The 144,179-nt window shown below is 33.2% G+C and overlaps 1 protein-coding gene across 2 annotated transcripts; it reads left to right on the top strand.

Moving 5' to 3' along the window:
- The first annotated feature begins 28,431 nt into the window (after positions 1–28,431).
- Positions 28,432–130,672, top strand: SI (sucrase-isomaltase). Of its 2 annotated transcripts, XM_024560372.4 has the most exons (48): positions 28,432–28,494; positions 32,260–32,377; positions 33,556–33,692; positions 37,945–38,062; positions 38,964–39,073; positions 40,019–40,170; positions 41,418–41,589; positions 43,212–43,311; positions 44,826–44,938; positions 47,596–47,721; positions 48,322–48,453; positions 48,996–49,115; positions 50,992–51,105; positions 54,293–54,377; positions 57,533–57,650; positions 60,210–60,381; positions 62,495–62,611; positions 65,343–65,497; positions 66,357–66,441; positions 67,275–67,331; positions 68,189–68,313; positions 69,940–70,028; positions 72,908–72,957; positions 74,669–74,839; positions 75,687–75,842; positions 81,310–81,513; positions 84,768–84,922; positions 86,257–86,425; positions 88,870–88,966; positions 89,059–89,171; positions 89,263–89,388; positions 90,348–90,476; positions 91,218–91,328; positions 93,812–93,874; positions 101,969–102,085; positions 102,466–102,553; positions 103,454–103,592; positions 110,163–110,296; positions 111,184–111,218; positions 111,305–111,421; positions 113,839–113,987; positions 115,840–115,924; positions 116,307–116,363; positions 116,953–117,077; positions 119,637–119,725; positions 125,084–125,133; positions 125,373–125,540; positions 128,568–130,672. In XM_024560372.4, the coding sequence occupies exons 2-48, from the start codon at positions 32,260–32,262 to the stop codon at positions 128,634–128,636; spliced, it is 5,481 nt and encodes a 1,826-aa protein (XP_024416140.2). In that variant the 5' UTR covers positions 28,432–28,494; the 3' UTR covers positions 128,637–130,672. The 2 variants fall into 2 exon arrangements, with proteins under 2 accessions (XP_024416140.2, XP_045053547.2); XM_045197612.2 differs by lacking the exons at positions 111,184–111,218; positions 111,305–111,421; positions 113,839–113,987; ... (5 more) ...; positions 125,373–125,540; positions 128,568–130,672 and having other exon boundaries at positions 103,454–103,605; positions 110,163–110,278.
- The last annotated feature ends 13,507 nt before the right edge of the window (positions 130,673–144,179 follow it).

Here is a 144,179-nt window from a genome sequence, read left to right as displayed (position 1 = left end):
CACCCTGCAATTTGTGAGCAAGCATGCACAACCACAGTGTCAGCCCGGGTCAAGGATGGGCAAGAACATTTCTCTAGTAGCCTTCAGCATTCTAGGTTTAGACACTGAAGGCAGACAATGGGATTTTCCAGCAGTTCTGTTTTTCCAGTAGTTTAACAATATTGAGAAACTTGGAAGTTATATTAGCCTGAGAGAAAGACTTTGTGAGGATTAGGAACAAGGTGAGATGAGAGGGGAGAGGAAACTGGGCAGTATGACAGAAATTGTCCTGAGAGATTTATAACGTTCCTTGATTTTTAGAAAAGATAATATCCTCTGATTGATGTGGGGGGTGGGGCCAGGAGATGGTGAGGTCAGCATTGAACAGTACCCTGGTGTCCGGGTGCTGAGGGCAGGGATTTGAGATCATGTAAAATCACTGACACATAAAATGATAAATTAGGTGATGTCTTAGCATAAAACTTGGTAGTATCTGAGCATACTTTTACAGCTGTTTTACTCCAGGTAAACTGTCAATGTTTTGCTAATTTTAAACACTTCTATTTCAAGATGCAATGCATATAATAGTGTTGTATTATTAGATAAATAATGGCATATCTTTATTCACATAATAGACTAATTTCCACTAGAACATGGATCATATCTGTCTCATTATTTCTAATACCTAGTGTAATTCCTGGGAGCATACTTTTTATATTTTTATTAAATGAATCACACATTAGTTTTATGTAATTTGTGTTGCATATTATATTACCATTATGTGCACTAAAATAAAAGAAAACGTTTCACCTGAGTGAGAATTTGTAATCTTATGATCTACTTATAACATCCTGTGGAAAAGAACATTTGAAGGATAGTTTGAAGGATAAATGTTCATGGTCGACTGCCTTGAAGTTAGGAAAAAAAATTCTACTGTGATGTATTTAATTTGGATTACATAGTAGGTAGAAGTCTTTATTTTACAGTGAATTGAAAATACAATAGGTTGTGTGGAAACTGAATTTTAGTGGATATGGAACTTTTTTGAAGGACATCAGGAACATTATTTTAAATTGGAGCTAATAGAAAATGTATCAAGTTAAAAATTGGATAAGAAGATATATAACAAGGTAGCATGTGTTTTAGTTATTGAAAATGGAAATTTCATTAGGCTATGTTAAACACTAGTAAATTTGTAATGTAAAGTTTAAGAAATGATAAAACCTTTGGCATAACAGTCAAAGGAAAATTTTATATTTGATTATAGCTGAAACATCAACATTTTGTTAAAATTGAAGAGTTTATTTTCAATGACATATAAAAGTTTTACAGTTAAAGTTTAATGGTAAATTTCGGAACATGATTCACTCGTTACCTATTTATTGTGAATTTACATTATACTAAGATATGGAGTCAAAACAAGGTCTCTATCATCACACATATACACACATATATTTATGTGGCTACTACATATATACACATACCTATATTCGAGGGGGGACCCCTGAAAAAGTCAAAATATCTTGCCTAAGGAGCGCAGGCTACTTATAATACAGGCTTCCCGCTAGGTAAGTGTTCTAGGAACCAGTCTGTACCAGTGTACCAGCTGGTATCATTGTGAGGGGCTGCACTGGCATCAGTGTTCTTTTTGGGAGACTCCACGTGTTTGCCTGTTTCATGATGGTGATTTAGAGCACACTTGCCCACACCACACTGAATGTTCAGCAGTTTTTGAGCAAAAGTGGTATGATCCCCTCACCTCCAGCAACTTTTTTTTGTTTGTTTCTCCAGGTGAAAAATGTCCTCAGAGGGAAACGTTTCAGCACTCTGGGGAAGAGGTGAAACAAAAAACAGCAGAAGCACTAAAAAACATCAAAATTGACGAGTTCAAAACTGTTTTGAACAGTGGAAAAAATGTCTTAGGTGTATTGTATCAAATGGAGAGTGCTTTGAAGGTTACTGAAATTTCAACATATAAAAATAAATACACAATTTTTATAAATAAATTCAGGATTTTTTTTGACCTTCCTCATAGTTAGTGTAGTTACTAACATATCTGTATACCTATGACATATACACTTATACATACTACTTATAATGTACATATGTATATATTTTCTGAGACTTAGGGAAACTTCTAAATATGGAAATTAAAACTGAAAAAAGAATTTTATAATTTTAGTAATATATGAATAAACATGGATCTTAAAGTCATTATCTGAGATTTTAAAAATAAATAAATCAGCATGATAAAAATCTTATGTAATTTTATCAAATAATGTCTAACAGTTTCAATATGTAAATTTCTCTGGAATTGTATCTTAGATATGTTGGAAGCATTCATTTTGAAACATGTGCCCAATTTTTAATTAGTGCTTTGCCATAATATTAATGCATCTCTTCAAGGTTTATTTTGTGCTATCTCTAAGCATTCACCTTGCTAAAACGATTATTCATTTTAATAGCATTCTGTTTTTGAAATGTGGTAAAAGGAAAGGAGCCACGTTAATACATTATTTAGCTTTATTCGGTTAGACCCTCTCTGTGCTTCATGGAAACATCTCTTCATGAGATGCACTGACTCACTCAGGCTGTCCAGGTGCTCTTTAGTAACTGGCTTCACAGGGCATCGGTTTCTCTGCAAACCAGTGCTGACTGCTCCTCCTCATCAGCCATTCTTTTTTTCTTAATTATCTTTTTTATTGTTAATGTCATTAAAGATATTCTTAAAAGTTCTTTTTAAGGACTAGAGAAAAATTGAATAAATGAAATGGATGAAATGTTTATCTTCTCCTTGGTAAATATATACATATGCCAAATGTCTTTTGTATTCTGAGCTTTTTTTTTTTGTTTTAATTAATGCATGTGTCTTGTGAAAGCACATGTTTTCTACCACACAGGGAAAAGGTAACTCATAACTGCATGTGCTATTTCATCATTTTTATGGCTGATTATTATTAAAATATGTGTACTGGAAAAAGATACATTTAAATGTGCTCAGGAAAATGTTTTTATCACATGGCTTGTTATCAAGTAGAAATCAGTTTTATGTTAAATTTTATGCACCAGAATATACTTATATCTTAAATATTAGATATTTATGTATATATAAAATTGAATATGAAAGATATTCATATTCAAAGATATACAATTTGGTAAACTTTTCAAATGATCATAAATTGATCATGTTACATACAGATTAGGAAATAACAAGAATGATGAAAATGTGTAAGGCAGAATGAAAATCCAGGAGTCAAAAAGAGAGGAGAAACAGAAGTATGATAAGCAGTAAACAAAATATGTGTACACAGATAAAGAATAAAACTATTTCAACAAAAACAGTGTATTGTTTCTTCTTAGTTATCTGGTCCCTTCTCTCAGTTTCCTTGACATTTGTGAAAATGTTAGAGTTTTAAAATTTAAATCGCTATGTTTGTAATATCTTCTCTCTTTTACTACCAACTCATTTTTGTCAGCCAAAAAATACTCATGAAAAGCTACTTCTCTGCGTATATTTCAGCGATTGACAGAAGCAACTGACTATGTTTTAACAATTGTGGCATTCGAGTAACACATTATTGCTTCTTTCAGTTTGTGGTTTTAGTAAGTCTTTCAAAGGAACAGCCAAAAATCAATGTCAGGTGGCTCTAAAGAAGGTTTTCTAACGATTGTCTTCTTATTTGTTTACTTTGGGAAAAATGGTTTTGTAACATAACACTGTCACACAGATGCATCTAGGCCTCTGGAATATGCCGTCCCTATGACTCCTCAGTGATAATAAGAGAATTGGCTTGATCAGCTCTAGAGTTCTTAAAATATAGATTCTTGAAATTGTTTTAACACAATGAATTACCTAAAAATCTAGTGCAAATACAGATTTTAGGGCACTGCATTTTGGATCTGGATCCGTTATTTCTTGGGCTAGGTCTAAGAGTCTGTTTTTGAAGCATATTCTAAGTGATTCCTATATAGCTTCTGCAAGGGCCTTGATTTTAGTAAAATGTAAACAAGCCAGGAGGCTGCTTCTGGTCAAATGTCCATTCTGGGCGTTAGAAATTTTAGGCATCACACAGTTTAGTAAGCTTTTGTAACCATAATTGAAATGATGCAATAATTTAGAATTTGTGAAGATAAAAATAGCTAAAATTACTGAGACCACATTATTCAATGAGAACTATCAACATTCATTAAGTGTTGATAACCAAAAACAAGTATGTATTATAAGACATTCCTTTGCACTAAGAAATCAATAACTACTTAGCATTATACAATTATTTTTTTTAATTGGTAAATTTGCTTTTTCCAATCAGTAGTGAAATTATACAGTACTGCTTGTTTGGTTACCACATTGTTCTTGTTTTGATTCAAATATATTAAATCAATATCAAAATAGTTGAAGCTTTTTCTTTGTTTTTGATCAAAGTGCATCATAAGTAGGGAGGTAGGAATACTAGTATTATTGCTATGTTATACTTAGGAAGACGACATTGGAAGTGCCAACCATATTCTTCTTTTTTTTCTCCATTACTAGATGCAAAGAACCAAAGTAAGCAATCTTTAATCTTTTCTTGTATTTATTTATTTTTTAAATTCTCTATTAAGCTGTCATCAGTGTGCCATACTTGGAATTCTAAAAGCAGAAGTCTATAAAAATTGGACAATTCAAAGAGAATAGAAATTTTAACTGGAAGAACTTCACCTAGAAAACTGGGCAGAAAAATGATTATTAAGAGGAGCTAGGAAACAAAAGCCCTGTTTCTCAGATGTATCCATTCACAGAATCACTTAGTATAGTTGCTAAGAATACAGGTTTGGCAGGTGATAGGTAGGTGGGCCCTGGCATCTATATGTCCAACACCTGCACAGGTCTTTTTATGACCACGCAGGTTTGGTAGACACTGAAACAGCATTGGCTTGGAGATGGCATGTTTGCCCAAGTCTTCCCCGCTGAATCCAGGAGGAGTTGATGACCCTGGGCACCAAATGCCAATGAGACTTAGGTCACGGTGCTTTTATAGTTTCTATAAACTTTTAAAATTCAACTTTCTTTACAGTACAATTCACATATAATAAAATGTACACATTTTAAGTGTGCCTTTGAATGAGTTTTTGTCTCTATACAGTTCTAATGATGAAATGCTTGGTGCTTTGAGATGTTTTGAGAAAATAGTAATTACTCATTTAAAAATTCAAAATAATTATCCATTTGATCTTTTAAAAACTTAAGAGTAGAAACCCTGAGAAAAGGGCTTGCGGCATCTGTGGATAACTTACTGTAGCTTCACTATTTTGACAGTATGAATGCCTTCAAATCTGGTTGCTTAGTCGTGGTGAAAAATTACTTTCCATGAGGTTTTACATGTCCTTATTTCAGTGTTGAGTTGAAGTTCCACGTTTAAAGACATTACACTTAAAGGTGTAACATTCAATAATTATACTGACTTTATTCCATTTTGAAAAATATATGACAATCTTAATAATTTTAGCAAAGGAACTAAAGAGTACCATAGAGATTATATTTATAAATCACAATCAGATCACCTTTTTATGTTACTTTTGCAGAAATTTATGAGACTTTTGCCAATAGTACAGAATGTTGTGTACGTTGCCATGTTATTTTTGAAAATTGAGTAACTCCTGTACTTCACAATCACTTAGGATATTAAGGCATGCTTACTCCAGGTGTTGTGAACTGCATAGGCAGTGGAGGAGAGACAGCGCTATGAAGCGGCATCTGATTCAGATCTTTTCCCGGCAAGCCTATACAAAACCAAAACCACTACTGAACAACCCTGTAACTTACGGCTTTATTTCATTTATATTTGCTGAACAAATAACAATAAACACAAAAAGGTTATTCATTAAATGGATAACCTTGATATATGTTTTATCATCAGTTACCGCATAGGTTCAGTGGCCAAGAACATGTTCTAACTCAGTGATTGAGAATGCTCAGTAGATTTTGAAATTTTTTTCTAATATAAATTTTTAAATTCTGGGTAAAGTTTGTAAGTTATACATGTATTTGAATGATTCATGTTGTTCTTAAATAAGTGTCTATTGACCATCCTGGAGTGCTGTTTATTTCACTTCATAGTACTGTCTATTTCAATTTATAGACTTTTACTTAAATCGCCTTTTATATAAATGGAAAGAATTCCTTTTATAGTTCATTACAAATATACTTGTTTCAACTTTTTAAAGTCTAATCTTTAATAATATTACCGATTTGTGTTTTTTAAATGTATCAATGAGGATTTCATCCTTTTCTGTTTGTTTGTGTAATAATTGTGAATATAAAGTACTGCCATCTATTCCCTTTGGTTTCTTGTCTTCATTCAAATGACTTTTCGTAACCTAGTTTAGATTTCAGACCAATGTTTGTGAATGTGAAAATGTATCTTTTGGATAGTAAGAATGAGGCATAAGTTCATCCTGATAAAATAAAATTAGTTATTGAGTATGATAGCTGTAAGGGAAAAAGCTGGTATCCTTGAATTGGATTTGGCATTGGATGGATGTCTTGTACATTGATACTCTGAATATGGGTTCTTTGAGAAAACCATTTGTATGAGTTAGGGTACAGTTTCCTTGTCAAAGAGACTGAATTGTCAAGGTTTTCCATTCACAGTAATTTCTAAAGTTTATGTTTTTTATATAACACTTATTCTGCTATTTATATTTGAAAAAAATAATTCTAAAGTTATTACAAATATTCCCCAACCAATTTGAAGTTAAATAATGCATAGAACGGGAATAGTCTCCTGATCGAAACTAACATTTATATTCAATTTACTGATTTCCAGTTCATGTTGTGTCATTTTTCGTTAATTATCCTGAAACTTAAATCTAAACACCCTCTCCCACAAGAATCCAAGATAAAATTAAAACCTACATGTTTGTATTTTTAAATTATTTTAGTAAATAATATTTTTGAAGGGGTAGGAAAAATTTAGAATAAAGATAAGTGACATGATGTTTTGACTTCCTCAAATTTAAGGCAATTGAAGTTTAATAAAAAACTCTAGAGTCAATATACTGTAAATCCTAAAGCTTTTAAGCATATATATATAGAGATACATAGATATATATACCTTATAATGATAACCAACCATTCATATTAATCAAGAACAATTTAAGAACACATGTGTGTACATATGACTTTATAGGAAATTCCACTTGAAAATGTACTCCATTTTATTGTGAATATGTTTTTAAAATTAATCAGACAACAGAACTTATCTTTTCTGTCTATAATAATCTTATGTCTCTGACTAAATCAATCAACCTTCTGAGCTTCAAGGTCTTCACTGGCACTGCTAGGAGACAGATATTATTATTTTATAATTTATAAAAAGTAAGTGTAGATGGGTTAAGTTACTTATCAAGGACAAAATTCCAAGAACTACCAGCAAAACCTTACAGTTAAGCTGTGTCCCATGGCCTGATTTACTATAACACACTTTCATAAAAATAAGATTTTATTTTTGCTTTGTACTTAAGGCAAACTGAGACAGAGAAGTTAGGATATTAACCCAAGATTATAGGGTTGATAAATGTCAAAGCTGAGACTTGCATACAGAGCTTCCAGTTCTTATTCTAGTACCAAGCAGTCTACCAAAGTGGACACCTCATGGAGTTCAGTAGTACTAAGAAGGAAAAGAATTTAGAAATAATGCCTGGTGTGTGTGTGTGCTACACATATGCTCACAATATATACATCACAAATAAATATATGTGAGAGATATATGTATATCTAAATATACATATACATACATATACATATATATATACAGTTTTCAGCAGATCTAGCCCCCCCAAAAAATTTGGTAATACATGTACTTGCTGATCATTATGCACACTATTTTCTTTGTTTCTTTGTTTCTGTCTTTCTGTCTTTCTTTCTTTTTATTGTTGTTTAAGTACAGTTTGCATTTATGCATATTATTTTGTACCTTGTTTTATTTCCCTTGGAGCATCTGCCAATTGAGTCACTGCATATCTGTTTTTTTAAATAGTTGTACATTTTTCTGTTTTAAAGATTTTATTTATTTATTTTTTAGAGAGAGGAAAGGAAGGAGAAAGAGAGGGAGAGAAACATCAACGTTTGGTTGCCTCTCTCCCGCCCCATACTGGGGACCTTGCCCACAACTCAGGCACGTGACCTAGACTGGGAATTGAACCAGTGACCCTTTGGTTCACAGGCCGGCATTCAGTCCACTGACCCACACCAGCCAAGGCAATTTTTTGTTTTATATTTATATAATAAGTTACTTAACTTGTTATTAAATAAAAAACTTGTAGTTTCCAATTTTTGCTACAGTAAACAAAACTACAGTGAATATACATCATTTGAGTGTGTGCTATTGTACATATATAAAAGAAGGACCTATGGGTATAATTTCTGGGTCAAAATAACATACATTTTTAATTTTAATAGATATTCTTAAAATTAATCTTTATCAAGTTGACATCAATTTTCTATGCAGCTGCTCATATAAGAAAGACTGTTTTCTATACACTCTCTCACAGCATTATCCAATTATTTTATTCCTCAAGGGTGAAATATTATCTGGCAGCTTTAATTTTTTACCTCTTATAATGAGTTATTTTGAGCATGTTTATTTTCTAACAACCTTTTTTTTTCTGGATAATGTCAGTTCATATCTCTTGGCACTTTTTGATTGGGCCATCACTCTATTTTTTATTGACTTGAAGGCATTTTGTTTAATTCCAGAAATTAAACTGTGGCCTTTGATAAGAATTACCAAAATTTTCTCAATTTGTCTTTTAATATTCTCTTTTTTAAGAGTGTTTTGGGTGAAGAAGATCACGTATATTTTACATATATACTTTTATAAATATTGTCTCTGTAGCTCTTGAGTTTTAAAATGTATTGGATGCATTCCCTATTCAATTTTTATTGTATTTCTAAAGTAGAAGAGAGTAAATATGATAACTTCTTGTTTTCTTCTAGTACTTTATGTGGTTTAATGCTAAAATTTTAAATTTATCTGGGACTTATTTTGGAATAGTGGTAAAGTGAAAATCCAATATTTTTTCCCAGATGATTACCCTCTTTCTCTAACCCTATTTATTAAATAATCTTTTAGTTTCATGAAGATTTGAAACATAAACTTTAAGATTCAGATTTTTTTCTTTTTTACAGTATTTTATAAGCTATTTAATAGTTGTCAGCCCCTTGTTTAGCACACAGCAAGGAGACATTGTCATACTTCATAAGCCTTTGATTACCCTGGAAGAGGTAAGCACTGGTTTGACCATATATAATTGTTTAGTTAAATATTTATTGTAGTGCAACCTCCATAAGTATGATTTAGTTAATGATTAGTGGTGAAGAGATAGGGGAAAAATGAAGTCAGCAAGAGAATAGACCTATTTATGAAAAATCTTGACATATGTTACAGTATCACTCTCAGGAAGACTCAGTCTTAAATATTAGAGCTGGCATGTGGAAGTCTACAAGTTTATTTAAACAGATTATCAAGATATTTGGAAGTGTGTGGGACATCTTAGATAGACTGTACAGATACCACGAAATATGCAATAATACTTATGTTTTGCACTTATTTTTTATTATCTACTAAATTTAAAAAGTCGCCTCATTTTCGTATTTCTAGTCTCCATAGTTGAGAGAGAAATGAAATATGCTGCCCCTGGCAAAGTGCTTCATGGGAAACTGGTCACTATTATAACATGTGATTGCAGCAAGTCCACTCTCACCATCCAGCTAATATTCTTACAAATACAAGTGACCTGATGAACCCTGGGACTTCACCCAGGTAATTCAGATAGTGCTAAAGAGATGATTTATTTATTCCCAGATTGTGCTCCATTTATACAACAAGCTAAATTCCAAAATTATTCACCCTTCAAGGCAAAGAGCATGGCTTTTGGAGATGGAAATACCTGGCTCTTCCATTCACCGTGTACATCGACCCTTGTTTTCCCCACCTGTCACTCTAGAACAACTGTTCATGTTAATTTTTTTAGTGTAAAACAAAATAATGAGAAAAAAATAACAGAGTACTTCATATAAAGGCTTAGTGAATATGAGCTTCCTTTCCTTTTCTCCCCTTCACTGGAAAATATTTTCATGTCATAATACTAGATGTTTCAGTTCACTTTAGCAATTTCCTGTAATGACTCACCCTATATATTATTATAATTTTCAAGTATTTTTATTCTTTGAAGTCATTTCTTGTGGAAACTAGCTTTAAAATGTAAATTCTTTTTTCCTTAAGAGCAAAATAACTTTGTAACATGATATTAAAGGCCAAAATATTTCAAATAATTGACTATTTCAAATATATTAATTTTTATAATAAAAACAACATAGTTGAATAACATTGTATATATTCAGTGTTTAAATAACTTAATTTCTGATCATTTTCTTTATGTTTTGAATGCAATTATGTCTATGTTACATGACATTTAGTCACTTGCCTTCAAAAATTTATCTTCTATTGGCTGTTTTTCTTAAAATTACATTGCTATTAGTGGTCTCGAAGGAGAAAATGTAAGCTCATGACATTTCAAAAACATTTCTTGGGCTTGCTGGCAGTAAGTGTTGCTGTTGTTGCAATAATGGAAGAGATTTTCTCCAAACAAATGGCATGTACTCCACACTTTTATTACACCAAGTGACCAAAAAATACTCAAATTGAATTTCATCTGATTTACTTATAAATTTTTGTTTCTTGCTTAATGTAGAAAATAAACTGAGATGTTATTTATCACAAAACACATGTAGAAAGAGCTATAATTTAAATATACCTCCTTATATCCATCTCTATTTATTGCTTCTTTTTTTGCATTCTTTTGTTCCATGAGACTAACCTTGAAAGCAAGAAAATGATTTATATAAATGTATATAGCATTTATTTTACATAATAGGCTTCCATTTTTGCTTTTTGGAGTTATACTTTAGGGACAAAAGGTAGTTCTGTATGGTTAAAAGTCCCTCATTATTTGATTTCCATCAACAGGTTGATGTGTTGATCTTTCTACTGGTCATGATTTGCTTGTGCCATTCTTATTTCTGTGATTATCCCAGTCACACCTGACCTACATCTGTGTGTGTGGCTTTCTAATCCTTGATTTGCTCAAACAATTGTAGCATATTATTCAGGGTCTATTCCCTCCTGCATTCCTCAGTTATTCTAACTGAAAAACTTAACATAATTTTAATAGATTTCAGTGGACATATTATCATTAGGTTGATGGAATTGAGGGAAAAAAAGAAAGGGATTAGTGAGCCAGAGGGACATTTGCATCCTTTTTAAAGGAAAAGTTGAAAACAGGAATCTAGGAAGGAGGAAAAAGGAGTTCAAGGAACTGAAATTATTTTGTCTACCTTGAACAGGAGGATCCAAAAATATTATTTTATAGCTATTCAAGATTTATGTAAATAAAGATTAAACAATAAAATTTCTTAATTTTAGACTTAATATTTTATTCTAGAGGCAAGGAGAGGAAGGGTGAAAAATCATGTTTGAGATGGGAAAATTAAACTCATAGAATGACAGAACTTTATTTGACATGGAACTTATTCTGTATCTGAGAATACTGAGACAAATGTGAAGCGACCTGCTCAGTCTCAAATGGAAGTGTTCAGTAGTTCCGCAAGATCTGTCTTGCAGACCGACATTCAGTCAGCTGAATAGGATGGCAATTGCCATGGGTATGAGGTAGAGTTATGTTAAACTTCCAAAATTATGCTGGTTTTAGAACTAAATACTTGGATAAACAAACAAATGAAACTCATTGTTCTTGAAATGTTATAACATGAGGAAAACATTAAATATTCTGTGGATTAATTAATCACCTGGCCTTATTTAACAGAAATTTATTAAATGTCCACTAAGATGAAACTCTTAAATAGTCTTCTGGAATCAGTATCAATGACTGCCTAGATATTTTCTTCTTTCTTTCTTCTATTGCCTGTCCCTTATCTTTGGCCAAAGATCAAATTTATTTCTCTTCTATAACTTTTTCTATTTAAAATAACTTTAAAAAAAATTCAAATTCTGGACAAGTTCAGAGATATTAGGAAAATAGTTATGGTCTACTCTTTTTTGGTTGTTTTTCTTTTTTAAAAAATTGAGAAACAATTTTAAGGACACATGAACAAAGCCAAAGGGGGTAGGTTTGAGGGTGGGAGGCGGGGATGGGTAGGGTGAGGGGGTGTGGTGGGGTGAAAATGGAGACAACTGTACTTGAACAACAATAAAAAATAAAATAAAATAAAAATTGATTAATTAATCTTATATATTCAGGAAACTTTAAAAGACTGGATTTGTAGGTCCACATTTCATTTTTCCTATCAGATAATTTTACAACTACTATTATTCACTTATTTTCTAGGTTTTTACAAATAATATAATTTCAAATTATAGCCATGCCATCTTAGTAAAATAACATAACTTATTCCTTAAGCCATAGTTTCTTTGTATACAACAAAAAGATATTAAAACCTACTTTAATACAGTTTTGTAATAATTAAATAAGAGCATACGAACATGGAACTGTTTACAGAGTCAAACATTAATATATATTTATATATTTTAAATGTTTCATATATATTTGGATGTGAATTAGACTTTATACAAAGATTGTTTTTCTTCTTCTTTTATTCATAGTATCCATTATTCCATAATGATTTGGCAAGTGATTGTATGAGCATAATAGGAAAATAATATCTTATATTCAGCAGGTTAGATTCTGGCAGACTCATGCTCAAGGGAAACCTACAAACAGGAAATGGCACACAATTGTGCAATTTATTGTCTGATGATACACTGAAGTTCTTATTTAATATTTTTGGAAGATGGTGAAAAAAATTTATTTGGAGCCAGAAGTTATTATGCTTATCTATTAAGTATGGATATTTAACACATTGTGCAACAATAAATCAAATACCATAAATCAGATAAGGAAATTAAATATAAAAGGTAGCATGCTATTAAGTCTAAAAAGAATGATTTTAGTAGCATGAAAGAGAGAAAAAAAATGTTTATAGGCCCACATAATTTATGTTCTAAAAGGTAACTCTAACATAAAAAAAATTATTACCTCCATATACCAACAAAGGCATAGGATAAGAAATAAAATTCAGAAATAATTTGTCCAGATGAATTATAATTTCAAAAGAAAACTTCAATTAACTGAAATTTTCTTATATGAGAGGGGACCCCTGAAAACTGGGATTATCTCCTGGAGGTTGGGCCCCTTTTCTACAGGCTTCTCTCACTAGGTGAGTGTTCTAGGAACCCATCTGTATTGGTGTACCAGCTGGCATCATTGTGAGAGGCTGCGTTCAGTTTCAGTGAATCATTTTTTGAAAACACTTTCAACTGTGTTTGCTCATCTCGTGATGGCTGATTTTCTAGCATGCCTCTCCACACCGTATTGAGTGTTCACCAGTTTTTGAGCCCAAAAGGCATGACCTCTATGCCCTACACTCACTATTCACCCCATCTCACCCCAAGTGACATTTTTTGTTTGTTTGTTTCCTGGGATAAAAAGGGTCCTCAAGAGGAAACATTTTGCCAATGTGGAAGAGGCACAAAATAGCAGAAGCACTAAAAGGCATCAAAATTGATGAGTTAAAAAAAACTATTTTAAACAGTGGAACAAAGTTTGGATAGCTATATTGAATCAAATGGAGATTACTTTTAAGGTAAGTGAAGTTTAAACATGTTGAAATAAATACACATTTTTTTGGTTTTTTGGGTCCCACCTCACCCTCTCTTCCCCTGAAATTCCTATTAAGTAAATTATTGATTGATGTATTGAGATTTTCTTTAAGTAATGAAATAAAATAGATGATAGATGCCAATGCAATTTAAACATTTATAGCTTAACATTTAAGATTATATCTTCACTTGTTACTATTTTCTTTCTTAAACCCAGTAAAATCAGACTTTAATCAACAACATTCCAACAAAAGTGGTATTGATTCACCCATAACTTTCACATTTCTAAAGCCAGTGACTGTTTCTCAATCTTCATCAACTTTGATCTACCAGAAGCATTTGACAAAGTTTATAAGTTCTTAATTATTTTTCTAAATTTTTTAATTAAATTTATTAGGATGGATTGCTTAATAAAGTTATGTTTCAAGTGTATGATTCTATGGTACATCAACTGTATGTTGATAGTGTGCCCACAATCCAAAATCAAATCATTTTCTATCACCATACATCAGTCTTTACTTCTTAATATGCTTCCTTTACTTGGCTTCTAGAATATCTCACTCTTTTTTCCCCTTATATCAAAAGTGTTTTATTTCTTCTTAGTTTTCTTTGATGGTTCCTCTTCCCCATGACCACTTCTGTTGAAGGTCCTCAATTATGTTTTTGGGCCTCTTCTCTCTATAGCTTAAATGGAAATCTGGTGGCACCCAAACTTAAACTTTGAATTTACACCTTTCTCTTAAACTTCAGATTCATATACCTTACTTGTAAAAGAACAATGTCTAGATGAATGCAGATTCCTCACATGAAGACATAGTTGCTATAAAGGAAATAACATATTTTAGAAGATTTTAATTATTTATTTTTAGAGAGAGAAAGGGAGTGAGAAGAGACAGAAACATCTATGTGTGGTTGCCTCCTGTGCACCCCCTACTGGGGACATGGCCTGCAGCCCAGGCATGTACCCTAAATTCGGAATCAAACTGGCAACCCTTTGATTCACAGGCTGGCACTCAATCCACTGAGCCACACCAGCCAGGGCAGAAAAAGCAATTTTAAAGTTCTGTCAACCCAGAATTCTATATCCATTAAAAACAATTCTGAGGAATTTTCATTATATAAAGACATTTTCTGATGAAGGAACACTAAAAGGACTTATTGCCAGCTGACCAGTCTAAAAAGACTTGTTAAAGGATGCTGTGCAGACAGAAACAAGGAACATAATGAAGAAAGGAAGAGTTGAAATGGTAAATATCTGAGTATATTTAATATCCATTGTTCTCCTGTTGAGTTACCTAAAATATGTTTGATGGTTGAGAGGAAAAATTATAACACAGTCCCATGAAGTTTTCAATGTACTCTACAACATAAATGGAGGGAGGATAAAGAGACTTGCAGATGCTGTGGTTTCTACAATTATTTAAGGTGGTAAAATACTTACCTTAAATAGTTTGTGAAATATTAGATTAATATATGTGTGTGTAAAATTTATTGTTGTTCAAGTACAGTGGTATCCAGTTTCCCACCACTACTTTCCCCCACCCCACCCACCCCCACTTCCCACCCTCAATCTGTCCCTCCTTTGGCTTTGTCCGTGGGTCCTCTATACATGTTCTTTGACAACCCTTCCCCTTTTTCTCCTGTTATCCCCCTCTCCCCCTCCCCTCTGGTTGCTGTCAGTTTGTTCTTTATTTCAGTGTCTCTGGTTATATTCAGCTTGCTTGTTTGTTTTGTTGATTAGGTTCCACTTATAGGTGAGATCATATGGTATTTGTCTTTCACTGCCTGGCTTACTTCACTTAGCATAATGCTCTCCAGTTACATCCATGCTGTCCTGAAGGGTAGGAGCTCCTTTTATCTTTCTGCTATGTAGTATCCCATTGTGTAAATGTACCACAGTTTTTTGATCCATTTATTTACTGATGGGCACCTAATTTTTATTGAATTTATTGGGGTGATGTTGGTTAATAAAATTATATAGCTTTCAGGTGTACAACTCTATAATACATCTGTACATTGTCTTGTGTGTCCACCACCCCAAGTCAAGTCTCCTTCCATCACCATTTATCCCCCATTTGCCCTCCCCTACCTCCCCCACTCACCCTTCCCTCTGGTAATCACCATACTGTTGTCTGTGTCTGTGAATTTTTTTATTTGTTTTTCATTAATCGCTTAACATCTTCTACCAGCCCCCAAACTTCCCTCCCCTCTGACAGCTATCAGTCTGTTCTCTGTATCTAGGTACATATATTATACTGTAATTTTTAGGGAAGTTTCAGGTGCATAGAAAAATTGAGAGGATGATACAGAGTTTTTCCTTGTCCTCCCTTGTCTCCACAATATACGCACAGCCCCTATTACTATCGACATCCTTTAATAGAGTGGTACTTTTGTCACAATCACATAATTATCACCCAAAGTCCATAGTTTACATTAGTGTTCACTTTCAGTGTTATATACTCAGTGGGTTTGGACAAATGTTTAATGACATGTATTCACCATTACAGCATTATATAAAGTAATTTAGCTGTCCTTAAAATACTCTGTGCATTGCCTATTCTGGATACAAGTTTTCAAATTGTTAGTAAATACCAAGGAGCATGATTGCTGGATCATATGGGAAGAGTTTGTTTAATTTTGGAACTTCCGAACCATCTTCCAAAGCAGCTGTTCCACTTTGCATTCCCCAGAGCAAGGAGTGAAAGTTTCTGGTGCTTCACATCCTCACCAGCAGCTGATGTTAGTGTTTTGGATTTTGGCTGTTTCAGGTAAGTGTGCTGTGGTATCTCATTGTTGTGTGTTTTCCTGTTCAGATTGGTTGGGCTTTGGAAAAAAATCTCACTATTATATGTGCTTTATAAAACTTAATTTCTTTTGATATGTGCACTCTTGTTTGTTTTCTCATTTTATTCTTCCTCATTTGATTTCCGTGTTGAAATTATGTCTATGATATATTCCCAGCAATATTGAATTATCTTCTTTAAAGGATGCTAAATAAAATCAAATTTATGGGATAAAAAACAGTATAGCAATTCATTACATTTCAGTATTCTCTAAATGAGATGAAACAATTGGTGTCTGATAAAAATCAGATGCTTAGTTTTCAAGCACGTAATAGTATTTTCAGAAGAAAGTATAGTTATTTAAATATAACTTGTCTTGAAATTTGAGGGCAGTAGAGGGCTTCAAGCTTCAAAGATATAAAATATTTCTTCTGAAGGCTTTTGAGGGAAATTTGAGTTAGTTATTTGAAGATTTCAGTAGCTTAAACAATATGTTGGGAACATCATTTCCTTAGACAGGAAATACACATCCAAACGTGATATGGGTTTCTTTCTTTCTTTTCCTTTTCTCCTCATTTTTTTTCTTGTTTACCAAGATGGGAACAGAAAATTATATTACTGTGTAGAATACAACAGAAAACTATTGAATAATAGTTTTAAATAAAGTGACGTAACAAATAATAAATACTTGTTTCTTTTATTTTATACATTGAATTCTCAATCCTCTTAAAATAATATTTGCATATCAATAAAGCAGGATGAAGAAGTTGTCATAAACTGTCTGAAAAAACTAACTTTAAAGAGCATTTAAAAAACACATTTGGATGTTACATTTCATTTTCCTAAATATCTAAAGAAAGGAGTCAATTGAAATTTCACATTAAATATAGAAAAAAATTGCACTGCATTGAAAGTATGCTTGCTTTGTTGAATGAGTGGTTTAAGCATTAATTGTAAAATGTTTATGAAATTTGTTCTGTTACTGGGTAGTGCTACAAAAAATAGGGCAGCTACAATGCTTATATTCACATAACGATTCTAATATGTTAGAAATTAGATAATCAAACGATTAGATTCTAAATGAGGATGCAAGCAAAATGTAATTACATCGAAGTATCACTAGTATTATGATGAAGTCCCTTTACATTTAAGTTAATGAAGAGAGCAATGGGGGGAAAATTGGGATAATTGTGAGTGAACAACAGAATAAAAATAATGAAAATTTTTTAAAAAGTGAATTTGGAATTTTAAGATATATCATTGTTATCAATACATTCATTTTTAAAGTTGTTTGGTTTCAATACAGTTTCTTGAGTGTTTATAACGTACAAGACACTTTAGAAACAAAAAGATAATTAGCCCACATTAGCATGTAGTCCTCATTCTCAAATTAAATTGTAGTTTAGTTTCAGAGACAAACTTGTAAATTTCTATATGCATATTCTGAGGCCAAATGAAATGTGGTTTCTAGAGATTAAAGACAAAAACACTGGACATGCTGGGCGGCACTTTGAAATAAAAAGAATGTAGGCAGTCAGGGGCCTGAGCAGCAGCCTGAAGGGACATGCCAGCAGTGGAATACACAATACCTCTATGTGGAACTGCTAGTCCCTCCAAATTTTAGAAACCTTGATACTGACTGTAGTATCCTCTTCAACTGAAGGGTATTTATATGTAAGATTCAACAGAAGGGTATTCATATTGATTTCTTTTGTTGGGAACTTCTGATGTCCTAAGAGATTAAAAGCCAAAGCCATTCAAGGTGCCTTATCCTCATTGTGGTTTAATTGTCTCTGAGTTTATAGTAACTAAAGTGGCTGAGACAACAGCAGTCACTGAAAATGGCCTGAGAGTAGACTGTCCTTTTAAATTAAATGTTGAATAAAGGGTTGGTTCCCTGTATAGATTTCCAAGCTAAAATATTATAAATAGAAATTAACATGTAACAGATATTGATCATCACATAACATTTCTATAGTGTTTCTGAAGACACTGAAAAATTGCAGTGAATCTTGGTTATCATGTGCCCTTTTATCCTGAGTGATGGTTCTTTTTTCCCATGTCTTGGAGTCTTCCCTTCAATAGGAAGGTGCTTGAGATATTATTACTGTCATTTTCTTCTAGTCAATCTCTATTTAAGATAAAAGAGACTATATTGAATGATCTTCAGTATTTCCTGAGTGTAATGCTCTACTAAAATGGTAACATTAATAATAATATTATAAAAGAAGCATTATTCACAATTTAAAATTAATCAACCCTCTTCAATATCTGGTTTTATGTACTTTTTACATGTTGACATTCAGCAACCTGTCTTTTGATTTCAGAGTTTATTGTTCTGTGCATGTAAACTCAGATTCACTGGGTTTTCATGGTGACATTAAATAACCTGGAATAAATTTGTATATGCACAATAATTTTATTACTCCTCCAAGCTGATGTTTATTTATCACCAAATAGAATAGTTTCATTTTTGTTATTCTAAACTTATACTTATTAACTTACCAGTAAACCAGCAGTTATTTACTATCTACTCTGATTTTAGAGTGGATTTTAAAGTAAAACAAAATGTTTTATGGTATACAGGGAAAAAAACTATGATGGAAATAGTTTTTCAAATTATAAATTGGAGTAGAATTGAACCCAAATTTTGCTGGGTGCTTTTGGGTGGATATTACTCAGTCTCAATGGAACCATCTGTAAAATGGGAATTATGAATTCTACTTTGCAGGGTTTGTTAAGGTTGGAAGATTGCAGGTACATTATTTAGCACGGAACATTCATGGCTAGGTCCCACACACCTGAGACCACCAGAGAACACAATAAGGTTTACGTAATGTTAAATAGTCATAGAAATTCTGACAAGAGGGACACTCTTAGGAGCTCCGATAATCATAACACTCCAGCAAGGACTGAGACATGAACAATGGCAGGTCAGTTTTGAGGGTGGTAGCTGTAGAAATAATGCCATTAACAGATAGTGAATTATTTTAGGAGAAAGTGGACTCTTCTTACTTTTCATGATTGTCAAGGCAATATTGAGGTGAATCTTAAAATAGAAAATAAAAAATATGTTTGTTTGACTTTCAAAATTACTTTGTGTCTCTGTTCTTTCTCAACATCCTGTCCCTCAGAGAACTCATCCTTCTGTTGTTGTCTTTATAATAAAAATATTAAATTTGTTTTTCTAGTTTATCTTCTTAAAATACTATCTAAAAATAGAGGTGCAACTCTAATTATATTTTAAATAATATACTGGTAAAATATTTCTTTTATAAATCAGTGAGGTAAAAATTGGTTTTCTAACACAGGGTTTTTCCCCCCAAATACCATAGCCCTTTGGTATAGGACATCTTTGAGGAGCAGGAAAGTATCTTTATGTTTTAATAATACGTACTTTCTACACAAGTCCAAGATAAACTTTAAAGAGAATGCATTACTTTTCATGACCCTGAATTATAACTATAAATAAATTTATTGCCTTGTATTGACATTTTTATAAAAAAAGGTTACATCAAATGCAGATGATTCCAGCTTCTTGACGATTTTTATTTAATAGTCAAGTATGATTAGAGACAGCCCTGGTTATGTTCACTGCTTGTTCATTAGGACAAGTTGTGTCTTCAGATGTGGGTATTATGAATTTCAAAGCAATCAAATGCTTCGCTTATGCTTTAATTATTGTGTTAACTTAAATAATTTCAAGATAAGGGTCTAACATTTTTCCAATTTTTCCTGGCTACTAATATCTTTGAATATTTCCTAATTTAACCCAAATTGTAAATATTAGTTTTTCTCATACTAAGACACTTGACTCAGAATCTTTCTCATCTCATAAACTGAATATATACAGTCGAATGAATTTGTTTTCCAGCATCTTTGTTTCTCATATTCTCCCAAAATGTCTGTTTTTTAAAAGGATGAAAAATTCTATATAGAAAGAAATGGATACTAGATTCAATTTTGAGAAGTTGCATTCATTTTTAAACACACATGAACACACACACACACACACACATGGAACTTCTTGGGTTATATGGTTGAATTATTGTTACTCAGCCTTATCTATTCTTCACTTTGAGAACCAGAGAGCAAGAAATGCACTGTAGTGTGAAATTCAGGTATGCTCTTCTCAGGTTTCTTTATTCTTTCAGGAAGTGGTTAAGTATATCATCTATTTAGTTGACCTTTCAGGACATGCAACAGAGAATGACACTTGAGGTATCACTAGGGGAGTGTAGCCAAAGTCATTGACAATTAATCTCTCCTCATTTACTCATGTTAAATATTATATTTTACCATGTATAGAGAGCTTATATAAGCTCTCTTAATTTCACTTGTAATCACTATGGGAGTTATATGTATAGAAACGAATACTTGCTAATGCACTCAGTGATATTAAGCATTTACTATTTGATAGGCCACTAACTGGTACAAAATCATATGCAAACATAGTTTCAAACATTGACAAGTTTTTAGTAAGCCAATTGAGAAATATACACACACTTATAAAATACATAGAAAATGAAGACATAAAGAATTTAATGTGGAATTATATAGATGATGGAAATTTTTAACAGCCATGGTAAGACATGGGGCATGGGGAAGTTTAAAATATTATTCATCATAGAAATAGTGAAAACATCGGATTTGAGTCTGAGTATTAGGACTTAAATATCAGCACTCTATTGTGTGAAATATAATTTTTGTAAATCTGGTGAGGTAAGTTTACTTCCCAAAATAATTTTTGGTGCAAAATATTTTTATTAAATTTATTGGGATGACATTGGTTAATAAACTATGATAGGCTTCAAGTGTACAATTCTATGATACATCATCAGTATATTGCCTTATGTGTTTACAATTTAAAGTCCAATGTTCATTTGTCACCCATACATTCGACCCCACTTACCTTTTACTATCTTCCCACACTCTTCACACAGTTAACTACCATACTGGTGTCTATGTCTATGAATTTTCATTTCTTTGTTTGTCTTTGTCTTGCTTGTTCATTTGTTTCTTTTAGTTTTATATCCCACATATGAGTGATATCATATGGTTCTTTACTTTTTTCTGTCTGACTTATTTCGCTTAACATGAGATACCCGGATCCATCCATGTTACCACAAATGGCACTATTTCATCTTTTCTTAATGGCAGAGTAATATTCCTGTGTGTATGTGTGTGTGTATCACATCTTCTTTATTAAATCATCTAAGGGCACTTTGGTTATTTTCTTGTCTTGGCCACCACGAATAATGCTGAAATAAACAAAGGATGGCAAATATCTTTGTGAAAACATGTTTTCAAAAAATTTAACTTACATTTCTTGTAGGCAGCAGTCTGTTTAAATTGTATAAGATCAGTAAGGCAAATAAATGTTTTCTTAGAGATTTTTAAAGGATGACTTTCCTAACATCAGCAGAGAGAATACATGCTTTTTCTCTTTGGGTTTTTTTTATTAGGTTTAGTTTCTTTATTAGTTAACTTTATCTAACATTTATTGACTTCTTTCTGTATGCCAAACATAGTGCTTTAAACCATGGATAATATAAATATAATAAAAATAACAAAAACAAAAATAACCAAACAGTAAATTGCATAATATTCCACATTTATGTCTTGTAAAAGCATTTAAATTAAAATGATTTAAATAAATTAGACAAAATATCCAATTGGCAAAAGCTCCAAATACAGAAATAATGTCATTCCATCATAACTAATATTACGAAACAGATAAACTTACAAAATAAGTTGAAAATAAAAACTCAGTCACTTTTTAATTTTTTGATATATAACATTAGATTACAAAAATTAAAAGGGGAAGGTGTTAAAAAAACAACAACAATAAGAAAGTCAATAAACAAAAAACATCTGTAAAATGAAGATTCATCCTTAAAAACTATAGTACTATGATGGCCAATAATAATCAGATCTTAACCTATTTAATTTTCAAGCACTTCACTTCTTAAATTACACTGTCAGTAGCTTTTGCTCTGATTTTTTTAAAAAATCATGATTTATTTTCACTTTGAGTTTTTTATAAATACTTTTCTTCCCTTTTATTTTTATTTTTATTATTATTATTATTTTTAACCAACAGCCTACTCAAATCCTGCTACAATAGCCTGGATCATATAATCTTAGCTACTATAAATTATTAACTTTGTTTAATTTTTGTTTTGTTACAGTGTACAATGAATTTTATTTGGTAATCATTTTTATGGGTAGTCAACATATTTTACCTTGATTATGTCAGATGTATCTTGTTCCTCAAAACAATATTAACCTTATACAAACTGAATCTGGATAATACTTCAAGTATTGAAGTATTCACACCCTGGCTGGTGTGGCTTAGTGGATTGAACACCAGACTGTGAACCAAAGAGTTGCCTGTTTGATTCCCACTCAGAGCACATTCCTGGGTTGCAGGCCAGGTTGCCAGTAGGGGGTGCTCGAAAGAGAATCACACCTTGATGTTTCCCTCTCTCTCCCTCCCTTCCCCTCTCTAAAAATAAATACATACAATCTTAAAAAAAGAGTTCAAGTTACATTTTTATGTTTATGAATGGAAATATTTATCCTCGTTCTTATGTTTTTAAAAATGTTTTAGTCAAAAATTAGTAGAGATCATTCATAACATGTTCCTAAACGCAAACCTTTATATGTGCTTCATATTCTTCAAAGTTCTTGTTTTATCAATGGCCTCCTTATGAATAAATTTGTGTCATTTTTTAATTTTTCTTCTTGATAAATATTTGCTGTTTTCTCATTGTCTTGGTTAAAAATAATTTATGTAAAAATTTAACTCTTTCAATTCATATAGGCATGGGTTCACATTTTTCTTATAGAATAACTGCTGGAATTCAAACTTCATAGAATGAACATATTTCTAATTGTATCACTGAAATTTTGGTTTCAATATAACATTTGAATCAATAAATGTATTATTAACAGTACATTGATTAAATAGGTAAATAGAGAAGGCTCATACATTATGCACGCTATAATGGATGTATAAGTATTATTTAGAAAACTAAATAATCACTATATATGGCATCCCTTGGGTACTAGAAATGGGGATGATTACTTTGTAAGGTACATAAATATATAATCACGATGGTGTGCACCTGAACTAATATCATACTGTATGTCAACAGTAATTGAAAAATAAGTTTAAGAAATGTACATCTAATACTAAAAATAAACTGGGATATCTCTTGTTGGATAGTAGAGACTAAGATAAATAGTATTTAATCCAGGAAATGGGTACGTCTTGGCTCCAGCCAGTCCTTTATTGTGGAGTGTTATGCTAGTTAAGTCAGGAGCTAAACTGAATTTGGATTTTGTTGTTTCTATGACTACCCTAATTGCACTACAAGCTTCAAATGTCTCTGGAGTTACTTACTTTGAAGAGTCCTCACTTCCAAACAAGACAGGGGAAGCATAAGATTACAGAGTGTATTTTTCTCAGTGCCTGCTCTACTTTCAGCTTTCGGTATTTTCATTTTCTTTGTGACATGAAGTCTTCATGCTCTTGAACTCAACAGTAGACCTGTTTCCTATTTCTCAATGTGCTTTAGTTAGTTTGGTGAGAGCAAATGTCATTTGTTGTTCTGGTTCACACTCTATTTTAGACAGCTGCTATAACCCTGGGTTGAAGCCTGGCCTTTTCAGTGATTCTATCAATACCCAGCTGGAGGGAGCCCCTTCCCATTTCTGGATGCAAGACATCTGCCACATGTTCGGGCTTCAGCAGGTGTTCATCTGTGCCCCAAAGGCACCAGTGCGCACTCCCTTTCCCCAAGCTCTGAAGGCCTTTCTCTCTGGGAGACTTGAGGGAGAAGGTGGAATATTATGTCTTTCTTGCACTGACCCCCATCTCCTTCTACTCTGCCTGCATCGCCAGGGAGGATTTCTCAAGACTCCATCCATGCCTGAGAAGTGTTTGTGAGAAGATGACAATTTCCCTTGTGTGTGGCTCCCAGGGTTACTGTCATGATAGCCCACACTCAGCCTTAGCAATTTATTACAAAATTTAGGAGGATTCTTATTGGCTTGTTGCCATTGGTAATTGCTGAATACATGTAAGCAATTGTTGCTGTCCTCTGTCCTCTTGCATTCTTCCAAGTTAACTCAGATTTAACTCAGATATCAAGCTAACAGGTTTACCCATAATCAATCAACTGCTGAGGAGTTAAAGAAAACTTGTGTTTTATCCACCTTTTGTTGTTGTTGTAAAAGTGGTGTTTTCAGATTTCTATCTTCCAGGCAGCAGACAGAATCTCCACACTTTGAAGTGTGAGTAAAACAAACTACTTTGTAATGTTGCCAAAATTGACAAAAAGTAGAAATTCTACAATGCAGTGTTTGTGCAAAGCTGATGTATGACTCCCTCCAAAGCATGTTTTACTACAAATTTTCAATTTTGTGCTGGCAAAGTAGGGGCCATTGAAAGCTCTGGATTAGAATTTTTCAGGGGTGTTTTCCCAGGTTAACAGGAAGAAATGGAGCAGTTAATGAGGTAAGTGCCTTATAAGTGACATGCAACACTTGGATTTTTCCTGGGTTAAGATTTTTAAAAAATATAATTCAAATAATGTAATCCAACTTAAAGGTAACTCTAACTATTAGTCTGACTTTATATTGTAGCTATAGATTCTCCGACATTCTGGGAAAAATAATTACAATATTATTATTTTAACCTTTTTTGTATAATCTACAGACTTCATGAAAATTGCTGATAACACAACATGGTCTCACTGTAGCCTGTGTTCTCATTGTATTGTACAATTTTCTACTGTGTCATAAGAGGGTAATAACTTAAGACTTTTGCACCCGGTGCAAGGTCTCACACACTTTAAGGGACAGTGACTGCACAAGTGGGAATACCATTCATCTCTTCATCCTCCTTGGTTCAGAGTCTGCGTTGGTGAAGTATCAATAGGCAAGAGTGGTCATAAAAATCTCAAAATGTAGTGAATACGATAACTGGGAATACTTTCTTAGTTCACTGGTTCTTCATTGTCTTATAAAACTATGATTTAAATGTGCTTTCAGCCTATATTTTATTCCTAAAAATGAAATGTTTTATGAAATGAATTCTGATATGGGTGAATACTAAAATGAATATTGGAAAATTCTGATATAATGTTTTTTCTTTTTTAAAAATTAAATCTATTGGGGTGACATTGTTAATACGATTATATAAGTTTCAAGTGTACATTTCTATGACACATGATCTATATATTGTATTGTGTGCCTACCACCCAAAGTCAAATCCTCTTCTGTCACCATATATTTGACCTACTTTACTCTGCACTAACCTATCCTCCCCCTTCCTTCTGGTAATCCACCATGCTGTTGTCTGTGTGTAAGAGTTTTTATTTGTTTTTCTTGTTTGTTCATGTTTGTTTATATTCCATGTATGAGTGAAATCATATGGTTCTTAAATTTTTCTGTCTGACTTATTTCTCTTAGCCTGATATTCTCAAGGTCCATCCATGTTGTTGTCACCTACTTGTTGAGGTTAATGAACGGAAGGAGAATAGAGTGGGAGAAAGTAAAGACCAAAGAAACAAAAGAACCTACTCAAGACAAAGGCTAGCTATGGCACCAGACAGGGAAATATGGATTTATATAGGAGATATGAAAATTTCAAGTCACATAAAGATTTTTCAATAGAGAGGACAAAAACTACTACTTAAAATACATCTACACATGAAAGAAAATCTAAAAAATGACAAAACTTGACAGAGGTTTACAGTTTCAGTTCAATAAGGTGAGAGGCTAGAGTTTGCTCTTACCCTTAAAAGAAGGAAAAAACTGGGTAAACTAGTAATAAATTGCTTTATTTTGAACCAATCAGAAAATGAAATTGCAGGGATAACAAAACAATCTACCTAAATTTCAAGGTTGATATATGTTGTTGTCTGAATATTCATTACTTTTAATGAACATTCATATTTTTATGAATATTCATAATTTTCATTGCTTAGTAATATGCCATTGTATGCATATGCCTGGTGTTAAGGGGCACCTGAGTTGTTTCTAGTTTGAGGAAATTATAAATAAAGTTGCTACAAACACTGATACAGAAAATTTATAGTTAGATTGTCTATAACTACTTGCTGGAATTTTTATTGGAATTATATTTAATATATCAGTCTAGTAAAGAATCAACAGCAGTGAAATATTTCATTATGTAAACCATGAGTACAGTTTATCTCCCCATTGAATTATTTTTTTAAATTGATTTAGAAAGAGAGAGATGAATGGAGGGAGGGTCGGAGGGAATGAGAGAAAGAGATTGATCTGTTGTTCCAATTATTGATGTACTCATTGGATAATCCTTCTATGTGCCTTTATGGGGGATTGAACCCACAGCCTCGTCATGTCAGGATGATGCTCTTACAAATCGAGCACGCTGGCCAGGGCCTCCATTTATTCAGATCTTTGATTTCTTTTTACTAGCATTTTGTCATTTTCAGAATGAAGTTCTGCATATTTTTTTTTAGATTATACCCAGGTACTAATTTTATGCTATCATAAATTATCTATCCATTTATATCTATAGGTATATATGCTAGATATATATGTACATATATTTAGCTTCAGTTTCTAATTGTTATATAGGAACATGATTGATTTTGTATATTGACCTTCTATCCCATGACTTTGCTACATTCGCATCCTGGTTCTAAGAGATTTGGGCAGATTTAATAACATTTTCCATATGTCTAAATATAAAATTTTGTGCCCTGTGAATAGAGAGTAAATCACTCATAATTTTTATTACATAGGACTTAGTTCTGCCTATTGAGACCACTCTATAACGATTCTAATCATATTTCCATATCACTGCTCTTAATATACTAGAAGTTCTCTTTTATATCTCCCCCAAGGCTTACGGTAATCCAAGCATACACTTCCACTGTTTCTTTTTAAACTCAAAAAAACTAGTTACTGTACTCTGTGTAACCATATTTTGAAAAAAAATAATATTCCTTTAAAAATATATTGGCCAGATTGTGTGCAGAACTCTCCTATATACTAATCTTTTAAGAGTCAAATTGTACTTTCTTCATGATAGTAGAGCTGTAATAATGATAATAGATTGTATTTCCTCATGCAATTCTCACAGTGACCTTTTGGGTAGATATTTTTATGTTTACTTGTAGATAAAGAGATTTAAGCTTACAGAAATTAACAAAGTTGCCCACGATTCCTCAGGTAAATGCAGCATAGCTGGGATTTTATCCCAGGTCTCTGATATTGAATACTTTGCTCTTAAATACTTTAACACTTTACACCAACAGTGTAGTTGATACTATAATTTTTACTGTATGAAATGCTGTTTTCAATAAAATTTTGATAACAGTGTTTTAATTAAAATAGAAAAATAAAATGTTGGTTTTAATTTTGGATTGTTTATCTATCTCTACTTTTACATTGTGTTTTTGTGTATTTGGTAGGTTCTTCAAACTTAATATTAACAATGAGACACAGGAGATAACTTTTAGTTAATCATTGCTTTATATGATTTATTATATTTTAATCGTTCATTTCTGCAAATATTTTTTTAAATTCCAGGTTACCAATATGTTGCTACTTTCTAGTATAAATTTAAATATCACATGAGATAAAAGATTTATTTAGAAAACATTCAAATAATGAACAGAATACAATTTTGAAAAGAGAAAAAACAATATAAAGAAATACTTTTATCTTCTTAGGCTAACTCATAACTTCCAGAAAATAAAGACTATTTGAGAGCACCATTATTAATTAACTAAATTTCCAGAGAGAAATATTGACCCGAACTATTTTCAGGTTTAAGGTTTTTTACAACTGCTTGTTGAACGTGTTTTGAAGTACTGATAGGCTGGTTGAGGGTGCAATAAAACTTTATGAGAAGCTCCATATATACATGAGCAGTGCTCCTTGATCATTTACTTTGGCAGCCTTTCCCAGCTCTGGTATAAAACAGCAAGAAGAACAGGCTATGAGATAAGGTAAGTTTATGAATAATATTTCTTTGTTACTTTCATGTTTTCAAGTAATTACGTGTTCCCTTAATTCATGTTAGCAATCTTCCTGTCCATCTGCACTTGTTTAATATAGTAAAAATAATATATTTCCAGTTGTCATTTTAAATATATAGTCACTTGAACTAAATATGAGAAAACATTCATTTTTTAAGATCTAAGATTTTAATTTTTTTTGCCTAACTTTTCATTAAACTTTTTAAAAAGACTTTATTTATTTATTTTTAGACAGAGGGAAAGAGAGGGAGAAAGAGAGGGAGAGAAACATCAATGTGTAGCTGCCCCTACTGAGGGCCTGCCCCACAACCCAGGCTTGTGCCCTGATTGAGAATCATACCAGCAACCCTTTGGTTCACAAGCCCGGCACTCAATCCACTGGCCAGGGCTTTATTAAACTTTTTGTCAGACTTAAGTGGAATCATGGCAGGTTTAGTTTAATTGCTTTATGTAGAAGAAAATAAGGATAAAAAATATTTTGTAATATAGACAAGTAAGGATGATTAAATATATTTTATCTTAGAAAAAATATATAGACAGAGTATAATGCTACATTTTAAAAACACTTAATCTTTTCAAGCAAATCTTCTAAAGATCAGTCATCAAGCTATCATCTGTAGTAATACAGATGAAATGTAGTAATACAGTAAAAATGTATTACTCATTTTAAAAATACTATACAGAGAAAGGACATCAATATATAATTTCCCCCAAATTACATTGTTTAAAATTACTGTGATTCAAAATATTATCACTTTAGTTACCATCTAGAGCATACAAATAATTTTAATACTTATTGTTTATGAGTACTCACATGAGTAATTTAATTTTAGTTCATTAATTTTGTTCTCATTTTCTAGATACAAGAAGGTTTGTTTCATGACAATGTGTATTTTTTAGACTTCCCTTAACAAAAGAGAAGCCAGTCATTTTTATTGACTTCTTGATACCAAAGTAAGATATTACTTTGAGTGAGACTTAAACTGCTTTAAAGTTAAACATTAAATGCAACTACGTCATTTCTCATATAACATTGAGAAGCTGGGTTTCATTTTCTAAATACCCGCACATATCACCTGTCAAGTTCAGTGTACGTTTAGGTTGTCTGAAGGTTACCAATGCACTGAATACCTTACATATGTTTTAATTATGAAATTTTAATCTTTAAACATTCATTCATGAGGTATATTTTAAAAATTGAGATGGTGCTTACTCGATGTCAGGCTCTGAACTATGTTCATGATTTTTGCTACAAATGTACAACAGTCCAACAGAGGAAATTAACATATGCACAAATAACTGCAATAGAGTTTTACCTGCCATGGTAAAATGGGAAAGGTATACATTCACTCTGCCTCTAAGAGTAGGAAAAGGCTCACAGAGGAAATGGCATTTGAACTGGGCATAAATTGGAACTAACCTGGAAGGACAGCTATGGAAAGATCAAAGAAAGATTGAATCACATGTACTAAGAAACATGTTACCCCAAAAAAGATGTTGCAGTTGTGGGGATAGGATGTGGGTTTAATTGTGCAAATATTTTGGTTGTAGAATTGACAGGACTCGTGGAATGATAGAATGTGGTACAAAGATATGGAAGAGGGGAAAAGAAGTTTTCAGGTTGGGATGCCTTGGTGTATGAACTGACATAGATAGGTACAGGAAGAGGGATTAATATGAGACGACCCTTTCAAAAACTCTGATTTTCAAAACCAAAAATTTATTGAAGCATTTACTATGGATATTCTAAATTCTCATCTGGGTATATGTCATTTAATTAAGATTTATATAAAAATCATAGAACACCCAAAAGCCATAAAAACTTGAAGACTAAACAAGATGAAAGATTCATGATCAAAATTAAGTTAAACAAATAGCTTCAAGGTGATTACTAGAGAAGACCTCTTGCCATTCTATGTTTAGATACCCTCTGTATGTTACTTCAAAAGCACAATGTTTTAAATATGTATTTTTGGTTTGATATATTTATTTGCTTTTAGAGGAAGGAACTTGAAGATCTTATAGTTTGAATCTTTTTTTTTTAAAGATTTTATCTATTTATTTTTAGAGAAGGGAAAGGAGGCAGAAAGAGAGGGAGAGAAACATCAGTGTGTGGTTGCCTCTCGAGCGCCCTCCACTGGGGACCTGGCCCGCAACCCAGGCATGTGGCCTGACTGGAAATCGAACTGGTAACCCTTTGGTTTGCAGTCCCGCACTCAATCCACTAACTTACACCAGCCAGGGCTGAATCTTGTTTTTTAAAGAAACAACTCCCAAATATATACTCTGTATATATATGTGTGTGTGTGCGCATATATATACATATATATATACACACAAAATATACATTTTATTTTCCTTTTTATTTTTATGTTTATACTTTTTATATATTTTATATTTATTTATATTTTATATGTATTCTTATTTTTTCTCATATGTTATATTTATAATCATTCCATGATGTGGCTATAAGAAAGCAATTGGGATTTGAGAGACAATAGTTACAGTGAGAGGAGACAGACCCAAGTTAAAAAGTTCCCATCCTCTCCCTCAGCTCTTGTCTCTCAACAAGAAATGAATATTCAATTGAGAGACAAGGTGTATAGTGGAAATGAGACAACAAGCTTATTTATGACACCCATGAGCACAAAGCTGCAAGCAGGCACCCAGCTAGTCTAAATGTCCCATGTACAGAGAAAATAAAATTGTTAGTAAATTTGTTCTATACACTTGAGCCAAGGCTATAAATGGGCACTTAGCTAATCCAAGTACGCTGACTGTTGGGGTTCAGGGGTTATATACCTTGGTTGACTTCTAGGTTCCCGCTCCTCCCCCTGTCTTGGGAATGACATAAAGCTACAATGGCTTTCTTTCTCACTTAGTAAAGGCTTTGTCGTAGTGAAATTGTTACAGAAGTTCCCTTTCCTGGCACAGAATTTCAAGGACTACCCTCTTCCTTGTACCATTCCTGCTTGTGATGTTTAGGGCACCTGGCCATCTTTGTGAGATTGTTATAGAACTTGCAGAAACCCTCCTTTGTTGTAGAACTTGCAGAAACCCTCCCTTCTCAGCACAGGCTCAAGGACGCCTCTTCTCCTGCTCTATTACTGCTCTATTTTGCTTGCAATGCTTGGACACTTGGCAGTGTTGTCCAACTGAGCTCAGGACTGCTGAGTTAATTGGTCAACTACATATTCCTTTTGCTTCTAGCCTCCTGTATTAAGTTCTTTGTTAGACTGTAATGGCAAGGGTCCTGCCTTTACTTCCCTTCTGGCTGCTCATTCCCGGCTGCTACCTAAACAGTTACAGTAGGAAGAACTAGATTTATTTTTTAACTTTTACGTTGAAGTTCATAAGTAAAATGTGAAAAACAGTGTCTCCTTCATTGAATGTATCTTTACAAGAATTAACGAACCTGTGTAAGGTTTGTTCAACTTGAAAAATACTCTGAATGAGAAAGCCAGGGCATACCTCCTTGGTTATCTTTTCTTTTCCCTTTATGTTTTCATCTTAGTCTTCTACCATAACTGCATCATAAAGTCACTGTTTTTACTTAAAATTGAATATGCTGTTTACATTTTCCAATGTATATTATTTTATGTTATAAGTTTATGGACCTGTGTCTAGCTTTTTTTCTGTTGTGTTTAGTTTTTAAAATGTATATAATTTTATGATAACAATGGTGGCTTTTGCAATTATATATTTTACATTTTAAACATACATTTATTTTTTTAGATGGCTGGGAAGACATTTAGTGGATTAGAAACCACTCTGATTGTCCTCTTTGCAATAGTTACCATAATAGCTATTGCCCTAGTTGTTGTTTTAGCAACCAAGACTCCTGCTGTTGAAGGTAAGTAGTGTTAAAAATAATTACACAGTATAGTGAAGTTAAGAGAGTTTACTCCATAATAGTTATAGATTTGGAAATGTAATTTATACGAGAAGAAAATTGTAAAGTAAGATGTTGGGTAAGTTACATAACTACTCTGACTTTTTCTATCTATTATATTCCCATTATTTCAATGATGAGCCATTGTAATTAAGAATCCATGTGCCTTTACATTAATGGCCTTCCCTTATGGGGTTGCTTGAGAAATAACAGAGGCAAAGGAATCAAGGTGTTAGTAGAAGGTGGAATAATTGTCTACAGTTATCATTAAAACCCTTCTAATTAGTGGGAAGACGGGGTTTGTACTTTGGCTTTCAGAGAGAGAGAGGTTGAATAAGCAGGGAAAAAGGGGCAGGGGAAACAAGGTTTGGATTGTTTATCTTCTTTGTAAATTATTCTGTTCTAATTTAGAGTTGATGCATGCTACTCTGGTCCACATAACCTATTTTCTCTTTTCGTCATTCTATCTTTTTTATCATTCTATTTTAACCAAATCAAAATTATAAAGGATCTTAAAAAATTATCACCAAGATAACCATGGTTAGCATTTTCTACTGTTGATAGTCTTTTGTCTTACCTTCTTCCAGTAAACCAAAATTTCACTTCATTGTGAAGCAATCATTTTTATCTTACCAATATCTAATGGCTAGAAAGTTCCTCTTTATTATACAGAGTTGGAATTTATTTTTCTTTGCTATTCCCTGCTTTCTCTTCTATTTATTTCAAAGTTTCCTCTTTCTCCAACTTTTCTTTTTTCTTCTTTAATACTTGTCCCATTCTCTACATTCTTTTCCTGTCCACGTTTCATCTTCTTTCTTCATCTACACAACACGAATTGTAAATGTGGTGGGACCATACACTTTGTTTCCTTTTGAACCTACTTCAAGTCCTTCTGTGAATATATTTTGTTTTTCTGAAGAAACAGTCCATAGGGCTCCACATAGTCAATTTTTAAATATCACTTGACTCTTTTCTTTTTAAAGACTAGGATTTGAATTTGCGTGTTCTGTTTTAATGCCAAGTTTATTTTTATTTATATAAATTCATGCGTTCTTTCAATGTAAGCATTCATTACTTAAGAATAGAAAAAAAAGTAACTTAACGCTACATTTTATTTTATTGACCTTTTTCTGTCCCAGGAAGTAGTCATTCTACTTCAACGCCGGTGAACGCCCGCACAACCACTGTGAGCCCTGGTTTAGGAGAGTGTCCCAGGGAGCCAAAGGACCCTGTCAATGAGAGAATAAACTGCATTCCAGAACAATTTCCAACACAAGTCTGCAACAAGTCTTAATATTCTTATGAATACATATATTATAATAATTATTTTAAGATAATTAATATCAGATTGATGCTATAGTTTTAAAGGGGTAGTGATGAATTAAGTTGCATTTATGTTTTTATTTTAGTTCTGTATAAACAGAAGAGAGATAATAGAAATGATTGAGCTTATTTTTCTGTATCTCTATTCAATTAAAATTAAAATGTTCATATTGTCCATGCTTAACAAGCTATTGTTAGTTTTACAAACCTTCCTTAAATTTTGTTATCTCAAATTGATTTCTTATTTAACCTTTGACAATATATAACACCGGAGAGAGAATACTTACTCTCCATTAGAGTATTTGTAATGATGGCATTAAGAAGTATCAGTGGAAAATAAATAACACTGATTTTTAAAATATTATTAATATTTTTTATTATTTGGTAATTCAGAAGAAGAATCTGAAACAGAGATGATTCAGATTAACCAAATGGATTCATATAACCTTCAGTTGACTTTTCTCTGGTCTCCAGAACCTACATGGGAATAAAATTCAATGTGTGTGTGTGTCTTTGTGTATTTGCAGTTTGCAATGCCTATGTATTATAATGCATTATAATATCTATAGAATGTAAATATTACATTTAATCATCATAACACATTATATACCATATACAATATATATTAAAGTTATATTATACATTTCCTTTTATATTATAGCATATTATATAATATGCCTAATATATTATATATCTCTATTATATGCATATAATATGCATATCTATTCTGTTATTTCCACAACATATATCTGTTATATGCATATCTAAGTATCACATAATTTTCTGTTTAATTTTTCTATGTAAACTTGAAAATAGACAAGATTTTTTCCTTAGGACAACATTAAGAATAGTGGGTTTTACTGCTTACCAGCTAATAAAACAGCTAAATAACAGTGTTTACTGTGACATGCTGAGCAAATTGGACAGATAATCTCTTAAGCTAATATTCTCCTTAGCAAATGATTAAAGCTAAACATAGAATTCTGTTAGCAAAAAATATGTGTTAGAATCTTAAAGAGAAACAACATTCAAAAGCCAATGGCTCAAGGTTGTGATGACTACTATTATTCTTTAATGTCAGCCTCGTAGGCTGCTATGGAGTGGTTTCAAAGTGAAACAAATTAAAATTCTGAATTTAACAAATTTTACCTAATGTATCTTATATGTATATATATATCACTTAAGAAAAAAAAGGTGAACTTAAAAGAACTTAAAATGGTATTTTAAGAAGCAGCCATGACTTTACCCAGAGTGTATTTAGTAGTTAGCACAAGCTTTTCTAATAAAAACCACTGACTGGGTGGCTTAAACAATAGATGTTTATTTTCTCACAATTCTGGAAACTGGAAGTCAAGGTGCCATCTGGGTTTGTTGCTGGTAAGGTTTTTCTCCCTGGTTGTTAAGACAGCTGTATTATTTTGTCTTCACGTGGACCTGTTTTCTGTAAATGGAGAGGGCGAGGGAGAGGGGGAGAGAGGAAGAGAGAGAGAGAAAGGGAGGGACAGGGAGAACTTCAGTGTCTCTTGTTTTTCATATGAGGACACCCATCCTGTCAGATGAAAGCCTCACTGAATGACTTCATTTAACATTAATTACCTCCTTAAAGGCCTTATCTTAACCTTTTACAGTCACAGTAAAGGCTAGAGGTTCCTGTGTAAGAAGTGTGAGGGATACATTTCAATTCAAAACACAGAGGCAACCCGTTATATATAATTACATAGAATTCTACATATGCACTTTTGTACACATAAAATAAAAATAAGAACATACATTTATTTTATATTTACCTACTAAAGTTTGTGCCTATTGGTGAATATTTAATGTTTCAATTTTTTGTTATTTCAAATGAAGCAGAAATAAAACTCAAGTTAGATTAGGAATTTAAAATAATAGGAGAAAATGCCTGAAATCCTGAAAAATAGGCAGAATGATAAACATAAATAACAAGTGTCAGGGAGCTTTAACGCAGCCCCCATCCGCCATGGATGAAGAATAAGACTACCAAGACATGATCTGCTTGGGGAGGAGAGGTGGCCGATCTCTCAAAGGAGAAGGGCCTTGATCCTTTCCCTTCATGGGCTTTTATTAGGTTCATTCTCACAGGAATACGGATAAAGCTTATCAATCATTGTCAGCCAGTAAGGGTTAAACAATACATGATTTACAAAGAACCTTGAGGGCTTATTCTGAGTTACTGCCAATTAGTTAGAGGGCTATAAAACTTTAGGCGCCAGACTCATCTCAGGTCTGGACCCTTATCTTTTAAGCTGAGGGTACAAATTAAGTAGGTTTCACAGGAATGTATGTATTTTTTCTTAGGCCTGATTCTCCAGGGAATCCACCCCTCCCAGCACAGGACTGCACTGCCCTCTGTTATTGCTTCAGGCTTAAGTCAGGCAAGGGAAGTAAGGCAGCCAAGAGATTAGGAGACTTCTTGCAGACAGAATGAGGACTCAGGCTATTTCAAAGCTGAGGGGTGAGGATCCATCACCCCCTTTTTTCACAGCCCCCCGAGTCCTTCCCTGCAGACCTCTTCCGTGACCATGCCTGTCTTAGGTTGATCCTCCCTTGAGGATTCTTATCTGTCATTGGCTAACTGGTCAAGCTAAGGGCCAAGCAGGGTGAAGTGGGCAGAAGTGGCACATCTGCCAGGGAGACAAGCTTTGTCTCCTTCATGGCTTATGGTCCCAATTCTGACTCAGCCTTAACCATGGGGGGTTACAGCTTCTGAAACCAGGCAGGGCGGTTCCCAACAAACAATTATCAAAATCTATACAAAAGTACTCAAAATTTAATATATTAAGAGCTATGAGGGGTACAAACATTTCTAAATTAATATTTTACTATATGTATGTAGTGTGCTGAATGATGTCCCACAAAAATTTACATCTAGTTGGAGCCTCCAATGTGACCTTCTTTGGAAATAAGGTATTTGCATATGTACTTAGTTAAATGAGGTCATACTGGATTACGGTGGTCCCTAAATGCAATGACTGGAGTTCTTATGAGAGAAAGGATGACTCACAGAAAACCACATGGAAGAAAGCCATGTGAAGGTGGAAGTAGAGTTTGGAATAATGTATCTCCAGACCAAGGGATGCTGAGGGTTGCTGGGAGAAACCAGAAGCTAGGAACAGACAAGGAAGAATTATTGCCTATGGCCTCAGCAGGAGCCTGGTTCAGCTAACACCTTGCATTAGGAGTTCTAGCTTCCGGGACTGTGAGAGAATAAATTTCTGACTCCAACCCACCCTGCTCATGGATGTCACAACAGCTGGAGCAAACTCATACAATATGTTTTGAGGAACTCCATGGAATTCCATTTTTCTAAGTATTGTTTTAAATTTTAGCAAGACATGATTATAATTTGTGTATTTATTATCTCTTGTTTTTCAAATTTTATACCTTTCCAAATTAGTATATTTGTGTTTAGTTCTACCTCCTATTTTGTACCAACATTAAAAAAAATATGTAATGCAGACTACTGCAAATGACAATTTTTTTAAAAGATTTTATTTATTTATTTTTAGAGAAAGGGGATGGGAGGGAGAAAGGGAGAGAAACATCAACGTGCAGATGCCGCTTGCTTGCCCGCACTGGGGACTTGGCCCACAACCCAGGCATGTGCCCTGACTGGGAATCTAACCAGCAGACTTTTGGTTCACAGGCTTGCACTCAATCCACTGAGCCACACCAGCCAGGGCTGCAAATGACCATTTTTATACAACTATCTTTTTGTATTGTGAGGAGTATTTCTATAAGTTAGATAATTAGAGATAAAATGCCAGATCACAAGTTACATGTATATTCCTGGCTGTGTTTCTCAGTGGATTGAGTGCTGGCCTGCAAACCACTATTACAGGTGTCCCCATTTTCCCCGTCTTTGCCCACCTCCACCAGCCCCCACCCTGCTTCCTTCTGGCCTTCACCACCTTGTTGTCTGTGTCTATGGATTACGTATGTTATGTTCCTCGGCCAATCCCTTCACCTTCTTTCATCCAGCCCCACCCCAACCTCTGACATCTGTCCGTCTGTTCCATGCCTCTCTATTTGGTATGTTAGTTTATTTTGTTCATTAGACTGCACAAGTTTTTCAAATATTTATTAAAACGTTTAACTGAGTGAATGAGTGTGTAAAAAAATAGAGGCTGACAAAAATGCTAGCAATGCTAGTCATATAATTCCTTTTATTAATGTTTTATCAGGCCACTTGTGCACTGAGAGGGTGCTGCTGGAAACCCTGGAATAATTCAGTTATACCTTGGTGCTTCTTTGTGAATAACCATGGCTACAATGCAGAGGGAATTAAAACGACAAATACTGGTGAGAATTGTTCTGTTATGGTGATCCAATATGATATATTTGAAGAGGAATAAAAATATGTTTTAAAATTTTCTTTGGAAAATATCTTAAATATAATCAAATGGAATGTATGTGACAAGAATGTTTAAATTGGTTACATTAAATTGGGACAACTGTAATATAAGAAAATATTACAAGTATTAGCTAATCAAAAAATGAGACATATTTTATTATGCTTTTCAGAATAAGTTTTTTATTTTTCAAGAAATGTAAGTATTTTTGGCCTTAAATTTTAAAGACTTGTGAAATATATTCTAGTCTGGTGGTAATGAGTAAAATTTTGTTTTTTTAAATATTATTTTTTTATCCTTACCTGAAGACATGCCCAATGATTTTAGAGAAAGAAGCAGGGAGAGGGAGAGAAACGTCATGTGAGAGAGACATATCGATTGTTGCCTCTTGGGGCGCATCTCAACTGGGACTGAACCGTCAGCCCAGGCATGCGCCCTGACCAGAAATCAAACCTGCCACCCTTCTGTCCACGGGGCGATGCTCCAACCACCTGAGCCACACTGGCCAGGGCAAATTTTGGTGTTTTCAAAGAGTCAATCTATGTCATCATTATTAGGTAGGGATGGTGAGGTTGATACAGAATTGTTTTGTTTTGGAGTAGTGAAAAATAGTTGGATATAGTTATGCCTGAGGTGTATCCATACTATCTCAAGCAAAATAATTAATATATTAAACATACATAAAAATAAATGGATTATATTAAGAATTTATTTTTATGATATATCTTTCATACTGAAAAAAGGTATATTTGTGATCAAGTGAATAATTTTATAAAATAATAAAATGTTTAATATTTATTAATCTTTATAAATAAAGGCAGGACTCATTACAAGTTTTTTGTTTCTTTAAGGACTTGAAGCCAAATTAAACAGGATACCTTCCCCTACACTGTTTGGAAATGACATTAACAGTGTTCTCCTCACAACTCAGAGTCAGACACCCAATCGTTTCCGGTTCAAGGTTTGGTTTTTGAGATTTCTAAAACAAAGTCAATGATGAAAGGCATGTTATAAGCATACCCCTTAACCTACCAAGATATTTGCTCTCTCAAGAAATATGTATTCTATAGTAAAGGAGTAATTGGAATACTAGACTTCTCTGAGCTTCTTTATTCAAATGTGACATAAATAGTTTCTCAGGAAGTTATTTTTGGAGAACGTAATGTAATCAATGAAAATATTTGATAAAATATTTTAAGAAGAAAACTCAATAAACTTTACTAATTTGTGTTGTTTTAACTACAGACTGTGACTAGGGATTCATTTAAAATTTAAATTTAAGTTTAAAATTTAATTTTAAACTTTGAGGAAAAGTTTAAATGTGCCATATAAATGTGACTTACACTCCTTAATTTTTTTATTGGTATAATTTTATTTGTGATTTTAAAGAAACTAACTTTTGTGGTATTTTTTAAGCAAGTACTTTATTAGTATGTTCTTTTGGATTTGGAAGTGAAAACAGCACCATATCCTTTGTATATTACCTTTTTAGCAAAAATTTCACAGGAATTAAGAAATTTTTTAAACAGAATTTAAAATCCCTCTGGAATTTCTAAGGGATAAACATTGAAAAGCAACAAGGATAACTGAGTTCACAAAAATCTAGTATTCAAAAATAAATATTTCATGATGCTATCATTAATTTTTATTAGTCAATAAAAATATGTGTTTTGTATACACTACTTTTGTAACCAACAAATTCACTTTATTCCTTGCCAATCTATACAATTAACTTTGTGTGTAGCTATTCAACAAGGTTGAAATTAAGTTTATGACTAGATTGATAGCTCATCTATAAATTATTAAATTTATTGCTTTCTATTTGGAACTTGTTTTTAATATTTAGTTATGAATTAGAAAATTGAGTTTTGAATCAAGTAATACTAATTTGTTTAAATCTTTGTAGATCACCGATCCAAGTAATAGAAGATATGAAGTTCCTCATCAGTTTGCAAAAGAATTTAATGGAAATACAGCTTCTAATACATTGTATGATGTGCAGGTTACAGAAAATCCATTTAGCATCAAAGTTACTAGAAAAAGCAATATGAGAACTTTGTAAGTAATTACTTTATACTTATATAACTTTAAACAACTATTCAATTTTTGTCCTATTTTAGAATTAGGAAAACCTTAAATCATTTTCAGGAAGAACAGTTTTTCCTTCCAAAAGAGGATGGGTGTATATCTTTGTAGAGATGTAATGATACAGGGGATTTATTTCCTGTGGATGAAAAGTGCAAGAATGGGCCAACCAGAGCCAAAGGTGGAGAGCATCAGTGATTCAATGTTGGCCTTGCTGTATTTCCCTGTACCCAGGGCCCCTACTGTGTCCTTTCCCTATTATTTATCATGCCCTGTTGTCAATTTGTAGGATCAAATAGTTACTACTTAGAGAGGGGCTAATTTTCATAGTAATGTTAGATGATGTCTAATGTATATATTAAATTAAATATAGCATTTATTGTCTAAATTATGAATGTAGTGTGAGGAATATAAGTGACAAAGAACTTAGTAGTTTTCAAGATAAATTATCCTGTATTTCCAAGAAAGGTTAATTAAGCGGTCAAGATCAAATTTTTGCTTTTACTTTTCTTAAATGTATTTTAATAGTTTGCAATTATTTTAGGTAAAATCACAAAAAACACTAAATGTTCTTTCACATGTATCATAGTACATACTTGATGTGCATGAAACAAACAACCTTTCTTTTCTAAAAGTGATTTTGAGCTTTATTTTAGTATATAGGTCGGAGGTGGGAAGTCAGAATAAGACTGCCTTTTAAAGCCGTGTCTCTGGACCAAGGCAGAACTGGGTTTGAAATCTCACTCTGCTGCCTACCAGTTCACCACCCTGGAAAACATGAATTAATTTCCCCAATCTCTGACATTTGTGAAATGGGATTAATAAAGGTACTATGGTTTAGGGTTGTGATGAAGATTAAAGGAAAGAATGCGTGTAAAGGAGTATGTTGGTGATTATGAAGCACATTGTGTTGATGGAATTAATAAGCTCTGGTTATGGTATAACACATGTGTTCTCAAGAAGTGATCACAGTTAAAGAGTGACATATTTAAAATGAAGTAATATGGACCCATATTTAGTAGAATTTTTTAAATTTTGTTTTTAGTTTATACTTTTACAGATGTTCCCTTTGCCTACCTCCCCTTTGCCTGTGTCCTCCCAGCCCCCCTCCTTCTTCCCTCTGGCCATCGCCACACTGTCCACTGTGTCTGTGGGTTATGCATATGTTATTTGGATAATCCCTTCACTTTAACATTCTTTATATTTCTTTTATGGTACAGGTTTGACACCAGCATTGGTCCCTTGGTATACTCTGATCAGTATTTACAGATCTCAACCAAACTTCCTAGTGAATATATTTATGGTTTTGGAGAACACATTCATAAGAGATTTCATCATGATTTATACTGGAAAACATGGCCAATTTTTACCCGAGATCAACTTCCTGGTGATGTAAGGAACAATCTTTCTTGTTATAAATAAAATCATTTTACTGGAGCAGATGGTATTTTTAGCCTATTTGAAATTCTCCAGTGTTACCTAATTCAGCAGCTTTTTTACTGTAAGGGTAGGGATTGATAACAAAGTCGTAAATTATATCAATAGGCGGGCAGTAAATTGTATGCATGCTTAATAGTTATTTCCAGTTTATGAATGTTTTCTCTTGATTTTCATATTTAATCATTTCCTTTTCAGTCACACTTGTACATGGCTAGTCATTTCATTAGAATAATTCCAAACTCTTATGTTATACTGGGTTTGTATAATATAGTCTCTGCTTATCTACTGGACATCATATCAGGCATCTATGCCTATTTTTTCCCCTTCTATAACCTCTGATAATCTTCTATAAATTCATCTATTTGCACAGAAAAGTTGTTCTCTTTGTAAGTACTGAAACTTGAAGTTCTTTATAATGTATACAATGTCATTGAGAACTCATTTGAAGTTTCACTGCATAAGAATTTCTCCCAAATTTTTTATGCAGAGTTCATATTTACTTTCTAACCCTTTATTCATATTTTAATATGGAAATCATCACAGTGTATTATCTGTGTATATATTTTCTCTTTTTAAAAAGATTTTATTTATTTACTTTTAGAGAGAGGGGAAGGGAAAGAGAAAGAGAGGGAAAGAAGCATCAATGTGTGGTTGCCTCTTGAGTGCCCCCTACTGGGGAACTGGCCCACAGCCCAGGCATGTGCCCTGACTGGGAATGGAACCAGGGACCCTTTGGTTTGCAGGCCAGTGCTCAATCCACTGAGCCACACCAGCCAGGGCCATTTAAACATTTATCAATTTATTATTGCTTTGAGTCAAATTTTAGCAACTTTTAAAATGCCAAAGCTAATATTTTATTCCCCTAAATGAATAAGTACATTTGTTTTAAAAAAATTTCACTTGGTACAGAACCACTAATAAATTCTACCAATAAATTTTACAGTATCACTATCAGTAAGAAACAACTAATAAACTCCTGGCTGATGACCTCGTAGCTATATTACATACACTTTCCTGTGAACCATCATATGAAACCAATCAAGCAGTCTTATTTCTTTCACCTTATAAGTTTATTACCAATTTGCCTCCTTCATTTCATCCACTCATCACCTCTCATCAGATGTACTGCAATAGTTCTGTGAGGGCGGACATAATCTGGGCATTCTCTGCAGTTCCTTGGGAATTCATGGGCTTAATGGATAAACATGTCAACACCTTGTCATGAATAGCTTCTTAAAGCTCATTTAATCATAGTAACACATAAATGAAAGTTAAGTAATCTATTATTAATGTAATATATATGTTATGCTATGCATTTTATTTTAATATATTGATAATTAAAATCAGTTTGATGTTTTTTGTGTTGTAAAAACATCAAAACAGATACACTGTTGTAAAAACACAAAAACAGATACACTGTCTGCCATATGGAAAAAACTAGGTTAATACAATTAACCTAGAGATATGAGGGATAAGTTACAGAAACAACTTGGAATTTGTAAAAGGCATTTTGAATAAATTATCGTTGTACAGTAAGTATACATAAAATTTCATTTCCAACTTTTATCTTATAGAATAATAATAATTTGTATGGCCATCAAACATTCTTCATGTGCATTGAAGATACTTCTGGAAAGTCATTTGGTGTTTTCTTAATGAACAGCAATGCAATGGGTAAGAGTACTTTATGTGTTAATATATTTAAATGAAACTTAACTTGAAATATTTTAGCTATGCTCTTTATTCCAATCATAGATATTATATATCAGAGCAAACTCTATTGTTAGTGATTTAGTATGTGAAGTTATAAGTAGGTTTTATAGTTAGTGAGAAAATGAAGTTTTGCATGTCAGTGCTCTATTTTGCTATGTTGTGAGTTTAGGCACTTTCCCTTCTGTTCCGTTCCATTCCGAGCAACATTGAAATACTGTCATGATGCAGATCCCGGCCCTAGGATCCATGTGTTGTGGCTGCAATGGACAAATTCACACAGACTACCAGTCCTGTGGAGGAAAAGGGACAGCACGGCCACTCTCTCAAGAGGAGAGAGCCTCCACCCTTTCCTCGACAGGCTTTTATTGCTTTTCTGGGCACATTACATTGAGGATGATTCTCATTTACTATGCACAGGTTCACTTTAGGCAGTTACAGAAAGCAAAGGAGAGGGTGTTGCTAATTACATAAAAGAGGAGGATATTTGCAAATGTAAAGGGAAAAGTGTTTAAGCTGGTCCTTGGAAGGTTTAGCATAGATTTTAGGAAGTTACTTTAAAGATATGCAGTAAACATTTGCTGCCTCAATTCAGGGTGAGGGAGTTTTAGCAAAAGCAAGTCTCATAGTGGCCTAGGTACAATGCAGGACTGATTCCCCACTGGAGAACCTATCCGTGGGCGTGGGTCCTATGTGCTGGACCTCGCTCCCCACTGGCCTTTCTGAGTGGGAGCTGGGCCTATGCCATGCAGAACAGTCTCCTATACTGGCATAGATATGCCAAGGAACACTCCCATTTCCACAGCCTCCTTTGTTCAGATGCTAGCATGCACTGCAAATAAAAAAAGAGAAAGGTCTAAATGGGGAAAGAAAGAAGAAAGACTTTTTTTAGTTTATCATAATTCATGTAAATTTAGAATTTTTTATTTTAATGTGAATACAGTATCTATATTTAAGAGGTGAATTGGTATAACAAAAAGCCACAAAAATTAATAATTTTTCAGTAAGAACAAGAATGTTATATGGTTTTCCAGGAAATTATTCTGTTTTACATATAGAAATATCACACTTTGCATGTTTTCATCTTAGAAATTAACCTGTAATAATATGACCTTTCAGAGAATCTTCATTTTAAAATAACTAATTGATATACAATTTTGGAAATGTATATATATATATATATATTTTTTTTTCTTGTAAAAGGACTGGTCCTCTATCCCTGGCTATGAAGTTTCTGGGAAAGCTTTTTCCAGCATTTTATAGGGACCCATCTGGCATATCCCGTCATAAACCTCACACTTTTTGGCATTCTACTTTTCCCCTGTATTCTTCCTATCTTCAATATCTTATTTCCTCATAATTATTTAAAAACAGTGTAAAATTATGTGGTTAATATAGAGGAAGTAGATACTATAATTATTTTATCACCATGTACCTTGTTTACTGTTTACATATGCTTTTTGATTTTTATTTTGCAGAGATTTTCATCCAACCTACTCCTATCATAACTTACAGAGTTACAGGTGGCATTCTGGACTTCTACATCTTTCTAGGCGACACACCAGAACAAGTAGTTCAACAGTATCAAGAGGTGTGTTTCATGTCCATATTACAAAATTGTTTTCTACCACATAGCGTATCTAACATGTCTACATATTTAAGTGACTTTATTTAAGATATCTGGGGCCCAATAACTAAATATGTTTTTAAATTTTACCATTTTTCACGTCTGAGTTGGTGGTTTATATTTTTGTTTTTGTTTTCTATATGGTGAAGCCTACGTATATATAAATGTCTGAATTTTTGATATAAAATTATTATTTCTTTTTATGCAGTTGAGTTCAGGAGTTGAATTTCTTTGTAAGGAAGTATCTTCAAGCTTTAGGATAGGCAATGGATGTATGGGTTGAGCATCCTTGTAATAAAAATCCTAGTGGCAACCTAGTTATGAGGAAGGCTAAAGAAACTTGCTGTCAATTGACAGTAGGTAAAGTCCAGGAAAATTGGCTCTGATACTTAGGTTTATTTAGAAGGGCAGATTTTGAATCACAGTCCGAAGTCCTACATCTTCAGATTACTGTCTAAGCAACTCTTACTTACCTATTAAATAACATCCTAGTTTACCTGAGCCCAAGACAGACCTTAGAGAGATAAAAAATCAGGTCTTACCTTGAGCCTGATTTTCAAAGTGTCTTCCATACCATTGTTCTCCTGTGACATATATAATTTCTGGTGTAATCATGGAAAAACAAATCATTTTATCAGTATGAGATTAAGGATCATGCCTGTTTTAAAAATCTTTTTTATTGATTATATTTTGACATATAATTCCCACTTCCTAAAATAATCTCAAAGAGGAAGTAATCACTCTCAAAAACTGTCTTCAATTAGGATCCAAAAGCCTAAAACGAGAGCACCTATGACTACACACAGTTGAGTAATTTACAATGTCTACCAATTCCCAAATTGCTGTTGCTAACTGCGAATTTCAGAAAGAACACAAAGGTGGCAGTCTCTGTTATATGAAATCATGATGACAGTACCAGGCCGGCCTACATACAGATTTGTGTATGATCGTACATCCTCAAAGCAGGGGACAGCACGTTTTTGCAGGCATTTCACATTTTATTTTTGAAATATTGATTGGGAGAGTTGACCATTACACACTGAGTAGAGCAGTAGTTGAGGCTGAGTCATGCTTCACATGTGAATGCAGCGTACATGCAGTGATGCACTTGCTTACGTCATTGCGTGGGCAGAGGCTCAGAGGCCTGAATTTAAGCAGTAACACAAAAGACTGGTATATAAAGGAGCACTATTCAACACCGCTGCATTTAAATGAGGCCCAAATTAGGTGGAGAGTAAACAATGGAGATTTTGTTTCTTGTTTGAAAGAAAACTAAGTCTTCTCTCTGTGCAGCCTAACCTATTATTCTATAGTATATACTAATAAATATTGTATGTACTTTTATGAAATATGTTATATCACACAAATAATATGTACAACAACTCACAAAGAAAATTTAATCACATGTCCAAATCTTTACATACATTTTGTGGAACATTAAGATATTTATAATAGAGTTTTAGAATACTGAATTCTTGGAAGTTTTATTTGATTAGTTAAGAATAAATTTAATGCTTACATTGAGTAGAATATCCCAATATTAATGTTTCCTTTTAATTTTTACACAGTAGTATTTAGACATACATAATGGAGAAATCATACACACACACACAAGCAAACCTAAACCATCGTGCCAAATAAGATTATGTCTTAAAGGAAACTAATAGTCACTTTTCAGTGAAAAAGTAATATTAGCTCACCCATATTTCCACTTGCAAAACCATGCTCTCTGTTACTGTGATGAGACACTGATACTGTTTTAGCCATACACTGAGCCTACTTGGGCCACAAAGACAGTGGAAGGAAAGAATCCATTTGGTCCTCAGGGAAGAAGAAGCCATGGCCTACACATGAATGAGATGACTCAAGTACTTTATAAAATAACCGAGTGGGAGCCTTGCATAACACATATTTTACTAATATTTTTGAAAATGTAAGGGAATAGAAATTGTGTACATTTTTAAAAGTATTATTTTATTTATTTTTAGAGAGAAGGGAAGGAAGGGAGAAAGGGAGGCAGAGAAAAATCAATGTGTGGGAGAAACTTTGATTGGTTTCTTCTCACATTCCCCAACTGGGCACCTGGCCAGCCACTCAAGGCATGTGCCCTGACTGGGAATGGAACCCGTGGTCTTTCTGTTTGCATGACGATACCCAAAACACTGAGCCACACCAGTCTGAGCAAAATTGTATACTTTTAAACACCTTCTTTTCTTACATGATGATCATTCATTCATTCATTCATTTGTTCATTTTGTTGCTAATGGAAGTAGAAGTGAGGTCAATTTCTTTTTTCTCTGATTTCTTTGATACTATTCATTTATTCTCTTCTTTTATTTTACATGTTGTTCATAATATGCCTTCACAAATGTTACTTAAGTGCAGACTTCTTAATTTTCAAGCAAATATAAACAAAACAGTACAAAACATAAATGTTTTAAGTTTTTAAGAACAAAATTCTAACAGACTATCTTGGACACATTTGAAAATGCAAGTTACGCTAAATATTTATTTGAAATATTTAGTTAAATGAATGCTAGAAATATAATAAAATAAGAAGCATATTAATACTAAACTGTGATGCTCCTTATTGAAACTAATTATTTTCCATTTACTTTAAACTCATTGGACGACCAGCAATGCCAGCTTACTGGAGTCTTGGATTCCAACTGAGTCGCTGGAATTATAAATCACTTGATGTAGTGAAAGAAGTGGTGAAAAGAAATCGGGAAGCTGGCATACCATTTGTAAGTGGGATCAAGGGTTTGTGGGAAAGGGCACCATGTTAAATATTGTCACATAATAATAAATGTAGGAAACTTAGAATTTATGTATGTGTGTATATATATATATGCATATGGATATTTAAGCTGCCTTTTAATGATAAAGTACATTTATTATCACACATAATGCCCAGATGTATGTGAAATTTTGAGAACTTGTTATGGGTTGTACTATGACAGAATACATGTTTAACTGTGTACAAAACCATAGGTTTTTAGTCAACTTTATTTTTAAAGCCTATGTACTCTGTAATAGAGAAAAATTTAACACATTCTATTTAATGTGTAGGTTTTATTTTCTATACAGTTAATCACAGTATATCATAATACATATCCAGTTATCATCACTGAAACAAATGTGAAGAATCATAATGCTTTTATACTTTAGAATTAGAAAAGCTAGTTTTATAAAAAAAAAAACAGTACTCTTTAGTGAAATAAAAGCGATCTAAGTTCATTAACTTTTTAATAATTATATTTATAATACAAATGATTGGACTTAAAGGTTCAAGTGATTGGAGAGTTACTTCACTAGTGTTTGTTAATACACACTCTCATTTTTAGGACACACAGGTCACTGATATCGACTATATGGAAGACAAGAAAGACTTCACTTATGATAAAGTCACTTTCAATGGCCTCCCTGAATTTGTTCAAGATTTGCATGATCATGGACAGAAATATGTCATCATCTTGGTAATGACAGACTATGTATTAGTACAATTTTAGTATTTACACTTTTGTCTGTTAATAGATTTTCTATAGTTTCTATTTCCTATTGTGTCTGTAATGTACCACTGAGTCAGCTCTGATTCCTAACTATCATGCCTGTGGCTTCTTATACGAAGTCAAGCCATTTCTTATTTGGTCTTCCTTTTTTCCTGCTGTCTTCTAATTTTCCCAACATTATTGTCTTTCACAAAGAACTCTGCCTTCTCATGATGTGCCGGCAGTAGCCCAGCTTGGGTTTTGTCATTTTTTGTTATCAGCGATGTTTCCGTCTTAATTTGCTCTATGATCCAGTTGTTTGTATTTCTGTTGGCCCAGGGTATCCTTAGAGATCTCCTCCAACACCGTATTTCAGATGAATCATTTTTTTTTCCTATTAGCCTTCTTCATTGTCCAACTTTTACACACATACGTAGTAATTGTGAAAATGAGGGTATAAATGGTCTTAGCCTTAGTTTCTAATGACACATTTTTGCTCTTGGTGATTTTTCTAATTCTTCTATTATTAGGACCCTGGAATTGCCATAAGTAATCGTGCAAACGGAGCACCATATGACACCTATGAGAGGGGAAAAGCACAGAATGTGTGGGTGAATGAGTCAGATGGGACTACAGCGATTATTGGAGAGGTACATTATAATAACTATGAAAGTTGTGTTGCTCACTATTCTATTGTGCAGTGACAAAATTTTGTGTGCACGTATTCACATTCAAACTTAGGTTTGATATTTTATTTCTGTCTAGAAATTTTGGACAGAGGAAATAGTTCAATTATCTCTAAAATGGTTTTTGTAACAAGACAGAAAATTTTTAGTGCCATGCACAATTAAAACTAAAGATAACAAAATATAATTGATTTAGATTATTATACAATTCCAGTAATTTTATATAAAATAATGCATTATAGTTTGAGTATTTATTTGCTGTGTAACAAGTTTTATAGTTTGTATTTAATCCTCACAATAAATAATGTGATAGTTATGATTAAAGTTCTTAATTTACAGGTGAAAAGGTGAATTTGAGAGAGGTGAAATAACTTTCCTAATATCACTGAGGAATAAATAAGAGCAGAGTCAGGAAACTGCTTAGCTCTAAAATGCAAAATCCTAACCAGGATAAATATTCTTTTGGAGACAACTTTATAAAACCTATCAAAACCCATAATGCCTAGATACATTGACTTGGTGATTCCACTTCTGTATTTTAGTTAAAAGAATAAAACAGGAGAAAATATAAATTAATAAAAACATGTTTATTATAGCATCATTTAAAATACTGGTGAGTGCCCTATCACTTTTTATCTCATTTATCAAAGTTAAAATTTCTGTTGAAAGTCTTCTTCCATGATAAGCTCCATCAAAAAACAAAGCAGAATTTCCTCCCTATAAAATAATGCCTGTATAAATTGAGTACTGATATGGTGTGTATTGTTTTATGCTTTATAGTCAATCTTCACAATAAAATAATGTGATAGCCATGATTAAAATTCCTAATTTACAGGCAAAAAAGTGATTTTGAGGGAGGTGAATTTCCTACTTTAAAACTTAATAAGAAGTCACAGAATACATTCTGTTAAGACCTGCTCTGTCGGATAAGGACAGATCAGATAACCAATACGAATGATTTGGATATAAAATAATACTCTCTCCCCCAGTTTATTTGAAATTTAACTCATCTTGTCTAATGTTATTTTAAGCGATGAGTAAAATAATTTAAAGAAACACCAATCATGAAGAGGTAGCATAATATGTGTAGAGTTTAACAGCATGGGCTCTGATTAGAGAGAACCTGGTTCTTCTCTGCCACTTGTTAGCATTTGACCTTGAACAACTTACTTAATTTCTCTGTTCTCCATTTTTCTTAACTGTAAAAAGGGTTTAATTTTAGTGCCCACTTCATCTGTAAAATGATGATAAAAATAGTACCTTATCTCTTAAATTTCTAATAAAGGGTAAATGGGCTAATAGTAATTAAAATGCTTGAAACATTGCCCAGCACATAAGTATTATACCTGCATTTGTTACACTATATATATATATAATATAATATTATATATATATAATAATTCAAATGGAAAAATATATATGTATAATTTTTTCATTTGAATTATTAAGAAGCAGTTGCCTTTGGAAATGAACTAATAATGTACTTTCTATTACCAGACAATGAATATATTATATGGTTTTTGTTTTTTAACTGAACCTACCAGGATACTAATAATTAAATTAATTTGTAGTCAAAATAACAGCCTCAACCCATGTACTTCGATTTTCCCTTCATAAATGCTTCATGTTCTCACTCTACTTCTCTACTTTAACTACTCTCTCTTAAATGCGTTTTAAAGTAGGCCTGGGATTATTGTAAGTATGAATAGTGCATAGATCACATATACCTAAAAAAGTACAACATTATAACTCTAATACTTCTCCTCCACTCAATTATTTTGAATTATAACATATTTGTATTTAAAATTCATGTAAATATGTGAATGATCTATTCTTCTAGGTGTGGCCAGGATTATCGGTATACCCTGATTTCACTAATCCAAACTGCATAGAGTGGTGGGCAAACGAATGCAGCCTTTTCCATCAAGAAATAAAATTCGATGGACTTTGGATTGTAAGTAGCTATTCTAAACCAGTGATTTTGGACAACAAAAATGAAATATGTTCCATTCAATAATTTTTTAGTTGAGAAGATATATTTTGTATTTTGTGAACATAAAATTAAAGTATCTTATGATATTTTTCTAGAATGCACAAAGGTCATCCCTGTCATGTTCATGGGTTAGACAAGAGTAAAAACTGAAAGCTGCAAATTGATATTTTTTTAGAATAATTTCATTTCTGTTACTAGTGTGTTGTATCCTTATGACTAATAATTCATAGTTGAAAATCAGTGAACAAGATTTGTGGATAATCTTATAACAGTAAAACTCCAAAAACATTTAGTAAGTCTACAGTAGGCAAGCAATTGCAGTACTATGAACATGAATAAACCCTCACCCTTTAGAAACACTTTCGGTAAGTTACGAAATAGAACATATCAAAACTGGCAATAGGTTAAGTGTTACATCTCAACATCAACAACAACAACAGCAACAACAAATAAAATCCTAGATAAATGTTGTATTTGTTAAATGGAAATACTAATGTTTAAAAGTTTCCTCGGATGAAGTTTTATATCTGTAGTTACTGATAACCTGCTTTTATGTTTATTATATAGAATAATATTTGATTATAGTTAATGGTTTAGTGTCTATTGTTATGGAAATTATAACTGTATTTGGGAATGAAACTACTTGATGAGCATGGAATTCTGTATTTCAGAAAAAAATAGTCTAATAAACCTGAAAACAGAGAAAACATCAGGGATTTTGTTCATAGTTATTACAATGGTTCAGAATTTTTAAAGGAGAAATAATGAGTATCCTAGGGCTAGCTATATTCTCTTTGGCTGTTTAGGTCCCTGATATCTCTATTTTCTTTCAATGCTCATTATTAATTATTTCAGTTATTTTAGTTATTAATGCATTTATTAATTCAAACAATTGTTTAGTTAACAAGTCTTTATCTTGCACCATCAATATATCAGGTATGTTCTGGGGAATGACATATTCTGTGGACAACACGAAATTGAGTGAAAGATTAAGCAAGCATAATCATCAGGATTCCTATGACAGTAATAGAATGAGGTAAAGAGGCTTTAGTTATTGAACAAAAAAATCAGTGAGATCATGATGGTAATACCCAGCAGCTGATAGAAATAAAAAGAAAAACTTGCTCTTGAGTTTTGTTTTCAATTCTAGCTCTAATTTCAGGTGTATTATTTAATTTAAATTAAAAGTTTCTTCGTTCCTTTGTGTTCTTTTGCTTGGGGAACAATTTGAGTCCATTAAAATGGAGTTAGGAGTATAAATGACACTTAAGGAGTAACAAAAGAGAAGCTCGCTGCTCTGTAGAAAGAGAGAATCCTCCATTTCCTAAGTCCTTTCAAGGCTGAAATACCTGATTCATCTCCAGAGAAGGAGGGAGTGGGAGGAGAAAGAGCATCTTAGAAAGGAAGAGTTGTTTTGATGCTAATATGGGAGCACTCTGATTAATGCTGAATAAAACAAAATACAACATGATAATGAGTATGATTTCAAACCTCACTAAAATCACTGAATTCCTTACACTATGTATAAACAGTAGAAAAAACTTACTGGAATAATTGCCAAATCCTACTACTAAGTTATTTCCTCAATTCTTAATTTTCCTCAGATATTTTTTTCTGATAGAATGAATATACAGTAAAATAATTGTCATTTAACAGATGGCATTTTGTTTTTAAGTGAAATTTAAAAATAGTTTTATAATTTACTAGATACCTAATTTAGGTCTCATGCTAAACTTTTTTTAATTTTCAGTTTTAATATTAAAATCATTCTGAAAAATTTTGTGAGCTAAATTGTCATAGAAAAATATTGGACATGGTAATAGCTCAGGTAATTTCAGTAGAATAACTCCAATATACAGTTTAAAATAACTGTATATTTTCCTTCTTTGTGGCTATTAAGAAAATATTTGGAAAATGGAAACATTTACTTTGTAAAATCTATACCATAATGAGAAATGCGTTCTTTTCAGCACACTTTTTCTCACTTTAATTTCATCCGGGAATGATGTGGACCGGGCAAGGGAAGAGAACGAGATGTACTTCTGAGGAAAACAAAATTCATAAGAGACTCGACTGAGCCTGATGCCTTTGTAAGAATAGAGACAACAGAAATATGGGAAGTAGGGCTCAAAGATGTAAAGGGTGGGGTAAAAGTAGGTTTACAGTTACAAATAATACAATAATACATAAAGAATATTAATAATGCAATAATAAACTCTGCTTTGTGCACTCATAGCTATAAACTTACTTTTGTCCTACCCTGTGTAGAATAGAAGTCCTTCAATGCAATTAACAGAAAAGGAAATAGACATTTATTGAGCCTGTGTAGTGTGGTAAATGATTTAAATCTTTATCTTTTTTAGTACAAAGAATTAACCTGTTATGGTCACAGAACTAGTAAGTAACAAGATAAGCCTGGGGCCTAGGTGTACCCGGCAAGAGAATCATCAAGCGCCATGCCTCGCCACTCTGCCTCCAGCAGATGTTTAGACCACTGGTTCTCCCATTGCGGTTGCCCCGCCCTATGGCCCGCCCTATGGCCCACCCCCAGAGACTCTTCTGGGGGTTAGTCAAGTCATAACTATTTTTATTAGGATACTAAAATGCAATTTGCCTTTTTTTTCACTTTTATTTTCTCATTGGAGTGTAGAAGTTGTGAGCTAGACAAAGAATGCTGGGCCTGGTTGCTAGCAATGCACACACATCTTAGAAACTAGATATATGTCAGTTGAAATGAACCAACTGTTGAATAAATATGTGAAATGATAGACTCACATTAGAAAGAGTGATACAATTATTTAGAAAGACATTTGCACAGTACTTCTATCTAATGTTTTATATGTATAATTAAAACTAGGTAAATGAAATACATTTTGCTAGTATACAATTCCTGAGTCTAAAATACCTCTGTTGCCTATTGTTTACATCCATGTAAAAGCAAATAATATTCTTTTTCTCAGTATAATGGCTTGTTCATAAGGTAGAATCAAGCAGTGAGTACAGATAACCAAGTTTGTGTTTAGATTGGTAGCTTATAGTTGTCTTCTAAGAATAAAACAATATCATGTTTGTCTTAGATTTAAAAAACTGCAAACAAACAGAGCATAATGACTTCAAGTCTGCTGTTCTTCATTTTATATCCATTCAGGACATGAATGAAGTTTCAAGCTTTGTTCAAGGTTCACAGAAAGGTTGCAACGAGAACAAACTAAATTATCCACCTTTTACTCCTGGTAAATTTCATTTGATTATGTACTTACCACTAACTGCTGACTGGTAAATTCTAGCATATATTTCTAAATCACAAAGTGTGGTAAATTTTGAGTCCCTGAAATCAATATCTCTGTTTGTTTTACTTTTGGCCAAAATATTTATGATGAAGGAAAGGAGATATTAAATTTTGATATAGCATACTTATTTATTTTTAATTGGTGATTGAATAATTTCTTAAAATAAACCAAATTTGCTTGAAATAATAATTTAAGTGACCATTTTTTTTCATGAGGACTTTACTGTAAGTCTGTGTAGTTAGTAGAATGTACCTGATAAGAATAGTTGATTACACATATTGTAAAAACATGTTTTGTGTCATTAAATGTGAGTAAAATAAAAAAACCACACACACAAAGAAAATGATATGCTTTTAGGGTAATACATAGCTACAAGGCCATCTGAAGAAAAATGACAGTAATTATTGCAACATCATATATGCCTGCAAATTAAAGCACAATAAGAAAACTGAAGGGCAAAGATTTGAATGAGTTATAATTGCATGACAGGTCTACATGTATACATTTAGGTCATTTTTTAATATTTTAAGCATATTTTATTGATTATGCTAGTACAATTGTTTTGCTTCTTCCCCTTTTGTCCCCCTTCATCCCACTGTGCCCCTTCCCTCCAGCAATGCCCCCATTATTTCATGTCTGTGGGTTACATATAAGTTCTTTGGCTACTCCATTTCCTACACTATTCTTAACATTCCCTTGTCTAGTTTGTACCTACCAATTATGTCTCTTAATCCCTGCACCTTTCCCTCCATTCTCCCCCTTCCCCACCCCAGCTAATACCCTTCCAAATGATCTCCATTTCTATGATTCTGTTCCTATTCCACTTATTTGCTTAGTTTTTTTGTTTGTTTTTTAGATTCAGTTGTTGATAGTTGCGAGTTTGTAGTCATTTTAACATTCATAGTTTTGATCACCTTTTTCTTAAATAAGTCCCTTTAACATTTCATATAATAAGGCATTGGTGAGGATGAACTCCTTTAGCTTTGCCTTGTCTGGGAAGCACTTTATCTGCCCTTCCTTTATAAACTTTAGCTGTACTGCATGGAGTAATCTAGGTTGTAGGTCCTTGCTTCCATCACTTTGAATGCTTCTTGACAGTCCTTTCTTGCCAGCAAAGTTTCTTCTGAGAAATCACCTAATAGTCTTATGGGAACTCCTTTGTAGGTAATTTTCGTCTTTTCTCTTGTAAGAGTCTCTCTTTATCTTTAACCTTTAACATTTTAATTATGATGTGTCTTGGTGTGGTTCTCTTTGGGTTCAACTTGTTTGGGATTCTTTTTTCTTCCAGGACTTGTATGTCTATTTCCTTCACGAAAATAGGGAAGTTTTCTTTCATTATTTTTTCAAATAAGTTTTCAATGTTCTTGCTCTTCTCCTATGGCATCCCTATGATTCAGATGTCAGCGCTTTTGGAGATGTCCCAGAGTCTTCTTATACTTTTCTTTGTTTTTTTTTTTTTTTGAATTCTTGTTTCTTCTTTTTGTTCTGATTGAATGTTTCTTTCTTCCTTATGTTCCAAATCATTGATTTAAAGCCCAGTTTCCTTCCCTTCACTGTTGATTCCTTGTGGGTTTTTCTTTATTTCATTTAGTGTAACATAACCTTCATTTCTTCATTTATGTTGTTGCCATACCCAGTGAGTTCCCTGAGCTTCCTGTTCACCAGTGTTTTGAGCTCTGCAACTGATAGATTGGCTCTCTACATTTCATTTAGTTCTTTTTCTGGGGTTTCGGTCTGTTCTTTCATTTGAGCCATATTTCGTTGTCTCCTCAATTTGGCAGCCTCCCTGTGTCTGTTTTTGTGTATTAGGTAAAGCTGCTTTGCCTCCTTGTCTTAGTGCACCTGTTAAGTTGTATGGGGTGGAGACTTAGGTATTCGCCAGCGTGGGGCAACCCTGTTAAATGCTCTGTGGCTCAGTGTGGGGGGAGGGCTTGGAGAGGGGACAATGCCACTGCCTGGTTTCTGAAGGCTTGTCTGGCACTCACTCCATTTCCAACCATTTCACTCACTCCCCTATGTGACCGGCACACTTTCAGATGTTGCCCTGGTGCTGAATCCCAGAGTGCGTGGGTTTTCACACATTCTGAGTCCGTGTGGGCTCTTTAAATGGACTCTCCTGAGAAACCAGCAGTTTCTTCCACCACTCCAATCCACTCTGGTTTTTACAGCCAGAAGTTATGGGGCTTTTTTCTTTTCAGTGCTGAAACCCTGGGCTATGCAGTCTGTCCTGTGGCTGTGATCACTGGCTCCCAAGGTTTCCCTCCCAATTTTTATCCACCACACTTGTATGTGGGACCACCCACTCCACCGCCACTGCCACCTCTCCATGCCACACTGTGTGTTCTCATCTCTGTCCCTCCTAACCACCTGGATGACTGTGGCCTCTTTAAATCTTTGGTTGTTGGACTTTCATACAGTTTGATTTTCTGGCAGTTTAGTTCGTTATTTAATTTGAGGTTGTTTGTAATTATTTTTGTGGTTGTGCGAGGAGGCGAAGTGTGTCTACCTACTCCTCCATCTTCAGTGGAAGTCAGAATTAGGTCATATTTAAGTAAACTGTTCTACTATAAAGTTTTAAAGTGGATCTATAGTTATTTGATGTATAATACAAATGAGTGTATATATGTGTTTGTGTGTATGTATATACAAGTGTGTGTGTTATTTTTTTTCCTTTGGACTTAGGAAGCAGAGTATTTATTAATGAAAATGCAAATCTCATGATTAATCAACAGGAGTGGAGTGTGGAGACCTAGTTGGAACTTCGGTTAAATCATTACCTTTTACTGTTTTTTAACTGAGTATGATATTATATATCACGTCATTTAAGGATTACACACTTTAAGATAGCAAACCTCTATTATACATTTTAATATTTTAGTTTATTGCTTTGAAAGGGAGAGAGAGGCACACTGGTTTGTTGCTGCACTTATTTATACATTATTGGTTGCTTCTTGTATGCGCCCTGACAGAACAAGATAGACCCGCTACCTTGGGGGATCAGGACAAAGCTCTAACCGACTGAGCTACATGTTCAGGGCTGTAGAGTTTGAAACAGCAAAGCATTTCTTTAAAAACATTTCTTATATACTTTCTCCAAGATATTCTTGACAAACTCATGTATTCCAAAACAATTTGCATGGATGCTGTGCAGTACTGGGGAAAACAGTATGACGTTCACAGCCTCTATGGGTACAGCATGGCCATAGCCACAGAGAAGTAAGTGCAATTTTATTCAGAACATTCTTTTATATTTATTGTCTAGAATATCTTTGATAATTTACTAATAGAGTTGGAAAATGGCAAGCATAAGAAAGGTAACATTTTCATGATAAAAATTTAATATACTAAAGTATCAGTTCTTTTAGTATTACTTAGGGATTTGGAACTTAGTTATCACGAATAACAGTCTATGCATTTAACTGTGATTCTTTTTTAAATTATAGATTTAAATTCCTCTTTAAAATTTTGATTGGGTTTTTTATCTCTGAATACAATCATGTTCTAAACATAAACTTTACCATTGGCCTAGAATAATGGTGCTTCTAGGACAAGTCTTTAATTATTTTTCAGAAAAAGGGGGCTCAATTAAAATATAATTTTTGATATAGTATCTCCCAATGTAATTTTCTAATGCAATGTGTTACCTGCACATAAAAAAAGAACACAGTGCATTTTGCTTGCTTGTTTGTTTTGTTGATTAAGTTCCACATCCAGGTGAGATCATATGGTATTTGTCTTACACAAGCAAGCAAAATATAACCAGAGGTATTAAAACTAAGAACAAACTGACAGTAATCAGAGGGGAGGTGGGAGAGGATAATGGGGGCAAAGGGGGGAAGGGTTGTCAAGGAACACGTATGTATAAAGGACACATGGACAAAGCCAAAAGGGGGTAGGATTGAGGTGGGAGGTGGGGATAGCTGGGGTGGGGGACAGTCGTGGGGGGGAAATGGAGACAACTGTACATGAACAACAATAAAAAAAACAAAATACAAAACAAAGGAAGGTGACAATCTTGTGTTTATTGCCTGCTATTTTCCAAGCTTTGTATAAAGATCTACAAAGTAATTGTCTGTAAAACCAGATCCTAGTTTCAATATTGTTTTTATTTTTATACAGTTAAGCAACTACAATTTACTTCTAATTCAAACCATGTTTATCTGCACCCATGTTTGTTTACTTCATTTTTTAAACTCAGTGAAACATTATATATTACATTATATAAATGAATAAATTGTAGAATAAAACAACACTATAGTTCAATATTATAAGGTACTAATACAAAAGACGCAGCTGAAAATACTATTATACTTCTACTAAGTTAGTCTGGATAATTTTATATACTGCATTAAACTTTTGTATCTTTTCCTGCCTATTTCTCACTTATGGAAATAAAGGTCAATAATTCTCAGGTACCAATAGAAGTGAAATGAATAATCCAAGTAGTTGTGAGTGGTGAACTTCTAGAAACAAATAAAATATTTCTTAAATATGTACACTTTATCCCAACATTACTTATAGATATTTGAGAATGCAGACATTAGTATATAATTATAATCATTTTATAATCATTGTGCCACAAAAAATGTGTACTGCGTTAATGTTCAGATTCCTACATTTGATATTAAAAATATTCAATGAATGAAAAGTAGATATTTTAAACACAAAAATGAAATGGATAAAAATACCACATATTTATTTAATTTTGTAAAGGAATTCATTTATATTCTGTGTCGGGGGGCTTTAACGCAGCCCCCCGGTCCGCCATGGATGAAGAAAAAGACTACCAAGACATGATCTGCTTGGGGAGGAAAGGTGGCCGCTTCTCTCAAAGGAGAAGGGCCCAGAGCCTCTCTCTCCAGGGGCTTTTATTAGGTTCATTCGCATAGGAATACAGATAAAGCTCATCAATCATTGTCAGCCAGTAAGGGTTAAACAATACATGATTACAGAGAACTCTGAGGGCTTATTCTGAGTTACAGCCAATTAGTTAGAGGGCCATAAAACTTTAGGCGCCAGACTCTTCTCAGGTCTGGACCCTTATCTCTTAAACTGAGGGTACAAATTAAGTAGGTTTCACAGGAATGTATGTATTTTTCTTAGGCCTGATTCCCCAGGGAATCCGCCCCTCCCAGCACAGGACTGCACTGCCCTCTGTCAATGTTTCAGGCTTAAGTCAGGCAAGGGAAGTAAGGCAGCCAAGAGATTAGGAGACTTCTTGCAGACAGAATGAGGACTCAGGCTATTTCAAAGCTGAGGGGCTAGGATCCATCACCCCCTTTTTCCACAGCCCCCCAAGTCCTTCCCTGCAGGCCTCTTCTGTGACCATGCCTGTCTTAGGTTGATCCTCCCTTGAGGATTCTTACCCGTCATTGGCTAACTGGCCAAGCTCAAGGCCAAGCAGGGTGAAGTGGGCAGAGGTGGCACACCTGCCAGGGAGATAAGCTTTGTCTCCTTAGTGGCTTATGGTCCCAACTCTGACTTAGCCTTAATCATGGGGTGTTACAGCCTCTGAAACCAGGCAGGGCGGTTCCCAACAATTCTGAATCATTTTTAAAAGATTTCCTTTGTCAGTGTTTCATCTGAATGTATTTAAATAAGTAAATATTGATATCTAAATATAAAATTGGTATAAAACATCGATAAAATAGCTGTAAATACTATGGCTTGGCTCTAGGAATGTAATATAAGCATTTGAAATTAAGATTTTGGAACTTCTAAATATCGATATTATTTAAAAATAAACCGTATGTATTAACTTGATTTTACCTTTAGAGCTGTAGAAAAAGTTTTTCCTAACAAGAGAAGCTTTATTCTCACCCGGTCAACTTTTGCTGGGTCTGGAAGGCATGCTGCACATTGGTTAGGAGACAATACTGCTGCGTGGGAGCAAATGGAATGGTCTATCACAGGCGTGCTGGAGTTCGGTCTGTTTGGGATGCCGTTGGTAAGCACTTTCACACACTGATTTTCCTGAAAGCTGTTACACTTAATGTTGTGATATCTTAATGATTAGTAATAGAAGGATTAAAAGTAGGTTACATAAAATTCACTCTTTATTCTTAGGGAGTTTATGAAAAAATAAGAAGAAGGGTAATATCTGTAACATCAAGAAAATTGAATAAACAAAATTTAATCAAATCAAAAACTTCATGAAACAAATGTCAATGTAAGTAAAACATAGAAAAAGCTTATAAATAAAAAGCACCAAATGAAATGGTAGGAAGAAAACCCAAATATATTAGTAATAAAAGGAAATGTCAAAGGCTAGATATATTAAAATACTTTGATTATTAGTCTATGTTAAAAGAATAAATCCTTTTTTTCTCTATTTGAAAATGATAAGGACAGATACTATTTAAAAATTTTAAAAGCAGAGAAAATTTATACTTGGTGATTCTAAACATAAGACATTTTGTAAGTCTCTTTATATCAAGTAAAAAAACTATGCAATGTTCATATTAAGCATTATGAGATGAACAGTAATATAAAACAGTGACACGACTATCGATTTTAAGTAGATTAATATGGAAAAAAGACATAAGCCTATGCGTTAATGAAATGTTGTTAAATGATAGCAGTATGACTGTAGATCAGAGAGTAAAGTACCAATTATTCCTATGGACAATTGATTATCCATTGACAAAATAAAATAAAATGGGTTTGTGTTTCAGACCATACACAAAAATCAATCCCAGAGTGATTTAAGACCTGTATGTAAAACTTCAAATATTTTAGAAGAAAATTTAAGCAGGTAGCTGTGATATGAGGGTAGGAGAATAATTTCTTAGAATACACCTGGTATAAAAAATAAAGAAACATATAAATCTGACTACAACAAAATGAAAATTTTTGTTCATCGAAAGAATTTTAAAAATTAAAAAGTTTTCCACCTACTGGGGAATTATATTTTTGACATACATAGACAAAATTATTAATATTTAACTTAAAGTACATATTATGAATCTCCAGAAGGTACAAAAAATTTTTAAAAATTAGCAAAAGATATTTGTAAGCAATCCTATAAAAAGTGAAATCTCCACTAACTTAATCAGAGAAGTGCAAATATAAACTGAAATGAAATATACATTTCATATACATATATATATAGCAAAAATTAAAAGTCAGAAATTAGCCAGAAAATGAAGGTGCAGGAAATGTCATGCACTGGCACCGTTCACACAAATGGTTACAACTGGTTTTGATTAAACAACATACATATCCAATGAACCAGGAAATACCATACATATACATATAAAATGATAAAAGAATAAGTTGCTTAAGTATTCACAAAGAAGTATGTATGTAAATTTTATAGAATCAGTGTTTGTAGTCATGGGATTTTATCCAATAGAGGAGTAGTAGAGTCATTTAACAAAATTTAATCTCGTAGAAATAAAGTTTTGGGAAAAAAACTGAAAAGCAGTGTGATGCCTACAACATACCATCTTCATAAAATTAATTGCTGTGAAAACAATACTAATATATTGTTTATAGATACATAAATACTCTTTAGAAAAAAGAAAGAAGTGTTTGCAAACAGTAAATGCTAAATTAAAGATAATAGTTTTCTCAAGGGTCCTTGAAAAAAGATATGCAATTTTACTTGAGTACATATCAGGTAACATTTTTTTACTATTTTGTTCCTACAGTATTATATTAGCAATAAAAAAAAATAACTGGAGATGTTTTGGAATAAAGAACAACACATTTTAATAATGTAATTTTACTTTATACATTGAATTAACAATGATTAGATCAAAGGAGAAAATACAAAAGCCTAAGAAAATATATATAAAAGACAATGAAATAAATAAAATTTAAATTGAAAAATTAAAATTGAAAAACAGACAATGAAGAAAAGAGAGTAAAATATGGACTTAGAGACATTTATGTAACAAATATACACAATAAATAACCTACATTGACAAAGAGTATATGAAAACAGTAAAACAAAATGATTATAAGTTCTGCAAATTAATCCATGAGGCAAAAAATGTGATGCTTGGGGCAATGGGAGAATCTTTACACTATAGATAATAGATATGCTTGTTCTTTAGATCGGAGCAGATATCTGTGGATTTGTGGTTGATACCACAGAAGAGCTCTGCAGAAGATGGATGCAACTTGGGGCATTCTATCCCTTTTCCAGAAACCATAATGCTGATGGATATGTGGTAAAAGCCTTCTGTTTTCCTTATTTTGAAATGAAACATAATCCTACTTTGAGCAAAGTACTTAAATTTATATCTATAAAAGATATGGTCTGAAACTTTGTAGCATAATTTGTGAACAAGTGTTAGAGCTCCTCTTCTCAAGGCCTATAAATATTTTGTATGTACTAAAGTGCTCAAGAAAGGAAATCATGAAGGATAATGTAATCGGTGCCTAAATATTTTATTTAAAGCTAAAGCATGTATAACTGTGTTAAATCACAATAGTTTAAATTAAAGCCAAGGATTTTTGAGTCTGATTCTTGGATTCTAACAAGCATCAGTTAATTTTTTCATGCAATGTATAATGGACTGTTAAAGACTTTCAGTTTTTGTTTAATTTAAGAAACACAAAAAGCCAAAGCCACTTGCAAAGCAGTTTGAGTCCAGAGTCTTTCCATAATAAACAAAACTGGAATGACAGGCTGGAAAAAATATAATAACACTTTTAAACACATTCATCTGAGCTGGTTGGAGCTTAAGTACAGGGGGACATACTGAGTTATTCTACCAGCCCTGAGAATTCCTGCTGTGGGCTCCCGTGGACATGTTTTTCAGAGGAAATGGAGGAATTAGGGGAAACCATCAATTCAAGTATGTATATAGTGTTTAAGAAATTGTTCACTGTTCACATACTGGCTGTATATAGGGCTTTATTTCTGTTTGAGAAGAGGGACAAACTTTCAGAATTTAGCCTGGAAAGAGGCATAATAGAACAGAAGTAAAAGGTATTAATTGGAGATGAGGAACTTTCTAATCTATCTAAATTGTGCTTTCAAGAAATTTGTGTTCATGGGAGATCCTGATCTTTCAAAAAGCAGATGCCAAAGCAGAATTAAACATGTTAGACATTCATTGGTGAAAGACTTATGTAGGATAAAGGAAGGGAAGCAGAAAAAAGTGAAGAGAGTCTTCATGGTGATTAGGTCTGAACCTGGTGAAAGGAAGGCAAGGAAGGAGGTTTGATAGAGTCACATGTTGGGGTTTCTTGCTAATTCCAAGAAAGTTTTGCTCAGCCTAGTGTCTGAGTCCTCAAGGCAAAGTTAAGCATTGGAAGAGTATTCTCACCATTCTAATTGACTAGCTGGGAGCAGTCAAAGGGAAATGTGACTTTAGGGTTAAAAAACATGATAGTGAATCCAGGGAGGCAGTAGCCAGTACCCTTACTTAATTCTGATACCCATAGCAGGAGATATAAGCAGGTTTGCTCACATAATTGTATATTGGTTGAGAGCTGATCTAGTTTAGTCTTGGCAGAAAGGCTCTCCTTCAAGTTGGAAGTCTGCAAGGTGGCCAGGCAACTCTCTTTCTCGAATCCCTGGGCAGCAGACCACCTAGGCTTATCCTTCTACTGGCAGTGGTAAGGCACAAGACAGTGAGTCCTGAGGCAAGCGCATTTTAAGCCCTAACTTGAATGTGTCACATGGGCCAGAGTGTGTTACATAGCTGAGCATAAAGTCAAGAAATGGATAAGTGTATATTCTCCACCATTAGTTGTAGGGGTTGCAAAGCTGCATAGCAAGGTGTGGTTACAGGGAAGGAGGAAAATTTGAGCCTTTAATTCAATCTACCACACACACAAAAAAAAATTGGTGAAAATTCCTTGTTAACACAGCAGAAGGAAAAAAGGAACTGCTACCCTTTGCAACAGCATGGATGGATCTGGAGAGCGTTATGCTAAGTGAAATAAGCAGGTAGTAAGAAACAAATACCATTGATCTCACCTATAAGTAGAACCTAATCAACAAAACAAACAAGCCAGCAAAATAGAACCAGAGACATGGAAATAAAGAACAAACTGACAGTGACCAGAAGGGAAGAAGGAAGGAGACAATGGGGAGAAGAAGGGGAAGGGTCAAGCCAAGGAACATGTGTAAAGGACCCATGGACAAAGCCAAGGAGTGGGAGGAGGACTGAAAGTGGTAGGTGGAAGGTGGGTAGGGCAGGGGAGAGTAACGGGGAAAATGGGAAAAACTGTAACTGAACAATACAAAATTAAAAAAATTCCTTGTTAAAACATTCTTATTTTCTCTGTGTCTATTTAAATGAGAAAGTCTATTTTTAAAATAAATTTTAATTTAAAAAGATCCTCATAATGAAACATATCACTATGAACATCACTGTGAGCACATCATTGAAACATCACATGGACAAGTTTACATGGTGATTGTTCACCTGCCTTACTGTGGACCTTCAACATTTTGTCCCCCTTTCAGTGAACCAGAGTGAAAATACTCATCTACTCTTACTGTTATTTGCTGATATTTTTTGATGGTAGTATTCTATTCTTATGACATTATTGCAACCAAATTGGCTTTACCATCTTGGCTTTAGTAGGTATAGGAGACAATGGATTACCATCTTTATTGCTGTAATGTGTTAAGCATTATATGCTAGTAGAATCTAGTGTAATTGTTTCAGGTGGAAAGTATTCTTTCAGTTTCCATTTTGAATGTGTTTGGACTAAACAAATAATAAACTACGGATGTCTGCAAATATTAAATAAAAATATCCAAGTAAAACATAAAAACTAGAAAGTTCATATACCTTGATGATGAAATAGTAGTAATTTCAACTTTTATAAATCAGCTAAAATCTATACAATTTGCATCTCAAAAAAGATTAAATGTTTCCATTTAAGTTTTCATTCATATTTTAGCTTTCTCATTTCAGTTTCTTTTTTTTTATCTCATAGGATCAAGATCCAGCATTTTTTGGCCAAAATTCTCTTTTGGTTAATTCATCAAGGCACTATTTGAAAATTCGCTACACTTTATTACCTTTCCTCTATACTCTGTTTTATAAAGCGCATAAGTTTGGAGAAACAGTAGCAAGGCCATTTCTTCATGAGTGAGTACTATGTTCAAGAACTTTAATATCTTTCAAATTATAATTGTAAATATATTAAATATATTAAAAGATTAATACAGATAAATCAAGATTATTTTTACATTCACATCAATGATTTGATGAACTGTAGAATGACTTTAGTAAATATAATTAATTTGATGATTGGACAAGATTAATCAGGAAATATGAGTCTTGAATAAAACCTAGAAGGTAAAAGGTATAGAGAATGTATTAAGGAAATTATGTCAGTAAACAAGAATAAATACACAATTATCAAAAACATATCATGTATACAAGTACATTGTGAAACTCATCTAAAGATAGATCAAATATAACATAGTGAAAAAATAATGAATTGTGCTTGTCTTTGTCTGTCTTGGCCAAAACAGGATCTTTTCTCAAGAAATTACTAAAAACCTTTTCAAATCCAAGTTAAGATGGGAATTAATAATGAAAAAAAAATAAAGGGAAGAAAATAGGATGTGAAAAATTTGGGGGACTTTATAAATCCATCTTACAGAAGAAAATGAATTAAACAGAATAGCTGTTTATTACAGATAAAAGTAGCCTTACCACATATGATAGATTGTTTTGGAATCCCAAATGAACTGTTTTCTAGCACCACCTCTCTCCTGTCCTTCCTTCTTTCTTTCCTTCCTTCTTTCCTTTCTTTTTTCCTTCCTTCCCAGTATCAGATGAACCATAAAGATGTAAGAAATATAGATTCAAAATATCATATAAAACAAGTAAAATTAAAGCTAATAATTAATCCCAAGGGAAAAAAATTGAAAAGATAAACCAAACAAGGAATTTGGGTCAATTTTTATCATCATATTGTGAACATTGTCATTGTTCTTAGGTTTTATGAGGATACAAATAGCTGGATTGAGGATACTCAGTTCTTATGGGGCCCTTCATTACTTATTACCCCTGTCTTAAAACAGGTAGGTTTTGAAATTTAATAAATTTATTGTTCAAGGGAAGTTTGTATAATAAAATCTACCAAATCTACACTAAATTACAAAATGTCTTCATATTAGATAGCTTGTTACTCAATAGCTTGTTTCAACCTGATAAATGTGGATTCTGGATTGTGGAAGAAATTTTGAAAAATTATAAAAATATTAAGTAGATTTATGCTTTTCAAATACATAATGTATAACTAAGAAAAGTAAAATTTCCTAAAATATTCTTCAGAAAAAGAAAGATTGATTTATGGAATGGACATCAAGTATTATAGTAATAATAGTGAAGTCATTTGAGTAGACATAGACAATGAAATTTTTCTAAGTTGTAAATAAAGGGGAATGTGAGAACTAGCTAATTATATGAAAATGTTGAAGCAATAGTAAAATGATCTATTTGGCTTTTACCTATTATTTAAATGTTTTAATACCCATGGAAATATACAGAAGTGAATGTGTTCCCATTCACAATTACCACTTAGAATATTACAATGCCAGCGCATGCATGTATCATTTTAGTTGCCACTTCAATTAATTTTATCTTGCTTTTGGTATATTTTATATTATGATATTGTCTAAAACTAGTAAGATAGCTTTTTGATTATTATTTATAGAACATATTGGAGTTTAACAATGTAACAGAAGCTTTTTACCCTTGTTGTGAATGCGCAAATTAATATTTGATGTAATTATTTTCTGTGAAGTATTGAATTAAGATATATATATATGTGTGTATGTGTGTGTATGTATGTATATATATATATATACATATAATATATGATATGTATATAAATTGTCTTGCTTTACTTTAGGGAGCAGATACAGTGAGTGCGTACATCCCCAATGCTACTTGGTATGATTATGAAACTGTAAGTAACCCTTAATCTAACAGCAGACTCACAACTATTATTGTGAAACATCTTTACATGGAAACTTAACTCCAAACAAATACCATAACTATTTCCAGTATTTGCCATTATTATGAAAAAATGAATAATTACACATTTGAATAATGTGTAAAAATGTGTTCATTTTTTTGCAAATCAGCAAGTGTATCATCTTGCTCATGACTAATATGAAGTTATACTTTTTACATAAAGTGTTATATTATTCATTTTCAAATTGTGAAAAAAAGGTCTGAAGTAATTTTAGAAAGTCGTGGTGATGTTTAGTGCTTTTCTTATTTTATATATTTGACTTATTGCCAGAAGAATGAGTATGGAGCTAGTATTAAACATTTGTTTTCATACAGTACATTTAAACATTTGGAAAAGATTTTTATTTCAACTTCAAAAAGGTGACATAGCAGCACAAGACATTTTAAGATGTATTTATTTAAAAGACATTATTTTTTGTATCACTTATATTTGCTAAACAGAGCTTTTATTTTTATAGAAACCCAGACAAAAAAAAAATACTTTTTAGTAACATGGTTAACTATACAACAAAACAAAGAAGAAAAATATGGCTAATTAAGAATGTTAACTATTTTAGAAGAAAAATGATTTTTCTATAATAATTTTTGAGAAAATAAACTAATATTTCCTCTGCTTAGTAAACTGAAAAATAAATTAGTTTTCTTTAATTGATTAGAGAACAATATTTACTTAGATGATGTGAATTACTCATAATAAAAATTATATCTATGTATAAATTTTGATGCTGGGAAAATGGGGTTTAAAGTCTTTACTACTAATAAGAAATCTTCTTAACTTCCAAATATTAGGGTGCAAAAAGACCATGGAGAAAACAACGTGTTAATATGTATCTTCCAGGAGACAAAATAGGACTACATCTTAGAGGAGGTTACATTATTCCCACTCAACAACCTGCAGTAACTACAACTGCAAGGTAAAATGAAGGCGAAAATACTGAAATCTGAAATATAATTGTTAATATTCCATATTTTTCAGGATCAAAGATTAATGTTCAGTTATTTACTAGAATGTGTTTGACATATGGAAGCAATTCTTAAATATAGCCATCATGGTTATAAAAAGAAGATTCAAATTATGTATATTAATATAAATGTATTGATATTAAAATAAGCATAATTATAGTAGAGTTATATTTCCTGTGTTAAAAACATACTGCCATTCTTTATTGAATATCTGTAATTAAACTTACACATATTACATTCATACTAAAATATAATAAAATTTTTATGCATAATAAAATTGAAATTGTAAATTCTATACTTGATAATAGTGTCAGTTGTTAAATATTTGGCTTGTCAATACCGGAATGTCACAATGTTTCCTTTTTTTCCTGCTTAAATGTTTCACTTTTAAGTTGATAAATGAGGTGGATAGTTCTATTTAAGTAAATTACAAAATAGCAATTAAATTATTTAATAAGAATGAATTACAGAAATGTATAGAAAAAAAGGGGAAACTTGAAAATTCTGCTGCTTCATCTCGCAGCATTCATTCCAGGCGCGAGGGTGCAGAAGGGCTCATATCTAATTCACAAATTTCCACATATTCTGCAACACTCCGACATATAATCACTCACTATTCCTTACTCTGCTTTATTTTCTTCATAACATTAAGAAGATCTGGAATCATATTATTTCACTTTTCTTGAATGTCGTGTGTTCATTCAACTAGACTATAAACTCCGCAGAGGCAGGGGCTTGACTTTTGACCTCTTGAGTACCCAGACCAGTAACAGTGTCGGGCCCATAATAGGCTGGCTCTGTTTCCTCTAAACAGTTGTTAAAGGATCAAATTAATGAGCGAATGAATGTATGTTCATAATTTAATTACTCTGGCATTCTCAATTGATAACTTTGATACTGTCACTGTTTCATGACTGTGTCCTTGGAAAACAATTGGGATGTACCCTAGAGCTGTATTAAACCAGAGAAACAAACACTTCGGGGAGCGCAAGCTGCGAGGAGCCTATTCTGGACAGAGCGATTGCTGAGACTGTAAGGTTCCAGGGGGACTATTTTAGATTTAAAAACCTAAAGTAATATATAACTAAGAAAAATATTTAGTAATCACATATTTCAGTTCTCATAATAGAATTAACTTCATTTCTAAGAATATTAGAGATCTCATGAAACATTTAGAAATGTATACTTGACTTTTCATTATTTTGTATATAAGATGTAGCCTTAATACATTGCAATTTAGGATTAATCGATATCTGGCAAATACAAGGTGTAATGCGCATTCATAAGATATTTATTTTTTCTCATTTTAATTGAAATGTTATATACTGTTTCAAAATTGTTGGTGTCCCAGCCTCCAAGAAATTTTGTATTTATAACATATATTCTTTTCATTTATATTCTAAGCATATACATTATTTTTATCATTGAAAAATTATTAATATATGGACATGAATTTTTAATGTTTTCATATGAATGCAGAATGCTTACAAATCCATTAGTTTGATTTCAACTGTTTATAGGAACTGCTACTATTACAAATTTATTTTAATCATATATTCACATAACTTACCTAACAGCCGAAAGAATCCTTTAGGACTTATAGTTGCATTAGATGAAGATAACAAAGCAAAAGGAGACTTCTTTTGGGATGATGGAGAAACTAAAGGTGAGTCTGAAAGAGGATAAGCTTTTAAATGTTCATTCTGAAGATGGGAAATTTTGACTTCATTCATATGAAGTTGTATCCATTTAACAAATGTCACAAGTTTTAATTTTTAATTCCTGTTGTTAAATCTATTTTAAGATTATAGGTTACTTTATGAAATTTAAATTTTATTTAAATCATATTTTAATTACAATATTTATGTTGTCTATTGATTCCTCATAAAAGTCTTTTGACAAGTGTAGTTTATTATCATTTTTAATTAAAATAGTTAAATTTACTGATGTACAAAATGCATCATATTTTCAATGCTCTTACATGATTGTGGTGGTTCAAATAAAATTTTGTTACTGTAAAAATAAAAGAAAACCACATTTAAAGTTTTAGTTAATGCAAAATTATTTGATAATATTGCCCCATAAATTGTTCACAATTTATTTAATTATTCTCTTTAATTTTATTTCTTGAGCCCACACTTGAGAATTCAGTAAACCAAGAGAATAAAGAAGAGCCAATTTTTGCAATAGTCATTCCAATCATGAAATGTCCTGTTCAGTTATAATTAGTATATCATAATTACTCTCATATATTTGTTAAATATTTAGACTCCATTTCCTTTAGTGGAGGGCTGTTAGGCATGCTTTTAATATTTCTGTGCATAAAATACATAGTTCGTTTCTGTTTTAGCTCACTATTTCTCATATGTGTTAAAGAATATCCATGCTCTTAAACATCCAAATATTTCTAAATTAACTCCAAAATGTAGTCTATTGGTGTGTTCTCTTATAACTTAAAAGTATGGAATCTATGAAAAACTCCTTTTTTTCAAGTTTTATCTGTGGAAATGTAGACAACCCCAGTATATATTGCTACTATATATCTGCTCCACCTACAGTCTTCCCCTTGTCACCTGATGGGAAATTTCATCGCTACAAAATGCTGAAAATCTCAGAATTGACTCCATTCTCACAGCTTTAGAATTTTTCTTGGTTCTACTTTATCTGAGTCCTCTCATCAGCTCCACCACTGTCATCACTATCTGTCATTTTAACTAATACAATAGCTATATAACTGTTCTCTAGGTCTATAGTTCTTGTCAAACCCTTTTACATTTTATTCAATTCAGCAGGTAGAGTCATTTGTTCAGAAGATGATTCAAATCATCCAACCTCTGCTCAAAACCATCTAGCAAGGGTATCCCACCTTTGGTGTCTCTGGGCCACACTGGAAGAAGAGTTGTCAGGGACTACACATTAAATACACAAACACTAATGAAAACTGACAAGCAAAGAAAAGGTTTTAAGTAAATTAACAACTTTGTGTTGGGCCACGTTCATGGCCATCCTGGGCTGTGGGTTGGGCACCTATTAACATTATTCATGGTTCTCTAGTTGACTCAGTTAGGAGCCACTGTCTTTACCAAGACCTAAAGCCCTCACCGCTAACTGTACTTTTGTGTGCATATATTCTCACTCTTTCTCCCTCTCCCTCTCTCTCCCCCCCCACACACACATGCACGAGCGTGCTATCCCCAATAGCTCCCTTTTACTCATTCTACTCCAGCATACAAGCCTTCTTATTAATTCTCAAATACCTTAGAGCCTGAAGTGAGGTAGAACACTAAAGTGAGCTCTGCAGTAAGAAAAGGTTCCAAGCATTTATTCATAGAAATGTGTCATAAATGTGGATCCCAACAAACTAAATTATTTGTAGCCATTAATAAAAAAATGTTATGGGCTCTGGCTGGTGTGACTCAGTGGATTGAATGCCTGCCTGAAAACAGAAAGGTTGCCAGTTCAATTCCCAGTCAGGCTACATGCCTGGGTGTGCAATAGGCAACCACATATTGATGTTTCTCTCCCTCTCTTTCCCTCTGTCTAAAAATAAATAAAATCTTTTTTAAAATGTTGCTGAGATGATACCACTGTTGGTAGCATATGGGACTTGATTTTAAGACTATTCTTATATCTTTGATGATATAAATATCCCAAATATATTTCATTTTCAACTTGTAAAACTTGATATTGATAATTTACTTTTATGTAAGAAGATGGTTAAAAATACAAAGAAGATGTGATTTAATCTGTCCACTAATATGGTATCTACATAATTACCTGCTTTGAAAAGATAAAATCAGAATTTTATGAATAATCTATTTGTAAGTAAACATGCAAACAATAAAATGATATACAATTCAGGCTATGATTCTAATTGTGTTTTCTAGGATTAAAGTTTTAAGTAAATTAGTGTTTTGAGAAAATTGTATATTATTCTTAGAATTCCCTTGTTATGTTCCCTTGTTTTTTTTTTAATTATTGTGATCATAATTTTAAGTTTTTCTGTTAAAAAAACATGTTGACAAGAAGTTTAATTATATCTCTCATGCAAAAAATCACTGCGTTCTTTTTTCCTTATTGGAGTTTATTTCAATCTTTATCCTGTCCCCAGATTCACTTTTTCTTTAAATAATGAAAAAAGTTAAAAGATGTGTACTAAAATTGCAGCGTGCCGTGCCTTCTGATGATAAACTCAACGGTGCATGCTTTATTCAAAAGATAACATATTGTTCAAAACAATAAATATAGGATAATGTATATTTTACTGTAATTTTTGTTTTCTTTGAATTTCCATAAATATTTTAGCTGTCTTTGAAAAATTAAACTGAGTATGTATTCATTATCTTTACTTACTGAGAAAATATACTACCAATGTTATTTTATTTAGAGGTAATTTAAAAAGTTAATTTAAAAGGATAATCTGTATAATTTGCTTTATTATTAAATACTTTTTTTTTCAAAATTCTTATGTTAAATAACTGTAAAAATAGAGCAGAGAATTTAAGGTTACATTTTGATCTGGTAACTTTACTTTTTTCATTTCAGATACCATAACAACTGGCACCTACATTTTGTACACATTTACCGTTTCTAATGTAAGCATTCACCTTGGACACAGTTAAATATATACCTCATTAATGTCTGGATTATATCTTTATTATGGATCTTTTTGAAATATGTTTATATTTACCTCCAGATTCAATGGAAAGAAATGAAATAAATTATTAAATTGTTAAATCATAAAAAACCTTAACTTAAATTTTTATATTTAAATGTAGCAGAGGAGCCTTGCCTGGCATGGCTCAGTAGTTGAGTGCTGGCCTGAGAATCAAGGGGTCGCTGGTTTAATTCCCAGTCAGGGCACATGCCTGGGTTACAGGCCAACTTCCCAGTGAGGGGCACGTGAGATGCAACCACACACTGATGTTTCTCTCCCTCTCTTTCTCTCTCCCTTCCTCTCTCTAAAAAATAAATACATAAAATCTTTTTAAAATGTAACAGATGAGTTAATGTTGATGAAATAGATTCACTGAAATTTTAGGAACTATTTAAGTGTTATATTGAAGAAACATGCCCTAGGAAATGAATCTCAATTTATCTGAATATGTTTTAATATGTCAGTCACTGCAGTAATTGTCATCAATTTGGAATGAGGATGAAAAATCTTTGAACAAGGTTAAATTTTGAATAATCAATAGCAATTATTTGGTACATGTTGGGTTTCTTTATATATACCTTTTTGCTACAGTTAAGTCATTCTTCATCAGTTAGGGCTAGAATGAGAGAAGATATATATGAGTTGCATCATTAATAATTTAGGTAATCTTTTGATGCGGACACAGGCGCGCAGTGTCTGCGGCATTATGGATGAGATGAGACAAATGCACATGACTACAGAAATCCTGTGGAGGAAAAGGGATGACAGAGCCATTCTCTCAGTGAAAGAGAGGGTCGACCCGTCCCTTGCCTGGACAGGCTTTTATTGGGTTTAATTTGCATAGGAATACAGGGCGTATAAGTAAAGCTCATCATTCATTGTCAGGCAGAAATGATCAAACAGTAGATAACACTCAAAGAACTATGAGGGCTTATTTAGAGTCTGGGTCAGTTAGTTAAAGGGCCATAAAACTTTGGGGAACAAATTCATTTCATGCTTGGACCCTTATCATTTAAATTGAGAGTATTAGCACAGTAGGTTTCATAGGATTTTATGAATCCTTTCTTAGGCCTGATTGCCCTAGGGGACCATCCCTTTCTAGCACAGGGCTGCACCCACCTCCAGCATTGTTTCAGGCTATGTCAAAGCCAAGGGGTGAGGGTCCATCACCCCCTTTTTCTATAGTCCCCCAAGTCCTTCCCTGAGGGCTCTTTCATGAACGTGCCTGTCTTAGGTCATTCCTCCTTTGAGGAATCTTACCCATCACTGGCTAACCTGTCATCCCCCCGGGGCCAAGCAGGGTGAAGTGAAAGGGGGCAGAGGTGGTGCCCCTACAAGGAAGATAAGCGTTGTCTCCTAAGTGGTTTATGGTCCCAAGGTCTTTTTGCTCAGCCTTAGCCATGAGGGGCTACAGTTTCTGAAACCAGGCAGGGCGGTTCCCAACAATCTTTGTAATAAATCTTATGGCATTTGTACAAAAAATCAAAAATAGTTACTAATGAATATATTTACATATACTGCTTGGGTGTGGAGAGCTGGTGGGAATTCAAAGACAGATGATTGCTTCTTTTCCTATTTCACAGCTGCATTGTTATTTCAATTTTGTATCCAAAGACCTACTTAATATATAATATTATATACTCTTTCAGAACAAATTAGATATTGTATGCACACATTCATCCTACCAAGAAGGAACTGCTTTAGCATTTGAGACTATTAAAATCCTTGGGCTCACAGACACTGTTTCAGAAGTTAAAGTGATGGAGAATAATGAACCAATGCAAACTCACTCCAGTTTCACTTACCATGCTTCCAACCAGGTAAATGCAATCTTTTAAAATATTTTAGCTGTCATGTACTCTCACATTTAACATTAAATGTTACATAAGTATTCAGGCTCTTGGTTTTGTGATTATTTTTCTTCATGACATGTCTTTCTTTTTATTCTTCTCCATGTGCTGCCAATAGTCCATTTTTGCTTGTTCCAATTTATATTTACATATCAATAACAAGGAGACTCCTTGCTACTTCTTCCTGCTTAATTTTGTCATTAATAGTAATCATGTATACCTTCCTAGTATTTTTGTTTGTTTGTTTGTTTAGTAGGAGTAACTATCCCATTTAAAGGGAGAGGAAGTTGAGGATAGATAATTTTTCCTAAGATTCATGAGCATTAAATGGCAGAACTGAGAATTGAATTGAACTCATACCTGGATATAAAGATAATGCCTGGTTCGCATAACTCAGTAGATTGGGCGCAGGCCTGTGAACCAAAGGGTTGCTGGCTCGATTTCCAGTTGGGGCACATGCATGGGTTGCAGGCAGGGTCCAGAGTAAAGGATGCATCAGAGGCAACCACACATTGATGTTTCTCTCCCTCTTTCTCTCCCTTCCTTCCCTTCTCTCTAAAAAATAAAATCTTTTTTCAAAAAGATAATGCTTTACATCAATGTTCTACAGTTCCCACAGTTTCCTGTTTTGAAGTTCTAGCCACTCCAGTGGCATGATATATTTTCTCCCCTCTATTCCATTAATTAAGCATTATATTATAAATATTTATGACTTGATTTGAAGGATTGCTATAGTTGCCACCTTTTAAAAATGTTATGTTTTTTTCAATTATACAATGGTCTGAAATATTCTTTAACATTTTCTTTGTCTTCAAAGAGTCTCTTAATTTACAGTCTCATGTTTAACCTTGGAAAAAACTTTACTGTTCAATGGAATCAAGTTTTCTCAGAAAATGAAAAGTTTAATTGTTATCCAGATGTAGAACCTGCAACCCAGAAAAGCTGTGAAGAACGTGGCTGTTTATGGCAAATGGTAATAAGAATTTTAATTATGATTCATTGTATGGCTTTCACATGAGCATTTCAATGTAATCTTTACTTTTAATAATTTTAATTCTATAACATATAAACTAAATTCATCTAGATGAGCATTTGGAATTTGAAATTAGAACTTCTGATGGAAAATTTATCTTTATCTTAATTCCCATACTTAACTTAGTAAATGCCAGACTAAATGGAAGTATAAGTTGCTTTTCAGGCACTTTGTATAATGTAACTTTATTTAATAAAATAGTAGTGCATTTGTTAGCTGTGGTTGACTAGCTTAATTAAGGAAGATATTATGCCAGTAGGGGGCAGTCTTTCAAAAACATTGTCTCAAGTTAAAACTTCTGAAAGTGATTGGTGGGCTATGTCTGTTCCACTAAGAAGTGATAATTTCTGAGGAATTATTTTGATTATCCTTTTGACAAGAGGGTGACAGCAATTGATGGCAGAAGTTTTGACAGGAAGGGATAAGGAAAGAGTCAGTCCCCTCTTGTTATTCTTACATTTCAAATTCTGTGTTTTGGGCATATCACACTAGTTTTTCTCAGCAAAAACATTTATTTTGTATAATCAAGAAATTAAAATCATGTGTTATATGACTGGTGAGAGTCAAGACAAATATGCCAGTTACTTCCCAGATCTGTCTGCATCTATATGAGGAAATATGACAATCTCTCCCACCAGAGAAAAAGTCCCCATTCCTCTCTAATGTTTGGTAAAACAGCCTAATCTTCACCATTAAGAAAGTTTATGGAAGAATTAAAGAACAGAGTGAGGAGGAGAAAGATTTCCTAAATCAATAAAAGCCACATAATGATGTATTTTCCTCATCTTCAATATCTTCTCTTTCAATTGTAGCTCTTTATTCATATTCAAACCCATTCCCTATTTCATTCAGTGCATACTAACTCCTATTATCAAAACAAATCTAAAGATTGGATTGTAAGGCAGAAATTCCTTCTAATAAGAATATGTAAAAAATGTACTTTTCCCAGAACTATTAGTATTTTAACACCTTACACATTCTTAGATCAAGTAAATGAAGGTTAAACACTAGGATATCAGCTACCAGAAATCCATTAAATACGATAATTTAAGGTACAGAAAAACCCCTTACATTTCTATAGATCGTGATATTTATTCATTGATTCATTTAACAAATACTTCTTGAGGCCTACTATATTCTAGGCACTGTTGTAGGTGAATAAAATAAAGAAAACCTGCTTTCCTGATAGAGCTTATATTCTAATGAGAGGACACAAATAATATGGAAAGTATGTACTATGTCAGATAAATATTATGCCAAAAAAAAAAAAAAACCCAGGAAAGGAGAGAAGAATGCCAGCGGTGTAATTTTAATGATTGCACAGGGAAGATTTCTTTGAGAAGGGTGACGTTTGTTAAAAGAGATGGAGGAAAGGAAGGGTGGATAGATAACATTGCAGAAAGAAGAAACATCCACCCGAAGTGCATCTGAAGTAAGAACGTACGTGACATGCGCACAAACAGCGAGGGGGACTATGCTTCAGAAACAGGAGTGAGAGAATGAATAGCAGATGATACAGATTTGTTGAAACAGATAATGGAGGTCAACCACTTAGGCTGTTTTTAGAATTATGATTTTTACTCCAAGATCAAATGATGCTAACGAGTTTTGAACAGACAAATGAAAAGATTAAACTTCCATCTTAATGGAAACATAATGACTTCTGTGTTAAGAATAAACTGTTAGAGGACCAAACGCAGGGAGACCAGGAAAGAGGCCATTGCAAAAATCAAGGGAAAATAGTTTTGGTAGATTGAGCCAGTTGGTAATGATAGAATTTGTAATAACTGATTGATCTTTGTGCATATTTTAAGATAAAGCCAAAAAAGTTTGTTGTTTGTTGAATGTGAATATGAGAGAAGACAAGAGAAGAGTAAAAACAAAATGAAGTTTTAGTTTGAACAACTAGACAAATGAAGTTGATACTAACAGAGATTGGGAAAGCTATGCTAGGGGAAAGCTTGGAGAGGAAGAGTTATGTTTTGGTCAAATTAAGGTGAGAATTCTAATAGAAATCCAACTGCAATTTTTCAGTTGTGAGAGATATTTGAACTAAAGAAATTAGGAATGTCATATCACAGTTAAGGAAGAATTTTGGAGTCAGCTTACATACATTGTTTAAAGTCATATTATGGGGTGACATCATTAAAGAGATGAGCTTAGATAAAAAGGGAAGAGCTCAAACCTAAACCCCAAGTCAGTCCAACATTTACAGTCCAGGAAATGATTAGGAACCAGAAAAGAGATTGAGAAAAATCGCAAAATAATTAAGTTGAAACAAACAAATGTTGGTTCCCGGAAGCCAAGTGAACAAGACATTTCCCAATGGAGAAAGTAATCAGTTGTGCAAATGATGCTCATAAGTCAATAGGATAAGAACCGAAACTGAAATTTGGATTTGGCAGCATGAAAGTCTTTCTTAAATTTTAAAAAGGAAATATTGATAGAGTGCTGGGAGCAAAAAAAAGCCTGGTCTGGGTGAGAATGAAGGCACAGTTTGCAGATAGATGAGTTTGGTGAACTGTTTTTGTTTTGCTCTAAGGAAAGTATACAAAAATGGGTGAGTAGTTGGAGAAATTAGTGAGGTGGCAGTTTTTTTCTTAAAGATGAGAAGAATAAAATTGGTTTATGCCATGGAGCATAATCTATAATGGGTGCAGTATTAATGATGCAGGAGAGAGTTGAGAATTGCAGAAGAAATGTCTTTGTAGGAAAGGAGGCATGGAGCATGGCACCGGATGTACAAATAAAATAGTTCACCTTAGCAGCATGTATCTTGTACTAGGAGGTGAAGAGGTGGGTGGGTGGATGTAGTGTTTCATTTTGATTTCTTTTCGGAATGCTTTCTTTTGCATATTGAAATAACAAGAAAAACCATTGGGTGATAATGATTTGTTGGTGGTTGGGGAAGAAAGGAAAATGTCACCCAGGGCAGTGTGATAGTGAATGAACTAGGGAAATACTAGAACGCTACGTCATTAAAACCCACTCTAATTTTCATGATCATATAAATCTGCATGGATGTGTCTTTCTCAAGCCATATTTAACCACAGAATTGTAGGAATTGAGAAGGTGGAGGACAGTGTTTTCCCAGGATTGTTTTTGCATTTAAATACAAGAAAGCAAGAGAGAGAACTTGGTGTCATGTTACATGGAAATGGATGATTTAGAAAAGAAATAAGCTTGTGAAGGAAGTATAGATGCCAAGGGGCTAAGGATAAATACTGTTTGGATTGTGTGGTTACTCTTGTGGTGGTTACTCTGTACAAGAAGCCTGGGTTTGCCTAATCTGGTGGGAAACCAAACATTTGGAAAAAAACCTTACCTTTTCCTAAAGCTTAATGTCATAAAGTCCTTGATACTTCCTAAATTACTGTTGACTTAGAAAAAAATTCTTACTCAAAACTTCTTAGTACCTCTCTGATTCCTCAAAATCATTCCTGTCTTCACCAAATTTCACGTTTACTTAAAGTTGGCATCATATAACATGTGCTTTGAGGGGTCCTGTTGTTTTACTGTCATCCGGAAATCTCAGATAATGCACACCCATGTTTGTGTCCCAAACTTTTAGGGAAAAAAATCTTCATTTTAATTTTTAATTCTATTTATTTATTTATATGTAGATATGTGTTTTTGTATTATAAAGGAATTTTAACATTTATTTTTTAACATATTATGGTACAAGAAATTTTATGTAACACAGAATTACAAAACACAAGAAGAGATGCAAGGTATAAGAAATTTTATGTACCAGTAATAAATTTATGATATTTACACATCAAAGAAGGCCAAGAACTCTTCATCACTGTCAATATCAGAAGTATTGTCTTCTTCAATTTTACATTTCCCGTATCTTCTGAAGAGTCACTTTCCTCATCCCAGTAAATTTCATAGTCTTTAGTTCCATCCACAGCATTGCTGATGCTGCAATTTTCTCTTTTTTTAACTTTATTTTTTATCTCAGTTTACATTCAACACTTTATTTTATTAGTTTCATGTGTACACCACACCAGATAGACATTCATGTAGGTTACAAAGTATTCCCTCTAATAATTAAAATGTCCACCTGGCACTGTAGATAGTTATTACAGAATTAATTATGTTCCCTGTGCTGTACATTAAATCCCCGTGACTATTTTTTAACTACCAATTAGTACTTCTCAATCCTTTCACCTTTTTAAAAAATTATTTTATTGTTGTTCAATTATAGTTGTCTGCATTTTCTCCCCACCCCTCTACCCCACTCCAGCCAAACCCATCTCCCTCCCCTGCTTCCACCCTCCCCCTTGGTTTTGTCCATGTGTCCTTTATAGTAGTTCCTGAAAACCCTTCTCCCCACCATCCCTTTCCCCCTCCCCTCTGGCTATTGTTAGATTGTTCTTAACTTCAATGTCTCTGGTTATATTTTGTTTGCTTTTTTCTTTTGTTGATTATGTTCCAGCTGTAATTTTTAAGTGATTTCACAACCACTTCCTTCTTGAAACTGTTCCATGATTTTAGGATTCAATCACAAACCTGGGCGATGGATGCTTTCCTGATTCTGCCTGTAGGTGTTAAATCATTACCAGCTGACTGCATCCCCAACATCCACTTTCTTCATTAGGGCCTTAAAGGGCTTGTTTATTGACACATCAAGAGGTTGACGTTGGCTGGTTAGCCCACCAGGTATCACAGCAAGTCCCCTGCGGTTGCTTTTGCACTTTGTGTAACATGGGCTTTGAAGTGATCAAAAACAAGCAAAGATGGGTTTAAGTATGTAATACTTCCCATGTATAATGGGTATCCTTATTGTTCCCTCAAAAATTTGGGCAAAAAAGTGCACATTATACCACTTAAGTAATGTTCTAAATGGTAACTTCTCTACTTCTAAAACATACAGATGTGTGGAGATGAGCAGGCCTGAGTATTACAAAATAAAATAAAACTTATTCAAAGGTACATTTTTAACTTAAATTACTTAGATATTACTTGGATAAACCAAGTTTTTGAAAATGTATCTGTTGAATATTAAGCCTATAGGTTTTTATGTTTCCATAAATTACACAGCAAGATTATTTTCATCACAACTATAGAAATAAGAATGTTGATATTATCAATATTGATAATAATGTTATTGAGTAATATACTTAATTTTTGCAAAAACATACAATCATTTTATTTTCTGAATTAAAAATAGAGATTTGATCTTTCTGCTCTATGTTGGTCAAAATGTAAATATTATAACATTTTAGTACATGGTATCTCAGGTTGCATAATAGATATTTTACATTGTGGCTGCAATTTCATTTTATATTAAACAATAATATCTGTAGATTATACAACATGTGATTAAACATGTCTATCATTATTTTTGTCAAATATTATAATGCTTACTGCTTCTGACAGTAAACATGTATTGCATTTTTAGACTCCTGGATCCAAAGCACCTGACTGTTACTTTCCTAGAAGTGACAACTCTTACTTAGTCACTTCGACTAAGTATTCTTCAACGGGCATAACAGCTGACCTCCAGCTGAATACTGCGAATGTTCAAAGAAAGCGGCCTTCTGAACCCATCTTGACTCTTCGTGTGGACGTGAAATATCACAAAAATGACATGCTGCAGTTTAAGGTATGTTTCATGTAAATAACACCACCACATGACTCATTTGTCAAGATGAGAGATTTTGAATACATTCAGTGCTTAGATCTTTAATGTAATGTTAAGGATTATTAATTGGATTGATATCATTTTTATTTTGTACAAATAAAGCTTTTTTTCTTTACAAAGCTCATAGGTGCACAATAAATAAAGCTTTTCATTTGTGCTAACTTTGTGAATAATTAAACATATAGTGGTAATTTCTTAAAAGATATTTAAATTATGCTACATAGATAAATTACTTTGCATTATGTTGGTAATATTAAAATAAACAAAAAAATTAAACAGGATGCTTACTATTTTCATTACTTTTGCATAGTGATCTAATTTTTTTTTACCAATTAATTAAGGCATGTAAAAGAAATAATCATTTCAATAGTTACACATAGGAATTTTTTTTAATTAAGAGCTCCAAGAATATCCATTAAAAAAAACTGTTAAAATGATAAGATCAGCAAAGTGACTGGATATAAAATAATATTTACAAGAAACATTTCCTGTATACTATATTTCACCATTTAGAAACTGAAATGGTGTTAAATCTCATTAGCAAAATCAAATGGGAAGAATAATCAAATAAATAAAAAATATTAAACATTCATAGAAGTAAATGACTATACAAAATAACTATTAAAATGTGTTGATAGATATTAAATAAGTATAAGAAATTCTAAATAAGACTAAATTTTATAAAGTTAACTCATTTTAGATCAATTGATGCTTTTAAATAATTTCCATTGACATCTCAGTGGAATACATTTTGGGACTTAATAAAATAACCTTTACATTTATCTGGAAAAATAAACATATGACAATGGTGATAGTTAAAATGTACATAAAATAGATAAAATTTACAAAATTAAAACAAGAGAAGTGCAGTTAGAATTACCTGAAAGCCTGTTTTATGTATACAAATATAACATGTAAAGATACATATGCATACATTTAAGATTTAATAAATATAAGCTGCATATTTATCTTACATCTGGCTAACAAAGGTCTTCTCTCAAACCACAGATACAAAGTCATGTATCCAATAGATAAAAGTCTAATTTCCTTTGTAAAAATTTTACATTTCAACATTTATAAACAGTATAAACAATCAGAAAACAAACAATAAATGGATAAATATCTGAGACCTTTATCATAAAAGGCAAGGGATTTCAGCTCATACAAATAAGAAAACATCGAGATTATAAGCAGACATGTAACAGAAGAAATAATACTGAGAAGTAAAAATATTACATACACACTAAAAATCAAAAGAACAAAAGGCAAATTCAAAGAGTGGAAAATCTAAATGTTGAATAATCAGGCAGAAACAGTTCATCCTCATCATCACGGACATAAAGGACAATTAGGAAAAGAAATGCACTTGTGTGACATAAAACAGCATTGGAGCACACATTTGGGTGAGAATATTAATTAGCATTAGTACTCTAATTCTGGAAAACAGTTTACAAATAGATATCAAGGACCTTATAAATGTTAATAATACTCAGACCTGATACTTCACTTCTAGGAAATGTACTGAGAAAAGAAATATATTAATAAACATAAATTAACATTAATATTAGTAAATATTGTAGTAAATAACAGTATTTACTACATAGGACAAAATTATTGAAACAACTTCTGTGTCTAAACAGAAGTGGTAAATACTTTTCTATACCCATATTGAAGCAGGGTGCAGCCAAGAGGAGGGCCCCAAGAAGGGATTTGTAATGGGGTCCAGGACTCGGGGTGTCCAGGAAATATTAGAAAAATGTATATAGGATGTCCTCACCCCCACAGGCCTGAGCCAGGGGGGATGGGACACATGGAATAGGGCCATTCAGAGCTGTTTTGGGTAGCAAGAGCTTTGCAGCTAACCCCTGGCACAGTCATTTAACATATCTATAACTTTTAACTGGTTTCATGGATGTGTTAAGTAGCTGTGGCCATGTTTTGAGCCAGGGGGATGGGACCAAATTCCACCCAGGATGGGACTGGGAAGCAACTCCCCCTGGTTACAGGGCCTGTGTGAGAGCTTGGAGATGATTGGCTCCATGCCATGGGGCCACACCTGCCCAGACTTACTATGGCAGCCCAGTAAAGCTGGAAGAATACGGGGATGCTGGCAGATGTAGCTGACTGTAGGAGGAGTCAGAAATGGGGCTGCAAAGGAAGATGGGCACTGGGATTTAAAACCTAGGCGCAGCAGCCATAGAAGGGGAGGAGGACCACAAGGTTTTGGGGGAGAAGGAGGAGACCACGTGGCTCCAAAGAAAATGGGGAGGAGACCATGCGGCTCTGAAGGAAGGAGTAGACCACGCGGCTCTGAAGTAAATGGGAGAACCACGAGGCTCTGAAGCAAGTAGATAGATAGAGGTCCATGTGGTTCTGAAGTGGGGAAAAGGACCACGCGGTTCTGAAGGAGAGTAGAGAGGACCACGTGGTTTTGGAGTGCTTCTTTTTGCCACGCGGCTTAGGCAGCAGGAGAGACTTTGCAGCCATAGAGGAAGGGGAGAGAGGACTCTTGCTGGTGGGCCATGAGAAGGTGCCACATGGCTTTGGATTAACTGGAGATTGCAGCAGCCACACAGCTGATGGTGCTGGGAGCCTGAATCACGGACTTCTACTTCTTTTCCTGAGACACCGTACCCTGGACTGGGCACAGGGAGAGGGAAGGACTGTGCATCTGTGGGTATTCTAGAGGACTTTAGTATCTTATTGAAGACATTAGGTCATTATTCTAAGTTTGTGCAACTTTTAAATAAACAATTCCTTTCCTTTTCACCAGTCTCTGGCATTGAGAGATGTCTTTCCTCTGGTGGCGGGCATTGCGAACCTAGCAGGTTGGCGTGGGGGAAGGAACCTCCAGAGACAGAAAGGGGGAATCCTTTCTGTAATAATTTATCGTGAACCACCCCCTGCCTTGCTCTGTAACAATATGGGACTATTTAGCCCTAAAAATTGATTTGGAAGATTCCTCATTATATAGAAAAATGAAATTACAAAATATTTTAAAAAGGTAAAATGCAATAGGCAATTTGATCTCATCACCTATTTATGTACGTATATGGGAAATATATATATGCATGCTATAGATACAGAATTAAGAATTATATAAATAAAAAATCTAAATATTCTTGTTTTAATCATTATTTAAATTATTTAATATTTACATACTATGTCACCAAACTAGACCAAAACATTTCTGCTTTTATTATTTCCTGCAATAGATTTATGATCCCCAAAATAAAAGATATGAAGTTCCAGTACCACTAAACATTCCAACTACACCAACAAGTACTTATGAAAATAGACTTTATGATGCTGAGATCAAGGAAAATCCTTTTGGCATCCAGATTCGACGTCGAAGCACAGGCAGAGTTATGTAAGTGATTGAATTATTTGATACGAACAATGCTTTTATTTTAGCCCAAGAGGGGAAAAGTACGTGATTATTCTCACAGACTCACTGTGTTAGAGTATCATCATACTAAAAGTGGTTTTGACCTCCTTTAACATTTTAGCTTAAACAATTAACACATCATAAAACTATCATTAAGGATTGTTAAAATTTCATTTTCACTTTCGATGTGATTTATTTTATTTTTAACTCTCAGACTTATTCTTCTAATCCAGTTGAGAACCAAACCAAAACTCCTCTTGAAAAGCATGATGAATGTTGGCAAAATAAGTAACTGAAAATGTGTTATGTAAATATTTTGTAAGACCTGTTGAAATCAAAGTTCATTAGTTCTGGAACATGACTGACTGAGTTAATACTATTTCTGCCAGGCACTAATATATGCATGTAGGTATTTTTGTTACAGTGAATAAATTAAAAATCTATAGTATATTAAAGGATAATTTTATGTAATTTAGGCTTGTCTTGCTATACTTTTGAACGTGTTGTTCGGATGTTTTCAGGTATTATCATACTGGATACACATAATGAAAAAACCTATGTGCATATTATTTTGAAAAAATTATTATGATTATGTTTTTGTTTCAAAGGATCAGAATTTAAGTTATTTTGTAAAAAATTTCTGGTGCAAAAATATAATTATTGTTATTTAAGAATAGTTATTCTTCAATAAATACCTTTTCAAAATAATTAATATAAAAATTTAAATGTCCCAAAATCTTAGTAATACTTATGTTTTCTTACACTATTAACTCTAATTTTTTCCCTCTTGTTTTGTTCTTGTAAATGACTAGAAAAACAACACATTCTCTATAAAACATTTCTTCTAGAATTTTTTGGTAAACACTGAATTAATAAATACAAAAAGCAAGATAAAAATAAAATAGTTTATTTTAATATTGATTTCTATTTATTATATGATAGAAAAACTGATTATCTCAAAGAAGCAGTAAAATTGATGACTTTTGATTTCTAGAACATATGGGACTTACAGATTATATATTATTAATAACTTCATATTAATTTAAGTTTAAAAGCAATATATGTCTAAATATAAACATAAATAATCATATAATAATGCTGAATATTTGAAATATATGTTAGGTATTCTTTAACTTAGCAAAAAGAAAAATATATTGGAATAATAAAATCTATTTCTAATTGATACCCTGTTAAAAAAAAGTATATAGAGAAAATATTTTTGATATTCAGTTCACTCAAGAAAGAATTGACATTGTTATTTGTGATACTACTTTGTGAATGTTTACAGAAATATAATTGTTTTCTTTTGTTTTCAGTTGGGATTCTCATTTACCTGGATTTGCTTTTAATGACCAGTTCCTTCAAATATCTACTCGCCTGCCATCAAAATACATATATGGTTTTGGGGAAGTGGGGCACACAGCTTTTAAGCGAGACCTAAACTGGCATACCTGGGGAATGTTCGCAAGAGACCAGCCCTCTGGTGTAGGTAGCAATGTTTTACTATCTCGTGAAGCACCTGAGACCATGATTAGGATCCGAGCCATTTCTATGTAGGCCTGTACTTTGGTATCGAAGTCATGCAAAGCTGCTGGGGATTCCCAAGGCTGCTATATAAGTTTCTGAAAAACAAACTAAAAACAATCACCATTAATTATTAGCAAAACCGAGGGTCGGATGGGTAACGTTGAGTACAGTGAGAAGTGAGGTAGTGACCCAATTTGTTACCCTCTCAACTGCATAGAAAGAACATTCTAATTCAGTATTCCCTGCCAAATACATATTTGTGCTCAGCTTTTAGAAAATACTCACGAAGGCTCTCTTTAACTTTTTTGTCTTCTTCAACAATGATCTGATGCCACCTTTTTTCCTTTATGACACCCAGCTACAGTTGTGCATTTTTATGAGTCTTTACTGCTAGTTACATCTTTAGGAAATGTTTTTATGAGATCATGTCATTTTTCCCAATGTTTCAACTTATTAATTAAATACAAGTCATGGATATTTAATACACTGCACAAAGAATATTAACTATAATTATTCTAGACATATAAAAATAACATTTTCATAAAATGCTACCTTATTTCATTTGCAATTTATGATGCTTATTTAAAGGATGTATTAATTGTGAAATTATAAACTGTGTATACTTTGCAACCATGTTTTATAGTTAGGTGCTCAGAAAAACTTCTTTGTATCACAATATTTCAAAATTAGTTTATAAAGGTGATTCTTCACTTATACCAACTGAAAAAATATGTTTTACCAAAATTTACTTCGTTAAAACTTTCAACACTAACATTGCCATTATTAGGTTAATATAACCTTTATTCTCAAAAAGATAATATACATTATCTTTTACATGTTAATCAATTCCTGGGATTCCCTGTGGGTCAAAGATGTGTATTTTTTTGGAGCTCGTCATCTTAAAAGTTTTGTGATCTTTAGCAAGTCATTTCAGGGCTATGAGTATCTTTTTTTGTTGTTGTTGTTGTCATTTGATTTTTTTCCATTACCATTTAGTCCCCATATACCTCTTCCCCCCACTTATCACCACACTGTTGCCCATGTTCATGAGTTCTTTTTCCTTTTTGCTCAATCCCTCCACTTCCTAACCTCCTCACCCTCCTTAGCTGTCACCCTGCTCTCTATCTATGAGTCTGTCTCTATTTTCCTTGTCAGTTCAGTTTGTTCATTAGATTCCACATATGAGTGAAATCATATGATATTTATCTTTCTCTGAATGGCTTATTTCACATAACACAACATTCTGCAGGTCCATCCACACTGTTGCAAAGGGTAAAATTTTCTTCTTTTTTTATGGCCCACCAGTATTCCATTGTGTAACTGTCCCATAGTGTTTTACTCACTCATCTACTGATGGACACTTGGGCTGCTTCCGTATCTTTGCTATTATAAATAACACAGCACTGAACATAGGGGTGCTTATGTTCTTTCAAATTAGTGTTTTAGAGGCCAGGCTGGTGTGGCTCAGAGGATTGAGCACTGGCCGTGAACCACAGGGTCACTGGTTCAATTCCCAGTCAAGGCACGTGCCTGGGTTGCAGGCCAGGTCCCCAGTAGGGGTCTTACGAAAGGCAACTACACGTTAACGTTTCTCCCCCTCTCCTCCTTCCCCTCTCTCTAAAAATAAATAAATAACATTTTTAAGAAAAACAAATTAGTGTTTTGGATTTCTTCATATATATTCCCAAAAGAAGGATCACTGGGTCAAAAGTCAGATCCATTTTTAATTTTTTGAGTTATCTAAGAGTTCTTTATTCTAAAAAGTAAAAAGATCTAGCAAAAACCAAAATGAAATGTTTTATACATATAAGCTATTATATGTTATCATTTAAATATGAAATATATAAACTTAGATAATTATCATATTAATTACTTTAGATTAAGTAGTTTAATCACTTCATTCATTTTTTTTAACCCTCTTCTGCAACTTAAGAATGTGCCCTGACTGGGAATGAAGCCTGCAACCTTTTGGTGTATGGGATGAGGCTCCAACCAGCTGAGCCATCTGGCCACGGCAACCACTTTAATCATTTTTAGGGAATGATGTTATTGAAAAGGAAGTGCAAGGTTTTAAAATAAATTAACACAACTAATCTGTAGAAAGAAACCCAATTACCCTAATACTAATGTTTTATTTTACATCAGTTTATGAGGCAGCATTTGCAGATGTTACACAGTTGTATATTTATTTGCATAGTCTAAAGCAATAACTGTTTCACTGAAAAAAAGAAAGGTTTTCTAAGGGAAATGCATTTAATTCAGTTTGTGTTTGCAAGGAAGGAGCATTTAATTCCTAAGTCGATCATATAATAAATTTAAATATTGCACTGACAAAGTATACATGGTATTGCGTTATTATTTAAGTATATGTTGTATTTATTTACGTATTTATTTTATTTTAGTATAAACTTAATTCTTATGGATTTCATCCCTATTACATGGCTCTGGAAGATGAGGACCATGCTCATGGAGTTCTCTTACTTAACAGCAATGCAATGGGTAGGACATTTTAAAAATATTTCATCTTTTATGTGACTCTTTAATAAATATTTTATACACAGAGAAAGTGATATCATATTTTGAATTTCCAGATGTCACATTTCAGCCAACACCTGCTCTAACTTACCGCATAATTGGAGGAATCTTGGACTTTTATATGTTTTTGGGCCCAAATCCGGAAGTTGCAACAAAGCAATACCATGAAGTATAATTGAATTTGTTTTTAGAAAATTCATAGAGTTCTCTTTATAATATAAGTAATTCTTTTAGTTGACAAATTATTTTTGTTTTCAAAGGTAATAGGCCGACCAGTCATGCCACCTTACTGGGCTTTGGGATTCCAATTATGTCGTTATGGGTACAGAAATACTTCAGAGATTCAGCAAGTATATGATGACATGGTGACGGCCCAGATCCCATACGTATGTGTATAAACTTTTAAGACAGTGTTAAGTATGTGATGCATAAAACTGGAATGAGTAATTAAACAGTTATATACTTTAAAACTATTTTAAGTATTTGGAAATATTTAGTGCTTAGTTTTTAGTAGCACCTAATAAATTGGATATGAACTTTTTGTAAACTGTCTTTATTAGACTGATACATGAAAAGGAATATTACCAGTTTTTTTCTACATTCTCTCCAATTCCATGTACTAAACAAGTTACTGTGCGCTTGCATTTCTCTCACTAATTTCCTCTGGGTGAGAGTAAGGGTCTACAAAATTAATCCATCTACTGATGTGACAAATTACAGGGCAGGAATTGGAAGTGAAACAGGGTGATTTTTTTTTTCCCTGAAATAGATAATACTGGTAATGTTAAAATATAGAATTAGAGGGCTGGCAGAATATCCTCTTCTCTCAATGTTTGTGAATAAATATTTCTAAGAATCCAGAAATAATTAGTCCCTGTTACTTTTTAGTGATATTAAGGAATCCCAGAAATTCACCTGGTAACAGGTAAGCATGAAAATCTAGAGTGGGAGGCATATATAACAACTTACTCTAAGAAGAATAAGAAGGACCTTGTTATAATATATCAGTAAATATAATAGAATTTAATACATAGTTCCTGAATATATTATTATGAGGAAATTATGTAGTAGATGATGTAGAAATATGAAGGTGAATTTTTTGATAAAAAGGAAGGTTCCTCATTCTTTTTATAAAAAGGTATGTCCACTGTATTAGCCGTATATTTCATAACACCTAGAGGAAAACTTAACTAATGTCTATTGACAGAAAATGATGAACAAATATGTTATTTAGGCCTAAATTATAATTTCTTTATAACATTCAAACATTTATTAGTAAAAACATATGTTGTAATAATGAATGGGTTATTAATGTGATTCTTGCCACAATTCTCCTATTTTTCAGGATGTCCAGTACACAGACATAGATTACATGGAGAGACAGCTAGACTTCACTATTGGTGAAAGATTCCAAGACCTTCCTGCTTTTGTTGACAAAATAAGAACTGAAGGAATGAGATATATTATTATCCTGGTCAGTATTTATATTTTACATTTTATCCAAACCTTATTATCTTAGTTTTATTAAGATTTCTCTCCTAGATTGAGGGATATGGGAAGGTGTTTCAAAACAGGAAGTATATAACTTTGGATTCTACTTTGAAATCTAAAACTTTCTTCCTTTAACACTTCCTTTTACTTACACGGGCTGCCACAGGCTACTTGTATACTTGGCACATCTTTTAGAGATCTAAGACTAAAGCAGGGAATCAAAGGCAGGCTGGTTTTTAGTAATCACCCATGTTGTAAACTGGCCTCGATTTACTGAAGGTATCAGCAAGTGATGATGGATTTTCCATTCCCATACAATTCCCAAATTATTCTCCAGGACTGCTGCTTATATTTCTCATGTTTGAAAATTTGCCTTCAACTTAGTGATTCAGTGGGGAGACTATTTTATCACTATCTCACAAGAAGCAAGCTACACAGCCAGAAATCCCATTGGAAAAATAAAAACAAAAGAAAACCTCTAGTAATCTTGCTTGAAACTGTAGCTAATATATTTTCAAAGTTCTTAATTTTTATAAGAAATTTAGAAGGCAGTAGAGCTAGAACAGTAAAGTTTGTATCATCAGTCCATTTCTCAGTCCATGTCTCTGAAAGCATAATATAATGATATGTATATGTGTAACAGAATATTAGAATGTTTCATAACTACCTAACAGGCTATAGTTTTATTTCATAGTAACTTGGTTTGTATTTCATTTCAATTTAGGACCCAGCAATTTCAGGAAATGAAACAAAGCCTTACCCTGCATTTCAAAGAGGACAGGATAAAGATGTCTTTGTCAAATGGCCTAATACTGATGATATTTGTTGGGCAAAGGTATTGATTTGACCTTGAAATAAAATATGAAGAAAAATATTTATTGAAAGTTTCTATTGAATTACAAAACTGTTATGAAAATAGAGAAATATATATATATATACATATAATATATATATATACATATAATGTTATGGCTTAATAGTTGATAAAGAAAATTATATATTATTTTGAGTTTAATCCAAATTATTAGAAACAGAGAAAAAATTCATACAAGTTGTAAGTTCCATACTGTTTGTTTCACCTTTAAATTATCTTATTGTATTTCTTGCTACCTTTTGTGTTTTATTATGAAACTACCATTAATAACACAGTGAATCATTATTCTATACTTTGAGTCATTTAAATTTATGCACTTCTCTTAAAAACCTATCATTAATAAAATAAACAATATTTTTAAGAGCTAACTTATATTCCTGAGTGGAACAAGAAATGTAATTTACTATATAGCATTTAAACAGTAATATTCAAACTTGACATATTAATATATTTTAGAAAATGTTTTGATTTGGCTGACATATAAAAGAGGGGGAAAAACACACAAATCATTACTAGAAAAAAATAACAAAATTCTATAATGGAATATATAATTAAATGTATTACAAGATTCTTTTTGGATCTTAGACCAAAAATAGGTTATCTGAGGTAAAAGTGATAAAATTCAAAATGGCCTGTAGATAAATTAATAGTATAATGTTAATATTAACTTCTTGTTTTTGGTGATTGTACAGTAGTTATAACTATGTTAGCATTAGAGGAGCATTGTGTAAGGTACAGAAAACTCTAGGTATATTTGCAAGCTGTTCTGTAAGTCTGAATATAATTAATTTCAAAATAAATGAGGTTAAATTAAAATAGAAAAAAAAATGTTACAGATGGGGAGAGAGAAACTTGAGTCACAAGGCCTCCTCCTGCCCTGCCTCTGTTCTTGTCTCACTTGCAAGAGAATAATTCAAGTTACAGATAAACACATATAGTGGAAATGAAATAATAAGTTTATTTATGAAACAGACAAGCATGGAGCAGCAAACAGGCAACTGGCAAGTATAAATGCCCCACATATAGAGGAAAGTATGTTGTTAGTAAGATACTGAGTTTCTATAGACTTGTTCTATGTACTTGAGTTGAGGCTACAAGTAGATACTTACCTAATCTAAGTATGCTGACTGTTGGTGTTCAGGGGTTATATACCTCAGGTAGCTAGCTACTAAGTTCCCCCTTCTTCCCCTGCCTTGGGAATAATTTACAGCTACAAAGGCTTTCCTTCTCAGTTAGTAAAGTTTCTTTGTCTCAGTAAAGTTGTTACAGAAGCTCCCTTTTCCAGCATAGAATCTCAAGGACTACTTCCCCCGCCCCCTTCCTGTATGATTCCTGCTTGTGATGTTTAGGACATCCTGCAAACTCAGTAAGATCATTATAGAAGCTTACAGAAGCCCCTTTTCTCAGCACAGTCTCAAGGACTCTCTCCTCTTGTGCTATTTTGTTTGTAATGCTTGGGACACCTGGAAATCTTATGAAGCCAAGCTTAGGACTGCTGAGTTCTTTCTTTTGCTTCCAGCCTCCTGTATTAAGTTCTTTGTTAGATTATAATGGCAAGGGCCCTGCCCTTATTTCCTTTCTGGCCACTCATTCCTGGCTGCTGCAATAGACAGTGAAAAATCTTATTTTAAGAAACATGCAAGTGCAGAGTATGACATGTAGGCCATAAAAAGGGATTTTTTCTTCCTATTTTCTTGTCATTTTATATTTCTATACATTTCCTCAAATTTGTACCCTCCAGTCCATTCTCTCACAATCAGCAACACATCCTTTCTAAGTGATTAGTCTATGGGGATTATTTATATTTTCACTTGGGACTTTCTAATTTCTACAACATAGGATAAAATTCACAGATTTTCAGCATGACTGCTTTTGGGTTCTCTTTCATTGTGGTGGGGGGTTGGAGGAAAGCATTGGTGGAAGCAGGCAGGGGCAGGATGGCGGTGGAGGTGCAAGGAAGGAAGAGGAGGATTTAGTACTTACTGTGAAAACCACGAAGATATTTGCCTCAGTGTGGCATCATTCAACTCAGATAGTTAATTCCTTTTAAAGAAAGAAGTATTTATTATTTTTGTATTTTAATTTTAGAATAATTATACCAACAGTTTTAATATACTACATTCAATAAAATTTAGTATATGGTTTTCATATTATTTCTTCACCAGACCTTTGGTTACATGAATTGTTTTCCACATCACTAACTACTACAAAGATTAGCTTTTTTTCCCTTAATTGCTATATTAAATAGAATATCAATATGGAAAATGGGAATAGTTTGCAAATAGCACATATACTAAAACAAAAACTGAAAAAAAAGTAACTGAAGGAATTACAAATCTGGGATCTTCAATCTATAATGTGCCTCTAAAGTTCTAATTTATTTACAACACAGTCATATAATACTGAAGTTATTTTAAATTGTTTTTCAACTTCTTTCTATGTAGGTTTGGCCAGACTTACCTAATATAATAATAAATGAAAGTCTGACTGAAGACGAAGCTGTTAATGTAAGTTTTACATTCATTGACTACATAACTGAAGGAAATTACAGCACGTGGATTTAATGATCACTTTCACCAATCATTGAGTTTGAATAATTTCCTCAAAACATGTAGATGGGTTATTTTCTAAATCTCTATGTCAGACTATATTTAAATCAAATTTATTTATTTTTTCTTAATTACCAAAAACAGTCACTCTGTTAAGCAAGTGTACGTATCTTTTAATGCAAACGATAATTCTTTATGTTTTTACATTTTATTAGCGTAAGAATACTTACCATGACACCTATCCTTTTACATTTCCAAGGTCACAATGCAGCGTTCTCGAGCCTAGGGACAAGGTGATACAGCCGATCACTAGAACTTACCTCGCAGGATTGGGACTTTATGCCCATTGAAGAGCAGTTCCCCATTATCCCTCCTCCCCAGCCTCTGACAACCGCCCTTGCATTCTCTCGTTTTGTGAGTTTGGCTATTTTAGATACCTCATACAAGTAGAGGCATGCCGTATTTATCCTTTTGTACCTGGTTTATTTTACTCAGCATAATACTTTCAAGGCGCATCCATTTTGCTCGTATTGCAGGATTTCCTTCTTTTGTAAGCCTGAATAGCATTCCATTGTACGTAGACACCACACTGTCATGATCAAGTCGTCCACTGATGGACATTTAGGCCATTTCAGCGCCTTCACTCTTGTGAATAGTGCAGCAATCAGGGCGGGAATTCACAGTTCAGTTCAGACACCTCTTTGAGATATTGATTTCAAGTGTTTTTTGGGGGTAACTACCTACAAATGGTAGTTCTATTGTTAATTTTTTGAGAAAGCTCCATACATTTTGATTTTGATCAGCATTATTCTGGCAAAAATTAAGTTTCTCATCTTTTCATCTACTTTTTGGGCATTGGTATGTGTTCTTTAGAGAAATATCTATTCAAGTCTTTGTCCATTTTAAATGAGTTATTGTTTTTTTAATATATAGATATAGGTCTATCTTATATACTTTGGTAATTTACTATTTATCTGCTCTCTAGTGTACAAATATTTTCTCCCATTCTGTAGGTAGCTTTCTTACTTGGTTGATTATTTCTTTTCTTGTGCAGAAATTTTTAGTCAGATTCAGTGATCCTTGTATATTTTTTCCCATGTTTTTGGTGTCATATACATACAATTTTTGCTAAAACAAAATATACTGAAAGTTTCCCTATGTTTTCTCTTATTTTTGAAGTTGCAAGTATTACATTTAAGTCTTAAGTACATTTAAACTGATTTTTGTATGTAGTGTACAAATAAGGATCTCATTTCATTCTTCTGCATGTGGATATTCAGTTTTCTGAACAATTTTTGATGAAGAAGCTGTCCTTTTTCCCATTGTATATTCTTGACACCCTTGTTGAAGATCAGTTGACTATATATCTGTATATTGATTTATGTGATCTCTATTCCGTGCCATGGGTCTATGTGCTAATTATTATGCTGCTACTACACTGTTTTAATTAAGATAGCTTGAGATATTTTTTTCCAAATATGGAAATGTGATGTCTCCAACTCCTTTCTATATTTTTAATATTATTTGGACTATTTAGGTTTTTTTTTCTTTTTTGGTGGTTCAAAATTAATTGTAACAATGGGATTTTATTAGGGTTGCATTAAATCTATAGATTACTTTTGGTAGTCTATATATTTTAACTATATTAATTATTCTATTCCCTGAAGTGTGATATGGTTCTATTCATCTGCCCCTCAATTTTATTTAACAAGGTTTTGTTTTGTAGTTTTCAATAAATAAATCTTTCACCCACTTAATTTATTCATATTTTGTTTATTTATTTATGTATTTTTTATATTTTTTCCATTGTAAATGTAATTGTTTCCTTAACTTTCTTTTCAGATAGTTCATTGTTAGTGTATAAGGTTATGACATTCGCAAAGAAGAAATTTTTACTTCTTTCTTTCTGATTTGGATGCTTTATATTGTATTTTTTATGCTTATTTTTTTCTAGCTAGGAATGTCAGTAGTAGGTTAAAAAAAAGTGATAAGAGTGACCATCCTTGCCTTGTGCCTGATATCATAGGAATTGTTTTTCTTGAGTCAGTATGATACTACCTACAGGCATTTAATATACAGTCTTTATTTCTGACATGTTACTTTGCTATTATGTATTAAGAGTTTTCTTCATGAAAGTATGTTGAATTTTGTCCAACACATTTTTTTTCAATACTTGTTGAGTTAATTGTATGAGTTTTGTTTTTATTATGTTAATGTGGTATATAGCATTAATTGATCCTTGCATTACAGGGATACATCCCATTTGTTCTTAGCATATGATCTTGTTTACTGTGTGGTTGAATATGGTTTGTTAGTATTTTATTGAGAATGTTTGCATCTATATCCATCAGGGATATTGTTCTGTAGTGATCTTTTCTCTTGTGATATCACTGTTATGCTGAGCTCCTAAAATGAGTTTGGAAAGGAAGTATTCTCTTCATTTTGTTTTTTTGGGGGATGGATTGAGAAAGATTAGCATTCATTATTTTTATTTATTTATTTATTTTTTATTTTTTCATATATTTTATTGATTATGCTATTATAGTTGTCCCATTTCCCCACTTCACTGCACTCCATCCTGCACACCCCCTCCGCCCACATCCCCCCCCCCATACTTCATGTCCATAGGTCATACATATAAGTTCTTTGGCTTCTACATTTCCTATACTGTTCTTAACCTCCCCCTGTCAATTTTCTACCTACCATTTATGCTACTTATTCTCTATACCTTTTCCCCCTCTCTCCCCCTTTCACTCCCCTGTTGATAACCCTCCATGTGATCTCCATTTCTGTGGTTCTGTTCCTGTTCTAGTTGTTTGCTTAGTTTGCTTTTGTTTTTGTTTTAGTTGAGGTTGTTAATAACTGGGTTTGCTGTCATTTTACTGTTCATATTTTTTATCTTTTTTAGATAAATCCCTTTAACATTTCATATAATAAGGGCTTGGTGATGATGAACTCCTTTAACTTGACCTTATCTGAGAAGTACTTTATCTGCCCTTCCATTCTAAATGAAAGCTTTGCTGGATAGAGTAATCTTGGATGTAGGCCCTTGCCTTTCATGACTTGGAATACTTCTTTCCAGCCCTTCTTACCTGTAAGGTCTCTTTTGAGAAATCAGCTGACAGTCTTATGGGAAGTCCTTTGTAGGTAACTGTCTCCTTTTCTCTTGCTGCTTCTAAGATTCTCTCCTTCTGTTTCATCTTGGGTAATGTAATTATGATGTGTCTTGGTGTGTTCCTCCTTGGGTCCAGCTTCTTTGGGACTCTCTGAGCCTCCTGGACTTCCTGGAAGTCTATTTCCTTTGCCAGATTGGGGAAGTTCTCCTTCATTATTTGTTCAAATAAGTTTTCAATTTTTTGCTCTTCCTTTTCTCCTTCTGGTACCCACATAATTCGGATGTTGGAACATTTAAAGATGTCCTGGAGGTTCCTAAGCCTCTCCTCATTTTTCCGAATTCTTGTTTCTTCATTCTGTTCTGGTTGGATGTTTCTTTCTTCCTTCTGGTCCACAGCATTGATTTGAGTCCCAGTTTCCTTTGCATCACTATTGGTTCCCTGTACATTTTCCTTTGTTTCTCTTAGCATAGCCTTCATTTTTTCATTTAATTTGTGACCAAATTCAACCACTTCTGTGAGCTTCCTGATTACTAGTGTTTTGAACTATGCATCTGATAGGTTGGCTATCTCTTCATTGCTTAGTTGTATTTTTTCTGGAGCTTTGAAGTGTTCTGTCATTTGGGCCATTTATTTTTGTCTTGGCATGCCTGTTATGTAAAGGGAGGGAGCCTTAGGTGTTCACCGGGGCGGGGTAACGCTGGTCGCTGCACTGTGATGCTGTATGTGGGGGAGGGGCTGAGAGGGAGCAATGGCACCCGCTCCACTCTCCACCGGGTGTCAGCCACTCCCCCTGTTTCCCACAATCAAACTGGGCCCCTCTGGTGCTGGTTCCAGAGCGGGTGGGCCTGTGCATGCTCTAGGTCCCTGGTGGTCTCTCCAACGACCTCTTCTGTGAGGCTGGGAGTTTCTCCTGCTGCTGCCTCAACCTCCACGGGTGTTTTCAATCAGTGGTTTGAGGCTTTATTTCCCCGAGCTGGAGCCCTGGGTTGGGCGGTCTGTCACCTGGTCCACCAGCTGCTGCCTCGCTGGCCAGCTGAGGCTTTGCCCACTCTGCTCCACAATCTGCCACCTTGCTGGGTCCACAAGCTGCCACCCCAGCTGCCCATCTCTGCCCCTCCTACCAGTCTGGGTGAGTGTTTCTTCTTTATCTCCTTGGTTGTCTGGTTGTCGGACTTCCATACAGTTTGATTTTCTGTCAGTTTTGGTTGTTTTTTGTTTTTAAATTGTTGTTGTCCTTCTTTTGGTTGTGTGAGGAGACAGAGTGTGTCTACCTACGCCTCTATCTTGACCAGAAGTAGCATTCATTATTTTTAAATGTTTGGTAGAATTCACCAGTGAAGCCATCTTATCCTGGGCTTTTCCATGTTGGTAAACTTTTCATATTTCTTTTTGTTAGGTTGATTCAGTTTTGTTAGGTTGTATAATTATAGGAATTGATCCATTTTTCTATTATCTGTTTTTGGTGTGTAATTGTTATAATAGTCTTATGATTCTATTTCTGTGACATTTGTTGTAATGCCTCATCATTCATATCTGATTTTATTTACCTGAGTTTTCTCTTTCTTCTTTGCTAATACATTTATTGATTCATTATTATTTTTTAATTTCAGTTATAGTTTGCATTCAATGTTATATTGTATTCAGAGGTACAGCATAGTGGTTATAAAATCATGTGCTTTACAAAATGTTCCTCCACGAGCACATGGAGCATCTCCAGGTTCTATCACCAGTTAGATCACAGCACAACTTTTAGTACATTTACGAATATTGAAATTATACCAAGTATGATTTCTGGCCACAGTGGATAAAAACTAAAATCAATATCAGAAGAAACACTGGAAATTTCACAAATATGACAAAATTAAACACCATAATTTTTAACAACAAATGGGTCAAGGGAAATATCAAAAAAGAAATAGGAAAATAACTTGAAATAGCAACATGAGATTACAGCTTATCAAAACTTAGGGATGCAGCAAAGTCAGTCTAAAAGGAAAATTTATAATGATAAATGCCTCCTTAGAAAAGAAGAAAGATATCAAGTAAACAATGTAATTCTCTACTTTCAACAACTAGGATAAGAAGAATACACTAAGCCCAAAACCAGAAGAAGGAATACAATGATAAAGATTAGACCATAAATAAATGAAATAAGTACTATCTAAACAATAGAACAAAAATCAACAAAACTAAGAGTTGGCAATCAATAAAAGCAGTTAGTTACCCACAGGAGAGCTCCCATAAGACTGTCAGTTGATTTCTCAACAGAAACATTGAAGGCCAGAAGGAATGTCAAGAAATATTCAAAGTGGTGAAAACAAGGACCTACAACCAAGATTAATGTACCTAGCCATTATTTAGAATCAAAGGACAGATAAAGTGTTTCTCAGACAAGATCTAGCTAAAGGAGTTAATCACCATCAAATCTGTATTTCAGGACATGGTAAAGGGACTTCTTTAAAACAAAAGAAAAAAGTAAAAATATGAATAATAAATTGGCAATAACTGCATATTTGTTAACAATTAATTTAAATATAAATGGATTAAATGCTCTAATCAAAATGCAATGTGAAGATAATGTATGGGAAATGTACACTTGAAACTTATATGATCTTATCAACCAATGTCATGCTAAGAAATTTAATAAAAAGAAAAAATAACACATAGGGTAGCTGAATGGATAAGTAAACAAGATCTTTATATTTGCTGTCCACCAAAGATTCGCTAAAACTAAAGAAATGAAAAAAGATACTTCATGAAAATGGAAACAAAAAAAAATTGAGGTAATAATACTGATATCAGACAATGTAGACTTTATAACAAAGGCCGTAAGAAGAGGAAAAGGACTAGAAAATTCCACTTCTATGTATTTTCCCGAGGAACCCCCACAAAATTATTTTGAAAAGAGATATGCATTCATATGTTCATTGCAACATTATTTGCAATAGCAAGATATGAGAGCAACCTAAGGGTCCATCAATAGATGAATGGATAAAGAAGTAGTTTAGATGCTCAGTGAAATATGACTCATCTTTAAAAAAAGAATGGAATCTTGCCATCTACAACAACATAGATGCACCTAGACAGTATTGTGCTGAGTGAACTAAGTCAGAAAAAGAAAGACAAATACCATGTGATTTCAGTTATATGTGAAGTCTAAAAAACAAAACAAAATAAACAAACAAAACAGAAACAAACTCATAGATATAAAGAGGATTTTTATGATTGACAGATGAGAAGGGATGGGAGGATGGTTGAAAAAAGTGAAGGGATTAGGAAGTAGAAATTGGTAGTTACAAAATAGTCTTGGGGATATAAAATATAACATAAGAAATGTAGTCAATAATACACATTGTAATAACTATGTATGGTGTCAGATGGATACTAGATTTATCAGAGTGATCACTTCATAAGATATATTAATGTCTAATCACTGTGTTGTACAACTGAAACTAATATAGGATGTCAACTGTAATTCAAAAATAGGAAAAGTATTTAAAAAATAGTTGACAATTGGTCTTTTAGGTAGATCAAGGTATAATCATTAAATCATACTAGCTCACATGAAAGTTCAAGATCAGTGTGAAAAATTAGAGGATCATTTTTACTTAAAACCAAATTTTTTTCAAGTACAAAGGATTACTGAGCCATACTGTTCAGGAAAAAAAAAAAGTAACTTTTATCTCAACCAAAGTTCTATTTGTTAATCTTGGATAATATTGACAACACTGGAGAGGCAGGTATAGCTGCTTTATATTTATTTGGAAGGTAGCTTCAATTTGCAATGGTGTGTTGTTCCACAAAAGGTATAAAGCATGTTGGATCACACGTACCTGCTGAAATTTCTATATATAACCAATGATTTGTATTAAAGGAATAAAGTCAGCCAACTAAAAGAATAAAATAAACATGAAAATGAATGGATTGTAGAAAGATCAGAACAATGGAAGTTACAAAACAAAATATGGTGTTACCTTTCTTACCATTTCTCATTGTAATCTATGGGAGAGCCTAGCATAGGAAATATTCATTGCATGTAACCACACTGAGCCTTTTTCCCTGTATCAGTAAAGTATAAGTTGGGGAAAAATAATAAAATAAAGTGTCTTTCAAATTTAATAGTACCCATGATATATTGGTTTTGTAAATCCTTATATTTTCTATTCTCTGCATTTTCTCTGTGCACAATGCCCTCCTGTACACTATGCATGGAGAAGACTATTGTGGCATTCACTACACAGTTTTAAAGTGTGACAAGAAAGCATTCAGGTGAAGCTGTGTTTTTCAGGGAGATGATTTGTCTGCAGATTATTCCTCTGCTAACACATCAACTCTGACCTTGGAATTTATATGAGTAGGTTGGCAAGTAGGGAATTTTCTTAGTATGAAAAGGAGTAAATCACTTTTCTCTGCTGGTTTGGGAAGGGTTAGATGTGAGGGAGAAAAATAAATGGCTGGTTGGGATGGTGGAATGGTATATTGTTTCTGGAAGAGCAGTAAACCATGTAAACATTAAAAAAAAAAAAAATCAGAAACACAGGTTTAACCAAGGCCTTTTTCTTCCCCACTTGCTGCTCCACAAGGGTAAAGATGCAGTAAGGCTCTGAAGACAAGGTATAAAAACTTCCCTTTCACTCTAAGAAATGCTGAAAATATATTTTTGTGTTTTGAGTGGTTTCTCTACAACCTATTTAGGATTCACAGGGCTATTCTTTTTCCTCTCCCTGTATGTCTCTGTCTCTCTTTTTACTCCCCATTGCTGCTGGGGTACTTTGAGGAATATCATGTGCATTTGTGTAATTCAAGTTGATATCAGGTTGCCATTGTTATCACTTGTCCATTACCTCTGGATCTGACAGATAAATACCTGACTTACACACATGTGGTCTCTCCTATGATTTTATTATACCTGGAGTTCTGGATTTTATTTTTACAGGCTTCCAGAGCTCATGTAGCTTTTCCAGATTTCTTCAGGAATTCCACAGCAGAGTGGTGGGAAAGGGAAATAATCAATTTCTACAATAACCAAATGAAGTTTGATGGTTTGTGGATTGTAAGTGAACATCAAGTAATTTATATTCTAAGTTATTAATTGTGTATTGATGATGCAAAATTCTTCATAGATTCTAATAATGTCAACAAACCATTCTTCATGATAATTAGCTCATTTGCTTTTTCCATAAGTTTCCTATGCAAGAGATTGTTAAATACAGTCTTACCAATTCAATTTATGTATATGAATGCTATTTTATGACTATTCAAGTTGAGTACTTTCAACTTAATAAATGAACCCAAATAGCCTCTTTTTCTAATATTTATGTGCTTATAAATATCTATTTCATTTTCATGGGTCAATAAGCATATTTACCCTCTGAATTAGTTATTTGAGAATACGTGTTCTAAATTTGTTTTCTATTTATTTGTTTTTTTAAGGATATGAATGAACCATCAAGTTTTGTAAATGGAACAACTACTAATCAATGCAGAAATACAGAGCTAAATTACCCACCTTATATCCCAGGTACAATATTGTTGCTTTCCTTTTGATGTTATCATGTTATAATTAACTAATAAATTAGTTTATATATCTTGTGACATAGGCAATAGGATTCACCTTCCTGATTTTTACTATCCATCTACACACTGTACCACACTTCATCCTCAGACACTTACATAGGCAATAAACTTCATAACTGTTAACATAAAGTTACGACAAATCTCTGAAAAAAATGCGTCTTAAACTCAGAAAAAATGGATCAAAAGATAATGTTGTTATATCATTTGCCTGACTCTTAACACTAGGGCTTTATGTATAGAATTGATGTTTTAAAATCTGTTTAATCAGTATTTCTCATTTAAATAAACAAAGTATAAGAGACATTTAGGAGTACATTTATTTATTTATTTTTCCTTAATTTACATTAATTATTTTTTAATATTTTAGTCTTTTTCATTAAAGATTTTTATTTATTTATTTTTAGAGAGAGGAGAATGGAGGGAGAAAGACAGGAAGAGAAACATCAGTGTGTGCTCGCCTTTCACATGGCCCCAACTGGGGACCTGGCCTGCGACCCAGGCATGTGCCCTGACTGGGAATTGAACCAGCAACCTCTTGGTTCAAAGGCCGGCATTCAATCCACTGAGCTACAGTAGCCAGGGCTATATCATTAGTAACATTTTTGTTACTGACTATAGTAAAATTTTTGACATATTTTTCAGTCACAATAGTAACTACAATCAATTACAATTACAGACTTTTTCCATTTGAAATACATTAGCAAAGCATGCAAATGGTTTAAAAGTGAATAAAATTTAAAGCAAAAATTAATGTCTTTACCAAAAGAATATACAGTTGTATTTTACACATTTTGAATATCAGGCACTTTATAATATATTAATGTTTTTCATTGGCGTTTCCTAGAACTCACAAAAAGAACTGAAGGATTGCACTCCAGAACTATGTGTATGGAGACCGAGCAGATCCTTAGTGATGGATCATCAGTTTTGCATTACAATGTTCACAATCTGTATGGATGGTCACAAATGAAACCTACCTATGAGTAAGGAGGATTGGTAATCGTCCTTTCTGTCTCTTTAATATCTTTTAGATACTAGATTTAATGTTATCTGCTTTGATAGTCCTTCTTTATTGATGTTATTTTGTAGCACTTTTCTTCCCAATGTTATCTGTAACTTACTTGATCTTTCACGACACAGCATAATTGCTTTTCCTATTAACATCTTGCTCTTTCATCTGCACCATTGCTTTGAATATTTATCTCATTTCCAAAAGAATCCTGAACTATTTTGTTATTTTCCCTACCATATACTCAGCTCAGAGTAGGTGAGTACATGGTAAGGAACACCTAACAAATAGTAAGTGCTCAATAAATAGTTTTGAAAGAGTAAATGGGTAAATAATACATAACTTGATGTCATTAATTAAGACATTAATGCTTGGCTAAATTTGTTATTTACATGCACTATTAGCAAATTAGAGTATGTGTGAATGATCTTGAGCTTCTCAAACTTTAATGTCCACGTTAAACAAACTCTCATGTGAGGCCAAAGATAATGGGGCCCAGGCCATCCTTTGAGTGTCAAATATTTATTAGCATTATCTATTAAAACCTTCTGTAATTAAAAAAATGTCCTATAATATTGCATTGTCTAATGTGGTAACTACTAACTATATATTGCTGTTGAACAATGTGTCTAGGAATGGATTTTTCAATTTTATTATTTTTCAAGTATTTTTTATTGATATGCTATTACAGTTTTCCCAGTTTTTCCCCTTTATCCCCCCTCTGCCCTGCCCCTCAACTGTCCAGCATCCTCCCCGCCCCCCCTTATTTCATGTCCATGGGTTGTACATACAAGTTCTTTGAGTCCTCTGTTTCCCATACCATTTTTTATCTCTCCCCATCTATTTTATGCCTACTAATTATGCTTCTTCTTCCCTGTACCTTTTCCCCTTATTCCTCCCTTCCCCCTCCCCACTGAACTTCCTCCATGTGATGTCCATTTCTCTGGTTCTGTTCCTGTTCTGGTTGTTTGCTTAGTTTTTGTTTTCGTTGTTTTTCTTTTCTTTTAGGCCCATTTGTTGATATTTGTAAGTTTGTTATCATTTTACTGTTCATATTTTTGATCTTCTTTTTCTTAGATAAATCCCTTTAACATTTCATATAATAAGGGCTTGGTGATGATGAACTCCTTTAACTTGACCTTATCTGAGAAGCATTTTATCTGGCCTTCCATTCTAAATGAAAGCTTTGCTGGATAGAGTAATCTTGGATGTAGGTCCTTGCCTTTCATGACTTCAAATACTTCTTTCCAGCCCCTTGTTGCCTGCAGTAAATTTAGGTTATTATATAGCCCATGTGGCTAGTGGACAATGTATTATACAATGCAGCTCCAGCTCACTGGCTCTTAATTATACATTGTGATCTCCTGGAGATTTTTAATAAATTCTGATTTAGTCAGTCTATTGTATAGCCTAAGTTTTTGAATTTTAAAAAAATTACCCAGGTCATTCTAATGAGCAACAGAGGTTGAAACTATTGCCCTGGTATATGACTAACATAGGTAAATGAATGAGAAAACATTTTGGAATAAAGAGTGTGGGTAATATTTCCTCACTTACTGAAACATTTTATCCTATTTCTAGCACCAATCTCTTTTTTAACCTTGAATAGATGAATTATTTAAGATATTATTACATGAATGAATGACCACAGATTTGTTAACCAAATCCAAAAGTAGGGACACTAAGATCATATACAAGGACTAAGGAATGTCATTCTCAAGAGTAAACAAACTGGTCTTCAACAGGTCTCAATGACTTTTATGAGAAAAACCGTTTCTTTCAATTGACCCTACTGTAATGTAATAATGGAGCATGAATATCCTTAGCTAACCACACTTTACTGTAAAATTACACATATTAAATAGAACAAAAATATTAATAATTGACTCATAATCTAGCTGGCAAAAGTATGCATTTGAAGATGAAAGTATATAATTTAAGGGAATATGAAAGAGAATATTTTTCGTCAGAGGTCAGGAAATTGAACTCTGGAGCAGATTGCAGAATTTACCATCTTCCTGACATGTTGCAGAGTGCTGAGTAAATTTAAATGAATCCATTATTATCCTACTATGACTATCAAAATAATATGAATAAATTCAAGGGAAAAGTAGGTTAATTTCTAAATAGTTGACATACAAAGGTATTTGGAGATGTTGAAGGTTCATTTTAACTCTTTCCCTCTATTCCATAAAACTTTTCAGTAAAGATTTCCACCATGTGTGTGTATGTTAAGCAGATTAAAGTATTAAATGTTGAGTTAAATATCTCAATTTATACATACTTTCAGTTATATGAGAAAAAACAGTAACCTCCTCAAAAATTTTAGAGATTAAATATAGTCATTACATGCTTAAAGAGTTTGACAAATGTGAAAGTGTTCTATATGTAAATTACCTTTACATGTAAGCATATGGTGGAGAGTGAAGACATTTTATTTATCATTAGAGAAAATGAAAAGTATTAAAAATGTGCTTTGTTTCTTCCAGTCATCCAAATTATAGCATTTTATCATTCCTGTTTGTGATTCATTTGCTGTCTTTCGAACACACACGTTTGACATTCAGCTATCTCTTATTGTATTCTTCAGTTAGCATGAAAAAAGCAAACCAAGGAAAGAATAGAATGAGTGTACTCAGAAACAAGGGCTAAATAATCAGCTTCTGCAATTGCAAACAGGTTTAGAGAAGGAATTTTGGATACACCATAGCAAATGAAAGTTTCATGTGTAATACTATAAAAAAACCTTTCAGTTTTCAATTTATTCTTTCCACTACTATTTAAATTCCAATGTATTGGAACAAAGCTTATAATGTAATATAGGGAGAAAATCACCTTAAAATCTACCTAAAACTGTATGTTCAAACTTCAGACAATTGTTCAAGGATCATATAAATAGTTACTTTATATTTACATCTTCAGCAATACCTTGAATGACTTTACTCATTACTATTTTTTCTTTCATTAGAGAAAACATAGGAAAATCAAAATCTTTGATTCTCTGAAAGTTCTGGTTATGTTAAATACATAAATTTTAAGTAAATGCCCAAAATTTGTGTAATAACAATTTAAAAAGTATTTACAAAGTCAATAGTTATGAATTATTTTCTCAGATATTCCTCTAGACTGGGTTAGTTTACAACTTGGAAAATTACGGCAAATTGGTTTTCTATGTTGAATGGGTCTCTCTGGAAAAACTAAGAGTGCCTTTTGGAGGTGGGAGAATTGTGTACTGTGGGAAGTGACCCCTTCCTGAATTTTTTAATGAAAAATAAGACTAGTATAGATAACAACTAATATGATATAGCTTATTCTTTCACTAATTTGGAAGTTTTCTTGATTATAGCTGTAACTTTTTTTCTAATAAGCTGTTGGTCACCTAAACAAATACTGAACACAGGCATCTTAGATATTACTTCTGTTATTTTTAAAAGAAGACTTCTCTTATTTTTTTAAGATCACATTTATTTACTTTCAGAAAGAAGGGAAGGGAGGGAGAAAAAGAGGGAGAGAAACATCAATGCGTGGCTGTCTCTCACATGGCCCCCAACCCAGGCCTGTGCCCTGACTGGGAATCTAACTGGAGACCCTTTGGTTTGCAGGCCATGCTAAATCCACTGAGCCACACCAGCCAGGGCTTTAGACATTACTTCTGATTAATGTGGTTGTGTTGGACATTGATATAGCTGTTATAAATGTTTTAAAATTTTTAATAGTTTATTTTTGTTGTATTTTTTCATTACTATTTATCCCCCTTACATTCTCTTCCACCTTAACCCACGCTCCTTACTCCCCCCAAATTTGAGTTTTAAATCCATAAAATGTTTTTCATGATTTAGCTTTTCACTTATCTTCTCACTAAAGGAATTTTTGTTTATTTATTATGCTATATACTCACAAAAATAGAACTATTCCATCATAAAAAAAAAACTTTTTACACAATGCTAAACTGAAACTGATATTACACTTTTTTTGATCTAATAGTGGGTCAATTTGAAATGTTAAATGAAAAAGTTATTATTTCTAAAGCATATTAACATATAATACTGAAAGCTTTCCTTTCTAAAAATAAGTCAGTAAAATGTCTTTAGTTTTCAAAGTGCTTTTTAAAATAAATATTGAGAAAACAATCCTGTAATAACAATCCTTTTCTTCTCTAAGCAACACTAACCGGTATTTTAGATAATACCACCCAATCAGAGATATAAGTATTTGGAGAATATTTATCAATTGATTTCACCAGTAATTAAACACAATAGATATTTGAATTGATTTGAGATTACCTTCAGTAAACATGACTAAAATAAATACATTCTTAGATAATTTAAAATGTTTTAAAATTTTCAAATGAATAGTCTTCTTTCATACAGTCCATTTTTATAATATACAATGTATGTTTTTTAAAAAATAATTATTTTCTTTTTAAAAGGACTTTTCTCCAATAATTCAAGATAGTTTTATAAATTTTCTAATATTTTCAAAATGCTTGTGTAAACTATTATAAAATCCAATAAAATAGTTCTGTAAGAGAACATTAAAATTCTTTCTATAAGCTATATTCTCCAAAATCAATTGACAACAGAAGATACACTTATGGTTTAATGTGCTTCTTCAAAGTGAACTAAGTTCATTGTGTCTAAATTATTTGTAAAGTTAGATGTGTTGGAAATATTTACAAAATATGTATAGCGATGGGATTTTAAATTATTTTTTTAGTGGTGACAGGTGATTTTTCAGATAAGAAATATTTTCTGTGAAGGTTTACAGAAGATACTCTTCTAAAGCAATGTTAGGATTTTCCTTAAAAGAAAACTATTAAAAAAAATTTTTAAATGATAGACTGGGAATCAAACCAGTGACCCTTTGGTTGGCAGGCCAGCACTCAATCCACTGAACAATACTAGCCAGGATTATTTTGAAAATAATTTATGCAGAATTCTTATTGATCAGAAATCTAGTAAAACATATATTCAGTTATTAATTCCAGCCCCTGGTAAAGATTTTTGCAAAAGGCATATAGAAGAAATAAAGCCTTTAAGATTATGTGTTTCTTGCATGTGAACACAATGAGAGTTTGTGACAACTTTATTCTTATGTAATCTTTATAATAGTTAAATAAATTTAATTTTATTTTCAAGTTAGTTAAATTTACATTATGCATTTTCATTTAAATGTTTTAATTTATCAATTATTTTATTATTTGGAAATATACATTCATTTCTTGAAAAATATCAGGAAATGTATGTGATGTATAGCCAATATATTAATTTTACTAATTTGATTGACTTTTTATATATATTATCAAAAATTATACAATGAAGATGATTTGCTTATATGACCTTTCTAAAAAGAGACCCACATAAAGTAGGAAATTTCAATTAATGGATACAGTATTGTTTGTTATCAACAGATGGTTCAATATATCATCTTATGTCTATTTAAAATATTTTAGCTTCCTATAGTATTAATTTGAGCTATTCAGTAATTAAAAATTTTTCTAAGTTACCATTATATGCTTCGTACTGTAATAGGTGTAAAAAGTACACAAAAAGATTAACACAAATCTTTAACCTCAAGAATCTCAAGGACTCATTGAAGAAGCTGTATCTATAAACAAATCAGAATAAACACCGTGGCCGTGCTACAACAACAAAAATGACTCTGTACTGTTGATACCATGTTAGTGAGTTGTAACGTCTACCTAATTCAGTACTTGAAATATTTCCCTGAGACTTTTCTACAGTCCTTATCCATATACACTTAATTTTGAGTAATATAAAAATAAACATTTTATTTCTAATTAGTAGAATATTAAAATAATTTTCTATTGTAGATAATTTGTGTTATATCAAAGAGAGAGAGGGAAATGCAGATAATATAATGTAATGCATTATTCTTGCCACTAAAACACAAAATAAGTTATTCAAGTCACTTTGCAAAGAGTGTGGGGGAAAATGACATAATTTATAAAATCCATGCTTTTAATCTGACTTTGAATAGATTCTATTCTTGTATAGAGCAATTATTTGTATTTTTAAGCCCAGGAAAGTCTTGTTCTATTTAAACTAGTCCGTAAAACGAGGAATATTATAACAAACATTCTCTTCACAGTAATACAAAGATTGAGTGTTGACAAGCTACACTTGAGAAGGGTTGGAGCAATCAATAGTTAGAGCCTAGACCTTTTATCAAGAGAAAACATTTAAGTGGAATAAAATATGTTCATTCAAAAAAACTCATGGAACGATTAATTAGTTGATTTGATAATACCAATAGTTGACTTAATTTGTATTAATTGAACAAATAACTGCAGGCCACTTAGGTATTTCAAGCTCATAAATGTTGGAAGAGAAAAAAGATACCTTCATACTGGTGAGGAATTTATAGTATAATGAGAGAAGGCTCACTTATGAAGAGCTAGTTGTAATGACACAACATAGGGATCATAAATCAAATCCTATTTTCAATGAAGAGATTGTAAGTAGAAATATCTGAAGAAAACAATCAATGTAAAGACTTACAGATCCTTCTTCACTTATATTAGTGCATTGCAGAAGGCAACTGGCAAAAGAGGAATCGTTATTTCTCGTTCCACATATCCAACTGCCGGACGATGGGGGGGTCACTGGCTTGGAGACAACTATGCAGAATGGAACAATTTGGGCAAATCAATCATTGGTATGTGAGATTCACCACCTTTATCATTTTTTTGAGTTTTCTGTTAGGTATTTACTTTTTCTGGTGTCTGTTCCTATACTTTATAAGTCTGTCTCAGAAATATACTTCTGGCATCACATTTTATGACAAATACCACCATGATATAAGGCAATAGGCTAGAAAACAAGATTTGGGATGCTTTATAGAAACTAATGATTTCCAAACAGTCTATTTTGAGAAAATAATTTTATCACATTTTGTTTCCTGGTTAGAAAGGGAGCTAGATGGGAAGGGTAACATGCTAAGAATAGAACTTCTAGATTCTAAGAATCACTCATCAATGCTAAAGAATGAAATATGTAAAACCAAATTTAGAAACAGTTTTCTGGCAATGGCTGGATAAATAGTAAATAAGACATTATCATTTTAAAGGGCAAATGAATACTTTTCTGTTTGCAATCTAGTCTTAAAAATGATTTACAACTGAAAATCTGGGAAATCACATGCATTCTATTTTCTTCTGAGGATTTTATTTCATAAAATAACTTAATTTGTTTCAAATGATGAGACCTATCATTAAATTATTACAGAGATAACCTTTTATTATAAAACATGAAACCAAGAAAACCACTACACTTTCTTCTCATACTATAATGTCTTCATAATAGTTCTGTGCTCTAAATATGTTATCTTAGAATTGTCAAGAAAACATATCCTGTCTTTTTTATAAGTGACATTAACACTATAAACTTAACATGTATGAAAATCATTAAAAGAATTGCCTGTGTTAATTACCTTAAAATGTTTCATTGAACTAGAGATTGATATTAGAAATGGAACATTTTCATGAATAAAAATATCAAATTTTGAAACTATAGTTTACTAAGATCTTTTCCTAATTTTTTTAGGTATGATGGAATTTAGTCTCTTTGGAATATCTTATGTAAGTCACTCTATTCCTTTCATATTTGTAACTTGTAAATATTAAGGAAAACCTGAAAATTAATTAAATATAACAATGCATTTTAGACTGGAGCAGATATCTGTGGTTTCTTCAATAATTCGGAATATCAGCTCTGCACTCGCTGGATGCAACTTGGGGCATTTTATCCATACTCAAGAAATCACAATGTTAAGGGTACCAGGGTATGTAATTATTGTATCTACTCTGCTGCCCGACTAAACGTATAAGTTTTGTATTGACTTTCCTCAATGATGTCCAGATAAATATTTTTTACTCTCTGTATATTTACTGAGAATTTCTAAGCTCATTATTTTGAGGCTTTTCTGGCTTGGGTTACTCTTTATAATTCTGGGTACAAAACTTTGATAGATTGCTTATTTATGGCTTTTCTATATAATTTTGGAGTAGTCAGGGGAAAAAATTCCCTGTGGAACTTCTTCCAAACAAGAATGGAACAATAAAATAGACAGCTTCATACTAAATAATTAGAAGTGAAAGCCATTTGAAATACTTGTATCAATGCATGGAATAGGAAAATTTAAAAAGGCATATGTTAAAAAAAATGAGTTGAGAAATTGAAAGAAAAGAAAAAGGGACTCAGGAGAACTTACTTCTGAATGGTGGTACAGCTATACACTTTACCAAGCTGTCCAGAGGAAATTCTGAATGAAAGGGGAGACGATACTAAAAGTTATGGAAAAGTATGAACACTTAGAGGCAATGTTTAACTAAGCACTAGATTTTGTGATATTGACTTTCAGTGAAGGAGTACAGAGCAAAGATAAATTGTCAAGAGCCCCTAATGGGAGAGTTATAGACAGAGCTTGTTTTTAAAGAATGAAATCTAGCCGTAGTAACTGAATGGCAGAGCCCACCGTGTGCTTCAAATCCTTGTGTTACTTTTGGGAAATCTTAGTCAGAAAACGAAAGTGAAAATCTATTTAGGGTAGAAAGGCAGTATCATATTCTGGAAGAATCTGAAAGTTGGGCAACAGAGATGTAACTTGATGGAATAGAAATATTTAACAGGAAAACTTGTTATCAATAACGTAAGTTAGAAAGCTGTGATATTAGGAGAAGGCTGGGTATGGATTCTTTCAGCAAGTATTCACTGAGAATCTACTAGCTGACATTTACAAACCCCCTGCCCTACTATTCATATAATGTGTCCATATAAGGTGTACATAATTTATATATTTATATGTATATATTGAGATAAACTATGAGGTACAAATAAATGCATATGAAGCAAAAATGGCGTGTGTTAAAGTGATAGAGAGTTATAGGGGTTCTGTTTTAGAAGGGGGGGATCAGGGAGGTCGACTTATCTTAGATGAAGTCACCTTACAATTAGTGCAGAGACTTGAGTGGGGGAGAGCAGCTAATATAAATATTGTATTGGGGAAGATAATTCCAAGCGGAAGGGAATAAGGGAAAGAACCCAAGATGGAAATGCGGCTGGAGTTTTTGGGAAGATGAAGTGGAGGAGAGAAAAAAGACTAAGGAAATATTTCTAAATAAAAAATCAAAAGAACAGAAGGCTCAACTTAAGTTTAATTATGAGGTAATAGAATCAAATTTAGGAATTTATGATTTAGAATTATATGCTTGTCTGTCAATATTTTTAAAGTGAAATAATATTGAAGTCAATAAGCAACAGATATTATCTTTGTCTCTTTCTTCTTACCTGACTTTGAAATTTGTAACAATATGATCAGATCCAGCTTAGTAGTTCTTGAAACATGTAATTTTTAAGTATGTGCCTATTCTAACACTACATATACCAGTAATAACACTCAGTCATTATCCAGCATTCCTAATCCTAAAATCTAGAAAAGTTGGAACCTTCCTGGATATGAGGAAGCTCTTAACCTTCCTATTCTTGTTGATATCCACAAAAAACATTGGAAGTGTCGCCCCTGGAGTTATGTGGCAGCCTTATTTGTTCCCTGGAAAAGATAAAATATAAAATACTAATCACTTTAAATGTGAATTATATTTAACCAGTTAGTGCAAAAATGTTTTCAACAGGTGTTTAATCTTTCACATACTATTTTAGTCTTCTTACCTGGAATGTATATTCTAGAATAAACTGGGGCATGCTCTTTTCCCTTGTCCAACATTAATTAGATTTTCTCATCCTCATATATAATTAGTTTTTTAGCGTAATAATGTACTTACTTCTCATGAGAACACATAATGTGCAGGGTTACATGGCAGGCTCTCTGTATCTCTATTTATTGCAATTCAATTTTGTGTAACTTTTCATATACGTCCTACACTTTTCACTTCTACATTGTATATCATCATAGTTGACAATGTATTTGCCCCCTATTCAAATGTGAACTTCTCTTCACACATGATAACTTAAAACTAAATCAAGCCAGAAATTTAATCTGCATTTTTCTTATTAAAGGTCAATATTGTGCTCTCAGTATGAGATAGAAACATTATTGCATAACATTTTGTGACAATAGGGTAAAGCACAGGATAGGGAATTAATATTATTCTTTACTTTTTATTCTCCAAATATGCATTTGAAAAGTGTGACTTAAACCAAGACAAAAGCTTATGACTATTTCAATTTGGTTTATTTCAGAGACAAGATCCTGCTTCCTGGAATCAAACTTTTTCCGCAATGTCAAGGGACATTCTAAGTATAAGATACACTTTGTTGCCCTACTTCTATACACAGATGCATGAAGTTCATGCTCGCGGTGGCACTGTTATCCGACCTCTTTTGCATGAGTAAGTGCACATTTTTTCTACCATACAGAGAGTGTTTTCATTTATTTTACTTAGTATCTTTCAGTACCATATAGAAATATTCTGACTTGGAAAGTTTTCATTGTTATTTTAGTGTACATGTTGGCTTAACAAATATGTTCATAAATAAATCTGATAGATTAATATATGGCATTAAAAATAAAACAAAGTAATTAGTTACTAAAAAAGTAATTTTTCTCATTAGGAACAAATACAATATTCCAGGTGTTATTCCTGATAATTTCCATAACTTATTACATTGAGTATATTCAAACCGTTTTCTACATAAATAATATTGTCCTTACATTATGATTAAATTAGTTACAGTTTACAGCATGTAAGGAAATCTACCATGTATAAGTTCCTAATTAAAGAAAATCTCACTCCTTTTTGTAGGTGTGCTAATGGGGTACCTTAGAACACTTTTAATATTCTCGTTAGAAAAAAATTTTGGATTCACTTGTTAAAGCTCAAACTGATATATGGCCAAATCTTGAAATGTTGCTCCATGGAGCATGGTTACAAAAATTTTAACCTGTTCTATCCTTAAGATAAATACAAACTGATTTGTATCATAGATATTACAAAAAACAAACACATACTCATCAAAGAAACCCTTGAAATCATCATACAGAGGGGGGAACCAAGAAATGGAATTTATTTGTAAAAAATTATATACTTATTCTTACATATTTAAACTTCGGTCACCTTCAAAGAGCTCTCCATTTGATGCAATACTCCTATCGAGATGCTTTTGCCACTGCTCAAAGACAGTTTTTGAACTCATTGATTTTGATGCCTTTTAGTGCTTCTGCTATTTGTTTGTTTGTTTGTTTCACCTCTTCCATCTTGGCAAAATGTTTTTTCTGAGGACATTTCTCTCCCAGGGAAACAAAAAACAAGTTGTTTGGGGAGAGTATGGCTGAATAGGGAGGGTCGACATGCGGGTCATGCTGTTTTTGTGAAGAAATTCTGAAAATTCAACGAGGTATGGGCAGGTGTGCTCATAAATCATCCTCATGAAATCAACAAATGCATTGAAAGAGTGTTCACAAAAAAATTCACTGGAGCCAAATGCAGCCTCTCACAAAAAGAGCCCCTAGTACACTGATACAGGTGGGTTCCTAGAACACTCACCCATCAGGGGAAGCCTGTTCTACAAGGGGCCAGCCTTCTAGAAAATAATTCCATTTTGGGGCGTTCTCTTCACACAGTATATTTAGCTCCCTGTGTACCCTATATTACCAGAGTAATTGAAAAAGGTAATTTGTTATATTGTACTATGGATAAATCAATTAAAACATACAACGTATATTTACTCAAATTAATCAGTAATAACCAAGGTAAATTTACCAAAATAATAAGTTGATCAATATGCCTTACGTTCTAGTAATAAGATGAAAGATTCAGCTTTCTTAAAAAAAAGTTTTTCTAGATTCAAATTATTCTCTCCAGTTGCTTTATTAGACAACACTTTTCTCACACTTCTTTTCCAGGGCATTTATAATTTTTACTTTCTAGTTTGTTGATGTTCTATTCCTAGTTAATATGTGTACCTCTGTGAGTTCTTTTCAAAGGAAATTTCTCATGCAGTGTTATATGACCAATCACAATTCTCGACATGGTGTCGGGAAGTTTAGTCATAGTCTAGATTTACTCATGAAGCATGATAGTATTGCATATTGAATTCCAAGTCATAGAATTAAAAAATATATATATACTTTAGTTTTCATTTCAATCCACAAATGTCCACCCTGCAAAATTACTACCTATTTTATGGCATTCATTAGAGATAAAGTTCTTCCATTAAACTATTTGTAAATATCTTGTCAAGGTTCTATAATGAGAAGCCAACCTGGGACGTTTTCGAGCAGTTCTTGTGGGGCCCGGCATTCATGGTCACCCCTGTATTGAAACCTGTAAGTCCTACCACATGTTTTTGTTCATAAAACATTTTTATTAATTTATGTTTTAATAACTATACTTTTTTGATTTCATATTTATTATATTTGTCCATGACCATTTAGTCTCCTTATGTCCCCCAGCCCCCTGCAGTCGCCACACTGTTGTCCATGTCCATCAGTCTTTACCTGGAGAACTTTATGCTAAGTGAAATAACGCCATTCAGAGAAAGACAAATAACGTATGATTTCACTCACATGTGGAATCTAATGAGAAAACTGAACAAACAAGGAAAATGGAGACAGACTCATAGATGGAGAGCAGGCTGACAGCTGCGGGGTGCAGGGAGGTTAGGTGGAAGAGAGATTAAACAAAAATAACTATATTTTTAAATTCTAGAATACTGATGTTGTACAAGGCTACGTCCCTAATGCTCGGTGGTTTGATTACCATACGGTAAGTCATTAAAGAATTCCAAGGAATTGGTTAACCACAAATGGGCTTACGTTTGATCCTAACCTTTTCATTAACGACATATTTGGTTTACTTTCCAATTAAAATGAGTAAGGTATTTCTTGCTAATTATATCTGAATCAGATTAATGCACAGTAAAGAGAATCTATTCTGCCATAGTTGTTTATGTAGTCATTTATTTATTTTACCTAATAAGCATGAGAAGTACACATTGTACACCAAATGGTCATTGTCCTTTATTAACTATTCAAAATGATCATTAAAGGTAATACAGTCTTCCCCAAAATAGTGTATGTTGGGAATGACTTCTGTGAGCTTTCAAAACTTGTCCATTTTCTGCATGTGAGCACCACAAGATCAAGTAATTGCAAATCCATTTCAAAGCTACCAATAAACCAGTACTGAATATATGCTTTAAACAACATGATCTTCTGAAGAGATGTTTGTGTCTTGATTCTAAAATGGAAAGTGTGTCATTCGACTTTATAAATGAGTCTCCTCAAGTTACAATATTGCTAGTAATCCTACTTCTCGCTGCTTTTGTTCTTTCTTCCAACCCTGTCATTTCCAGGGTCAAGACATTGGTGTCAGGGGAAGCGTCAAAGAATTTGATGCTCCTTTACATAAAATAAACCTTCATGTTCGTGGCGGCTACATTCTACCTTGCCAAGAGCCTGACCAAAACACATTTCACAGGTAAATGAAGTGTTTACAGAGCTCAGATTAAATTTTAAGATACATCATGTAGGAATGTCAAGGATTGGGAAAGGTCTGAGATTCCACCCTACTTCCAAGCTTACAAGTTAGCCTGCCAATGTCATAGAGCTGGGTCAGAATCAACGACCTTTTTTACGCACGGCCTACCTAGAATGTGACCTTCACATTTACTTCAGTTTTCCCTGTCCTCCAAGTCCCACAGGGGGGACAGGGGTGGCTCATTAGGTGCTGCCCATGTCGGAACTTTGAATAACAGCTAGTAATTCCAAGCTCAGGGGAACTCTTCTTCTTTTCTTTCTCCTTCTCCTTCTCCTTCTTTTTTATGGACTGTAGGCAAACTTGTTCACTCTTTGCTTTGAATTATTATACTGGACAGGAATTAAAAAAAAATAAGCATGCAAACACTGCTCTGTACTCCAACACTGTTTGCTTTAAAACACCTTTAAAAGGATAGTTCAGAAAAAGAAAAGCTGTCAGGGCTTCGGTATTCCAGGTATACAGAAATGTGAGAGACTCATGGAAAATTGTCTCCAAATGTGGTATTTCCTCTTACAGTAAGAAAGTTTTTCAGACAAACATACCAATTAAAACTTAATGTCTTCTGTATAACTATGCAATGGTAATCACAAATGAATGTCTTGTTTTTTGAATGGCTGGCTTACCTGGGTCCTCATCTTTTACTGCCTCTGACGTGTGGAAATAAATATTGTTTACTTTACAAAAACATGATTTTTAAATGAATCTTTAAGCATACATTCTCTTTCCTTCCGTCTTTTCTGCTCCCCTTTCTCTGCCTCTTCCTTTCGGTCCTGTAAATGTTCTTTGACTCATTTTAGTCATTGAAAATGTGGATATCTATTTGTGATTTCACTATTCCTTGAGACCCACAGGAGAAGCAGATGGGTTTCGTAGTGGACTCGTCCATATAAAGATAAAAGATAACTCAGTTTTCTATCATTACCATTTACACTGATTATCTGGTTAAGACCCTCCTCTCTCCTTTGCTCCAGGACCCCCTACCTTGTATTTTCTTTCTCTCATTCAGCAATATGTCCAATCCATCAGGGATCCTGGGTCTATTGTGTCTCTTGTGACCGATGTAAGAGTGACTCTTTTATACTACCCATGGAGTCTCTGTTTCAGCTGCTTAAATTCCTGGCTCAGTCAATCTGATTCTAGAAGACTTAGTCCCTCCGTCTCTTCTTTTGTACTGTATCCACTCTGTTCATCATCTACATGCTCACAGACCCAGTTAACCTGAACAGTGTCTTTCAATTTTCTGGGAACATTTAGATCCATTTCTATCAATATCCTATCCTATATCAATTGAAGATGAGAAAAGTGATTTTATGTGAAAAATGAGTGCTTCATTGAGGAGACCATTCAAGTTGTTCCTTAAAGAATCGTTTTGTTAATGAGAAAGGAGGAAAGAGGCAATTGTGTGTGTGTGTGTGTGTGTGTGTTTGAGTGTGTCAGAGATAAAGTAAATAGGATATTAGGTTTAGGTATATAGAAGGTAGGGGGAAAGTAGGTTTATCATTGTGAATATACAAAACATTTTATTCCTGTATTATTATGGATTAACTACTATATTATTTTCCATAAAAGCTACTATAATCCTACTTTTGCCTCACCCTGTATACAGGATAAAGTGCAAGTTGTAAATTCTTTTAAATCTGTTTTAAAATATGTTGCAAAATTGTGGGTTAAACCAGAGTTTTCATATTGCCAATAAAGTACTTATCTTCTACACCAGTGAACTGAACTAAAATGCATACATGTATGCAGGCTAAGACATGCTAACCTTTTACATGGAAAATATCAAGTTGCTATGAAGATTTAAATTTTAGATTCTGGTATTTTAGGAGAGTTTCATGGCAGTATGATCTTAAAAATTCGTGATTGGAAAAGGCTGATAGCTAAGCATGATTTGCCTGAGAAATCCTTCCTGAGGAACATGAGGCTGTCAAACCAGCTCTCTTATCCAGTGTGGATGGAGGCAAGTATTTAATTCTCAACTAGGCCAGTGCTGCCACAAATTTAAGACATGGTGTCCATTCCTAGAATGGGACTTACAACTTCCTGGCTATTCTCCACATTCTTAGTAATAATTGCTATGATAACTCAGTGATTTATATATGGAAATGTAAGGAAGACATAAGAGATAAAATGCCATTAAAATAGTTTTATGTTTAATGATCAATGACAGGATTACCATTGAAAAGGATAAATATGTCAATAAACTTAATATGGTTTTAATTATTATAAGTGAGGCCACTTCTGATTTATTACAATAGGTGAACTTTTGAGATCAAAAGACATGCATGATATATTTATTAAATATCAATAATTTTATGGTTCATTCTCATGAACTCATAATAAATACTAAAGTGCTTCATTTCTTTGTCTAAAACACTTTGCATTCCCCTTAATTGATATTCTTTGTTGTATCGGCTTGGCTATTTACATCGATGTCATGTGACAACAAGGCGCATGCTCCTCTGTACACATTGGTAAGATGATATTTCTTTCTTATAGTCGAAAAAATTACATGAAGCTCATTGTTGCTGCAGATGATAATCAGACGGCACAAGGATCTCTGTTTTGGGATGATGGAGAAACCATAGGTGTGTGTTTCATTTAGTAGATAAATGTAATTGATGATGTACATAAATTGTCATGTTACTTTTACGTTAAGTATCATCATACTTTGAAAGCTAAAAATTATTATTTAAAACTAAAATAGTTTAATAAATAGTGCAATTTTTAAAAGTGTTATAATTATTTAAAGAATTTCTTCTCCTAAATACAGTTAATCTCTATATTAAATATCGGATAACTAGGAGATTTGTGTGGGTAGGGATTACATATCAGTCATTTTTGTTCTCCTAGAGGCTCTCCCAGTGCTGTTCATATAACAATAGACATTCACTATGGGGGAGGTCAATCTGGCTGAAAAGCTATGTTCCATGAACACATAGGGGTGCCTCTGAAACGTGAGATAGTTCCAGAACAAAACTCAAGTTTGGTTTCTATGCTTTATAGTGATTTTGCTTTGATTTTTGTTTTTAATATTGAGCGAGTTTAACATGAAAGGTTTAAGGATTTGAACTTAAATATATGTTCACCCCATGACTGTTCCTGAAGACCAGACTGAACTGCTAACCTTTTAGCAGCATGTGCTGTGCTGATCATCGCTATCAGAACCAGCTGGGGTAGTTCGTAAAGAATGCAGATCCTGGAGCCCATTCAAATTTCATTCATTTCAGGACAGGCCCAGGAATCTATGTTTCAGTGAAGTGTCCTTGGTCATCGTCACACTGGTAGAGGGGCAGGTTTACAATACCAGCTCTACTAGATGGCTCTTCTGAACATTCTCTTGATACAAACCTTACTCATAAATCTAACATCTGTGGGGAGTTGAAGTTCTCGTGGCCAGTTCACAGCAATTTCCATAAATTAGGCATAGATCAGAGATTTTTCATTGAGCAAAGGCATGTATCTCTCATCATTTCAGGTAAATCATAGTCAATATTCTGCAACCATAAGAAATAAATAAAGTATGTTAGAAAGTTGATATAAGAATCATATGGAAGTAAGCAAGATTCTTAAAATTAAAAAGAAAAAAAACCCCTAGTATTTTGTGATTTAGAAGTTGAAGAAATTAATTAGTTGAAGAATCAATTAGTTAAAAGCCTATGTTTATAGAGCCCTGCCCTTCATTAACACATTAACTGAGGTACTATTGACCTTTATCCTACTGAAGTTTCATCACAAATCATTATTTTTTTAAGTCACTGGGAAGTAACAGTATAATTTAGATATTTCTTTACGATCTCATCATGCAGGCAAACCAAATGGTTCTGACAAATAATATCCACATTTTTGGTTATATTTTATAATCTCACTATATTTCTTATAATTAAACACAAAAATTTTAAAAATCCTCTATAATTTCTTTTTTTAAAGATTTTATTTATTTATTTTTAGACAGAGTGGAAGGAAGGGAGAAAGATAGGGAGACAAACATCAATGTGTGGTTGCCTTTCACATCTCCCTCCCCAGGGACCTGGCCCACAACCCAGGCATGTGCCCTAACTGGGAATCAAACAGGCAGCCCTTTGGTTTGCGGGCCAGTGCTCAATCCACTGAGCCACACCAGCCAGGGCCGTTTTTGAGTAATTAGCAACATTACACAACAAATGCATCGAGCCTCTGGACTCATTAGATCAGAATCTTCAGAAATGTCTCTGTTCCAGCAAGATTTCCAATCTAATTGCTAGGCACCTACCTAAATTGTTTTCTCACTTAAGTATAATCAGATTTCATGGAATATTATTATCTTCTGACATTCTTTCAAAGATAAAGATAACTCAAACATATTTTGAAATGTGTACATTAAATACATTTCACCATAGCTCAGTAAAATGTTAATTTGCCCTACTTATCTGAATGAAATAGATATATGTGTGCCCTTAACTATGATTTCATGTGGTATCTTTCTCTTATTCATTACAAAAAACAACAAAAATCTGCTCATAGCCCCATAATAATGGTCTCTTCTGTTTTCTATCTTATATTTCTATATTTTAAGAGTCACCCTTAAAAACTGAAATCTATGATACCATATTAAAATTTAAGACTAAAAATATTGCCTCACTATGCATATTGAATAAGCCATGTACAGATAGTCTTGGTTTATAGAAAGCTTTTCCAAGATACCTCCAAGTCCAATACAGGCATCTACCAAACGCAGATCACTTGGGGTGGGCCCAGGGAGTGACCTGGGACTGCACCAGAGCCCCTCACAAGGCACCATAAAAAATACACCTGGTGGCCAGCTTCAGAGCACCACCTAATTAGCTCCACAAACAACATACCAGAAGGATGGACTCAGCAGGCACCGGAGCCTACTGAATGTGAATTCCACTTCATGGGGTCAGCCCCTGTGCAACGGTTCATCTGCTGCAGTCACAGCCAGTTCTCACAGCCAGGCAGCCAGCCTGAGGGTCTATTTCCCCCACTGAAGTAACAACAGCAATTCAGGTCAACTACAATGGGAGGGCACACAAAACCCACACAAGGGACACCCTTGGAGCACCTAGCAGGGAATCTGCAGCACTGGGCCCTACAGGATACTTACTACATAGGGCTGCTGTGAAAATGAGGAAACAAACATGTCTCAAATGAAAAAAGGATGCTCAATGAACTCAGTAAGAACTTCAGTGAAGAGATAGGAAACATGAAAATGGAGACAGAAACATAAAAGAGAACCAGTCAGAAATGAAAAATGCAATAACTGAAATGAAAATTACACTGGGAGTAATCAACATCATATTAGATGAAACAGAGGGTCAAACCAGTGATTTGGAAGACAAGTTAGTAGAAAATGCCCAGCCAGAATAGCAAAAAGAAAGAAGAACTTAAAAAATTAGGATACTTGTAGGGACCTCTTTGACAACATTAAGTATAATAACATTCACATCATAGGGATGCCAGAAATAGAAGAGCGAGAGCAAGGGATCGAGAGCATACCTGAAAATATAATAACTGAAAATTTCTTTTACCTGGCAAAGGAAATAGGCATACAAGTTCAAGAAGTACAGACAGTCCCAAATGAGGTGAACCAAAGGAGGACTACATCAAGATGCATTATAATTAAAGTGGAAAAATGAAAGACACAGAGAGAATGTTAATGTAGGAAGATAAGAGAAGTTATTCACATACAAGGAGCTCCCATAGACTATAGGTTGATTTCTCAACAGAAACTTTGCAGGGCAGAGGGGATTTGCACACAATATTCAGAGTGATGAAAAGCAAGGACCTACAACCTAGATTACTCTAACCTATGAGGCTATCCTTAGAATTAAAGGACAGATAAAGCACTTCCTAGACAAGAAACAGCCAAAGGAATTTATCACCACCAAACTAGTACTACAAGAAATGTTAAATGAACTTCTTGAAGAAGAAGAAAAAGGTAAACATGAATAATAAAATGGTAAGTACTACATATGAATGAATATTTTAAAATAAATAGATTAAATGCTCCAGTCCAAAGACATAGGATGGCCAAATGGAGAAGAAAACATAACCTCTACATATGTTGCCTATGTAATACCCGTTTCAGATCAAAAGGCACACACAGGCAGAAAATGAAGGGAAGAAAATGAAAAAGAAGCTGGGATAGCAATACTTAGATAAAATAGATTTTATAACAAAAGCTATAACAAGAGACAAAGAAGGACATTTTATATACAATAGCCAAGATATGGAAACAGCTAAATGTCCACAAACAGGCAATTGTATGTATAAAGAAGTGGTACGGATATGCTGTAGAATATTACTTGGGCATAAAAAAACAATGAAATTTTACTATTTGCAACCAGATGGATGGACTTAGAGGGCATTATGCTAAATGAAATAAGATGGACAAAGAAAGATAAATAGCATATGATTTCATTAATATGTGGAATCTAAAAAAAACAAAATAAATGAGCAATTCAAACAGAAACCAATAGATAAATTTAAAAGGTTTAGGGAGCTGTGTGAAAAAGGTAAAGGATTAAGAGGCACAAATTGGCAGTTACAAAATAAAGCATAAGGAATATAGTCGATAATATTTTCATAACTATGTATGTGCCAGGTGAGTACTAGGTTTATGAGGGGATCACTTTGTAAATTATATAAATGTCTACCACTGTGTTGTACACTTGAAATCAATATAGTATTGGATGCCAACTGTAATCGAGATATGAAATAAATATTTTTTAAAAATGAAAATAAATGAGCCATGCAGAAAGGTGTACACAGAGAGAAAAAAACATTATAGACAGAATATCATTTAATTAGTGTAGACAAAATTAATTGCAAATTAAACAATTTTTTCACATGACTAGTAAGTACAATGTTGGAATGATGTGTAAGTGGAAAAGGGAATTAAAAGGTGTTGCTTTTTCAATGTTTACCTAACACTTGTCTCAGTCATGCATATGACTCCAATTTGCTTTTGTGTCTTGTGCTTGTATGGTTTTATAGAACTCAGTCTTAGTCGTCAGGAAAACCAGACTTTGATAATGAAGATGGTCCCCAACTTAATGATGGGTCAATTTAGGATATTTCAACTTTATAATGGTTGAAAGGGATACACTTTCAGTGGAAATCGCACTTTGAATTTTGAATTTTGATCTTTTCCTGGGCCAGTGATAGGCTGTCTGATGCTCCCATGGTCCTGGGCAGCAGCAGGAAGGGCAGTGCATGGGACCATCAGGGTAAACCAGCTTTACTGTGTGGTGTACGGTGGCCAGCAGTTTTTGATACTGTGTTTTAGGTTTCACATATTCAGTAAATTTCAGTACTCAACACTTATTTACAAAATAGGTTCTGTGTTAGATGATTTTTCCCAACTGTAGGCTAATGTAAGTATTCTGAGCATGTTTAAGCTAGGCTAGGCTAAGCACAGATGTTCATGGATTAGGTGTATTAAAGGCATTTTCGACTTACTGCATTTTCAGCTTCTGAGGGGTTTATTGGGATGTAACCACATCGTCAATAAAGGAGTATCTGTAATTAGTTGTTTCACTTGTGGCCATTTATTTAACTTCTCTAGCACTCACTTTCTTCTTCTATACAATGGAGTAATAATAATAATAATACATATTTTAGAATAATGTGATGAAGTACTTAGAAGTTGATGAATAGTAAGTATTTAATACATCATAGCTTTAGATTACTATTCAAATTAATTTTAAATATGGCAATATTACACTTTATATAAAGAGGTGGATATAAACCTTATGTTTTAGAACCCTCTCTGGTGATTCATTCTTCATAGTTTAGTGTTCCTTGGACTGTGTTTAAACAAGTTAACTAAAATGCAATGATGGTTTTGGTATGCTTTATACTGCAAAAATGAAGCAAATTATGCTAGTATTTATTATTGTTCTTCTTTGGGAATATAAATACATCACTTTTATATTTCCTTACAGACACCTATGAAAGAGGCCTATATTCCTTGATACAATTTAACTTAAACAAGGTGTGTATTCATTTCAGAGCATTTGTATGCAATTGTGTTAAATAATATATCAAGTTTTATGCCATATTTTATATTTATTTTGCATTACATATTTTATATGTAGTACTTAACATGCCTTTAAAAATATTTTAATAAACAGTTTGCTGTACTATGGAATATATTTAAGTTAAAATATATATTTTTAAAGTTTAAATTATTTTTTCAAATGAAGGATTTAAATTATTTCCATGTCTTTGTAGACCACCTTGAGAAGCACGCTACTGGAAAAAGGTTACGTAAACACAAATGAAATGATGCTCGGATTCATCAACATATGGGGGCTAGAAATGACTGCTGTTAATACAGTGAACCTCACATACAAGGGAAAGAAGGAGTCACTTAGATTTACTCATGAGCCAGATAAAAAGGTGAGTGATATAAGACAATATTTTTTTAAATGGAGTGACTCAAAATATCTACATAGATATTTTTATTTCTCAGCCCTAAAGAAACATTATTATGAGTGAATTCTAACCTTTCTTGTTTATTTTCATTGAACTTCCATATCTATTTGTATATTATCTATCATACTTGGTAACCTGTCATACAAATCAACTTAATGGCATTTATTTAAGAAAGTGCCTTAATGTAATTAAAGCAAGATTAAATGTACCTTAAACATCTAAATTATTATCTTCCGTATATGACAATAATGGATGAAGTGCCTCAAAAAATTTTTAAAGATTTATTTATTTATTTATTTATTTATATTTAGAGAGGTGGGAAGGGAGGGAGAAAGAGAGGGAGAGAAACATCAGTGTGTGGTTGCCTCTCACGTGGCCCCCACTGTGGACCTGGCCTGCAACCCAGGCATGTGCCCTGACTGGGAATCTAACCATCGACCCTTTGGTTCACAGCCCATGCTCAATCCACTGAGCTACACCAGCCAGGGCATAAAATTTTTTATTCAAAAATAAAATACCTGTATTTCAACTTTTCATATGTCTTAGATAAAATATCTTTGAAAACTCTTGCAAAACGAATACAATTGTCTATTAGCACTCCTGAATATTTTGACCTAGAGGTGTATGAAGCTGTAAATTTGTGGATTGAACAAGAAGTCAGATATTTTTGTTAAAGTTCTAGTGATTAGCTTTTTACTTTGACCAAATAATTTTAGAACCTTTTACTTTTGAGATTTAATCACTTCTGGGATTAAATAAGAATATGGAAGTAAACAATCCCTTAAGCTCCTTGCAGTCCTGAATTCTGTGAATCTATGTCCTATTAAGGTAAATTTCAAAAACTGTATTCTAGAAACCAGCTACGGAAGCTGTTACAATTTGTTTGATCTAAGCTTCAGGCTGCATCTGCACTGCGAAAGCTGTGTGAGGGCCTGTGCATGTATCGGTTTGCATTCAAAGATGAATGAAAAGAATTAGCTATTAATCAAACAGTCACTTCGCATGAATGTAACTTACACAACATTCAGTTGCTTGACTGACTTCAACTTAAATACTAACAATTAGGTGTTGGACACAGTCTTAGGTCCCCATAGTTTTCACAGGATGTGAGAGTTGGGCATCACCTAAGGGGCCATTTTATCCACCTAAAACTGTCCTGTTGTTACTGTTTTGTAGTCTGTTGAGATTTCACCTTTAACATGGAACTGTCTTAATTATTACTTTGGTATTAAAATACTTTTATCACATTTAATTATATAAAGTTTGGGAAATTAGAGGTTTGCATACTTAATGTCCTTTCCTGGTAAGATAACAGTTTATAACCTAGACCTTAACCCTCATTTTTCTTCTTTTAAATATTTTCCTGGTTTTTAAAATTCCAGTTTAAGGAAATCAATGATTTAGTCAGTGGCCTTTTATGGCAGACCAAGAAACAGTCCCTGAAAAGAAAAATTAATACACCAGGCATAAATAGTCAACACTTATCAATTACACTTATAAATCAGTTTTGTTGAACTGCCTAATGTTCAACAGATCAAAACAGATCAGCAGTGTTTTCTTGCTCTTTATCTACTGTTACAGTGGTGAACAGTAAAGCTCATGGTTTTTACTATGAAAATAAAGTACATACCATCAGCAAGACAGGGTTCAGTGTTTTAACACGCCAAGTATTATTTCAAGTTCATTTTGACCAAATGCTAGGCATAAAAACACATCATTATACAGAAAAGTTCATTCTACTGTTTTCAAGTACAGTCATTGAATTTTAAGTGTTAAGGGATATTTTTAACAATGTTTTATTACCTCAGTGATTCCAAAAGAAGATATTAATTTTACTAATAATGGAATGTTTCTTTCAAGTATATTTAAACAAAATAATTTTTTGTGAACACCAACTATATTCTAAGCATTTATAGATACATGGGAAAAGGGGAGAGTAGTCAATTTCTCTCTCAGGTGGGTTCCCATTCTCCATGGGTATGGAAATTGTATGCAAAGGATGTTTTAATTGCTGTATCAATACAATTTTTAAAACATTTCCCTAGCAACAGGGGTGCCTAGTTGCATCTTGTAAAGGCATTGCTTTTCACTTTGATGTTGAAAGAACTAGGTTAGATTTTGGTTTAAGATGGGTCGGTTTCAAACATAGGTAATGGATATTAAAAAAATTATTTAACACATACCTTCTAAACTTGTCTACTATAAACAGTGGAAATAAATCCAAAGACCAGGTACTTTAGTGACAAATAAATATATAAAGCCTATAAGAGAGTGTTTGGTACATGGTAAGTATTAAAGAAATGCCGATTCTCTTCACCTTCTCTTTTATTATTGATGATTGAATCCAAACTTACTGAGCTAAGGCAAGAGAATATTGGAGAAAAAGCAGCAATGATAAGGGCTACTGACATCATCATATAGAAGTTACAGAGGACTGTTTGTCCTCAGCTGTTTCAATTGTTCACTTCCAAACTTAGTCTCTGTCTGGTCTATTTCAGATTATCTCCCATGAAAAGTAACACACACAAAATTGAAATCATTGTCAATGAATTCAGCATCCTAAATCTCTTTGAGTCTGATGAAAAACAAACATATTTCTAACCTAAATTTTGTGTGCAAATAGTTAGACAGTATATGAGGATGGGAAGCATAGAGATTTATGTAGTGCAAGTGTGAGTAACTCAATATGTAGGACTCAGGATAACAAAATGAAGTAACAGAAGTCAATATTTAATTGGTAATTGTATTCATTGTTCACTGCCTCTTCAGAACCATCCCAACTCTCTAAGATTCATTTTTATCATCTGGATAATGGGTGAGTTGGGTGAGATTATTTCTGAAATGGCTGTGAAATCTTTGGAATAAAAAATTTATCAAAATGAAAAAGAAAAAGAAAAAATGCCTTGTTTACTTAGAGAACACTTATTATTTGTATATATTGTCTTTGTTGCATGATTCTGACTAAACAATTGTCATTTTACTTCTTTTTAGATATTAAATATTAATATGGTAGTAAATAATGTTATTCTAAGTGAGCCAATAGAAATCAACTGGTCATGAAGATTTTCATCAATTCCAGTTGCCAAAGGGATATTAACATCTGGATTTACCTTTCACCGTACTTATAAGCTTTACTCTTCATTGGTTTCTTATATTGTGTAAAATAAAGGACCGATGGAAAAAGACAATGGGGTGGGGGGGATTGAATGTGGAAGGTGGGTGGTGGGTGAAGCAGGGGAGAGTAATGGGGAAAATGGGGACAACTGTAATTGAACAACAATAAAAATAAATAAATCTAAAGTTATACAGCATATGACAACATGAATACTAATTGTTATATTAATGTAGCTTAGAATAATTTTTAAACATATTTAGTAGGATTTAAATAGTTCTGTTATCCTTGCTAAGTATCAAATAAAACTGTAAACTAGTTACTAAATATATGTGTATAATGAAGACATAATTAAAAATATTTTCTTAATTTATAGAAGTTATTATATAATTGTATACAATATTTTCTTCAGTGTTTTGTCCAATTGCTATGTACCATAGTTGTCATCAGACTTAATTATTTTTAGTAAGTACATTCAATCATAAGACAAAAACTTGGATGTATATAAACATATAAAAATATGTAAGTTCTCTTTGTTTTCTAAAAAGACATTGACTTATTTTTGGATTGCTTTAACAAATTACCATAGACCGAGTGATGTAACCAATAGACATTTACTTCTCACAGTTCTGGAGGCAGGGAAAGTCTAAGATTAGGGTGCTGGCACGTTTAGTGGCTGGCGAGGACCCTCTTTCTGGATTGCAGATAGCCACCTTCTCAGTGTACACTCACATAGCAGAGGGCAGAAGGGACACAGACGCTGTGGTGTCTCTTATAGGACACTAATCTCATTCATGAGGGCTCCATCTTCATGACCTGATTACCTCCCCAAGGTGCCACTTCCCACTCAAATGCTATCACTTTGGGATTACAGTTTCAATATATGACTTTGAGAGGAGCACAAACATTCAGTTTATAGCAGAAAGCAATTTTTTCTAGCTTTGCTCTTTATATATAAGAAAAATGTTATTGTCTATTTAGTTAGTTGAGTAAACTATCTTAGTTTTTTTTTTAAGATTGGAGAAGTCTCTAAATTGTGTCCTGAAATTGTATTCATTGGTCTATTTTTAATACATGAGTTGCTTAAATTGTGTCTGCTACACACCCTAAAATATCCATGTGCCAAACTTGAGTTGATATTTGAAGAAAATCTTCCTTTTGGTATTAGTATCTCCACTTTTTCCTTCCTGGTATCTTGGATATATGATAGGCCAGCTGTAAGTAATACTGATTTTTACTCCCATCTGTGGCATCTGTGTGTAATGTCTACCATACTTAGAAAAGAAAGAATATTCTTTTTCTTGATGCAGTCGGACTCAAAAAAGTTAAACCTTAATTATACAAAAGCAATGTTCATTACTCATGAAGGAATAAGTATTGAACAGAGGGGGCAAATGGATGCTTATGGTGGAATACTATGCATCAGTTTGAAAGAAAAAAATAATTCTACATATCACAACATGGATAAAACTTACAATCAGTATGTTAAATAAAATAAAATAAGAAACAGACCATGTATTGCTCAAAACTTTTGTGTAAATATTATTAAAACAATTTCGTGAAAAACAAAAAATATTTTTTTTTCACAGAACCACATATAGGTGAAAATTTTAGGAAGCTGAATTGGAAGGACTTAGATCACTGGGGGTAGATTCCGAATTGCAGAAAAGAATGGCACTGGAGATGGGAAATAAAATGGAGAGCGTGAATGAATAAAATATGAAACAAGTCTGTACCTTTCACAAACAAAATGATTAAAAAAGTATAAACTATAAATACGATATAGGTTTGTATTGGTTAAGGGGAAAAAGAGTGCGTCATATCATGGAGGAGGAAATGGTGACTCAGGTTTAAAATACTATCTACGTAGTGATCTAAAGTCTGAGTCAGGGAATGTTTGACCCTCATGGTAGTAGAAGCTAATATCTACTTTACTGCCTTAGTAAAAATCAGATCATATCATTCCCCACACGTAAAAAATGGACCATGGCCTTTCATTGCAAATTTAAAAAAAATAAAATAACTATTTTCACCTATATAACTTTTATGGTCTCTTCCCTATTATTTGTTTTGTTAAGCATATATGACTTACTTCGTGTAGCATAATATTCTCAAGGTACACACATGTTGTCGTAAGAAGTAGTGTTTCATCTTTTCTTATGGCGGAGGAGTATTCCATTGCGGATGTGTACCACATCTTCTTTGTCTAGTACTGTATGGAAGGACTCTGTCAACCGTTTCCATGTCTTGGCCATTGTGAATAGCGCTGCGATGAACAAAAGGATGCAAATATCTTCGTGAATAAATGTTTTCAAATTTGGGGGGTAGGTACCCAGAAGAGGAGCTGCTGGGTCATTTGGTAACTGTATTCTTAATTTTTTGATGAACCTCAATACTGTTTTCCTTGTATCTATATCAGTTTATATTCCCACCAGTAGTGAACAAGGGGTCCCTTTCTCTCCAACACTTGTTATTACTTGACTTGCTGATCACAGTCATTCAGATATGAGGAGATATCTCGTGCTTTTGAGTTGCATTTCCCCAATAGCTAGTGAAATTGAGCATCTTTTGATATCTCTATTAGCCATTTGTATGTCTTCTTAGGAGAAGTATCTGTTCAGGTCCTCTGCATAATTTTTAATGGGATTGTGTGATTTTTTTGATGTTGAGGTTTTTATATATATTTTGAATATTAACACCTTGTCAGAAGTATTGTTTTCAAATATCTTCTCATGGTTGATCAGTTGCTTTGTGTGTGCATGTGTGTTTGACCATTTGTTTTGCTGTGCACGAGCCTTTTAGTCTCATTCATTTATTTTTGCCTTTACTTCGCTTGCCTTTGGGGTCTAATTCATAAAATATTCTCTAAGACCAAGGTCCATAAGTTTAGTACCTGTTTTTATTCCATGTAATTTATTATTTCATGTCTTATATTTAGGTCTTTGATCCATTTTGAGTTAATTTTTGTATATGGGAACAAACAGCTGTCTAGTTTTATTCATTTGCATATGGATTTCCAATTCTCCCAGCATCATTTTTGGGATATAAAACTGAATGCAAAGAAATGAACAAACAAGAAAAACAAACAAAATCTCAGACAACAGTATGGTGGTTACCAGCAGTGGTTACTGGGGTAGTAAAGGGTAAAGGGGATGATATGACTTTGGATGGTGGGCATACAACACAATATACAGATCATATATCATAGTAATGTATTGTTGAAACCTATATAATCTTATTAACCAATGTCCCCCAATATTTTTTCTTTGAAAGACAATGTTTTCAGCTCCACAGAACAAAACACTTGACTATAAAACTGGCTCAAACAATTATCTCATATAAGAAGCCAAGAAGCGGGGATGGATAATCCCATGACTCTTTAATATATCATGAACCCATATCCATTCCATCTTCAAGTTTCCATCTTTAGGTTCCTATAAAAATAGTTGCAGCTGTCTTAGGTTCCATGTCCAAAAATAGTAATATCTAGAGCAGCACTACCAAAGAAATACAATGTAACCCACAAGTGCAAGGGGAATGTTATATAATTTTAACAGTTTAAATAGTCACATATAAAGTAAAATGTGACAGGTGGAATTAACATAATAGTATATATTATGTAATTTAGTGGATTAGCAGATATTTTGGTCCTGTCCAAATATCCCTGGAGACATTTGGTCTACACCAAGAAGAATCCTGAAATTTCATTCTGCCTGAAATGCCCATGAAAACATCTGGTCTGCTCTTCAGCAAGATTTGAACCCAAACTCATCTATTTAGCTCTGTGTGACATCACCACTAGGCTACCAAGGCAGAGGGCTATTATTGACGATGTAGCCACAACATAATTATTGGACTAAGAAAACATAATATTACTTTTTACATATTAACTCTGTAAACCAAAAGTATAAATAAATGTTGTGGGCTGTTTAAACCCAGGGACATTTTTGAAGTGTGAGAATTTTTGACAGGCCAGATTTCAAGGACATTTGGTGTGGACTAAGTGACTAATGGATGTTTGGGCAGGACCAAATGTCATGCTAGGAACTTAACATATCCAAAATTTTATTTTAACATGTAGTTAATATAAAAGTTATTAATAAACGATTTAAATGTTTTTATTCTTTGTGATCTAATGTATATGGTACATTTTGTAGCACATCCAAAATGGAACTGAGCACATTTTTAGTGCTTGCAGTATCTACACGTTTAGTGAGTACCATATTGGACAGCATAGGGAGAGGAGAAAGATGGTTTGTATTAGTATTTTATTTTATTTTATTTTTGTGGCTTTCTCTTATGAGCAAACAATGTTTTTCTCAGATGCTTCCTCAGTAGCCTTCCCTTATACAATACTTTATGGACAAAATTGAGGCACACATTTATGTGTAGATGGGGTGATTAACCTTACATAAATCATGGCCTCCCTCACCATGCGGGTGAGTCATCACCTAGCTGCCTGAAAAATTGGAGAGTATGGTAAAAACTCAAGTTTGTATTAGGAAGGATTAAAGGAAATTGGTTGTTGGATAGGAAATGTCATTGCCCCCTATAATACTTGCTGAATCTCAACTTCTACCTTTCTCTATAATGCACGAAGCTTCTTTCACTGAATATGCCAAGATTTATTTGTGTAAAGTCCTTCTATTTTCTTTTCAAGTTTCACAGGAATATCCTCACACAATGTTTTTGTTTGTTTGTTTTTTTGATTTCCACAGGCTGTGAAATTCTTAAATAATCCATTTTAAATGGCTGCTATCCCCCCTTTCCTTTCTGTTCATTACTATTTTATTTTTATAACCATTACTCTTTGAAAGCTAGTTGTATGTTTATTTATTTTTTGACTTTTTCCACTGAAGTATGGACTCCACGAGAGATGTGTGTGTATGTACTTTTTCTCCTTTCTATTACTAAAGGCTAGAACTGATCTTGGCACAGAGTAGAGACTTGTCAATATATCCTTGTCAACTAAATGAATGTATAAATAAATGATTCATATCATATAAAATAAAGTAGCATTAAATGAGAGTTGTGCTTAGATTCATGAAATAGATTTTTATGGATCTTGAAGTTGCAGTTTTGGAATTGGTAGCTGAAATAGATAGTTTCTGAGGATACTTTGACAGACCACTATCATACTGATAAAATAACTCCCTGCAAGAAATGAGGATCCACAAAAGATCCTAAAATCCAAAATCACATTGTACCTGTACCTGCAGAACCATTAAAATCTCTATAATAACATATTAACACCTATTTACTGAGTTTAAAAAAAACACATAAAAATGTATACATCATCATCGTTGGCCCTTGGAGCCAAGCAGGCTCAAAGAGAAGATTAAAATATGTACATTGGAAATTGTGATAAATTTCAACACTGATAAAAATTTCAGGTTGAGGATCCTGCAACTAAAAACTTTCACTGAATAAGTAACATACTCAAATATAGTGCTTTATCAACCTAAAATAAATTTATTTTACCTGCCTGTGAGATAGCATGCTATAGATTTTATAATATGTAGAATAGTACAGACTACTAGTTTATAACAGTTGTCGCCTAAGGAGACCTACTTTTTTTTTTCAGAGCCTTCTCTGGATACAGAGGAGAGACATGTAGCAGCCTAAGTCCAACGGATCAGGATACCATGACACACATATTTGAATGGCTAAAATAAAATTAAAATCTGACAATATCAAATGCTGATAAGGATGCAGAGCTGTTGAAACTCTCAAACATTGCTGATGGGAAGGTAAAATGGTACATCCACTTTAGAAATCAATTTGAAGTTCTTAAAAGCTAAGTATTCATGTATCACATAACCCAGAAATCTCACTCCTATTTGCAAATGTTACAATGGCTTTTTTTCATCATAGTCAGAACCTGAAAACCACTCAAATATTCCTCAATGGAGGGATAATAAATAACCTATTGTATACCTAAAAACAAATGAACATGTGAGACCTCTGAAACCATGGATGACATTCTAATTGATCATACTAATGGCAGAAAGTGAAACTCAAAGCACTGTACCTTATCATTTCATTTATTGGGATTGAGTAAAAATAAAACACCAGAGAAGACACACCAGGGTTGTCATGGGCATCAGGGGAGGGGGGAGGTTTACTACAAGGAGGCACAGACAACTATTTTAGGACAGTTACACAGATGACATATATACATAAATTTCTCAGTACTTGCAGACCGTATGCTTAAAAGGGTAAATTTTACCACAAGAGTTAAAAAGCACATACAAAAATAAAGATACAATGTGATTCTAAGTATATAAAGATCAAAAAGCAGGAAAAAGCAATGGATGGTGATAAAAGTCACGGCAATGTTGACCTTCGTGGAGGCAGCAGTGCTAGGAGAGCCATGGATGTGGTTTCTGAGTGCTGGTAATATTATTTTCCTCGATCAAGTTATTAGCTTCAAAGGTTGATTCACTCTAGGGAAATATATTTAGTTCTTAACTTGTGTATATTTCTATATGTACATTTCAATAATTTACTGAAATTTGAGGAATTTATGAGTTAAGATAAAAAGAAATGTGCTTGATAGTTTTCATTTAGTTTCTATATTTTCTTTCTTGAAGTCTCTGTCTAATCAGACTCACAATTTTCTATAATTACAATCATTACATCTTAGACAAAGATTATTTTACAGCATGAACTGTAGAACACAGGTACAGATATATGGATACTTACACTTGCTCCTGAGACTATAAGACAACACACAATAAAATCCTAATGGAGCTTTCTTTTCATAAATCACTTGCTCCAATGACTTCTCCTGGTGTCTTTCTTCATTCTGCGTCATGTCTTCATTCACTCTCTTTGTTGCGAATATCCCCTTGGTGAGTTGAACTATCATGTCCATATCTTTCATACATTTTCTTCTCAATACCAGACCCATGTTTCAATCTGCTTTTTAGGGTGTAATTTTTTAATGAAGTTTTATATATTAATATAATGAAGTGGTTCAAAAGTAGAAAAAACAGCATATAACTTTGAAATTACTCTCTCAAATATCTAGCACTAAATACTTATTTGTCCTCTAAGCAATGCATTAACTTCTTATACATCACTGAACAATGTGTGTATTTATATTTATTTATAATTACAAATCGATTTACATGCTCTTTTTCACCACCACCACCATTCTCTAAGTTAATACATGCTCAGACTTATATATACTTTAGTTTCCTCAAACTCACATAAGTAGAAATTGAACATATGACATTCATAACTCACAAACCGAGGGTAAAAAAATGCTCACAGGTCACAGATCACATATTGTACATCTTGAAATTTCTCTGCTAACTTTCTTTCACTGAATAGTTTACATTTCTGACTCAGATTCTTGATGTCATTTTTCACTTGTTTACCATCCCTTTCACATCATCCTTCTAGGCTTGGCCATTTTTTTCACATCACAGTATTTGCTAATTTTGTCCTTTTCTTTACAATAACGATCACCTAATTAAGAGTCGCATAACCTCAAGTCTACATCATTAAAATATGGACCTCCATTTGTGTCATGTTGTGAGTCAAACGTGGGTTGGGACTAGCACCATTTAGTGGCTGGAAATTCAAGATGATGTCTTCACTTATATTTGTTCATCCTCATAGACTCTCTCGACTGTTGATTTGCTTGAGTGTATGTAAAAACTCAGAGCTCCAAGAGATAAGAATTGGTAAAATTAGTAAAAGCAGTCACAGACCAAGCCAGATGCAAGAAGGTGAAGAAAGAGACTTTCTCCGCTGAGGCCATGTCAAATTGATGCCAGCATCTCTGAAGACAAACTCCCAGATATCAGAGTTTTATATTATCTTCCTCCAACTTCTTTTTCCTGCCTTTGGCCTCTTTGTTAGCACAGAAAATTCTCATTGCCTTCCTAGAATTTTATCACAGGGTTTTATATTCACAGAATGTATCTATCAATTTTACCATTGAATACTTTGAGATTTAAAAGATTAGAACAGCACAAAAATATAAAATCCAAAGAGACAATTATGTGGAAACTAAATCTGAGCTATATAAATATTTTACACATTTCTGAATTCTTCTAAATTTTCCTTCCATATAAACATGAAATTAAATCATGACCGATAATTTTCCTCTGCTTATTAGGTTATTCAAAATGGCAATTTTTGTACATAAATAGAAATAGTGGTTGGTTGGTTGTCAATAGATTAGAAAAATAGAAAATAGGAGTCAATAAGTAGCAAACAAAATATTATTTTATTAGACCATAAAGTTTTGTTTCTAAACAAACAAATGTTACATTCTAGAAGTTGAATGAAGTTGACAAGATAACCAATAAACAAGTGTCCCAATTCCTCTTGAGAGCATTTGGATTATTTTACAGTGAGAGTACTGTGGTTTGCAACCACTCATTCATATATTTTTTCTGATCTTTATGATCACAAAAAATACCTTTTGTCTTTTCTCAAAATTTAAATATTTTACCCTTTTATTTTAATTAGGTAGTTGTACTTTCAATTCCAAGTCCAGGGATTAATTCTCTGACTGAAAGTCTGATAATTTCATGTCCTACATAATATGTCAAGTTTAAAATGGAGCAAACTTATATATAGCTATTGAATATCTAGATAATTCAGAATTAATAAAAGACAAGCATGTGACAATAAGTTGTATAAACAAGAAACAGAAGACTAAGAATTTTATAAAAGAATATACTTCAATTTCTTGCAATTGTCAAGCTTTTCCTCCTTTTACATGTTATTTATGTTATTCAATGTCACATTCATAAATATTTAAAGCCACTTTGATGTAACTTTCTGTTTACTATGGATATGTGTATTACTTTATTTTTGATATGCATTATGTGAAGATCAGCTATATCATTTTATTTTAAAAATAAGACTGCATTCTTGGTTGGTGTGGTTCAGTGGATTGAGCGCTGGCCTGGGAACCGAAGGGCCATCAGTTTGACTCCCAGTCAGGGCACATTCCTTGGTTCCAGGACTGGTCCCCAGTAGGGCTTGTGTGAAAGGCAACCACACATTGACATTTCTCTCCCTCTCTTTCTCCCTCTTCCATTCTCTCTAAAAATAAATAAATAAAATCTTAAAAAATAAAAATAAGACTGCAATAAAATAGGTTAACTGGAAAAGAAAATACATATCACTATACTTTATACTTATTAACAAGTATCTCTCCTTAAAACTAAGTTTGGGAAAAATTATAACAGAGTGAGATTCATACTTGAAATACATAAACATGCTCTACTATGCAAAAATCATAATCACAGCATTTGATAATTATTCAGGAAATATTATCTACTAATACAGTAAGATTAGTATTTACCATATATTTACCTTTAAATTTTATCTGACATATTTAGGTAAAATGTGAAGGATTATCAGTACATAGAGATTATAATAAGGCAAATCTGGAGATTTGAATGTAAGATTGTCTCCAAAATTAACATGCAACAACTCAGAGCGGAACTATGTAAATTAACCTTAAAGACATTCCAAGTCTCCCAAAGCCTCACTGTATCCTCTGCCCTGGTCCAGACCTTTCCTTCTCCACCTCCTGCTCAGGGCTGGAACACATTTTAGCCTCACAGTCAGCAAATGCCCTGATCTTCAACTTCTCTTCTAATCACCCCAAACCGCGTGTTTTGTTATCCATAGTTGAAATCGGGCTGATGTCTGATGTCACTGCTTCTCTGGTGGTTCATTATTTCAAACTTCAACAGCTTTCATCACCAGGCCAGATCTCTACCACGAGCTTCTTTTTTCCCCTCTATCCCTTTTACACACTTCTGTATTCAACTCTAAGAATAGTTACTATTTTATATTAACATTCCTGGGAAACTCCATTTCCCTATTTCTATCTATTTTAAATGATATATCGTATTAGTAAATAGAAATAAGTATTATTAACCTTGGCACTGATAGATTTCTACATTTAATTAGGCATGTGTGTAGGTAAAATGTGACTTGCCAAAGGAGCATTTTCATGCCTGAAACATCAATATACAGGAAATATTGGCATTCAGTGCACTCTGAATGCAGATGCTTTCTTTCGGTTCAACACATACTAACAGGTGTAAATTGACTTAAAATGGGATTCAGAAATGTGTTTTATCTCTTCAGAAATTGTTATTTTTAAAGTAGACTTTTCATTAAAAGGAAGATAACTTTCCTTGGTAGGAGCAATGTTATAAGATGAAAACTTTGAAAACTGAATGGTGCATTCTATATTTATAACAGTAAAATCCCCACAAATCCCCACAAACTGCCACAAATACCTTCAGAAAAACTACCATAGCAAATACATTAATTCTTTTGAAAAACTTGGTATATTTACTCAAACACAAGACCACGGCAATCAGACAATCATCCAATTATACATTTTCTTTTTTTTTACAAAATCATCAATTTTATTTATATTTCAGAGATTCAAACATGAAATATTTGATGGACATTCTATTGGAGAACGATGATCTTTATATCATAGAGGTCAAAAGGGCATAATACATGTATCTAGAATATACTTAAATAAGAATATGCGGACACTGCTGCAAAATACAACTGCCAGGAAGTAGGTAGATGATGAGCTTATCAAATTACGTGTAGAAATTGATAAGCTTGGGAGAATTTTCAACTTTATACATTTTTGATCTGAAGACTTAACTGTTGGTCTGTAAATAATATCCAATTGTGTTAGGAAGAAAAATGGTCCCCCCCCCAAAGATGCCCATGTTATAATCCTTAGAACCTGTGAATATGCCTGGATGCATGACAAAGATGGGTACAACTCTTGAGTTTTCATACAGCTTGAGAAAAATAAATCATTCTTGGTGACTTGATAAAAATCATTCTCTTGAGTTTGCAAGAATGCTTGACAGTTTGTGACATTTGGCTGGTTCAACAAGGCAGTACTAACTTTTGGCTACACCAACTGATTTTTGGAATCACTGTGGACACAGTGACCAACTTTCTTCTTCTCAGAGATCACAAAAATATGCATTTAAATTTCAGCACTGTAAAATTTCAGATAAATTTATTATTGTGCTTGAGATAGAGACTGCTAGCCTGCAGATAAATAATATCTGGGTGTTTCGAAATTTATAAACCATTTTGACATAGTTGTACTACATTTAACTTTGTGGGAATGAGAATTTCAGGGCTGTAAAAATACACAGCACAAAGATAATCAATTGCCAACAGTCCAGCGTCAAAAGGAAGAGCAGCAGTGGAGAATAGCTAGTTCATTATATGCCAAGTGATTTTTTTTTCCTGTGGCATCATAACTGGGAAAAAAATAGTACCACCAACTAAGATACTGGAATAATGAAGCAGGAAAGTGGAGAACAGTTCCAGACTATAGAGGAAGGGGGTTTCTAGATAGAAGAGTCATCAGGCATTTGCTAAAATTAGTGAACAATTTTTCATATGCAAGGAAAGAAAGGATCAGGTAGAAAATGATCAAGCATCTTGTCCTGCAGCTAGAAGTAGTAAAGTTAAATATTCAAACCTAGCTCCTTCTGGCTCCAAAGTTAGTCTCTTATCCAGCAAACAATTAAAATCATGTGAGGCATATATCAAAAGGAAAGCAACGAGCCAAGGATAGAATTCTGGGAACGATCAATATTTAGTACTTGAGCGAGTAAAAGAAATTTTGAAGATCATTGAGGATTGGCATAGATGATATTTAAAAGTAGACACAATGATCTCTACAAGTCAAAGGGAGTAAACAACCCCAAATTTAAATGAGAAAAAAAAAAGTCAGAGAAGTGAAGGAAATAAGGAAATGAAGCATTTTATCCAACTTCAATAATGAAATGGTGTAGTGTGAAAAAATAAAAGGTTAACTGAGTATCAAAAGATGCAGTCCAGTTCAAGTTGTACCACTAATTTACCCAAGCTTTGGCACTTTCTAAACCCACTGAGCAGTTTACAGTCAAAATCATTCTGGTCATCCTTACCAGATTAATAATAAGCCAGGAAGAATTCCACACATGTCTTTAGGAAAGATGGATGCTTGAAAAAAAAATAGGAAAATTGCTAAAATGCATGGGTAACTACATAGATTTCAAATAAGAGCTATTATATAGATAATCAAAGATCATTAACATCTTTCACAAGTCATAGTTAATTTATTTCAATATGAACACTTGTACTTCAGTGTTAATTTATACCAATAAAAAAGGAGTGAAATTTAAAGAAATTCTAATTAAGAAAATAATAAAAAATTTTCAGAAAAATCTCCATTTCCTTTTTTGTTGCTGTTTAGTCTCTTTCCTCTAGCTATTAAAACAGCTGAGTGATCCTGTGAGATTCGATTTTGTAATTAATACATACCAAATGGTTACTAGAAATAGATTTGTCAAAGTAGCCTAAAATATTTCAATAATATTGACTAGATTGCCATGTTAACAAACATTGAGGAATAATTAAATTGCTCATTAATATTGGAAAATGATTGAAAATCAAAATGGTTATCCCTTGAGGGGTATTTCAATATCTTCTCTTGTATGAGTGAGATTAAGTCTTACAATAAAAATAACTTTTAAGTATTGATTATATTGTTTTATTGTTATTGGCAATAAATATTATATAAGGCTGGATTAGATATATAGAGACTATATCTTAAAATAGTTAAACAAAAACACTCTTTTTCTATTTTTTCATTCTGTAATAAGGTGTGATTCTTTTATTTTTGATATAAAACAAGAATAATTGTATATCTTAATATAGCTATAAAATTACTAAATAATGTTTAATCAGAATACATATATTAGAAGATGATCTAGAAAAAACACTGAAAAATTCTATGTATAAACCTATTTATAGAGATTAAAATTGCCATTAGCATATTAAATGTACTTCCAGCCAAGTTGGAGGTGTAGGGAGATATGCTTTGCTTCCTTGCACAAATAAAAGTAGGATAACAACCAATTTAAAAACAAAAAATGACCAAAACTGCCAGGAAACCAAACTGTATGGAAGTTTGACAACCAAGGAGTTGAAGAAGAAACATTCATCCAGACTAGTAGGAGGGGCAGCTGGAGTGGAGAGGACTTGCGGTAAGGCAGCAGCTGGCAGACAGGGCAGGCCCACATTTACCTGTGGATAAACCAGTAGGAACAACTGGGGAGCAAGACAGACTGCATAGCCCAGGATTCCAGCACAGGGAAATAAACCTTCAAAGCCTCTGGCAGTAAAAACATATGGGGGGTGCGGTGGCTGGAGAAACTCCAAGTCTCACAGGAGAGTCCACTGGAGGGGCCTGCAGTGTCCCAGAACATACACAAAACCACCCACCTGGGAATCATCACCAGAAGGGGCCAATTTGCTTGTGGGTAATGGGAGAAGTGACTGAAAGTGGGGTGAGAGCCGAGCAAGCAACATTGTTCCCTCTCTGACTCCTCCCCCGTATACAAAACCACAATGTCAGGGAAGTTGGTTGCCCTGCCCTGATGAGTACCTAAGGCTCTACTCCTTAAAATGTAACAGATGCACTGAGACAGAGAAATATGGCCCAAATGAAAGAACAGATCAAAACTCCAGAAAAAGAGCTAAGTGACGAGGAGATAGACAGTCTATCAGGTGCAGAGTTCAAAACACTGGTAATCAGGATGCTCACAGAAATAATTGAGTATGGTCACAAAATAGAGGAAAAGTTAAGGCTATGCAAAATGAAATGAATAAAAATATATAGGGAACTAACAGTAAAGGGAAGGAAACTGAGACTCAAATCAACAATTTGGAGCAGAAGGAATAAAATAAACATTTAACCAGAACAGAATGAATAAACAAGAATTCAAAAAAATGAGGAGAGTCTCAGGAACTTCTGGGACAACTTTAAATGCTCCAACATCCAAATCATAGGACTGCCAGAAGAAGAGGAAGAGTAAAAATTGAAAACTTCTTTGAAACAAGAATGAAGGAAAACTTCCCCAATCTGGTGAAGGAAATAGACATGCAAATCCAAGAAGCTTAGAGAGACCCCAAAAAGTTGGACCCAAGGAGGATCATGCCAAGACACATAATAATTAAATTACTCACAATTAAATTAAGAAGAGAATCTTAAAAACAGCAAGAGAAATGGAGAGAATTACCTACAAAAGACTTCCCATAAGATTATCAGCTGATTTCTCCATAGAAACCTGGCAGGCAAGAAGGGGCTAGAAAGAAGTATTCAAAGTCATGAAAGGAAAGGACCTACACCCAAGATTACTCTATCCAGCAAAGCTATCATTTAGAATGGAAGGGCAGATAAAGTGCTTCCATATAAGGTCAAGTTAAAGGAGTTCATCATCACCAACCCCTTATATGAAATGTTAAATGGACTTACCTAAGAAAAAGAAAAAGAAAAAAAAATATGAACAGTAAAATAACAACAAATTCTCAACTATCAACAACTGAACACAAAACACAAAACCAAAAACAAACTAAGCAAACAACTGGAACAGGAACAGAATCACAGAAATGGTTCTCAGCAGGGAGAGGTAGAGGGGAGAATGAGGGAAAGGTACAGGGAATAAGAAGCATAATTAGTAGATACGAAATATACAAGGAGAAGTTAAAAATAGTATAGGAAATGGAGAAGGCAAAGAACTTATATGTACGACCCATGTACATGAACTGAGGGGGATGAAGAGGAGAAAAAATGGGATAACCACAATGGCATAATCAATAAAGTATACTTTAAAATAAAAATAAAAACAAAACAATAAAATTCTAAAATATTAAAACCTATATAAATTAGTTTATGCAGAATTGTTCTCATTTATATGTTCATCAAATCTATTTTTTATAACTCTTTTTGACATACCGTGAAATTATTGTCCCAAAGGATATAATTAGTAGAGCACTGATGTAGACTATATCGTAAAGTGTACTTATTTTACCTAGATTTGGGTTGTACCAATTCTGGGAAGGTAACTCATATTTTGAAATTCCTATTTTTATTTCCTAGAATACACAGATTATTTTTATAGTTAAATTAAATCAGCCTTAGAATTATGATTTCCTGTGAGCTACACTTACATTATGATTCACAATAACAGTTTCCAAATTCTCAAAAGAATATTTAGTAAAAATACTATTTTCTATGTTATAGATAGAAAGCTAAATATTCTCAACTGTGTAAACTATTAGAATATTTTGAATTAAAACCCATTTTTCTTTATTTCCTTTGAATAGTAAACAATGCTTCTCATTTGTTACTTAAATGATTCTCTGTGAAATAAAAACAACACTTTTCTTCTGATTCTTTGAATATCTTTATGGGAATCTGTTGTAACAGAGGTTCCCAACACCATGCCGCAGAGCAGGAGGTGAGTGACTGGTGAGTGAGCCAAGCTTCATCTGCATTGACTGTCGCTCCCCATCACTTGTATTCCGAGTGAGCTCCTCCTCCCGTGAGATCAGCAGCGGCATTACATTGTCGTCGGAGCCCTACTATGAACTGCACGTGTGAGGGCTCTAGGTTGCACGCTCTTTGAGAG

This window comes from Desmodus rotundus, chromosome 2, assembly GCF_022682495.2.
Source record: "Desmodus rotundus isolate HL8 chromosome 2, HLdesRot8A.1, whole genome shotgun sequence".
Classification (NCBI taxonomy): domain Eukaryota; kingdom Metazoa; phylum Chordata; class Mammalia; order Chiroptera; family Phyllostomidae; genus Desmodus; species Desmodus rotundus.
This window is presented reverse-complemented; position numbering and strand designations above follow the sequence as displayed.

Excerpts from the sequence above, each read along its gene's own strand:
- SI (XM_024560372.4), top strand. The coding sequence starts at position 32,260 with ATGGCTGGGAAGACATTTAGTGGATTAGAAACCACTCTGATTGTCCTC. Across the intron at positions 62,612-65,342 it reads ATAATGCTGATGGATATGTG|GATCAAGATCCAGCATTTTT; the intron begins GTAAAAGCCTTC and ends TTTATCTCATAG. Across the intron at positions 67,332-68,188 it reads CTTGGTATGATTATGAAACT|GGTGCAAAAAGACCATGGAG; the intron begins GTAAGTAACCCT and ends TCCAAATATTAG.